Source organism: Dermochelys coriacea, chromosome 1 (assembly GCF_009764565.3).
Source record: "Dermochelys coriacea isolate rDerCor1 chromosome 1, rDerCor1.pri.v4, whole genome shotgun sequence".
NCBI lineage: Eukaryota > Metazoa > Chordata > Testudines > Dermochelyidae > Dermochelys > Dermochelys coriacea.
In genome coordinates, this window is record NC_050068.2 from 1,351,212 (window position 1) to 1,495,390 (window position 144,179).

Below are 144,179 nucleotides of genomic sequence, written 5' to 3' on the forward strand. Positions count from 1 at the left end.
AAACATGAGTATGGATACTGGTTATACGTCATTGTTTCATAATGTAGTGAAACTCAGGCTAGAGAATCCATTATGTAGGGAGATCCACGTTTACCCAGTTGCTCAAAATCTGAGAGTGGAAAAAAAAAAACTGACCCGTGTGAAGACATCTACTGGGAGAAATATCCCAGGTAGAACATACCTCAGGGAAAAGACCTGGCATCACTAATATCAGCTCAATGGAAACACCTGCTGATTCACAAAAGTGGCCAAAACAAAAGCAATGATTGGATGCCTTCGAAATGGAATGGATAATAACTTGCTCTGTACATGCCCCCAGTTTTGGTTTCCTAGTCTCCATAATTGCAGATATTAAGGATATTGCAGATAGAAAGGGGGTTTCCAAGTGGCTGGGAAAATGGGAGAGGCTGTGAGATGTGGACAGAGTGAAAAGTCTGGGACTGTTTAGTGTAGAGAAGAGACAAAGAAGGGGGTGTGTGATAAAAGAGAGGAAAATTCAAAAAATGGAGCTGATTACATTCAAAAAAATGGAGCTAATTTAGTTGGGATTGGCCCTGCTTTGAGCAGGGGGTTGGACTAGATGACCTCCTGAGGTCCCTTCCAACCCTGATATTCTATGATTCTATGATTCAAATGGTCAAACAGAGAACTATTCCCAACCAGTAATATCTGTAGACACTTTGTGTTTCACAAGAGCTAGTTCCTCAAAGCTGAGGCAAAATATCAGGAAAAAATAGAAAGAAAACTTGGGAGGGAAAATTGGAATTCTATAAGAAGCATTTATTGGATAGCTAGAAAGTCACAATTCCATAGTCAAAAAAGTGGACAGCTTTGGATAAACACCTGGTTCAGTGACAAAGCCAAGACATTTTTTGCGGGGCGTGGCGGGGTGGGGGTGGGGGGAAGAAGAGCAATATATAACACATGGGAAAAGGTAAATAAATAGCAAATAATACAAAATTGAAGTTGTGAAAATTGATCGTGGACATTAAAGACATGAGGGAAAAATCCATGTGTAGCAGGTCTCAGGATCACAAAGGAGGATGATCAGTATACTAAGAACAAAAGAAATCCTAGAAAAGGTTTAGGCCAATTCCTAGAGGGAGAAAGAAAACGTGTTAATGTTGCAGAAAAGATAGATGTGTTCAATAAATATATTTGTTCTGCATTTGGAAAGAAGCAGTATGAGGGACTCAGATCACGTGAGGTGATGAAACATTTTCCAGTCCATTAGCAGTCAAGGAGGGAGTGAAAGAGCATCTACAGTGGAACCTTACAGATAGGAACACCAGGGTTACGAACTGACCGATCCCCCACACATCTCATTCGGAACCAGAAGTAAACAATCAGGCAGCAGCAGAGCCAAACAAGGAGGCAAATACAGGGCAGTTCCGTGTTAAACATAAACTATTAAAAAGAAAGGGAAAGTTTTTAAAAAAAGATTTGACAAGATTAGGAAACAATGGAAAAGTTGGTCTGGGATTAGTTAAAAAAAAGTCTGGGAATATAATTAATGCCAATCAACAACAGAGTTCATTAACATGTTTGTCCCTTAATGAGAGGAGAGGTTTGGTTGATCAAAGGGACCACTCAGATGCATAAAGTTTGGTTTCTCTAAATCATTTGATTTACAAGGGGAAAACATTCAGATAAAAAAACCCAATATAATATCAGTAGAACATATGTAAAATGGATTAAAAACTGCCTAACTGACAGATCTTGGAAAGCTGTTGACAAAGGGCCATTGTCAGCGGAGGGGCAGGGGCCGTTTCTAATGAGGTTGTGCAGAGATCATTTCTAGGCCCGATGCTATTCAATATTCTCATAAATTACCTGGAAGCAAATAGAAAATCATTGCAGATAAAATTTATGGACAACCCTAAGATTGGAAGAGTGGTTACAATGAGGTGCTTAGCTGAATGGGATTCAAAAATGGATTGGCCCCTGTAGGTAGTTCTGGTGGCCCCACTGTAAGTTAAGGTTGCCTGTTCTTTGGGCAGATGTTACGGATTTCCCTGCGGATGCAACTTGAAACTGGGGTCCGCTGAGTCCTCTGGCATATGAATCTGGGCTCCTTCTCATGCTGTAAGTCTCTGACAAGTGGCAAGTCTCACCAGGTCTTGCATTTACACAGCCATACGCAGACAGAGATACAGCAGCTGCACTTATAGGAATGCTTTCACCACTCATGAACCAACAATAGAGAGACTCCAGCCAATTCCTCTCTCTGAGGCAGCATCCGTGGCCGGCCAGCCAAGTGACGCTCCGGGGTGGTGGTGGTGGGGCCAGTCTCTCCTCTACGGAGGGTGGGCAGGCCGGCAGGGTCCCCCGCACAGCAGCCGCAGCAGCCCAGGGGAAGAGCTCCAGCCAGCACGGCAGCCAGACAGAACTGGTGTGAGGCCAAGTCGCCGGTGTGAGGCCAAGGAGGCTCCTGCTGAGCCAGAGCGGGAGGGACCACTCCGTGAATGCTGGCGGGTGGAGCCAGGCCACGCTTGCCCCTCCCGCAGGAAGTCAGAGGGCAGAACCGGAAGTATAAAGGGCGGGTCCTGGGGCTCAGTTGGGATGCAGATGCAGAAGGAGAGAGATGCCTCCTGGAGACTGCAGCAGATCCCCACTGCGCTAAGGGCTGGCCAGAGCTACAGGAGCCATAGACTCTTTGCTACCCTGCCCTGATGTCAGGCTTGGACTCATACCTATTTGCACCTTTTCCCTGATTGCAGGCTAGAGACCCTAACTGACTACCACTCTGCCCAGTCTGCCAGCCAGAGCCACTGGCTGTGGGATTCCTTGCTAATTCCCTAACTGTGGGTGACTCACAGCTACGCAGAGAAGCAGAGTGGTCTCCCACTGACCCAGAGGGGGAGGGACCACCGCTAATCCACTACAAGGTGTCTTAAGAGGAGTACTGGTATGAGTAATGAGGAATGTATAAATGAAGTCAGTTCTGGAACCGGTTCTGTTCAACATCTTCATCAGTGATTTAGATAATGGCATTGAGAGAACACTTATTAAGTTTGTAGATGATACCAAGCTGGGAGGGGTTCCAAGTGCTTTGGAGGACAGGATTATAGTTGAAAATGATCTGGACAAACCTGGGAAAAGGTCTGAAGTCAATCGGATGAAATTCAATAAGGACAAATGCCAAGTACTCCACTTAGGAAGGAACAATCAGTTGCACACATACTAAATGGGAAAAGACTGTCTAAGAAGGAGTCCTGCAGAAAGGGATTTGGGGGTCACCATGGATCACGAGTTAAATATGAGTGAACAGTGTAACACTTTCAAGAAAAAAGCAAGTATCATTCTGGGATGTATTAGCAGATGTGTTCAAAGGAAGACACAAGAAGTAATTCTTCCACTCTACTCCATGCTGATTAGGCCTCAACAGTGTGTCCAGTTCTGGGTGCCACATTTTGGGAAAAATCAGGACAAATTGGAGAAAGTCCAGAGAAAAGCAACAAAGGTGATGATTAGAGGTATAAAGAAATCATGACCTATGAGGGAAGATTGAAAAAATTGGATTTGTTTAGTCTGGAAAAGAGAAGACTATGGGCTTGTCTACATTTACATTTTATAGCCCTCTAACTTGCTGGCTCAGGAGGGGTGAGAAATCACCCCCCTGAGCTCAGCAAGTCTGAGCACTTTAAAGCTCTAGTGTAGACAGGCTCCAAGCACTGGGAGCCATGCTCCCAGTGCTCGGAGCTAATCCCCTCATGGAGGTGGATTACCAGGAGCACTTCAAAGCACTGCCATGAGAACGTTCCCGTGACAGCACTTTGAAGTTTCCAGTGTACCCATGTCCTGTGAGAGGGACATGATAACAGTTTTCAAGTAATTGTTCTTCGTAACTTCTGAGGATAGGACAAGAAGCAATGGGGTTAAATTGGAGCAAAGGTGGTTTAGGTAGGACATAAGAAAAAATTCCTAACTGTCAGGGTGGATAAGCCCTGACATAAATTGCCCATGGAGAATGCAGAATCTCCATCATTGGGGATTTTTAAGAGCAGGTTGCACAAACACCTGTCAGGGATGGTCTAGATAATATTTAGTCCTTCCATGAGCGCAGGGAACAGGACTAGATGACTCTCAAGGTCCATTTCAGTCTTATAATTTTATGAAAATGAAAGATTTGATGGGAAAGTGGGTAAAGAATTCGTAAACATACACAAAGATGATTTAAAACAGTGTCTCTGTGATAAAAAAGTGAAAACTATGCATGAGACGGCTTCTCTAGCTGATGATTTTCAGCAGACATAAGCCTCTATTGTGACTAAACTCCAGACAGAGGGGGTGTAAACTTGGTGGGAAGCAGGATTCCATTTTACTTCATTCCAATAATCCCAAACCCAAATCTCTTGTAAAAATAGAAGAGCACGGAAGGTGCTATCACTGTAATTCCACTCATCACCTGGGGAATCAATGCCCTGTGCTGGGAGGAAGCAGGCTACAGGTATCACATGCAAATATTGAGACCCTGAGCACAGAAACCTCTCAGACGCCTGTCACTTCTCAAACTAGCCTTTGCAAAACTAGGCATGAAGCACCACAAGGCTGTCGGCATTAACTGCAGGGAACACCTTCGGTGGGAAGATAAAGGGGCAACAATTTCTGTGGTTAGGAGTATATTGTAAAAAGCTGACATACTGCTAGGACAGATGGCAGAGCTTTTATTGGTAGGAGGTCAAAAAATCTTTGTGCCTTTGGTTAAATTGCACATAGAAACCGAGGTTTTGGACGTTATATTATCAGTAGGGGTACTAGACATTGATACACTAATTGGTAATGATTTCTTCCATGTAGCTCAGGCTGGTAAAGTGTCCACCTGCAACAAGAAGGAACATCCTGCTGGGACCTCAGAGGGAAAGGGGAAAGTCACAGGAACTACTGAAGGAAAGAGAAAAGGAGTACTTGTGGCACCTTAGAGACTAACAAATTTATTAGAGCATAAGCTTTCGTGAGCTACAGCTCACTTCATCGGATGCATTTGGTGGAAAAAACAGAGTAGAGATTTATATACACACACACAGAGAACATGAAACAATGGGTTTATCATACACACTGTAAGGAGAGTGATCACTTAAGATAAGCCATCACCAACAGCAGGGGGGGGAAGGAGGAAAACCTTTCATGGTGACAAGCAGGTAGGCTAATTCCAGCAGTTAACAAGAATATCAGAGGAACAGTGGGGGGTGGGGTGGGAGGGAGAAATACCATGGGGAAATAGTTTTACTTTGTGTAATGACTCATCCATTCCCAGTCTCTATTCAAGCCTAAGTTAATTGTATCCAGTTTGCAAATTAATTCCAATTCAGCAGTCTCTCGTTGGAGTCTGTTTTTGAAGCTTTTTTGTTGAAGTATAGCCACTCTTAGGTCTGTGATCGAGTGACCAGAGAGATTGAAGTGTTCTCCAACTGGTTTTTGAATGTTATAATTCTTGACGTCTGATTTGTGTCCATTCATTCTCTTACGTAGAGACTGTCCAGTTTGGCCAATGTACATGGCAGAGGGGCATTGCTGGCACATGATGGCATATATCACATTGGTAGATGCGCAGGTGAACGAGCCTCTGATAGTGTGGTTGATGTGATTAGGCCCTATGATGGTATCCCCTGAATAGATATGTGGACAGAGTTGGCAACGGGCTTTGTTGCAAGGATAGGTTCCTGGGTTAGTGGTTCTGTTGTGTGGTGTGTGGTTGCTGGTGAGTATTTGCTTCAGATTGGGGGGCTGTCTGTAAGCAAGGACTGGTCTGTCTCCCAAGATCTGAGAGAGCGATGGCTCGTCCTTCAGGATAGGTTGTAGATCCTTGATGATGCGTTGGAGAGGTTTTAGTTGGGGGCTGAAGGTGATGGCTAGTGGCGTTCTGTTGTTTTCTTTGTTGGGCCTGTCCTGTAGTAGGTGACTTCTGGGTACTCTTCTGGCTCTGTCAATCTGTTTCTTCACTTCAGCAGGTGGGTACTGTAGTTGTAGGAATGCATGATAGAGATCTTGTAGGTGTTTGTCTCTGTCTGAGGGGTTGGAGCAAATGCGGTTATATCGTAGCGCTTGGCTGTAGACAATGGATCGAGTGGTATGATCTGGATGAAAGCTAGAGGCATGTAGGTAGGAATAGAGAGTCTCCTTGATTCCTCTGCAGCCGGGGGAAGTTGCATGCTTCCAGGGGTGGGGGTGGTTGAGACCAGCGCCTGCCCTGCAGCTGAAGGCAGCGTGTCCCCAGGGAGGGAGGACAGTTTATAGGGATAAAAAGGTCCAGGTTGCAGCTAAACAGGACAAACCCAATGCTCAGAAGTGTAGGAAGATGTGTCCCAGAGCAGAGCCCAGAGAAGGGTGCTGGAGTCATAGAAACCACTGAGGAGATGGGTGAGATTTCCTTTAACTCTGCAGCAGGAGGCAACACCAACTCAGGAAGGAGAGGGGGTGGAGCGCCTGCCAGTGACACAACTTTCCAGGCCCTTCACAGCTGAACTGGGGACAGGTCCCACCCTAGAAATGTCCCTGGGCGGGCACAGAGGAAGAAACTGGGGGAGGAATAGTGGAAGTACAGGAAAGTCTCCTCACTGGTCACATGGTGGTGGGGGAGACACCCAGGACAGAATGGCTGACTCAGCATTTGTGCACCTAGGTACTCAAGCTGTGGCTCAGGCTTTGAGAGGGAACCAGGTAACTGACCTCCCGAAGGGGAGCAGTCATACAACTGACCTCTCGGGGACAGAGACAGGGGTGACGGAGGATAACCCAATCCAGGTCACAATTTTTCAGGACTTTGTTCCTGATGGGCTTGTGAAAACCCACTCTCTTAAAGACAGGATGTGGATCCAAATGAATAAATGGTTGTCTGTGAAAATGCTAATGACCCAACTGACAGAGAGGAGGAGTAAATTCCCTGGGTTGGGAAGACACAGAAATCAGCTGTGAAATAGCTGCTGGGAGAAGATCCACCTCTTATTGCAAAGAGCACAGATCACAGCTCTCTAGGTCCCAGTGCTGAGAGTGGGGATCACAAGGAAAGCATGAGATGGGGGCAGGTGATTCTTTTTGCATGGGCATAACCCTGGGATTGGCAAGCAACTCTACAGCGGGCTAGCCAACATGCAAAGTCCCCTTACATCCTTATCTCACCTGATCCTGGCAGACGAAGACCCCAAAATGACCTTAGACTGAGATCCCTACTGAAAGGGACACTGAGGGGAAAGGAAAACCAGTAGTTAAACATGTTAAGGTTCACAGTGGAATTGAAAGACACAATGGGTTTGAACAAACCAAACTGTCCAAGCAAAAGGTGCAGTATAATAAAAATACTTGGAAACACCTGCCTGTGATAAAAGATGTGGAGTTATGGTAAAATCTCATGATGCAAAGTCTGCTACTAACAGTGAACCTTATAACAAAGAATTTGGTACTGATGGTAAATGCTATGAAAGGGTGTAACATGCATGATTTTGGGGGCAAAGCTTTTGGACACACTAGGAGTTGGAAACAAGAAGCCCTATGGGGATAGTGCTTCTCACTAACACCTGGAAACAGGCTCAAAGCTCATCACAGCAGGGAAACCATAACAAACCTAGTCTGCTGTGTGGAAGGGGACTGAGGCACACCACTTCATGGCATTGATGAATATCTGCATTGAGTTACCCCCAGTTGGAATAACACAATGGTTAACAATGCTGCATAGATACAAAGATAAATTTTCTAGCGACCCAGAGAAGGCACACTGCCTGACTTTTAATATCACTGGGATGATCTACAAAGTGTTAAAAGCTGCACAGAACTTTGCAAGAACATGTGGATAATACTACAATGTTTTTCAACTCTTGGGAGCTTTATGGTCAAAAGCTAAAGGGGGCCTTGGGCACACTGTGTCCCCGTATTAGTCAGTGACTAACTCTGCTGCAGTAAATTAAGGGGGGAGGTGTGACATTCTGCACCCAAAAAAACACCCTGGCACCCCCATAATTACCACAGTGATTTGATTATGATGTGTTTTACATACAATATATCATGTAAGGTTTCAATGGAAAAGTTTTATTTGCTGAATATGATTATCCTACTTGTATGTATGTATCCGTTTTATACATAAAGTTATGAACATTGACTATATACCAGTATTTCAAATGTGTTTGCTCCTTGATAACACCCACAAGAGACTTTACATCCACTTTGATGAACCATTCAAGGTAATGACCCATTAAGAAACATGATAGGCCTTAGAAGAAGCTTAACCCCACCTGATGGACTTTCCTGTGAACGTTCTAGCCAGGGTATGGGTACTGGCCCCTGCTATGACTCATCGAAGTAAGAGCGTGTGACCAGTCATGTGACACTGGACTCCATCTTATGACTGTTGTTTCCCATTAACTGTGCTGGGGGCTTTTGCTTTGAAAACTGAAGTTCCCTCCATGTGGCAGAAGCTATAATGGGGAGAAGCGGCATCATCAGTCGGCCTCACTCCCCCCATAATTCAAGACCTGTAAACACCTTAGAAACATGGACTGAACTGGGGATTTGGTCCCAGGCTGAAGGGATATCTAGTCTGTGTATAGAAGACTGGTGGACTAACTGTACCATAAAGATGAGATACAGCTTGATTCAAACTCTGTCTAGTGTACAGAACTTAAGTTGTGATTTTGTTTATATCTTAGGTAATCAGCATCGATCTGTATGCTATTACTTATAATCACTTAAAATCTATCTTTCTGTACCTAATCTGTTTTATATTTTTTTACCTAGCAGCACGTTATTTGAAATGTTAAATGGAAATCTGCTCAGGAGCAAGGGCTGGTGCATTGTCCTCTCCACATTGAGGGAGAACAATGGTCTCAAGTTGCAGTGGGGAAGGTCTAGGTTGGATATTAGGAAACCACTATTTCACTACGAGGGTGATGAAGCACTGGAATGGGTTACCTAGGGAGGTGGTGGCATCTCCATCCTTAGAGATTTTTAAGGCCCAGCTTGACAAAACCCTGGCTGGGAGGATTTAGTTGGGGTTGGTCCTGGTTTGAGCAGGGTGTTGGACTAGATGACTTCCTGAGGTCTCTTACAACCCTAATCTTATGTGATTCTGTGAAAGGCAGACTGGGTAATAAAGTTAGACTGATCAAACTTTTGATCAGGGCATAATGGTACAACTCTGGGGTACTAGGCAGGAGAGCTGGGGAAAGCAGGCTGGAGCCTCTGTATTGTTGGATCATGAGTGGTTAGTGAAAGCATTCATGTAAGTACACATGGTCAAGTCCCTGTCTGTGAATGGCTATTTAAGTGGGAGATCTGAGATGACTGCACCTTGCCAGAGTTTCACAGTGTGAGAAGGGGGCCAGATTGTTTTTGCAGAGGGTTAGGAGGTAACCACGTTCTAGGTTGAACCCAGGGAAGTCCATCACACCCACCCAGCAAACAGACCTGGCTAGACCATGAATTCATTTCCCTCTTGTCATGTGCTCAGTTAGTGATGGAGAGACCGTGGTTACAGCTGGGAAATCAGGACTGATGCATTTTGTCTGTCATTCTCTGTGTAACCTTTCCCAATTCACATCTCCCCATGCATCAGTTTACCTATCTGAATGATGGAGATGTTTTCAGGGTGACTTTCCTCTGCTAGGTATTTTGAAGATCCTCTAATAAAAGGTGTTACAGGGTATGATGATAGCTACAGATGAGAATTAAAGATTTGTGATCTGTTAGTGACCTCACTGTGTGCCTGCAGAAAGTGCTCAGGTCTCCCTTCAGTTATCTATCACTCGATGTCTCTGTCTACTACTATTCATCCCAGCTGGGCATTTACAGAGTGTCAGGCCCTGTGCAGATCTAGGAACTATCCCTAGTTTTCTTAGTAATCAACTATAATTTTTAAATATACACAAATACACAGAGCAGCCAATTCCTCCCTCACTCAGCACACAGCCCAAGAGTTCTCATCTCCCTTTGGGAAGGCCCCTTAATTACTGTTTACTCCTATAGCTGGATAAAAAAACCAGAAGCACAGACATGGAAAAATAAATATTGGTGAGAGTGCCTCCGGTGTCCAGCCCATTTCAATTCAGATGCTGCTTCTCCTCTAGAGGCTGACAGAACCCCCCTGGGATTGCGCAGAGCTATATTATAAATGGTGCACACCCCTGTGTCAGCTCTCAGCGTGGGATGCTGCTGCAGATGCTGGGGTGAGAGAGGAGTGGGACCTGGCTACCTGAGGGGGATTCCCAGGGAAGACACTTCCTTCTCAGGATTCACAGGTACCTCTCTCCTGCTGAGGAGCTCACCTGTCCGAAAAATCCAACAGAACATGGGCGGGTTGGGATAGAGATTAGGTCAGCCCAGGACCCTGGACACAGGTGATGAGTTTGTTCCAGTGTCACTGGCCAAATTGTCCCTCTTTGCTGCACCCTCCACCCCAAGCTGATGACCTCCAGCCCCAATGTGTCTGTATTTCAGTGACACTGTGGATCCTTCAGCATGAAAGGTGTTAGTAGATGTCCAATACAAGGCCAAATTCTGAAAAGCCATGGCCCACTGTTTGCTAAGGCCTCACTAAAGCAGAAGTCTCCTTGGAGTTAGAACTGAGAAAAGACCTCAGGAGCGAGATGTGTGTTAATACACAGACAGTGTCACCTCCTTCTCTTGCATTTCAGGGCTCGGCTGTTAACGAGTAACAGGGAGGGGAGCTGTCACCTGACTTTAATTTGCTGGAAAGCATGGAGGTGATAGCATTCCTCACTGGAACAATTACACAGATTTTTCAAAATGGGAAAGACATAGTTTCTCCTAGCTTCATTAATGAAGTCAGCTGAACTGCTATGCCTAAAACTTTCAAACCAAACAGAAACCCAGTATGGGAATTTTTTCAGTCCAAACAGTGATAGTTTGGAAAACTTATAAGCAACTGAAAATAAGGTCTTCAAATTGAACGTGCCAGATTGCCCTAACTAAAAGTCGTGCCACTATCACCACCTACAATGGCCAATCCAGAAGAAAATAAGAACATAAGAATGGCCAAACTGGGTCAGACCAAAGGTCCATCTAGCCCAGTCTCCTCTATTTCAACAGTGGCTAGTGCCAGATGCCCCAGAGGGAATGAACAGAACAGGTATCATCAAGTGATCCATCTCCTGTTGCTCATTCCCAGCCTCTTGCAAACAGCGGCTAGGGACACCTTCCTGCACATCCTGGCTAATTGCCATTGATGGACCTATCCTCCATGAATTTATCTAGTTCTATTTTGAACCCTGTTATAGTCTTTGCCTTCACAACATCCTCTATGCATTGTGTGAAAAAATACTTCCTTTGATTTGTTTTAAACCTGCTGCCTATTAATTTCATTTGGTCACCCCTAGTTCTTGTGTTATGAGAAGGAGTAAATGGCACTTCCTTATCAACTTTCTCTACAGCAGTCATGATTTTACAGCCCTCAGGCATGTCCTCTCTTAGTCGTGTCTTTTCCAAGATGAAAAGTCCCAGTTTTATTAATCTCTCATCACACAGAAGTGCTTCCAGACCCCTCATCATTTTTGTTGCTGTTTTCTGAACTTTTTCCAGTTTCAATATATCATTTTTTTGACATGGGGTGACCACATCTGCACACAGTATTCAAAGATGTGGGCACACCATGGGTTTATAGAGAGGAAATATGATATTTTCTGTCTTATTATCTGTCCCTTTGTTAATTATTTCCAACATTCTGTTTGCTTTTTTGACTGCCACTGCACAAGGAGTGGATATTTTCAGAGAAATATCCACAATGACTTCAAGATCTCCTACTTTAGTGGTAACAGCTAATTTAGACCCTATCATTTTATATTTGTATTTGGGATTATGCTTTCCATTGTGCATTACTTTGCATTTATCAACATTAAATTTCATCTGCCATTTTGTTGCCCAGTGACCCAGTTTTGAGTGACCCTTTAATAGCTCTTCACAGTCTGCCTGAGTCTTAACTATCTTTCAAAATTTTGTATCATCTGCAAATTTTGCCACCTCACTCTTTACCCCCTTTCACAGATCATTTATGAATATGTTGAATAGGACTGGGCCCAGAACAGACCCCTGGGGAACATCAGGATTTACCTCTCTCCATTCTGAAAACTGACCATTTATACTATCCTTTGTTTCCTATCTTTTAGCCAGTTACCAATGCATGAGAGGACCTTCCCTCTTATCCCACCACAGCTTAATTTGCTTAAGCGTATTTGGTGAGGGACCTTGTCAAAGGCTTTCTGAAAATCTATGTACCCTATATCCACCAGACCCCCCTTGCCCACAGGCTCATTGACCCCCTCAAAGGATTCTCGTAGATTGGTAAGGCATCATTTTCCTTTACACATGTTGCCTCTTCCCAAACAAATAATGTCTATCTACATGTCTGACAATGTTGTTCTTTACTATAGTTTCAACCGGTTTGCCTGGGACTGAAGTCAGGCTTACTGGTCTGTAATTGCCAGCGTCACCTCTAGAGCCAATTTTAAAAATTGGCATCACATTTGCTATCCTCCAGCCACGTGATACAGAAGCTGATTTAAATGATAGGTTACAGACTACAGTTCGTAGTTCTGCAATTTGACATTTCAGTTCCTTCAGCAGTCTTGGGTGAATCCCATCTGGTCCTGGTGACTTCTTACTTTTTAATTTATAAATTTGTTCCAAAACTTCCTCTAATGACACCTGAATCTGGGACAATTCCTCAGATTTGTCACCTAAAAAGAATGGCTCAGGTTTGGAAATCTCCCTCACATCCTCAGCCGTGAAGACCAATGCAAAGTATTCATTTAGTTTCTCCACAATGGCTTTATTGTCCCTAAGTGCCCCTTTTTCATCTTGATCGTCCTATGTCCCCACTGGTTGTTTAGCAGGCTTCCTGCTTCTGATGTACTTAAATAAAATTTTGCTCCTATTTTTGAGTCTTTGGGTAGTTGTTCTTCAAATTATTTTTTTGTTTCCTAGTTATATTTTTGGCCTTCCTAGTTATATTTTTACACTTTAGAGAGGGATAGGTAATAAGACAGAAAATATCATATTGCCTCTATATAAATCTGTTGTGTGCCCACACCTTGAATGCTGCATGCAGATGTGGTCACCCCATCTCAAAAAATATATATTGGAATTGGAAGAGGTTCAGAAAAGGGCAACAAAAATGATTAGTTGTATGGAACAGCTTCTGTATGAAGGGAGATTAATAAGACTGGGACTTTTCAGCTTGGAATGTCAATACTGGTTTTCCATCGTTGTTCCTGAAAACTTCCCTGCCATAGCGATTTAGTGTATCATAGAGTCAGTGAGCTGTAAAATTCCTCTTCGTAGCTGTTCTTTGCTTGCTTTACCTGTACAGGGTTAAAAAATCCCCCAGGTAATGAAAAAAAAGTGGGCACCTGACCAAAAGAGCCAATGGGAAGGTAAAACTTTTTAAAATTGGTAAAGAAACTTTCCTGTTGTCTGTTGTTCCCTGGGCTGGATGAAGAGAATAGCCATACTGTAGGCAGCTTAAGCAAGGTATGATCATATATTTTCAGACCATGTCTAGAACTACTTATCTGAACTCCAGTGTGTAAGTAGATCAGAATAATTAGGGTTATTTCTTTTATTTGGCTAGTGGAATCCTTTTAAGCTGAACCCCCAAGAAAGCTATGTTGGGTGCTTGATTTTTGGAATTGCTCTTTTTGAATCTTGTAAAAGCCTAAGTTTCAGATGTATTTTCTTTCTTTATGTTTTTTTTTAGTAAAATTTGCCTTTTTTAACAACAGGATTGGATTTTGGGTGTCCTAAGAGGTTTGTGCATGTTGTTTGATGAGCTCGTAGCCACAGCTACATTACTTTGTTTTCTTTCTCAGCTCTATCATGGTGGGGGCGTATGTGTGTGTGTAAAAGGGCTTGATGGTACCCCACAGGGAGGAACTCCCAAGTGCTTCTTCCTGGGTTCAAAGGTGTTTTTTTTTTTGAATTTGGGTGGTGGCAGTGTTTACCAAACCAACATCAGAGAGAATGTGAAACCTTGGGAGTTTAATACAAGCTGTTAGTCTCTAAGGTGCCACAAGTACTCCTTTTCTTTTTATAAATATAAAGGGAAGGGTAAACACCTTTAAAATCCCTCCAGACCAGAGGAAAAACCCTTTCACCTGTAAGAGACTTTCAAAACCTGGATGGGGGGAGAAACAAAGGGTCTGTGTCTGTCTGTGTGATGCTTTTTCCGGGAACAGAACAGGAATGGAGTCTTAGAACTTAGTAAGTATCTAGCTAGAGATGCGATAGATTCTGTTTTGTTTAAATGGTTGAGAAAATAAGTAGTGCTGAATGGAATGGATATTCCTGTTTTTGTGTCTTTTTGTAACTTAAGGTTTTGCCTAGAGGGATTCTCTATGTTTTGAATCTGATTACCCTGTAAGGTATTTACCATCCTGATTTTACAGAGGTGATTCTTTTTACCTTTTCTTATATTAAAATTCTTCTTGTAAGAAATTGAATGCTTTTTTCATCATTCTTAAGATCCAAGGGTTTGGGTCTGTGTTCACCTATGCAAATTGGTGAGGATTTTTATCAAGCCTTCCTCAGGAAAGGGGGTGTAGGGCTTGGGGGGATTTTGGGGGGAAAGACATTACCAAGCGGGCTCTTTCCCTATTATATATATTTTTACACACTTGGTGGTGAAGCAATAAATTCCAAGGGCAAAAGGTAAAATAGGAGTGTGGGAATTGCTGAGTATCAGATGTTTTAGAAATGTGTGCCAAGTAATGGAAAATAACAGTACAAGAGGCGGGGCTGCGGGTGGCAAGTTGAAGGACAAGGCCAGAAGATTTTGGCTGGACTGAGGACTAAACTTTGGCTGAACTAAGGACTAATGAGATAAGCAGCACCTGAGAGTCTTTACCACCACAAGATAATGGAACCCAAAGATAAGAATGATGAGAACATTGGGTGATAAACAACAGAAAAGGAATAAACAATTGCTGTATATATATGGCTGTGGGAAGGGAAATAAAGTGCTTTTTACCAGCAACTGTGTCAGTTGTCCTGTAAGCCAGCCTGCTAGCAGCAACAAATGGTGACCCCGATGTGATAGAATTCTGTGAATTTGATACCACGGACAGAGGAAGAAATAGCAGGGACCGCCGCTGCCGGTGTCCTCCGTTCAGGTGAGGGACCGGGACGCCCAACTGAGGCAGGGGGAGCTCCCACTGAAAGGTGAGCGGCGAGGAATATCGCTCTTAATGGGAGCGGCAGCATCAGCAGATGAGCAGGCTGTGTTTAAGGTCTTAAGCAATCTGCTTAATAACCAGGGAGAAAAATTTTCCTCAGAAGCTCTTCAAAAATTGCTTCAGTGGGGAAAGCGACGGGGTGTCCTGGTTAATGCAAAAAATGTGTTTGACTCCTCGGTGTGGAAAACAGTGGGGGAAGACCTGTGGGACTTTGTGGGGGTCGGAAATAAAGAAGCTGCTGCCTTGAGCCCTATCTGGCGGACTGTTCATCAAGCCGTTACCACCGCAGCGGCTCCGGCAGGGGTGCGTATTGCATTACGCGAGACATTAGAATCATCAGCGAAAGGGGCCTTCACGGTAGGAGCGAAAGGCTTTTTTGGTAAAACAACGCCTATGATTCCTTTGGCGCCGTTGGACCCCAGTGAGGTACCGTTGCCCTTGAAGGATGACGACTCAGATCGGGGCGAACCGATGGCCACGGATCAGCCTGTGTTGGGGGAATTGTCATCGGGCAATCCAGAGAACCCGTTACAAGGGGGGTCAGGATTGCCGCCCGCGGTTGTGCCATCAGCCCCTCCCCGACACGTTCAGATTATTGACTTGCCTAAAACTGGAGAGTTTGATAACTTTACGCAGGACCAGATAATTCGGTGGTTAAATAAGGAAGGAAACAGACCGCAAGGATTGTCACGATCGCATTTGCTGCAACAGCTTCAAGAGCACGGCATACCTGACCCCTCATGTTTGCCCCATATTTGTAGGTTGTGTGGGTATTATGGTTGTATGGTTGTCCCTCACTCCTGAGGGAGAGTTGCGACCGACAGCAGAGGAAGAATATCGCAAAATTTATGCCCCCGCTACGCAACCGGTTCGACCAAAAGTGAAACCTCTGCCATCTACGTGTTCTTCAATTGGACGAGGGCAAGAAGAACGGGGGACAGGGGTGATTTGGAGGGATGGGGGGGGAGGAGCGGGATCTTCTGACCCAATTAAGCGCTGTCATGGATTGATAAAGGATGCTATAATTGAAGGGGAATTTTTGGATGCCATGCCGGCTACTTTCCCGGTATCGGTATCAAGGGAGGGGGTTAAATCTTGGGTGCCGTTAGACTGGAAATTGATGAGGGAGGCTCAGAAAGCTATTGTTGTGTACAGCTTGAAAAATCCGTATGTACAAGCGTTATTAGAACAAATATTCTCGGGGCAAGCGATGTGTCCCTTTGACGCCCAGAAATTTGCAGATATGTTGTTAACACCCACACAGAGATTATTATGGAAGGATTCATGGAGAAAGAAGGCTGAGCACGCGGCAGTGCTTAATTTAGATAGACCCCAGGACGACCCTCTCCATGTAGCAACTATAGACATGTTGTTGGGACAGGGGCGATTTGAAGAGCCTCAGCTACAGGCGCGATTGGTACCCCAAATATTACAACAGTCTCAGCTTCTAGCATTGGAGGCATTCAAAGAGCTCCCTGATTTGGGCGCCCCGTCACCTCCCTATTTGAAAGTCACGCAGGGAGTGGGCGAACCTTTTGCCCTCTTTTTGGACCGCCTAAGGACGGCATTGGATAGGGCCCCTAATTTGACACCAGACGCCAGATCAGCATTGGGGGTAGATTTAGCCCTTCAAAATGCTAACCCCACGTGTAAGAAGATTTTGGTGACTTTACCAAAATCGGCCTCCCTAGTTGACATGATTGAAGCCTGCACTCGTGCTCCTTTGGTGGAGGAGGAGGATAAGGCAAAGATTCATGCACGCGCCTTGGCGGTAGCCTTGAATTCCTCCAAGTCGAATTGGCGTAGAGGAAGGGAGGGAGCGTGTTATCAGTGTGGAAAGATGGGTCATTTAAAACAGGATTGCCCCAAGAAAAGAGGTCAGCCACAAAACAATGCACTTCCCTCCCCATTTCCCGGGACATGTAATCGATGTGAAAAATTCGGTCATAAAGCTACTGAGTGTCACTCCCGGTTTAAAAAAGATGGGACCCCTTTGTCGGGGTTGGGAAACGCCTCGCAGAGCGCCAGCCGGCAGGGCGTGAGGACAAACAATACGCCGGCTGCTTGGACAGCCTCCACGGGGCAACTTACGGCAGTGCCGGAGTTGATTTGGCCACCGCCGACGACGTCTCCCTAGAGAATGATAGGGTGACGCTCGTTACATCGGTGGCATCTGGACCGTTGGGGCATGGATTAAGCGCATTGTTAATAGGTAGATCATCCGCCTCCTTACAGGGGCTTTTTGTGCTTCCAGGGCTAATTGATGCTGATTATAGAGGGAACATTGGGATTATGGTACGAGCTATATGCCCGCCTATTACAATAATGTCCGGAACCAAAATTGCACAATTAATACCCTTTCGTGCGAATGTTCCTGTGAAGTCACCCCAGATAAGAGGGACTGGGGGCTTCGGGTCGTCCAGTCAGGTAGACCCCACACCACTAACAACGGCATTTGTTTTGTCAGTGGGACAAGATCGTCCCACTAGATTAGTTCAATTTAAGGGCCCAGATGGTGATTCTTTCGAGCATCAGGTCCTTATCGATACTGGGGCAGATGTGACGGTGTTGCCCCTGCAGGGTTGGCCGGTGACATGGCCACTTCGACCGGTAACCACACCTCTTCGGGGCATTGGCGGACAGCGTGAGCCCATGCTGAGTGAATTTTTTATTGACATTACTGATGTAATCGATAATACGTTAAGGGGGTCAGTCCATCCTTACCTTGTCGATACAACTATTTGGTTGTTGGGGAGGGATTGCTTGAGTCAATGGGGGGTGGTGATCAGCCCCCCCCCCCCTTTCTAGTAGCGACCACTGAGGAGCGGCCAACCCTGGCATTGGAATGGAAATCCGATGAGCCGATTTGGGTTGCTCAGTGGCCGCTGCCAACAGAAAAACTTGCCGCATTAACAAAACTAGTAGAGGAGCAAGTACGTCTTGACACCCTCAGTTAGTCCATGGAATACACCTGTATTCACTATCCTAAAGAAATCCGGAAAATGGCGTTTGCTCCAAGATCTGCGTGCCATTAATGTTATTATGGGTGACATGGGTGCTTTACAGCCGGGTTTACCTGCCCCGTCCATGCTCCCATCGGGGTGGCCATTACCAATCATTGACCTGAAGGATTGTTATTTTACTATTCCATTACACCCGAGAGACAGAGAGCGCTTTGCTTTCTCTATTCCGATGGTAAATCATGAAGCACCTTCCGTACGGTATCAGTGGAAGGTTTTGCCCCAAGGAATGAAAAATTCCCCTACCATCTGGAGGATGGGCCAAAAGAAATCTAATGAGGTTCAATAAGGATAAATGCAGGGTCCTGCACTTAGGATGGAAGAATCCAATGCACCGCTACAGACTAGGGACCGAATGGCTCGGCAGCAGTTCTGCGGAAAAGGACCTAGGGGTGACAGTGGACGAGAAGCTGGATATGAGTCAGCAGTGTGCCCTTGTTGCCAAGAAGGCCAATGGCATTTTGGGATGTATAAGTAGGGGCATAGCGAGCAGATCGAGGGACGTGATCGTTCCCCTCTATTCGACACTGGTGAGGCCTCATCTGGAGTACTGTGTCCAGTTTTGGGCCCCACACTACAGGAAGGATGTGGATAAATTGGAAAGAGTACAACGAAGGGCAACGAAAATGATTAGGGGTCTAGAGCACATGACTTATGAGGAGAGGCTGAGGGAGCTGGGATTGTTTAGTCTGCAGAAGAGAAGAATGAGGGGGGATTTGATAGCTGCTTTCAACTACCTGAAAGGGGGTTTCAAAGAGGATGGCTCTAGACTGTTCTCAATGGTAGCAGATGACAGAACGAGGAGTAATGGTCTCAAGTTGCAATGGGGGAGGTTTAGATTGGATATTAGGAAAAACTTTTTCACTAAGAGGGTGGTGAAACACTGGAATGCGTTACCTAGGGAGGTGGTAGAATCTCCTTCCTTAGAGGTTTTTAAGGTCAGGCTTGACAAAGCCCTAGCTGGGATGATTTAACTGGGACTTGGTCCTGCTTTGAGCAGGGGGTTGGACTAGATGACCTTCTGGGGTCCCTTCCAACCCTGATATTCTATGATTCTATGATTCTATGATCTGCCAGCTCTTCGTTGCATGGGCAATACGCCCAATCCGAGTGAAATATCGCCAATGGAAAATATATCATTACATGGATGATCTTTTATTTGTGTCACCTGTAGCCTTTGAACCCATGATTATAACACAGATCACCTCCACGTTAGCAAAAGCTGGTCTGTTTGTGGCCCCAGAAAAGGTTCAGACTAAAGCCCCTTTTTTGTATTTGGGACTTCGGGTCACTGACTGCACCGTACGCCCCCAGCTGTTGAAAATCTCTCCTCATGTGCGCATACTGTATGATGCACAGAAACTGCTAGGTGAACTGCAATGGCTTCGCCCCCTTTGTGGCATCACAAATCAGGATATAACTCCTCTTCTTCCTTTATTAGAAGGGGGGAGAGCCCTTGGAGATAAATGACAACTGTCGGTACTACAGAAGCAAGCATTACAATGAATAGGACAGAAGGTGGGGGAGGGTTATTCCGGGAGATATCGGGAAAACCACAAGACCCTTTGTGGTAGCGTTCTTTAGCCTAGATGCAGTATTGGAAGCGCTATTATTTCAGTGGGATACAAGGGATAAAGACCCCCTAGTCGGTTTGGAATGGATATTTCCACCGTGTAAAAATGTGCGTACGGTAACTTCCAGAATTGAAGCAATAGCCATGCTAATAGTGCAAGCGCGGAAAAGAGTAACTGTAATGACAGGAATTGATCCGCATCAGATTTTGTTGCCATTTTCAAAAACGATGATTACACATCTGTTGATGTATGACACTGTGTTTGCTGTTGCCCTAGCAAATTATCAGGGACAATTGAGTTGTCATTACCCTCCCCACCACCTGTTTTCTTCCCCATTGCAGTTGGAAAAACACCTTATGAGACAGGAGAATCTAGTGACAGGAATAACAATATTTACCGATGCGGCGGGGCAAACAGGGAGAGCAGGGGTAGTCTGGTGGGATGGACATACTTGGGCCCATAAGAAGGTTATTAGTGAGGGGTCGGTACAGATATTAGAACTCCTAGCTATACTTTTGGCATTTGATCACTGGAACCAAGAATCGCTCAACGTGATGAGCGATTCTAAATATGCCGTGGGGTTAGTAAACAGGTTGGAGAGAGCTATGCTGGGAAAGGTTCATAATCCAGCATTGCAACAGATACTCTTGCGCCTCTGGCATCGACTCAATGAAAGAAAGTATCCATACTTTGTAGGCCATATCAGGAGCCATACTGGCCTGCCTGGATACTTAAGCACGGGCAACGATCAGGCAGATGCACTGGTGGGATCCGTGGTAATACCCAATCGGTTTGAGCAAGCTCGCCTGTCTCATGGATTTTTCCATCAATCAGCGAAAGCCCTAGCGCGACAATTCTCTCTACCTATATCCCAAACCCGAAGTATTGTAGCCTCTTGCTCAGAATGTAATAGGTTGACACCCACCTTTCCCACCGGGGTTAATCCCCGAGGCTTTAACATTATGGCAGTCAGATGTCACCCAATATAACCAATTCGGAAAGCAGAAATACATCCATGTGTCAGTAGACACCTTCTCTGGAGTTATCTGGGCTATACCCCATGTGTCCACGGGCAGTAAGGATGTGATAAAACATTGGCAGGTATGTTTTGCTGCATTAGGGGTGCCCCGATCGATAAAAACAGAAAATGGAGCTGGGTATGTGGCCAGGCGCACCGCAACCTTTTTACAAATGTGGGGGATAACACACAAAACAGGGGTGCCAGGCAATTCGACAGTCCAGGCCATTATTGAACGATCTCATGGTACTTTGAAAGGAATGTTGGATAAGCAGGCACAAACTGGTCAGGATGCAGTAGTTCAGACACCAGCTGGGCGATTAGCTAAAGCGGTATATGTCCTTAATTGGTTGCAACCTAGTAGTGCTGATAACAATCATGTTCCAATGCAAAGACATCTAGGAAGTATTGGGATAGAACATGAGCAGAAGAAACCTAAGGTAAAATGGTTTGATTATGCCTCTCATCAATGGAAGGGGCCAGCACAATTGCTAACCTGGGGACGGGGTTATGCTTGTGTCTCCCTTGATGAGGGTCCTCGGTGGATACCTGCTAAGTGGGTGCGGCTGTGGCTACAGCAACCTCGCTCGCCCTTGAACCCGGTGCCTGGAGAACAAGGTCCCGCGCTTGGAGGGGAAGCATCAGAGGAGGTTGTGCTTGTGGCCATATCCTGTTTATTTCCAGAATGAGGATGTGGGTTATCGATATTGTTATAGTGTTATTGCTTGGGTTACCGGGGGGACTCCTTGTACCCCTACGCGTGCGAATGACGTATAACCTATGGGAATGTCTAGCATTGATAGCCAATGTCACACACTTTTGTTTGTCTGATTCTGTGGCAGTCAGGGAACTACTGGGCACTTGTCTTGTGCCCATATGTCATCATCCCGAAGAAATTGGCAGTCACACCATGCTTGCAGCTTATGCCAATTTGTCTTCACAGTATTCGAATATGGAAAATTGGGGCACCGCCAATTACTCCTTGCCCCCTGGGGCCCTATCTTTACATACCCCATACCCAGCCGGGGCAGATAATGTAACGTGTGCGCGAGTGGTTAATTGCACATGCGCAAAAGTACCCATGGGCTGCCAAACTGTAAGTGCCCCCCTTTTGAATTGTACTAATGCGGTTAATGTTTCTTTTAATTATGGGCATATTATTTTGCCATCTGGTTGGTTTTTTACCTGCGGCGAATGAACCTTTAGTTATATTCCTGCCAATCTAAGTCATAATACTTTGTGCTGTCTTAGCCGAATGACCCTTTTGTTGCCCGGAAAGAATCAGCAGCGAAATCGGCGAAGCACGGCCCTGCAAAATACGTGTTCCGCCGATGTTACCTTATATAGTCACTCAGAATATTTGGCTTTGCTGAATGATGTTGCAGGCATTCCTGACTTTGCAACTTATTATACGGTGCAAACTTTGAATGCATTAGCTTGTTTTGCTGTTAAAGCGCTTAATGCTACATCACAGGCAATTGCTCTTTTAAGTATGGAACAACAGGAATTAAGAGATGCCATTTTAGATAATCGAGCTGCGATTGATTTTCTATTGCTTAAGCATCCCTGGTGTTGCTATTATGGAAAATGCTTTTAATTTAGAGAAATTAGTGTGTTGGAGTATTAAACAGTTTAATCTAATTTTTGAAATATTAACTGAGTTATTAATCGATGTAGATAGCATTTGCCATGCAGTTTTATATAATAGTGCTGCGAGTGAATTTTTGTTATTAGCACATGGACACGGATGTGAAGATTTTGAGGGTATGTGTTGTGTTAATTTGTCAGATCAGTCTCACTCTGTTCATGAGTTACTTGCAAAATTAGAACAAAATATGAATAACATCATTATAGCACACTCTTTTATTAATTGGTATCTGTATTGGTATAATTTGTTTGTGTGGTCCATATATAGTTCAATGTATGCGTTGGGGAATGTCACGGATGATTCAAGCTGCTTTTAAACAAAAAGGGGGAGATGTGGGAAATGCTGAGTATCAGATGTTTTAGAAATGTGTGCCAAGTAATGGAAAATAACAGTACAAGAGGCGGGGCTGCGGGTGGCAAGTTGAAGGACAAGGCCAGAAGATTTTGGCTGGACTGAGGACTAAACTTTGGCTGAACTAAGGACTAATGAGATAAGCAGCACCTGAGAGTCTTTACCACCACAAGATAATGGAACCCAAAGATAAGAATGATGAGAACATTGGGTGATAAACAACAGAAAAGGAATAAACAAGTGCTGTATATATATGGCTGTGGGAAGGGAAATAAAGTGCTTTTTACCAGCAACTGTGTCAGTTGTCCTGTAAGCCTGCCTGCTAGCAGCAACATAGGAGTTCAGAGTAGGGAAGGAACCTTGACACTAGCCTTAAGCCTTAATGTAAGTATTAATTTTTAAAATCCTTACGGGCCCCACTTCTGCACTTGGAGTGACAGATTTGGGATTCACTCTTGACAGGAACAATGATGGATAACCAGTATTGACAATCATGTTTCCTGCTGGTGCCTATTAAGGTTTCTCAGACCATGACATGTAGGAATTATTGATGCAAGGTGCCCCATAAAATATGGAATTGGCATTAGAGAGGTCTGCTGTTCATAATTCATTTCTCTGAATAATGAAAATGTCATTTTTCAGTGTGTGAAGAGCGACCAATCTGCATCACCCAGGAGAACAGCCTCCAGTTGTGCATGTAATGTCTCAGATTAATACTGTCTCTCCATCCAGGCATTTGTACAGCCACCATCACCCTAGAGCCAGGGCACATACAGGAAGCCAGAGGAACATACGGTACATGCAGGAGACACCATTCTCCCTCAGAGTTTGACACCTTTTCCCCTACTCCATGTCAGATTCCAACACAACTGACTTCACCAACCCCTCCACCTTCATCCTGCTGGGCATTCCTGGCCTGGAGGCTGTCCACGTCTGGATCTCCATCCCCTTCTGCACCATGTACATCACAGCCATCTTGGGGAACTTCACCATCCTGTTCACTGTGAAGACAGAGCCGAGTCTCCATGGGCCCATGTACTATTTCCTTTGCATGCTTGCCGTCACCGACCTGGTTGTATCTACGTCCATTGTGCCCAAAATGCTAGCAATATACTGGTTGAATTCCAGAGAGATTGATTTCAGTGCCTGCCTCACCCAGCTGTACTTCTTTCACTGCTTCTCAGGGATGGAGTCTGGGATCTACGTGGCCATGGCTTTTGATCGCTATGTGGCCATCTGCCATCCCCTGAGACATTCCACCATCCTGACAAACTCCCTGGTGGCCAAGATTGGCCTGGCCGTGGTGCTGCGCAGCGGAATGGTCACACTACCTTATCCCTTTCTGATAAAGCAATGGCCGTATTGCAGAACCAATATCATCCCCCAGCCGTACTGTGCACATATAGCCGTGGTGAAGCTGGCCTGTGCCGACACCCGCATCAGTAGTTACTACGGCCTTTTTGTGGTATTCTGTGTGATTGGTCTGGATGTGATTTTTATTGCCCTGTCCTACACCCAGATCCTCAGAGCCATCTTCAGCCTCCCCACAAAGGACGCCCGGATCAAGACTTTTGGGACCTGCATCTCCCATCTCTGTGCCATCTTAGCCTTTTACATCCCAAGTCTCTTCCTCTCCCTCATGTACCGGTTTGGCCAGAATGTGCCCCTGCAGTTCCACATTCTCATTGCCAATGTTTATCTCTTGATGCCCCCCATGCTAAATCCCATCATCTACGGGGTAAGGACCAAACAGATCCGGGACAGGCTGTTCTGGCTCTTTACTCATAACAGAACCTAAAATTTTTCTCCTGGTGCTCTGGCTCTCAGACTTTCATGCGGAGCTTGCTGGTGACATGGTGCTGGACAGTCAGAGAGGCATTAAATCCTTTCCTAACCTTATTATGTTGAGTTGGTGTGGCAAATTAGGGAATTGGTCTATGCACAAGTCATAGAGTTGCCACCATTCCAATTGCTGGTAAATGCTCCACTTCTTCTGCCGAGGCCAAGCCCCTGTGGCTTGCAAGGGAGCCATTTCAGACTTTCCTAAGAATGGCAATTTTTTAAGGCCTCACCTCATATTGCTAAAACCACTGAATCATTGCTTCAGCAGGGAATCATTGATAAGTGTATATCAGTATGCAACTCTCCAATCTGGCCAGTACAAAAACCAAATGGGTCAGGGTGTCTTACTATTGACTACTGAAAGTTGATCCAAGTGACTCCAGCTTGTACAGCTGTTGTATCCAAAAAGCCTGACCTGATTAAATCTATCAATCTCAAAGCAAAATGGTTTTCTACCATGTGTCTAAGGAAAGCCAACATTAGCTTTCACAGTAGATGGGGTTCAGTTTACATTTCAAGTCTGACCTTAAGGGGTAGATAATAGTTCAGCCATTTTCCATAGGCAAATAAAATGAATTTGTCAAGGTTTTCTAAGCCATCTGTTCTATTGAAATGTGTAGATGACATTTATTTAGCTACAGAAACTCAAGAGAAACACCTGGAGTGTCTAAATGAACTTTTTCAAATCATCAAGGAGATAGGATTAAAGTGTAATCCAACAAAGTTATGACTAATGGTTCCAGAAGCTTCCTTTTTAGCTATCACATTGTCTCAAGGAGGTCAATCACCTGCACAGCAAAAGGTGGATGCTATTTGGGAATTACCTATGCCCACTATCACAGCTTCTTTACATTCTTTCTCAGGTTTAGCAGGATACCATCGAGACTTCATCCCTAACTTTGCTCACATTTCAGGTCCACTCTATAATCTCTTGAAAAAAAAAGAGTTGCTTGAATTTGGACAAACAAGCATGCAAAGCTAGGCAAATTATCTATTTGGTACATGCCATACCATTAGAAGGCCATCAAAGGGTGGAAAATACCATGCAGTGCCTCACCCCGATGGTTGGGGGTGGCCATGCATGAAGGTAAATGTACACCAGTACTATAAAAATTGTTTGGTTTGCACACAGAATAATCTTATCCCCACAAAAAAAATGGTCCTTTAAGATCCCAGGTGTATGAAGGTTCATGGCAAGCTATGCAAATTGATTATTTGGAACCTTTACCAAAAGCTCCATTTTTGCATTTCCTTTAAAAGCAGAGGTTTTAATTGAACAAGTATTTTCTCACTGGGAACCCAGTGCTAGGGTAGAGTCAGACAGAGGAACATGCTTTACTGAACAAGTGTTCCAGAAATGCCTACTATTGTTAGGATGGTAGAGTGAACAAATCACACCATCAAATGTGTGCTGCCAAGTCTGGTAGATGCTAATGGACGCAATCGGGACACCCTGATTCCTCTCATTTTAATGGCAGTCCGGGTAACTTCAGCTGCCTCCACAAATCGTACACCCTTTGAGGTTATAACTAAACAAACTATGCACATGCCAGAACATCTTTTATGGTATGCCAGTAGCACACAGCTAAAGGGACTAAAGCTTGAAACCGATCTGTAAACATTACAAAAACGTCGGAACCGGCTCCACTTGCAGGTAGCTGCCAAATTGGAAAAATCCAGATGAAAGGCAAAGGCCTATTTTGACAGAAATCAAAGAAAAAAATTCTTGGGAGGTTGGAAACTAAGTTATGATTTTATTTTATGGTGTAACCGAACACAACTTATGTAACCAATAACCTGGGCTATATACTATTGTGGACAGATTAAGTGCCTCTGTGTATCAAATTAAAATTGTACAAAGTAACAAAAAAGTAGATAAATATTACCATGTGAATCAGCTAAATCAGTATTGTGAGGGAAATATCTCTCCACAGGCACCAGAACCAAAGATGGTAATTGTGCAAGAAAGCCAACACAAAACAGCTCAGTGACAGAAACAATAAAAATGCCACTCACAACCACACTAATCCTGCACTTCTGCTTGAATGCTGCAGTTCAAACTGAGTCACAGGCAGGTTTGTCGCAAGAGGCACAAATCATTGCAGTGGATCAAAATGTTATGGCGGGACTAAACTCAGACTTGCCTATGAAGGCTAAAAGTTCACAGATAACAGTGACTTGGGTACAAGAAAGAATAAAACCAGGTCAAGAACCATTTAAAATACCACACCTGTCAACTGCAATTTTCTTTAAATGGAATTACCGACCAGACCAAAAACAATTCATATCTAAAATTTGGGGCAGGACACTGTTTACCACATGGACTAATGATACAATTGTAACAATGTATAAGGTACAGAATCATATGTCATGTTTGTATAGACTAAGGTTACATGTAACATTAAAAGATAAACAAAAACTTTTATTATGGAAAAATTTCCCACTGAAGGCACAGAAACATAAAAAAGGTACATATACCATTTCCCAAAGACATTACATAGCCAAATGCCTCATAAAAGCTTTTATCAACAACTCAAAGGAAAAGTAGGGAAACATATAGTTCTTGCATATGATATAGAAGAAAATAAACAAATCCTTATGTAGATTGGAAAAAAGAACTTTCCCTTACTGAAGATGAGATAGTCAACCAGACCAAGGACAATTCATATCTAAAATTTGGGACAGAACACTATTTACTGCATGGACTAATGATACAACTACAACAATTTTCAGAGTAGCAGCAATGTTAGTCTGTATCCTCGAAAAGAAAAGGAGGACTTGTGGCACCTTACAGACTAACAAATTTATTTGAGCATAAACTTTCGTGAGCTACAGCTCACTTCATTGTAGCTCACGAAAGCTAACTGTAACAATGTAAGGTACAAAATCATATGTTGGGTTTGTAGAGATTAGGATTACATGTAACATTGAGAGATAACCAAAAGTCTTATGTAGACTGGAGAAAAAACATCTTTTCCTTACTGAAGAAATCTAGGGGAGGGGGGAGAATGTAAAACATATTTCCCGGGAGAAACTCACTCTTTACCAGTCAGTGATGGAATTCCATATGGATCATGGGAAAACAGAACCAGATGTTGAAGCTCAGTAAAAGGTGGAGCAATGGCTATTCATAATGTATGGGAGGAAAAATTAAAACAATATGTACATGACGGGCTAACCCCTTACCACATATATTTCCTATTCCCTTACCTATGTGATCAACCGATTCTATCTCAAATTGCAGTTGTGGAGGTTTAGGTTGGGTATTAGGAAAAAACTTTTTCACTAGGAGGGTGATGAAGCATTGGAAAGAAACCTCAGTTTTTTCAGGTACATGAGGGTATTGCCAATGGATCACAGATCTTTAATTCTCATCTGTGACTATCATCATACCCTGTAGCATCTTTTATTAAAGTATCTTCAAAATACCTTCCAAGGAAAAGTCACTATGAACATATCCCCCTGGAATGTGTTACCTAGGGACGTGGTTGAATCTCCTTCCTTCGAAGTTTTTAAGATCAGGCTTCAGAAAGCTCTGGCTGGGATGATTTAGTTGGGGATTGGTCCTGCTTTGAGCAAGGGGTTGGACTAGATACCTTCTGAGGTCCCTTCCAACCCTAATCTTCTATGATTCTATGAACTGTCACAACACCAGCAACAGCCAGACACAATATGAGAGAAGAGTATAAAGATGTTGAGACTTATGAGGAAATACAGAGCATAAGTCCACATCAAATTCCAGAAGCAACCTATGATTACAGTACCCTAATTACTTCAACAACTGAAAGAGTCCCCAAAAAAATGAACTAAACCCTAGTAATAATGTAAATTAATGGTGTGTGGGTAAAATTAAGTTACATATAATCTTTTAGGCATACATTTTAAGTTATATATAAGATTAGATTAACAATTGATTGTTGATATTCACATTAACCATGCTATATGTTGTCATATGTATGTGACAGGGCACTTAGTATCTAATCATCATTTGATAATAAGATAACTCACACCCAGTGTAGCCAATAATTTTAGTTTAGTATTCATTTATTGTGTGGTATTTAATTAATCAACACGTTATATTCGGTGTACTCACTATATGTTAATCAAAATTGATGTTTGGAATTCTAAAAGTACAAGATTAAGTAAGACATAAGAATGAGTAATATTTAAAGGAACTAGGTGAGAAATCAGAAAACCTGAAACACAAGGAAACTGTAGGCTAAAACCAGCAAGACCTAGCTTAACTATTTTAGGCCTTAGATACAAGAAATGGCCCAGGAGTGACCTAATGCCCTAAAATTCTGGTGACATTGCAAAAGCAAATTCAGAAAAGCTTAAAATTAAACACAACATGGCTGCAACAATGTTCATAACACGTGCTTTAACTGCAAAGCGAAGGTGGCACATCACCTTACGCAGCCTGTAGAATCCGGGGTCCCTCATGACTCCAAGGGACGACCAATAAGAAAGAGAGGGACAATGACAGCATGTGCATCCGCAGAAATAGGTATAGTCAAAGTTACTGTATAAAAAGGGGTGCCCAAGAATAGCAATTGAGCTCCCTTTGGGATAATCCAGCAGAAACCTGTACTGACAATCAATCCATGCAACGGCCAAGAGACTTTGAGAGGGCCGACACACTGTAACACCACCTACGAGGATGTTAGTGTGTCTATAAAAAGAAAAGGAGTACTTGTGGCACCTTAGAGACTAACAAATTTATTAGAGCATAAGCTTTCGTGAGCTACAGCTCACTTCATCGTGAAGTGAGCTGTAGCTCACGAAAGCTTATGCTCTAATAAATTTGTTAGTCTCTAAGGTGCCACAAGTACTCCTTTTCTTTTTGTGAATACAGACTAACACGGCTGCTACTCTGAAGTGTGTCTATAGTTACAGTTAGTCCATGGTACATATACATGTTTGGAATGATATATGTTGTTGCGTTCATGATTTTATTAGTATCTTTAATAAAATTACTAAAAGATAAATGCTCTTGTAATTGTGTTATTTTCTTGTGGTTTATTGTATTCCTATGGGCTCTGGATCTAAAACAAACTGAGATGACTCTGTTGAACTTAAGACCGTAGCCGCCAGAGCTGAACCCAGGGACGTGTGATTAACTTTAAATAGAATAAAAGGAAACAAATCTAAGACTTGAATATATTAGTTAGGATTCGAATGAGAAATCTCTCACCCTGACTGATGATACAAGCAGGCTCACACATTCCTGAGGCACAGGGTGCATCTGCCTTGCAGCCTGGGTCCCCCTTCCCCATTCAAAATCCTTTGTTTTCCAGATGTTCTTTCAGTGTTGAGCTGTGGGGGGAGTGAAGACAAGTGATGATGCCACTCCACATCTTTTATAGTTTCTTCCAGCTTGTTGGAAAGTCTGCGCATGTGACATGGGAGGTCCACTCCCATTGGCCAAACTTTCTCCATTGTATCCATGCTCCCTCTGAGGAGACTTCCTTATTCAGAGTTCCTGTGTTAGTGGATTCTTCCCTGGATAGATGTAAATTACAGAAATTAACATTGTCTCATTACTCTATTGTCATACCCAAATGCCTGCTTTGGGGTTTTCCCAGCCTCAAACTACACTTTAGTAACTCATACATAGCAAGATTTCATAATGCCACATACAATGATAGCAATGAGCTATTAATATTTAGCAGATCAAGACTTTTAGAATGATATCTCACAAGCCATACTTAGTACAAAATTTATAATTCCATTGCCATGAGAAATATGACGAGATAACTGGCTCTGTGGATGGGGGAAAGCACTGGATGTGTTATTCCTTGACTTTAGCAAAGCTTTTGATAGGGTGTGCCTGCAGAAAGTGCTCAGGTCTCCCTTCAGTTATCTATCTCTCGATGTCTCTGTCTACTACTACTCATCCCAGCTGGGCATTTACAGGGTGTCAGGCCCTATGCAGATCTAGGCATTAACCCTAGTTTTCTTAGTAATCAACTATAATTTTTAAATATACACAAATATATGCACAGAGCAGCCAATTACTCTCTCACTCAGCACAGAGCCCAAGAGTTTTCATCTCCCTTTGGGAAGGTCCCTTAATTATTGTTTATTCCAATAAAGAACACAGAAGCACAGACATGGAAAAAGAAATATTGCCTAGAGTTCCTCTGGTGTCCAGCCTGTTTCCATTCATACGCCACTTCTCCCCTAGAGGCTGAGTGAACCCTGCAGGGATTACACAGAACTATATTATAAACAGTGCACACCTCTCTGTCAACTTTCAGTGTGGGATGCTCCTGCAGATGCTTGGGTGAGAAATTTCTGGGACACAACTACCTAAGCGAAATTCCCAGGGAAGACACTTCCTGCTCAGAAATCACAGGTACCCATCTCCTGCTGAGGAGCTCACCTGTCTCACAAACCCAATAGAAATGGGCGGGATGGGATAGAGATTAGGTCTGTCATCCTTTTCCGCTCTGCACAGCCATTAAACATCTCAGGTCTCTGGACATAGATGGTGAGTTTGCTCCAGTTTCACTGGCTAAATTATCCCTCTTTGCTGCACCCTCAACCCCAGGCTGATGACCTCCAGCCCCAATGTGTCTGTATTTCAGTGATACTGTGGATCCTTCAGCATGAAAGGAGTTAGCAGATGTTTGATACAAGGCCAAATTTGGAGGCCATGGCCCATAGTTTGCTCAGGCCCCATTGAGGCAAAAGTTTCCTTGGAGGTAGAACTGAGAAAAGACCTTAGGAGTCAGATGTGTGTTAACACACAAACAATGTCACCTCCTCCTCTTGCATTTCAGGGCTTGGCTGTTAACGAGTAACAGGGAGGGGAACTGTCACCTGACTTTAATTTGCTGGAAAGCATGGAGGTGATAGCACTCCTTACTTGAACAATTAAACAATTTTTTCAACATGGGCAAGACATGTTTTCTCCTAGATTTATTAATGAAGTCAGCTGAACTGTTATGCCTAAAGCTTTCAAACCAGAAACAGAACCCAGTATGGGAATTTTTTAGTCCAAACAGTGACAGTTTGGCAAACTTATAAGCAACTGAAAATAAGGTCTTCAAATTGAACGTACCAGACTGCCCTAACTAAAAGTCGTGCCACCATCACCACCTACAATGGCCAATCCAGAAGAAAATAAGAACATATGAATAGCCATACTTGGTCAGACCAAAGGTCCATCTAGCCTAGTCTCCTCTCTTCCGACAGTGGCCAGTGCCAGGTGCCCCAGAGGGAATGAACAGAACAGGTATCATCAAGTGATCCATCTCCTGTTGCTCATTTGCAGCCTCTTGCAAACAGTGGCTAGGGACACCTTCCTGCACATCCTGGCTAATTGTCATTGATGGACCTATCCTCCATGAACTTATCTAGTTCTATTTTGAACCCTGTTATAGTCTTTGCCTTCACAACATCCTCTGGCAAGGAGTTCCACAGACAGTGCATTGTGTGAAAAAATACTTCCTTTGATTTGTTTTAAACCTGCTGCCTATTAATTTCATTTGGTCACCCCTAGTTCTTGTGTTATGAGAAGGAGTAAATGGCACTTCCTTATCAACTTTCTCTACAGCAGTCATGATTTTACAGCCCTCAGGCATGTCCTCTCTTAGTCGTGTCTTTTCCAAGATGAAAAGTCCCAGTTTTATTAATCTCTCATCACACAGAAGTGCTTCCAGACCCCTCATCATTTTTGTTGCTGTTTTCTGAACCTTTTCCAGTTTCAATATATCATTTTTTTGACATGGGGTGACCACATCTGCACACAGTATTCAAGATGTGGGCACACCATGGGTTTATAGAGAGGAAATATGATATTTTCTGTCTTATTATCTGTCCGTTTGTTAATTATTCCCAACATTCTGTTTGCTTTTTTGACTGCCACTGCACAAGGAGTGGATATTTTCAGAGAAATATCCACAATGACTTCAAGATCTCATTCTTGAGTGGTAACATGTAATTTAGACCCTATCATTTTATATTTGTATTTGGGATTATGCTTTCCATTGTGCATTACTTTGCATTTATCAACATTAAATTTCATCTGCCATTTTGTTGCCCAGTGACCCAGTTTTGAGTGACCCTTTAATAGCTCTTCACAGTCTGCCTGAGTCTTAACTATCTTTCAAAATTTTGTATCATCTGCAAATTTTGCCACCTCACTCTTTACCCCCTTTCACAGATCATTTATGAATATGTTGAATAGGACTGGGCCCAGAACAGACCCCTGGGGAACATCAGGATTTACCTCTCTCCATTTTGAAAACTTGACCATTTATACTATCCTTTGTTTCCTATCTTTTAGCCAGTTACCAATGCATGAGAGGACCTTCCCTCTTATCCCACCACAACTTAATTTGCTTAAGCGCATTTGGTGAGGGACCTTGTCAAAGGCTTTCTGAAAATCTATGTATCCTATATCCACCAGAACCCCCTTGCCCACAGGCTCGTTGACCCCCTCCAAGGATTCTCGTAGATTGGTGAGGCATCATTTTCCTTTACACATGTTGCCTCTTCCCAAACAAATAATGTCTATCTACATGTCTGACAATGTTGTTCTTTACTATAGTTTCAACCGGTTTGCCTGGGACTGAAGTCAGGCTTACTGGCCTGTAATTGCCAGCATCACCTCTAGAGCCAATTTTAAAAATTGGCATCACATTTGCTATCCTCCAGCCATGTGGTACAGAAGCTGATTTAAATGATAGGTTACAGACTACAGTTCGTAGTTCTGCAATCTGACATTTCAGTTCCTTCAGCAGTCTTAGGTGAATCCCATCTGGTCCTGGTGACTTCTTACTTTTTTAATTTATAAATTTGTTCCAAAACTTCTTCTAATGACACCTGAATCTGGGACAATTCCTCAGATTTGTCACCTAAAAAGAATGGCTCAGGTTTGGAATTCTCCCTCACATCCTCAGCCATGAAGACCAATGGAAAGTATTCATTTAGTTTCTCCACAATGGCTTTATTGTCCCTAAGTGCCCCTTTTTCATCTTGATCGGCCTATGTCCCCACTGGTGTTTAGCAGGCTTCCTGCTTCTGATGTACTTAAATAAAATTTTGCTCCTAGATTTTGAGTCTTTGGGGTATTGTTCTTCAAATTATTTTTTGGCCTTGCTAGTTATATTTTTACACTTAATTTGCCAGAGAGTTTATGCTACTTTTTGTTCTCCTCAATAGGATTTAACTTCCACTCTTTAAACAATGCTTTTTTGGTTCTCATTTTATGTTTTTTAATTTGGGGTCTATATTCAAGTTGAGCGTCTATTATGGTGTTTTTAAGAAGTTTCCACACAGCTTGCAGGGATTTCAATTTTGGCCCTGTACCATTTAATTTCTATTTAATGAATCTCCTTGTTTTTGTGTAGTTCCCCTTTCCAAATTTGAACACTACATTATTGGGCTGCTGTGGTGTTTTCCCTGGTACAGGAATGTTAAATTCAATAATATTATGGTCACTATTACCAAGCGGCCCAGCTGTATTCAGCTCTTGGACCAGATCCTGTGCTCCACTTATTACTACCTCAAGAATTGCCTCTCCTCTTATGGGTTTCAGGACCAGCTGCTCTAAGAAGCAATAATTTAAGGTGTCAAGAAACTTTATTTCTACATCCTGTCCTCAGATGACATGTATCCAGTCAATATGGGGATAGTTGAAATCCCCCATTATTAATTAGTATTTTATTTTAATAACTTGTTTAATCTCGCTGAGCTTTTTACAGTCACGATCACCATCCTGGTGAGGTGGTCTGTCATATATCCCTACCTCTATATTCTTATGATTAGACATGGAATTACTATCCATAGAGATTCTATGGTACAGTTTGATTCAGTTAAGATTTGTACTTCATTTGATTCTACATTTTCTTTCACATATAGTGCCACTTCACCACCAGCATGACCTCTTCTGTCCTTCTGATATATTTTGTATCCTGGTATTACTGTATCCCATTGATCATCCTCATTCCACCAAGTTTCTGTGGTGCCTCTGATATCAATATCCTCATTTAATATGAATAACTCTAGTTCACCCATTATATTATTTAGACTTTTAGCATTGGTATATAAGCACTTTAAAATCTGGAGTCCTTTTAGCTGTCTGCCGTTACATGATGTAATTGAATAGGATACTTTTTCATTTTGTAGCAGCCATGTTAGTCTGTATCCATAAAAAGAAAAGGAGTACTTGTGGCACCTTAGAGACTAACAAATTTATTAGAGCATAAGCTTTCGTGAACTACAGCTCACTTCATTGGATGCATCAGAAGGGACCATTAAATCATCCAATCTGTCCTCCTGTATAACACACGCTATTAAATTTTACCCAGTCACCCCAGTATTCATCTCCATGACTTGTGTTTGACTAAGTCCTGCTCCTCACTAGATTACATTGCAGATCATAGAGCCATAGGATAAGAAGAGACCGCAAGGATCATTGAGTCTAACCGCCTGCCATAATGCAAGATTTATTGCCTCTTCTCCTGCCCTCTGTGGCAAAATAGGACAACTTTCCTCCAGCTTTTTATGGCAGCCTTCCAACTATTTGAAAACTGCTATCATGACCCCCGCTTAATCTCATCTTTTTGAAAGTAAACATGCCTGGTTCCTTCTGCCTTTGCTCATATGGCTTGTATTTCCTCCCTTTGATCATCTTTGTCACTCGCCTCTGGATCCTCTCCAGGTAATCTACATCCTTTCTATACAGCTGTGCCAAAATTGGATTCACCACTCTAACTAAGGCCTAACCAGCGCTGAATAGAGCGCTACTATAACCGACTGTGAATTGCATGCTATGCCTCCACTAATACAATCTAACATTGCATTTGCCTTTTTTTGAAGCATCAGAAAGAACCCAAACCTAAACCCCTGTGTAGACACCATGAGGTCAACAAAATAATTCTTCCCTCAACCTAGCTACGACTGCTCAGGGAAGTGGATAACATACACTGATGGGAGAACCCCAACCATCAGTGTTAGTATCTACACTGAATCACTATGGCAGCGCCACTGTAGCATTCTAAGTGTAGAGAATCCCTCAAGCAGATCTTCTAGAAAAGGATCCAGGCTTTTCCAGAGAATCCACCACTTCCTATCGCAGTTCGTTCCAGCTTCCAGCGATTGGTTCTTGCTCTGCCTCTCTCTGATAGATTACAGAGCCCGTTATTACTATTTAAGATGAATAAATGAAGTTCTTTAAGTCTTTCTCTATCCAGCATTTTCTCCTTCCTCCAATAATTTTGTGGCTCTTTTCTGTACCCTCTCCAATTTTTCAGCATCCCTTTTGAAATATGGACCCTGTGATTGGACGAGTGAATGTCACCATGTGCAGAGATAAAATCCTTCCCCTGCTCCAACTCACGACTCCCTTGTTTATGAATCCAAGGATCGCATCAGCCCTTTTGGCTGGATCATTGTACTGGGAGCTCATGATGAGTTGGTTGCCCACAGTGATCCCTTAATCCTTTTCAGGGTCCCCACATTCGTTAATACAGTGCCCTAGTCTGTGGGTCAGGCCTTCATTCCCTGTTGAGAGAGGATCACTTTGCATATGACTGTATTAAAACATTTTCTTTGAATGGGCCCAGCTCAACAAAACACACCAGATCAATCAGTATGCCTGCCCTGGCCTCCTCATTGTAACCATTCTGCCAATCTTTGGGTCGTACACAAATTTAATCTTCAGTGGTTTTCTATTTTCTTCCAGATCATTGATGAAAATATTGAATAGGATCAGGCCTAGAACTGATCCCTGAAGAACCCCACTAAAACATCAGAATTTGCTGACAATGGCCCATTGACAACTGCTTTCTGGGATCTGTCAGTTCGGCAGTTTTAAGTCCATTTTACATGTGCTCAGCTGATATTCTACAAAAAGAAAAGGAGTACTTTTGGCACCTTAGAGACTAACAAATTTGTCTGTAAGGTGCCACAAGTCCTCCTTTTCTTTTTGCGAATACAGACTAACAAGGCTGCTACTCTGTAACCTGATATACTACAGTGTTCATTTTTTATCAGGATGTTTTCCCCTACTAAACAAATGCCTCAGAGAAATCAAAGACTATTGCATCCACATCATTCCTTTGATCAACCAGACATGTTCTCTCATTAAAGGATGAAATCATATTGCTTCTTTCCAAATGCAGAACAAAAAATTTTTTTTGAACACATCTCCTTTTTCTGAAAGATTAACATCGCTGCCTTCGCTTTGCCACTGAACCGGGGTTTGTCCAAAGTTCTGTATTTTCTTGACTATGGAATCGTGACTTTTTGAATATCTAATGAACTCTTCTGAAAGAACTACCAATTTTCATTCCCATTTTTCTGTCTAAATTTTTCCTCCCAATCAGTTTTGCTAATAATTTGCTTCACCTTTGGGGAATTAAACCATCTGTCTGCATCTGGCAGCCCTTTTAGAGAGACTGGGTAACCAAAACTGAGTTCATATCCAGAGCAGGTTATTCTTCATCCCATTCCTTAGGCATCCAAACATTGTCTTTGTTTTGGCCACTGCTGTGAACAAGCAGGTGTTTCCATGGAACTGCTATCAATGACTCCCAATGACTTTTCCCTGAGGTATGTTCTAGTTGGAATATTTTCACTTGGCACATGTCTTAGCAATGGTTTGTTTTTTCCCCACTATCAGATTTTGAGCAACCAGGTGAATGCAGAACTCACTACAGCATGGACTCATTAGCCTGGCTTTCATTGCATTAAGGAACAATGATGGATAACCTGTATCCACACTCATGTTTACTGCTGGTGTCTATTAAGATTCCTCAGACCATGAAATGTAGGAATTATTGATGTAAGGAGCCCCATAAAATATGGAATTGTCATTAGTAGGGTCAGTTGTTCTTAATTCATTTATCTGAATGATGAAAATGTCATTTTTCAGTGTGTGAAAAGCGAGCAATCTGCCTCACCCATGAGAACAGCCTTCAACAGCATATGTTGTGTCTCATATTAACATTGTCTCTCCATCCAGGAATTATCATAGAATCATAGAATCATAGAATATCAGGGTTGGAAGGGACCCCAGAAGGTCATCTAGTCCAACCCCCTGCTCAAAGCAGGACCAAGTCCCAGTTAAATCATCCTAGCCAGGGCTTTGTCAAGCCTGACCTTAAAAACCTCTAAGGAAGGAGATTCTACCACCTCCCTAGGTAACGCATTCCAGTGTTTCACCACCCTCTTAGTGAAAAAGTTTTTCCTAATATCCAATCTAAACCTCCCCCATTGCAACTTGAGACCATTACTCCTCGTTCTGTCATCTGCTACCATTGAGAACAGTCTAGAGCCATCCTCTTTGAAACCCCCTTTCAGGTAGTTGAAAGCAGCTATCAAATCCCCCCTCATTCTTCTCTTCTGCAGACTAAACAATCCCAGCTCCCTCAGCCTCTCCTCATAAGTCATGTGCTCTAGACCCCTAATCATTTTCGTTGCCCTTCGTTGTACTCTTTCCAATTTATCCACATCCTTCCTGTAGTGTGGGGCCCAAAACTGGACACAGTACTCCAGATGAGGCCTCACCAGTGTCGAATAGAGGGGAACGATCACGTCCCTCGATCTGCTCGCTATGCCCCTACTTATACATCCCAAAATGCCATTGGCCTTCTTGGCAACAAGGGCACACTGCTGACTCATATCCAGCTTCTCGTCCACTGTCACCCCTAGGTCCTTTTCCGCAGAACTGCTGCCGAGCCATTCGGTCCCTAGTCTGTAGCGGTGCATTGGATTCTTCCATCCTAAGTGCAGGACCCTGCACTTATCCTTATTGAACCTCATTAGATTTCTTTTGGCCCAATCTTCCAATTTGTCTAGGTCCTTCTGTATCCTATCCCTCCCCTCCAGCGTATCTACCACTCCTCCCAGTTTAGTATCATCCACAAATTTGCTGAGAGTGCAATCCACACCATCCTCCAGATCATTTATGAAGATATTGAACAAAACGGGCCCCAGGACCGACCCCTGGGGCACTCCACTTGACACCGGCTGCCAACTAGACATGGAGCCATTGATCACTACCCGTTGAGCCCGACAATCTAGCCAGCTTTCTACCCACCTTATAGTGCATTCATCCAGCCCATACTTCCTTAACTTGCTGACAAGAATGCTGTGGGAGACCGTGTCAAAAGCTTTGCTAAAGTCAAGAAACAATACATCCACTGCTTTCCCTTCATCCACAGAACCAGTAATCTCATCATAAAAGGCGATTAGATTAGTCAGGCATGACCTTCCCTTGGTGAATCCATGCTGACTGTTCCTGATCACTTTCCTCTCCTCTAAGTGCTTCAGGATTGATTCTTTGAGGACCTGCTCCATGATTTTTCCAGGGACTGAGGTTAGGCTGACCGGCCTGTAGTTCCCAGGATCCTCCTTCTTCCCTTTTTTAAAGATGGGCACTACATTAGCCTTTTTCCAGTCATCCGGGACTTCCCCCGTTCGCCACGAGTTTTCAAAGATAATGGCCAAGGGCTCTGCAATCACAGCCGCCAATTCCTTCAGCACTCTCGGATGCAATTCGTCCGGCCCCATGGACTTGTGCACGTCCAGCTTTTCTAAATAGTCCCTAACCACCTCTATCTCTACAGAGGGCTGGCCATCTCTTCCCCATTTTGTGATGCCCAGCACAGCAGTCTGGGAGCTTACCTTGTTAGTGAAAACAGAGGCAAAAAAAGCATTGAGTACATTAGCTTTTTCCACATCCTCTGTCACTAGCTTGCCTCCCTCATTCAGTAAGGGGCCCACACTTTCCTTGGCTTTCTTCTTGTTGCCAACTTACCTGAAGAAACCCTTCTTGTTACTCTTGACATCTCTTGCTAGCTGCAGCTCCAGGTGCGATTTGGCCCTCCTGATATCTTTCCTACATGCCCGAGCAATATTTTTATACTCTTCCCTGGTCATATGTCCAACCTTCCACTTCTTGTAAGCTTCTTTTTTATGTTTAAGATCCGCTAGGATTTCACCATTAAGCCAAGCTGGTCGCCTGCCATATTTACTATTCTTTCGACTCATCGGGATGGTTTGTCCCTGTAACCTCAACAGGGATTCCTTGAAATACAGCCAGCTCTCCTGGACTCCCTTCCCTTTCATGTTAGTCCCCCAGGGGATCCTGGCCATCTGTTCCCTGAGGGAGTCAAAGTCTGCTTTCCTGAAGTCCAGGGTCCGTATCCTGCTGCTTACCTTTCTTCCCTGCGTCAGGATCCTGAACTCAACCAACTCATGGTCACTGCCTCCCAGATTCCCATCCACTTTTGCTTCCCCCACTAATTCTACCCGGTTTGTGAGCAGCAGGTCAAGAAAAGCGCTCCCCCTAGTTGGCTCCCCTAGCACTTGCACCAGGAAATTGTCCCCTACGCTTTCCAAAAACTTCCTGGATTGTCTATGCACCGCTGTATTGCTCTCCCAGCAGATATCAGGAAAATTAAAGTCACCCATGAGAATCAGGGCATGCGATCTAGTAGCTTCCGTGAGTTGCCGGAAGAAAGCCTCATCCACCTCATCCCCTTGGTCCGGTGGTCTATAGCAGACTCCCACCATGACATCACTCTTGTTGCACACACTTCTAAACTTAATCCAGAGACACTCAGGTTTTTCCACAGTTTCGTACCGGAGCTCTGAGCAGTCATACTGCTCCCTTACATACAGTGCTACTCCCCCACCTTTTCTGCCCTGCCTGTCCTTAGAATCATAGAATCATAGAATCATAGAATATCAGGGTTGGAAGGGACCCCAGAAGGTCATCTAGTCCAACCCCCTGCTCAAAGCAGGACCAAGTCCCAGTTAAATCATCCCAGCCAGGGCTTTGTCAAGCCTGACCTTAAAAACCTCTAAGGAAGGAGATTCTACCACCTCCCTAGGTAACACATTCCAGTGTTTCACCACCCTCTTAGTGAAAAAGTTTTTCCTAATATCCAATCTAAACCTCCCCCATTGCAACTTGAGACCATTACTCCTCGTTCTGTCATCTGCTACCATTGAGAACAGTCTAGAGCCATCCTCTTTGAAACCCCCTTTCAGGTAGTTGAAAGCAGCTATCAAATCCCCCCTCATTCTTCTCTTCTGCAGACTAAACAATCCCAGCTCCCTCCAAACTGTTCAGGAAGTCCCCATCTCAGGGGATTTGGCCTCTTTACCATGAATATTTAAAGATCAATTAATTGCCAAAATCATGTTATCCCATCATACCATCTCCTCCATAAACTTACTGAGTTTAATCTTGAAGCCAGGTAGGTCTTTTGTCCCCACTGCTTCCTTTGGAAGGCTGTTCCCGAACTTCACTCCTCTGATGGTTAGAAACCTTTATCTAATTTCAAGTCTAAACTTCCCAACGGCCAGCCTTCATCAGCCACACATTTCGCTCCTATCCATGGGAGATGAGGTACCTATTGTTCCATAGAACTGCAGCTTTGTAGCAAGCCTGACACCACAACACCACCACAAAGGCTATGGAACGGAAGAGGGCAACAGCAGCTGCTCTCCAAGTGCCCACATCTTTCGAGCAGCCTCCAGCCCTGTCTATGAAGCTGCCACCTCATCGCCAATCCCACCATACAAGTTAATACCAAGCAGGTTTCAGGTTGCGTTTTCAGGCTGCTTCATGGTAATGGCCAGGGACTTTGTTTTACCTGGATTAATAACCAGACTAAGGTGTACTGTTTCGTGCCCAGCCAGATCAGCTCTCAGATGCAGCGATTCACAGTGCTACACCTTCAGTTACCACTGAAGTTGATGGAATAACAGCCATTTGAATGCTTGTAACTGGTACGTAGGATGGGATGCACATTAGAAGTGGCAGAGAGAGGAAGGCATTGGTGGACGGTGGGGGGTTGAGTTAAAAAGGAAAGGGAGACATGGACCTAAATGAACAGAGAGAGAGAAGATGGGACAAAACCCACTAAAACAAGGACTTCCTGCCTCTTTGGTTCTGGGGAGCACTTTCCAAGGGAGAAGAGAAATCCTCTTCCTGACCCCAAACCAGTACTGCCTGGTTGAGGAAACATTTCCTTCAGGGGAGCCCAGCTGGATCAGTCCTGAAACCAGAGCACTTGGGGAAACACTGAGGGCAGAGGAGCCACATTTTGGTGAAGAGAACATCTTGTGGACACGTAACTACCCAGCTCCACTCCTCTTTGTGGGGATTTAACTCTATCAGATATCAGCTCTCTCTGGTAAACTGCTGATGGAAGCCCGATGTGATGGGTTGGATCACAGAAACCCCTGTGGGTTGCCAACTGATGTGCCAAGACTACTTCCGCTCCTGCTTGCCTGCCCTGTCAGCTTAGGACTTCAGCCTGGTACAAGCTCTCCCCCTAGCCTGCTGCAAACCCAGATCCAGGTCTGAATCATGTCCCCTAACAGCTGTAGGCTTAACTGGAAGCAGCTTACAGAAGTGTGCCTATCCTTGACACTCAGATGCCCAACTCCCAATGGGGTTCAAACCCTAAATAAATCCATTTTACCCTGTATTAAGCTTATACCGGGTAAACTCATAAATTGTTCGCCCTCTATAACACTAATAGAGTGTTGCCTCCACCACCCCCGCCCCAGGTATTAATAGATACTCTAGGTTAATTAATAAGTATAACGTGATTTTATTAAATACACAAAGTAGGATTTAAGTGGTTCCAAGTAGTAACAGACAGAACAAAGTGAATTACCAAGCAAAATAAAATAAAACATGCAAGTCTATGTCTAGTACTGTAATAAAACTGAATACAGATAAAAACCTCACCAGTTCCAGTAAGCTTTCTTTTACAGACTAATCTCCTTCTAGTCAGGGTCCAGCAATCACTCACACCCCCTATAGTTTCTGTCCTTTGTTCCAGTTTCTTTCAGGTATCTTTGGGGGTGGAGAGGCTCTCTCTTTAACCAGCTGAATACCAAATGGAGGGGTCTCTCAGGGGTTTAAATAGACTTTCTCCTGTGGGTGGAGACTAATGTAGATACAGATACATTAGTCAATATTCCTAACTTCAGATACGGAAATGGGCTTTCAGTTGTTCCATCTCCAGGATGGCACCTTCCTTCCTTCAACACAGCTCTCTTTTCTCTGCCCTCTCCTCTGGTCTCCCCTCTGATACCAAGACTGGAGCAGGCTGTCTGGAGGCTTGCAAAACACAGATAATGATCATAAATAATCAACACAATAATCCAGACAAATCAGGGCCTACCACACACACACACACACTTTGCCATTAGCTACAGAGGAAGATCAAACCATGCTTGCCAGCTACAGAGTGTTAGTAACTTGAATACAGGTGGACACAACACCGTTGCTGGGCTCAGACAGGAGAAGTCATTCAGTCTCATTCCAGTGCTCAAAAATCGAGATGCTCTGCACGAGAGAAATACCCTGATTAGCCAGACGAGCAGGCAGAGAGTTCAGCTGTGGGAATCCAAGAACCCTCCAGCCGGGGCAGCGCTGGAAAGTGTGACTCAGCCTGGAACATTCAATTTCAATTCCACCTGGGAGAGACTGGGAGGAAATGAACCAAGAGAGAGAACAAATCAATGTAAACAATAGTCCAGTCTCTACCCTGCCTACAGGGCACCCTTGTTCCAGGGCAGCTTTGTGGGGAGGGACAGGCCTCCGTCCCCAAGTCAGGCCCATAGCTGCACTTTATCCACAGGAATATTTTTTTTCTGTGGGTGTTGGTTTTATTGAGTGTGTTGCCCTGAAGCTTGTTTTATTGGGCTTGTTCCAGTGGCTGTGATACCTTGGCTGATTTCTCAGTGGGAGCGGAAGTGGATTCCTGGAGTTCACACCTCACAGGAACAGGGATCTCACCAACCCCAGCTAGTTCTGAAAACATCAGATTCACCTTGAGGGGATGGCAAAGGCTCAGGCTCCCTCTTCCAGCCTTTCCTCTGCATCCCACCCAACAAACAGTCCCTGCCAGAGCGGGAATCCATTTCCCTCTTGGTGTGAAGGAGAGGCTATGGAAACCAAGACTCCTGGGTTCTGTCATCCTGCCACACATTCTCTGCGTGACCCTGCCCAATTCCTGTCTCCCTCTGCCTCAGTTAACCAAGTTGTATAATGGGGTATGTTCATAGTGACTTTGCTTTGTTAGGTATTTTCAAGATCCTTCAATGAAAGGTGCTGCACAAGATGATGGTAGTTACTTACAGGGTGGATTTGATTTAAATCATGATTTAAATCACTAGTCAGGAAGACTCGATTTAATCATGGATTTCTACATAAAAGTGCATTCTTGTTAAGATATATTCTTCACAACTCAGAGATAGATGTAGGTTTTGTTTTTAGAAGGTACACACTATACATTTTTAAACAGTGATTTATTTTGAAACTTTTCAGAGTAGTTTTACAGCTATATCAGAAAATGAATGATTGTTTAGTTATTTAATTTACCAAAGATAATTGAAGCAGATATTTATGAAGTCATTGAACTATCTCCAATTCAACAGGTTAATCATTAATATTTGGAGGATTTTAATAATATTTGGAGAACATCACCAGACAGATATTTAAATTGTTTTATTTAACTAGATCAACAATGTTAAGTATTCTGTTTTCTTTTCTTCAACAGAAAACATATAATATTTTAACAAAACAAGCATATGTCCCTCGCTTCTCACATTTATCTATTCATTGAACTTTCTGAAACTTTGCACTCTTAGAGAGAGGTAAGGGATTGGCTCTGTGTACACAAATTTTCTGAGGGACAATAGAGTTGAGGTTTATTATTTCTCACCTCTATAGATCATTTATTTATTTTAAAACATTTTTGTTGTTAACAAGCATGTTACCTCTGGAGACACAAATCCAGTTTGAGAACTGCAAAACTAAGCATCTCTGATGGTATCTTCTAGACTCAGCACTGAGACCCATAGAAAGATTAACCTAAATAGATATCTCATGATCTCATGATATCTCATGATGAGATATCTTTGAGTTTTAATGTATTGTAATTAAAACTATCTTTAGATAGGTTTTTTCCTCAAAAAAGTTATCAAAAAAATCTGATTTTTTAAATTTTTTTTAAAAAAATATTGATTTTTATCTCCCTGGTTACAGATGAGAATTACTGAATTTTTATCCCCCTGGTTACTGATGTCTGATCCTTTACCAACAGCCCAGTGTGCCTGCACCAAGTGTTTTGTCTGCCCTGAGTGATATCTCTCCAGATCTGTCTGTCTACTATCTACCCAGCGATCCTGGGCATTTACAGGGTATCATACCCGAAGCGGATCTAGGCATTATCCCTAATTTTCTTTGTAATCAACTACAATTTTTAAATATACACAAATTCACAGAGCAGCCAATTCCTCTCTGACTCAGCACAGAGCCCAAGAGTTCTCATCTCCCTTTGGGAAGGTCCCTTCATTACTGTTTACTCCTAAATGTGGATAAATAGCACAGAAGTGCAGACAGGCCTGTCTCCAGCCTGTTTATATTCACATGCCGCTCCTCCAATAGAGGCTAAGCGAACCCCCTTGGGATTGCACAGAGCTATATTATAAATGATGCACACCCCTGTGTCAGCTCTCCATGTGGGATGTTGCTGGGGTGAAAGCGGTGTGGGACACGGCTACCTGAGAGGGGGAGTCCCAGGGAAGATGCTTCCATCTCAGGATTCACAGGTACCCATCTCTCGCTGAGGAGCTCAGCTGCTCAGCAAACCCAGTGCAACATGGGCGTGCTGGGATAGAAAGTAAGTCTGTGTGTGTTTTTGCTCTGCACAGCCATTAAGCATCCCAGGGCCCTTGCCACAGGTGATGAGTTTGCTCTAGTATCACTGGCCAAATTTGTCCCTCTGTTCTTTGTCCCCCTCCCCCGGCTGATGGATTCCAGCCCCAAGGCAGCTGCTTTTCAGTGCTATTGTGGATTTTTCAGGATGAAAGGTGTTAGTAGATATACAATAGAGGGCCAAATTCTGAAGCTGGGGTATGTAGTTTGCTTAGACCTTGTGGAGGCAAAACTCCCCTTGGAGTAAGAATTTGAGTAAACACCTCAGGAGCCGGAGGTGTGTTAATGCACAGACATTATCACCTCCTGCTCTTGCAATTCAGGGCTCTGGCTGTTAACTTGGGGGGGCTGTTACCTGACTTTTATCTGCTGGATAACATGGAGGTGCGAGGGATCCTCACTGGAACAGCTATATGCATTTTTCAACATGGACAAAACATCTTTTCTCCTTGTTTCATTTGAGAAGTCGGCTGAACTGTTATGCCTGAAACTTTCAAAAAACAATTCAGCCGGAAGCAGACATGCAGCATGGGAAATTTCAATCCAAACAGTTAAAGTTAGGTAAACTTATCAGCAACGGAAAATCAGGTTTTTTAATCAAAGTTGTCAGACTGCCTTAGCTAACAGTGGTGCCACTAGCATCACCTATAATGACCCATCCATTTGTGAATCCCATTCAGGTAGCTCTGTGCTCCAATAATGTCTGTGGCAAGGACTTCCACAGGCCAAATACAGATTATGTAAACAATTTTCTTTTGTCGCTGTTATATGTTAAAATTTTCAATGTAAATGAATGTTCCCTTTTTCATGGTTTATGACACACAGTGAATACAAATGCCTAAACTACTTTCTTTATCAATAGATTCATAGGGTTTAAGGCCACAAGTGACCAACAGATTATCCAGTCTGAATTCCAGTATAACACAGGCCATTACATTTCACCCAGTTACCCCAGTATTCAGCCCCATGACTTCTCTGTAACTAAAGCCTTATACACACTGAGATTTTACATCATAGAATCATAGAGCCACAGGGTTAGAAGGGACCACAAGGACAGGATTTGTTGTGTCTAAACCATCCCATACAGATGGCTATCCAGCCTCCTTTGAAAAACCTCCAACAAAGGAGCTTCTACGACCCTCAAGATGTATGTTCCATTGTCCTCCTGTTCTTACAGTTAGGAAGTTTTTTACTGAAATTTCATCTAAATCTGCTCTGCTGTAGTTTGAACCCATCACCTTTTCTCATGTCCTCTCTGGCAGGGGAAAACAGCTTTTCCCCATCTTTTTTATGGCAGCTTTTCATGTATTTGAAGACTGTTACCATGTCCCCACTTAATCTCCTCTTTTCCAAACTAAATATACCCAGTTCCTTCAGCCTTTGCCATATGGCTTCCCTCCCATCCCATTGATCATTGTTGCCGCTTGCCTCTGGATCCTTTCCAGTTTCTCTACATCCTTCCTATACATTGGTGACCAAATGCACACCTCTGAGAGATGTAGCTGTAGCTGTATCACCCTAACACTGGTGTAGACAGTGTGAGGTAGATGGAAGAATTCTTCCATCAACCTTGCTACAACCTCTCGGGGAGGTAGATTACCTAGCTGCTGGGAGAACCCCTCCTGTCAGTGCAAGTAGTGTTTACATGGAAGCACTACTGCAGCACCTCTGTAGCATTTTCAGTGTAGACAAGCCCTCAAGCAGATCTCCCAGAAAAGCCTCCAGTCTAGCTCTGCAGACACACAGAGTTGGAGAATCAACTTTTTCCCTTCGCAGTTTGTTCCAAAAGTTAATCATTCTCAGTGCTAAACATTTGTCCCTTCTTTCCAGCTGGATTTCTTCTGGCTTCAGCTTCCAGCTGTCGGGTCTTGCTCTGTCTTTCTCTGCTAGATTACAGAGCTCATTATTACTCTTTAATATAAATAGATTAAACTCTTTAAGTCTGTCACACTGTCTAGCATTTTCTCCAGCCTCGAATCATTTTTGTGGCTCTTTTGTGTACCCTCCCCAATTTTTCAACATCCTTTTTGAAATGTGAACCCTGGGCCTGGACGCAGTCGGTTTCACCAATGCCATGTGCAGAGGTAAAATCCTTCCATTGCTCCAACTCATCCTGGTTTATTCATCCAAGGATCACGTCAGCGCTTTCGGTCACAGCATCGCACAGGGAGCTCACAATGAGATGTGTCCAAAGTGACCTCTAAATCCTTTTCAGAGTCACTGTGTTCTAGATTACAATGCCCTAATCTGTGGGTTGGGCCTGCATTCCCTGTTCCAGAATGATAACCGAACATTATTTATAGTCACAACTTTTGTTTTAAGTAATCCCACACCAGCATTTCCATTGATTCCTAATGTTGTCTAAGTTTTTTTTAAACATTCTCTTTATTTTTGCAAAAAGAAAAGGAGTACTTGTGGCACCTTAGAGACTAACAAATTTATTAGAGCATAAGCTTTCGTGAGCTGTAGCTTATGCTCTAATAAATTTGTTAGTCTCTAAGGTGCCACAAGTACTCCTTTTCTTTTTGCAAATACAGACTAACATGGCTGCTACTCTGAAACCTGTCATTTATTTTTGTAATAGTTTATGTTTAACACAAAACTGCCCTGTGTTTGCCTTTTTTTTTTCTTTTGGCTCTGCTGCTTTCTGATTGCGTACTTCTGGTTCCGAATGAGATGTGTAGATGAACAGTCAGTTTGGATATCTGGTGTTCGTAACTCTATGGTTCTACTGTAGATGATCTTTCACACACCCCTTGACAGCTAATGGACTGGAAAATATTTTAACATCTCATATGATATGAGTACCTTATACTGCTTCTTTCAATTTTCATAACTTCCAATTTGTATTGTTTTTTATCTATTTTCCCTTTTCCCCATTTATTATTTATTGCTTTTTCTCCCCTAAGTTCTGCCTTCACTTTGCCACTAATCGTGTTTTTAGCCAAAGTTGTCCACTTTCTTAAATGTGGAATCTTCTTAAAGAACTGCCAATTTTCATTCACATTTCTGTCTAAATTATTCCTCCCAAACATCTTTGCTGATGATTTCTTCAGCTTTGGGGAATAAGCCCTTTTGAAGCACTAAGCCCAGGTCTACACCTGGTGGTGGTGGGGGGGAATCAATCTAAGATACGCAACTTCAGCTACGAGAATAGCATAGCTGAAGTCGATGTACCTAGATCAATTTACCGCAACATTTTCATGGCGGAGAGTCAACTGCTGCCGCTCCCCTGTTGACTCTGCTTGCACCTATCACCACGGTGGATTACAGGAGTCTACGGGAGAGTGCTTGGGGATTAGTTTATCATGTCTAGACTGGACACAATAAATCGACCCCCGAGAGATCAATCTCACAGTGTCGATCCCCGCCATAATGTAGACCTGCCCTAAGTATCTACACATAGTACTGGTTGGGAACTGTTCTCTGTTTGTCCATTTGAATATAATCACTTCCATTCTTTATTTTGTTCTCCTCTATCATATGCCCCCTTATTTGTCTCTTCTTTTAACTAAACCATCCCAGGCATTTCAATTTGTCTGCATATGGCTTCCTCCCCCGTCTTGGCCATCCCCTTTACATCTGCTATATCTTTAATAGAGACTGGGTGATGCTCAGGTCTTTTCTCGGAGATGTGTTCCAGCTGGGATGCTTCCCCAACACGTTTGGCAAAGGTTTAGATTTTTCCCATTCTCACATTTTGAGCAACTGGGTGAATGGGGAACTCCCTACAGCACAGACTCTCTAGCCTGGGTTTCATTGCATGATGAACAATGATGGATAACCAGTATCCAAACTCATGTTTCCTGATGGAGCCTATTAAATTTGCCCAGACCACAACATGTAGAATTACTGACACATGGAGGACCATAAAACATGGAATTGGCATTAGTAGGGCCAGTTGTTCATAATTCATTTATCTAAATAATGAAAGTGTCATTTTTCATTGTGTGAAGGGCAACCAATCTGCTTCACCCATGAGAAAAGCCCCCAGTTGTGCATGTAGTATCTCATATTCACATTGTCTCTTCATCCAGGTATTTGTACTGCAACCATCACCCTTGACCCTGGGCACATACAGAAAGTCAGGGGAACATACGGTACATGCAGGAGACACCGTTCTGCCTCAGTGCTGAACACCTTCTCCCCTACTCCATGTCAGATTCCAACACAACCGACTTCATCAACGCCACCACCTTCATCCTTCTGGGCATCCCTGGCCTGGAGGCAGCCCATTACTGGCCCAAATGGGAGTCCAGGGTCACATGAGCATATCCCATGTCCTTACAATGCTTTGATTTCTCACAAGGACAACCATTGATCATATTCTTGCAGAGGCGAGTTTCTTCTATGGCTCATTGTGAGAACTAAGTGTTGTTGCTGGCCTTCAACACATAGGTGCCTGGCCTTATCCACCTAGGGTGTTACCCAGGAACACAACACACGTGTAAGATACCTGTACATAGCCAATATACATAACTTCAGACACAAAGATTAAACTGGATAATCCTATTTAGCAAATCATAAATTTCCCATGGGCATCTGACATGACATGCTTTGTACAAGATTTGTTGCAATTGCATAACCGTGGTAACAGCAATGATAACAATGATCATATTCAATCATACAGCATCACAGCATGTTCTCCTCCCACAATGGTGCTACAGCTGCTAGCCACCTAAGGAAGGGGCATTGCCTGGGTTCTAGCAGGGCAAGTAGCTGGGACACGAGAGCCACTGGAGGATGGGAAGAGCAGATAAAACCTCTTATGCTGCAGGGAGCCTGGTCCTTGTACAAATAAAGGAGGAAGGATGTTGCTGCTAGCAGGCTGGCTTACAGGACAACTGACACAGTTGCTGGTAAAAAGCACTTTATTTCCCTTCCCACAGCCATATATATACAGCACTTGTTTATTCCTTTTCTGTTGTTTATCACCCAATGTTCTCATCATTCTTATCTTTGGGTTCCATTATCTTGTGGTGGTAAAGACTCTCAGGTGCTGCTTATCTCATTAGTCCTTAGTTCAGCCAAAGTTTAGTCCTCAGTCCAGCCAAAATCTTCTGGCCTTGTCCTTCAACTTGCCACCCGCAGCCCCGCCTCTTGAACTGTTATTTTCCATTACTTGGCACACATTTCTAAAACATCTGATACTCAGCATTTCCTACAGAAGGAGTTCTTTGAAAGTGAGAGATGGACGTCCGGGACCTTGGCCGTTTCCTCCAAGTGTCGCCAGCCAGCCCCCTTGGCTTTGAGCAACCTTAACTTGTGTTTGACTAAAGCATCTTCCAGAAAGGTGTCTAGGACTAGAGCCACAAAGGCATTCGGATAAATACTGAATGTAGGCGCCAATGCCAGGGGCACCATTTCAGATTTTTTTGGGGGAGGGGGGCCACTTAACCATGATTCCTGGGGCTATTTTCTACAGCATCAATAGTCCACAGTCACTTAAAAACTAGCCCCAAAGTAGCCCAATCTATTTATTAAACATTTTTTAAATGAAATGATGGATGTTAGCAGCATATAGAGCCATAACAAACAAATCTTGGCAGTGAAATGGTACAAATTGTTCAGATTGGCTTAGGTTTATGTTCACTGATGGGTTTATACAAATCATTATGATAAATAGAAAGGACTAAGTTGGAAGGAGGTTTCCAGTGTGTTGCTGTAAGGATTTGAGAAAGTAAACATCCCCTCCAGGAAATTCACTGATCGTACTCAAGTTTGTGAGACTCCGCCACCCTCACAAATGTTAAACGGGAAGTACAACAGGAGATCAGAATATTTACCAGCTGGAAGAGGAGATACAGCAGAAAGCTGCGAAATGGCTGCTTGAGGGTAGCAGTTGAGGAGCAGCAGCTCCTCAAAAGGTATCTGGGAAAAAGAAGTGCAACCCCACTCTGGGGAGATGTGGTAAAATCCAGGCATTCACAGAGGAATGTGTCGGAGTTTCTGTGTCACACCAGATGGGCCTGACCCAAAGCCCATTGTAGGCAAAGGAAAGACTCCGACAGAAAACGGAGACTAAATGGCCAGATACATGGCCACACTGAGGTATTACCACTCCCTGCAAAATTAGAGAGTTGAAAAAAATTGGAAAGTTTTAGTGTAATTTAAGCAATATTTGTGGTGGGGGCAGCTCACGCTTGTTTCTTCACAATAGCGGAAGATCCCAGGTTTTCTATTCTGCAGCACTGCTCTTGCAGCCTTGAAGTGCTTTATTTTCTTCATTTATCTAAGTGTAGATACTGAAAAAAAATCAGTTCTACAACTTTTAATATATTTCACTTTCCATGTCTGAGTGCTCCATTGTTTGGGTTTCAAACACTGCCCAGGAATCTTGGTCCAAGAACTATTTTCAGTCAAATAGTAGCCTTTTCAAAAAGGGCGTGGAACCTTTGTGGTAGTCTATGGTTTTATAACTTTGTTTTTCTTTAGAAATAAGTTATAGACACTGGAACTAGGGATGCTTGGGGTGCTGCTCCCATGGCTTGAAGTGGTTCCCAGCACAGATCGGGCCAGCACAACAGTTGCATGATCTCTAAGTCAGGGGTTCTTAATCTTTTTTCTTTCTGAGACCCTTCTTCCCCCCAAAAAAAGAACAGGAGGACTTGTGGCACCTTAGAGACTAACAAATTTATTTGAGCATATGTTTTCATGAGCTACAGCTCACTTCATCGGATGCATTCAGTGGAAAATACAGCAGGGAGATTTATATAAACAGAAAACATGAAGCAATGGGTGTTACCATACACACTGTAACGAGAGTGATCAGGTAAGGTGAGCTTTTACCATGAGGAGAGAAAAAAAACATTTTGTAGTAATAATCAAGGTGGGCCATTTCCAGCAGTTGACAAGAACCTGCGAGGAACAGTGTGTGTGTGTGTGGGGGGGATAAACATGGGGAAATAGTTTTACTTTGTGTCATGACCCATCCACTCCCAGTCTTTATTCAAGCCTATTCAAGATCTTGGGAGACAGGCCAGTCCTTGCTTACAGACAGCCCCCCAACCTGAAGCAAATACTCTCCAACTACACACAACACAACAAAAACACTAACCCAGGAACCCTTGCCATAAAGCCCGTTGCCAACTGTGTTCACATATCTATTCAGGGGATACCATCATAGGGCCTAATCAGATCAGCCACACTATCAGAGGCTCATTCACCTGCGCATCTACCAATGTGATATATGCCATCATGTGCCAGCAATGCCCCTCTGCCATGTACATTGGTCAAACTGGACAGTCTCTACGTAAAAGAATGAATGGACACAAATCAGACATCAAGAATTATAACATTCAAAAACCAGTTGGAGAACACTTCAGTCGCTCCGGTCACTTAGGGGGAGGGATAGCTCAGTGGTTTGAACATTGGTCTGCTAAATCCAGGGTTTAGGTTGTGAGTTCAATCCTTGAGGGGGCCTGTGATTTAGGGATCTGTGGCAAAAATTGGGGACTGGTCCTGCTTTGAGCAGGGGGTTGGACTAGATGATCTCCTGAGGTCCCTTCCAACTCTGATATTCTATGCAAGTATTTCTATGGAAGATTACAGACCTGAGAGTGGCTATCCTTCAATAAAAAAACTTCAAAAACAGACTCCAACGAGAGGCTGCTGAATTGGAATTAATTTGCAAACCGGACACCGTTACATTAGGCTTGAATAAAAACTGGGAGTGGATGGGTCATTACACAAAGTAAAACTATTTCCCCATGTTTATTCCCCTGCCTACCGTTCCTCACAAGTTCTTGTCAACCTCTGGAAATGGCCTACCTTGATTATCATTACAAAAAGTTCTCTCTCTCTCTCTCTCTTTCTCTCTCTCTCTCCTGCTGGTGATGGCTCACCTGAGCTGATCACTCTCCTTACAGTGTGTATGGTAACACCATTGTTTCATGTCCTCTGTGTATATAAAATCTCCCCACTGTATTTTCCACTGCATGCATCTGATTAAGTGAGCTGTAGCTCACGACAGCTTATGCTCAAATAAATTTGTTAGTCTCTAAGGTGCCACAAGTACTCCTTTTCTTCTTGCGGATACAGACTAACACAGCGGCTACTCTAAATCCTTCCCCCAGGTATACTATAAAAACTCCACAGTCCACCAGTGCCACCACAACTGGTTTCCTGCATATAAAAGCCAGGGCCGGCATTAGGGGATAGCAAGTAGGGCAATTGCTTGGGCCGCCATGGGACAGCGAGCCCTGCAAAGCGAAATTGCTCAGGCTTCAACTTCAGCCCCAGATGGCAGGGCTCATAGCCCCAGGCTTCATCTCTGAACAGCTGGACTTCGGCTTTCTGCCCTGAGCCCTAGTGTTTAACACCGGCCCTGCTAGGTGGACCCTCTGAAACCAGCTAATGGACCCCTGGGGGCCTTGGACCCCTTGCTGAGAACTGCTGCTCTCAGTTATTCTTGGGTGTGATATTTTTGGAGCTCTTTCTAATTCATCATGAATGAAATTTTCGAATGATATGTTGTAACTTGATCTTTCACCACTAACTTCAAAGTTTGTCAAGGGGGAAAGTAGTATTAGAGAAAAAGCATGTGCATTAATTAATGAAGGGGGCAATGAAATTAATGATGTCTCAAAAGTAGCTGAGGTACCAAAATTTAAATATCTCTTAAAAAGTCACTATATAGAGTGTACTTAAAGGATGGATGTTAGCAGCATGGATCTATAATACATTTTTGATTACAAATTGTTCAGATTGGTTTGGGTTAATGTGCACTGAAGGGTTTATACAAACAGTTGGGATAAATACAAATAATTAAGTTGGACAGATTTGAGAGATTAAACATCACTGCAATGAACTTCATGGATGGTATTTAATTTTGTGAGACTCGGCCACCCTCAGACATACTAAAGAGTAAGTAAACAGGAGCTAAGATTACTTACCAGTCGGAAGAGAAGGAGATACAGCCCAGCAGAACACAATAAAATGGCTGCTTAAGAGCAACAGTTGCTTTTATCATTCGGCACATGTAAAGGAGCAGCAGGTCCTCAAAAAGTGTTCTTGGAAAAAGGTCCTAGAAAAGTGCAACCCTGGGGAGATCTGGGAAGACCAAGGCATTCCCACATCTGTGTGTAACAGCCTATATGCCCTACCTGGTAACATGGCCCAAACCCCATTGTAGGCAAAGGAATGACCCTCACAGACAGATGGGACTAACTGGGCACACTGGGGTACTGCCATTCCCCCCAAAAATAGAGAGTTGGAGCAAATGGGAACATTTCAAGTGTAATTTAAGCAATATTTGTGGTGTGACAGCGCATGTTTGTTTCTTGACAGCAGGGAAAGATCTTGGATGGTGTCAAGGCTGATTCCCCACTCTGGCACTTTGAGTGCAGAAGGTTAGGGCCCACAAGGACTCCAAAATTTAAAACTTGCCACTCCAGGCTGGTAATGCTGCCACCACCCAAGAAATCTGGTTCCACTTCAGTTTAGATGGAGCCCATCCTTACTGTATAGGCTCCCCCTATCTCTCCCTCTGTCAGTTACTAAAGCCACCCCAGCCTCTGTCTAGCATCCCTCTTTTCCAGCTAATGCAGGGGCTTATCCTTCCACCTCTCTCTGCTGTTGTCCTCCTATCTTCATACCTCATCCCTTGTCATACCTCTGAGGCCTGGGGCTCAGCCCATCCCCATTGCAGGGACCCTGCCTGCTACAGACCCCCAGCCAGGAGGAGCCAAAAGGAGCTGAAAGCTAAAGAAATAAAAAGAAAAGGTGTACTTGTGGCACCTTAGAGACTAACAAATTTATTTGAGCATAAGCTTTCGTGAGCTACAGCTCACTTCATCGGCTGCGAATACAGACTAACACGGCTGCTACTCTGAAACCTAAAGAAATAAGCCACACAATGGTCTTTTCTTTCAGGATTTTGCAACTGAGCTTTAGGGCCCACAAGCTGTATGATGCACAATATACCCCGCCTGCCTCACAATCCTGATTCCAACCCTCAGCTGCTTTTATACAGCTATGATGGGTTCCCCCAGAGTGCCACTTGGAACTGGGGTACCACTCAGCCCCCCCACCGACCAGCCTGGGCTTACTGTACTGCTGTGGCAAGCTGTAAAGTCCTCCAGGCTTCAGCCTGTACTTTAACCAGCGTACTTACGGGTAGGGATACACCGAGCTGTCACGCGTAGACAGGCTCTCTGACCAGCCCCTGCCTGAGAAGGCTGAACCTAGGGCACCTTCCAGCTTCTCAGGCACAAACTCCCTCTGGAGTATAAACCCAAATTATACGATCTTGCATTGCACAGGGAACTGTACAGTGCAAGTTCATAAAATTTGCCCCCATTCTCAATATGGAGAGGAATATATAGCAGCCTTTTGCCCCTGAATTATGACTCCCACACTGGTTTAGATAAAGTAAAACAAATGTATTAACTACAAAAGATAGATTTTAAATGACTATAAGGTATAGCAAAGAGATTAAAGCAGATTACCTAGAAAATAAACAAAACACACAAACTAAATTTAAAATGCTAAACAGATTAGTTATAAATAACATATTCTCACCCTAAGAGATGATACAAGTAGGCAGCAGATTCTTGTGGGGCCAGCTGCACTTGCTTTACAACTTGGAAGCCCCAGGTGTTCCATTCACAGGCTAAACATCCCTTTAGCCTGGTCCAGCACTTCCCCCATTCAGTCTTTGTTCCTCTGGTGTTTCCAGGAGTCTTCTTGGGAGGGGAGTGAACAAAACTAGACGAAGTCACTCCCTGCCTTATATAGCTTTTGCGTATGATGTGAACCATTTATTTTAAAGCTAGGTTCCCAGACTGGTCTGTGTAAAAACACTGACATCCCAAGATTGAGTCTATAGGCATGTAGCCATATCACATGTTCTTGTAGAATCATGGCAGCCATTGCATGGAGCCTCTCTGTAGCATCCTGAGGAAGGCTCCTCAGATGGGGTATAAATTTCTTCTAAGGCCTATTGTTTTTCCAAATGGCTCATTGCACTATATAGGATCTTCCCCACTCAGCTATCTAGACTGAAATCATATTGTCTAGTGGGGGTTCCCTAGGCATAACTACATTTTGAAATACAGATACATAGTCAATATTCACAACTTCTGATACAGCAATGACACATGCACACAAATAGGATAATCATATTCAGCAAATCATAAAATTTCCAGCAGGAAAGGACTGTGCGGGAGGGAGGTGAAGATAACACAGCAAGTGACAGGGGAGGGGGGAGAAAGTGACAGAGGCATGACATTGCAGGAAAAGGCAGAGAAGTGGGTTGGGCCTTCAGGGAAGATGTGGAACAGGGGTGGGTCCTTGGGCAAAGGGACAGGTCAGGGAGAAGGCCTCAGGTGTCCAGTTACAATTATAATTACAATTAGAATGTGGCAACCCTATGTGTGAATGAGATGTACACAGACTGATTCCCCAGTTTGTCACTTTGACTGTCCAGTCAGTGATTCAGGGAAGAGGGCTCAGCACCATATCACCAGACAGCTGGGTACAGAGCTTGGTCTGAGAGCCAGAGCACCAGGAGAAAATTTAGGTCCCTTTATGAGTAAAGAGACGGAGCAGCCTGTCCTGGATCTGTTTGGTCCTCACTCCGTAGATGATGGGGTTTATCATAGGGGAAACCAGGAGGTACACACTGGCAATGAGAACATGGAAATGCACAGCCATATTCTGGCCAAACCGGGACATGCGGGATGGGAAGAGACCGGGGAGGTAGAAGGCTAAGATGATGCAGAGGTGGGAGAAGCAAGTCCCAAATGTCTTGAGCTGGGCATCCTTTGTAGGGAGGCTGAAGATGGCCCTGAGGATCTGGGTATAGGACATTGTAATAAAAAACACATCCAGACAAAACACACAAAATAGCACAAAGAGACCATAGTAACTATTGATGGTAGTTGGTGTCAGTGCAGGCCAGCTTCACCACAGCCATGTGCTCGCAGTGTGTATGGGGGATGATGTTGGTTTTGCAGTATGGCCATTGCCTCACCAGGAAGGGATAGGGCAGTGCAAGCATGACACCCTGCAGCAAAATGGCCAGACCGATCTTGGTCACCATAGGGTTTGTCAGGATGTTGGAATGTCTCAGGGGATGGCAGATGGCCACATAGCGATCAACAGCTATGGCCACGAAGATCCCAGACTCCATTGCTGAGAAGCAGTGAATCAAGTACAGGTTGGTTAGGCAGGCACTGAAATTGATCTCCCTGAAATTGAACCAGAAGATGCTCAGCATTTTGGGTAGGGTGGATGTGGACAGGACCAGGTCGGTGACGGCCAGCATGCAGAGGAAATAGTACATGGGGACATGGAGGCTCAGCTCCATCTTCACGATGAACAGGATGGTGGAGTTCCCCAATACGGCTATTGCATACATGGTGCAGAAAGGGATAAAGAGCCAGACATGGGCTTCCTCCAGTCCAGGAATGCCCAGCAGGATGAAGGTGGAGGGGTTAGTGAAGTGGGTTGTGTTGGAATCTGACATGGAGTAGGGAAGAAAGTGTCCAACTCTGAGGCAGAACGGTGTCTCCTGCATGTACCATACGTCCCCCTGACTTCCTGTATCTGTCTAGGGTGAGGGTCACAATACAAATGCCTGAATGGAGAGACAATGTTAATAAGAGACACTACATGTACTGTGGGAGACTGTTCTCATGAGGGAAGTGGATTGGTCACTCTTCACACACTGAAAATTGACATTTTCATTATTCAAATAAATGAATTATGAACAACTAACCCTACTAATGCCAAGTCCATATTTTATGGTGCTCCTTGTGTCAATAATTCTTACCCATCATGGTGTGGGAAGCTTGCATAGGCACCAGCAGCAACATATAACAAATGTGGAAAATGGAAAGTACCAAGTAATACAAATAGGAAATTGTGAAAATTGATAAGTGACATTAAAAACATTATGGAAAAATCCATGCTGGGCAGGGCTAAGGATAACAAAAAGGAAGTTATTAAGAATATTAAGAACAAAAGAAATCTTATAAAAGCTTTAGAACAATTACTAGAGGGAGAAAGGAAACTTGTTAATTTTGCATGTGTTCAAGTAGATGTGTTCGAGAAATATTTTTGTTTTTCATTCAGAAAGAAGCAGTATGAAGTACTCATATCTTCTAAAGTGCTGAAACACCTCTGAGTCCATTAACAGTCAAGGAAGGCTTAAACCAGGGGTCCCCAACGCAGTGCCGTGGGCGCAATAGCACCAGCCGGGGCAGTTGTGTGCGCCCATAGGACACCGTGCCACTGAAATGCCACCGCTGAGCACGGCCACCGGAGAACCGCCTGCCGAAATGCTGTCAAGAAGCATTGCCATTTCTCGGCGGCATTTCGGTGGTGACGCTTCTTGTCGCTGCCGCTTCTCAGCGGCGTTTCGGTGGCGGGGTGTCTGGCGCCCGCCACAGTCTTCTGGGAGTAGGAATATGCTATTCCCACAGAAAGATTGTGGACCACTGCTTTAAAAAGTTATCTACAGTAGAACTTTAGAGTTACAAACACCAGACTTATGAACTGACCAATCCACAGCACGTCTCTTTTGGAACCAGAAGTAGACAATCAGGCAGCAACAGAGCCAAAAAATAAAAAAAGGCAAATAAGGACAGTTCTGCGTGAAACATAAATTATGAAAAAAATAAAGAGAACATTTAAAAAAACAGATGTGCAAGGTTAGGAAGCTGATATGGGATTCGTTAAAAAAAGTCTAGGAATATAATTAATGCCAGTCAACCACATGGTTTATGGAAAACCGAACTTGTGAAATAAACCTGATTTCATCCTTTAATGAGAGTATATGTTTGGTTGATGAAGGGAATCACGCATATGCAACAGACTTAGATTTCTCCGAGGTATTTTATTTAGTAGGAGAAAATATTCAGATAAAAATGAACAATATACAATATCAACAGAGCACATGTTAAATGGACTAAAAACTGGCTAACTGACTGATCTCAGAAAGCAGTTGTCAATGGGCCATTGTCAGTGTATGGGGCTTTTACTAATGGGGTTCTCCAGGGATCAGTTCCAAACCCGATGCTATTCAATTTTTTCATCCATGATCTGGAAGGAAATAGAAAATCACTGGTAACACCACCATTAGTTAAGGCTGTCTGACATTCAATTAGGAGACCACATTTTCATTTCCTTATACATTTGCCAAACTTTAATCTTTTGGCCTGAAATTTCCCATGCAGGGTGTCTGCTTGCAGCTGAATTGTTTTTTGAAAATTTCAGGCATAACAGTTCTGCCAACTTCTCGAATGAAGCTAGGATAAAACATGTCTTGCCCATGTTGAAACATTCTTAGAATTGTTCCAGTGAGGAGCCCTAACACCTCCATGCCTTATAGCAGATAAAAGTCAGGTAACAGTCTGTCCCCAACCTGCCCATCCCCCGTTAACAGCCAGAGCCCTGAAATGCAAGAGGAGGAGGTGGAAGTGTCTGTGCATTTACACACAGCTGGCTCCTGAGGTCTTTACTCTGTTCTTACTCCAATGGGAGTTTTGTCTTAGTGAGGCCTGAGCAAACTCAGAATTTGACCTTGTTTTGTCCATCTGCAAACAACTTTCATCCTGAAGGTTACACTGTGCCACTGAAATTCAGCCACCTTGGGGCTGGAGATCATCAGCCAGGGAGGTAGAGGAAAGAGGCACATTTTGGCCAATGATAATGGAGCAAACTCATCGCCTGTGGCAAGGGCTCTGGGATGTTTAATGGCCATGCAGAGCGGAAAGGACCACAGACTTACTCTCTCTCCCATCATGCCTATGTTACACTGGGTTTGTCGAGCAGGTGAGCTCCTCAGCAAGAGATGGTACCTGTGAATTCTGAGACCGAATTCTGAGTACCTGTGAATTCTTCACTCTCAGGTAGCTGTATCCCACACCTCTCTCACTCCACCTCTGCAGCAACATCCCACACCGAGAGCTAACACTGGGGTGTGCACCATTTATAATATAGCTCTGTGTAGTCCCAGTGGGGAGAGTTCAGCCTCTAGCAGAGAAACGGCATCTGGATGCAAACAGGTTGGACACCAGAGACACTCAAGCCAATGTCTCTTTTCATTTCTGTCCTTCTGTGCTATTTATTCAGCTTTAGGAGTAAACAGTAATTAAGGGACGTTCCCAAAGGGAGATGAGAACTCTTGGGCTCTCCGCTGAGTCAGAGAGGAATTGGCTGCTCTGTGAATTTGTGAATATTTAAAAATTATCGTTGATTAAGAAAACTAGGGATAATGCTTAGGTCTCCATAGGGTTTCATGCCCTGTAAATTCCCAGGATGAATGGGAAGATATTAGGCAGACAGATCTGGAGAAAGATGCCTGAGGGGAGATACAAACACTTTCTGCAAGCACACAGGGATCAGAGATCAGTAATTCTCATCAGTAACTATCATCATACTAAAAAGAAAAGGAGTACTTGTGGCACCTTAGAGACTAACAAATTATTTGAGCATAAGTTTTCGTGAGCTAAAGCTCACTTCATCGGATTCATTCAGTGGAAAATATTTGTTCTTAAGATCCAAGGGTTTGGGTCTGTGTTCACCTGTACCAATTGGTGAGGATTTTTATCAAGCCTTCCCCAGGAAAGGGGGTATAGGGCTTGGGGGGATATTTTGGGGGAATACGTCTCCAAGTGGGCTCTTTCCCTGTTCTTTGTTTAAATGCTTGGTGGTGGCAGCATAGTGTTCAAGGCCAAGGCAAAGTTTGTACCTTGGGGAAGTTTTTAACCTAAAGCTGGTAAGAATAAGCTTAGGGGGTCTTTTGTGCAGATCCCCACATCTGTACCCTAGAGTTCAGCGTGGGGAAGTAACCTTGACAGGGATCATCACCCATATCCTGGCTAGAACATTCACAGGAAAGTCCATCAGGTGGGCATAAACTTCTTCTAAAGCCTATCATGTTTCTTAATGGGCCATTGTCTTGAACGGTGCATCCACAATGTTCTGGCTATACTGGATGTAAACTACCTTGTGGATGGTGTCAGTGTAGCAGCCCTGTTAGTCTGTGGGTGGATGTTACCCAGGGACAAACACATTTGAAATACTGGTATATAGGTAATCGTCATAATTTTAGGTACAAAAAAGATACATGCATACAAATACAGTCATCCTATTTAACAAATCAAAACTTTTCCATTGAAACCATACGTGACATACTTTACAGAAAACACTTCATCATCACATCACTGTGGCACATAAAGTAGCGCCCCACTTGACGTTGTCCCGCTTCATGCTGTATCCTTGTTACATTGCTGATCTATCAGAGAACAGGCTCATTTAAAATTGCGCAATTTTCCCTTATAATGTCCTTTGGCTGCCAGCTCTGTCCTCTGCTTGCAGGGTTCTCTGGAGGAGCAGCCCCGCCTCGTGGGGATGAGAAGGGGGGGCAGAAGCTTCCCTAAATTTGCCACTGCCCTGCTGCTCCTGCCCTCTGCCTTGGAGCTGCTCCCAGGAGCCTCCTGCTTGCTGGCTGCGAGGGATGGGGGGAGAGGGGTGCTGATATCAGGATGTCCCCCTGCGCCTGCCCCCCCGCCCCACAAAGCAGAGGAGGGGGGACAGGGCTCAGGCACAGAAAGGAGGGAGCATGCTGAAAGCAGCTGCTTCCTCTCTGAACTTGCTGATCTGATTAAAAGGGCAGCGTACTGGGAGTGGGATCAGCGTACTTAAAGGGGCAACCCACATCTCTCTCTTTCACTCATGCAGACCCCCCCCAGCACTTTGGAAAGTCAGCACCTGTGTGGCTGTGCAGGTGCCATCAGGAGGACAGAGTGGCACGCTCCAGTGGGATAGCGTGGGCTTCATCATCACGTTCGTTTTTTGCAGGGAAGTGTTTGCAGCCCCTGCCCTTCGTCTATTGTGTTTCCTCCCTCCTGCGTCAGCCCATGCTGCCTTGTAGAGTGTGAGGCGACAGTAACAGCGACGTGCTAACTCCTGAGGGCTCAGCCGAGTGCTAGTTTATCATTTAGCAGCAAGGAATTCCCTGGGAAATAGGCCACCCTCTTACTCCGCTACCTCAACCAGGCTTCACAGTCACTCATTGCTGGGTACAATATTAAACTGTTTGTTTAAAATTGCTTAAAGCTTATACTGTATACGCATATAATGTCTTTTGTCTGGCAAAAAAAAAAATCCTGGCACCTAACCGCCCCCTGCCCCCCGCCCCTCCCAATTTACATTAATTCTTATGGGGCAATTGGATTCGCTTAACATCAGTTTGCATAAAATCACATTTTTCAGGAATATAACTACAACGTTAAGTGAGGAGTTACTTTATGAGGATGTCAGGATGGTGCTTTGAGGTGCAGAATATCACAGCTCCCCTCTTGAGTTTACTGCAGGTGTGTTAGTCACTGACTAGTGCGAAAGCAGTGTGCCCAAGGCCCTGTTTAAATTTTGAACATGCAACTCACAAGAGTTGTAAGCATTGTAGTGTTTTCCCCATGTGTTCTTCAAAAGTTGTGTGTGGCTTTTCTGGGTTGTGAGAAAACCTGTCTTTGTATCTTTGCAGCATTGTTAACCACTGTGCTTTTGCAACTGGTAGTAATTCAATACAGATATTCACCAATGTAATGCAGTGATATGCCTCAGTTTCCCCTTCCACAAAAACAGACTCCAAAGACAAATTGCTGAGCTTGAATTAATATGCAAACTAGATACCATTAACTTGGGTTTGAATAGAGACTGGGAGTGGCTGGGTCATTACACATATTGAATCTATTTCCCCATGTTAAGTATCTTCAAACCTTCTTGTCAACTGTCTAAATGGGCCATCTTGATTATCATTACAAAAGTTTTTTTCTCATGCTGATAATAGCTCATCTTAATTAATTAGCCTCTTACAGTTTCTATGACAACTTCCACCTTCTCTGTATGTATATATTGTCGTGGAAAAATTAACCACACGTTGTGTTTGGACCAGAACAAAGCCTGAGGCTTCTTTATTTAAGCATGCACAAACAGGGAGAGTCAGCTGGAGCTGCTCTGACGTAAACAGAAATACAGGAGCTTATATTGCTGAAAACCAAAATTTGCCAAACCCACTTTCTTTAACAACATTTTCCTTATTTGGCATATAGTGCAAGCTTCAACAGTAGCTTTGCCTTACTTGGAATTTAGGAAAAACAAGCTTTTCCTGTTATTGACAGGGGTGTGTCCTTTACGGTTAATGTTTTTTTTTTAACTTTTAGCAGTTGTGGTTACATATTTTAAGCTGTGCTGTTGCAATTGCCCCTTAATGGAATTTTCCTCACTCTCTTCTTATGCTTCATACACACATGCATCCGATGAAGTGAGCTGTAGCTCACGAAAGCTTATGCTCTAATAAATTTGTTAGTCTCTAAGGTGCCACCGGTACTCCTTTTCTTTTTGCGAATACAGACTAACACGGCTGCTACTCTGAAACCTGTGTTCATACACACAGTTATACACAAGTTATACGCACAGTTAGCTTGACCAAAGTTTTAGGCCTAGAAGTTTAGGCCTGTTAGAATTTTCCTTTACATTATCTGTCTTCTTACTCTATGTTCCATTCTATGCATCCGATGAAGTGGGCTGTCGCCCATGAAAGCTTATGCTCTAACAAATTTGTTAGTCTCAAAGGTGCCACAAGTCCTCCTGTTCTTTTTAGGTGTATTATGGTTTCCCTGCTGTGACAAGCTTTGAGCCTGTTTACAGGTGTTAGGTGAGAAGCCCTATCTCCATAGAGCTTCTTCTTTACTACTCCTAGCATGTCCAAAAGCTTTTCCCCAAAATCATGCATGTTACACATCCTTTTCATAGGATTTACTGTCAGTACCAAACTCTTTATTGTAATATTTATCATTTGCTTCAAACTTTGCATCATGAGATTTAACAATAACACCAAATCTTTTATCACAGGTAGGTGTTTTCAAGTATTTTTTATAATACCAAGCCTTCTGCTTGTACAGTTTGGTTTGTTCAATACCCATTGTGTCTTTCAACTCCTCCCTGAACCTTACCATGTGTTTATTTACTGTGTTTCCTTTCCTCTCAGTGTCCCTTTCAGCAGGGATTTCAGTTGAAGGTCATCTTGGGGTCTTTGCATACCAGGGTCTGGCGAGGTAAGGATGTAAAGGGACTTTGCATGTTGGCTGGAGCTCTGTGGCGCTGCTTCCCAACACCAGGGTTATGCTCATTCAAACAATCCACCTCTCCGCTCTGGCTTTCCTGTGCTCCCCACTCCCAGCACTGGGACTTTCCCACCCCTTTCCCAGAGGGTTGTGATCTGTGCTCTCTGGGCTAAGAGGTGTGTCTTTCCCAGCAGCTCTTTCACAACTGCCTTCTTACCAGCCCAGGATATTTCTTCCTCCCCTCTGCCAGGTGGGTCATCAGCATTTTCACAGACAACCCTTTGTTCAGTAGGATCTATGTCCTGTTTTACAGAGACAGAGTTAGTTTTCACAAGCACGTCAGGAACAAAGTCCTGAAAAATGGAGAGCTGGATTTGGGTACCCTCCGTCATCCCTCTGTCTACAGTTCCTTTTCAAAGCCTGAGGCACAGGTTGGGTGCCTGGGTGCACAGATGCTGAATCAGCCATTCTGTCCTGGGCATCCTCCCCTTTGTGGTCAGTGAGGGGACATTTCTGTCCTCCCCCAGTTTCCTCCTGAGCCCTGCCACATGCATACCCAATGCTCTCTATCCTCTGTTCAGTGGTGAAAGGCTCCAAGCTAAAAGCCTGGAAAGTTTTCTCATCTGTAGGCACTACACCCCGCAGCTCTTTCTGAGGTGGTGTTGCCTCCAGCTGCAGTGTTAAAGGAACCCTCAAATCCTCCCTCAGTGGTTTATATGATTCCATCACCCTTCTCTGGGCTCCCCTCTGGAAGACATCTTCCTTTGCTCCAGAGCATAGGATTTTTCCTCTTGCTAAACTGAATCTGGACATTTTTCTCCCTGACACTTCTCCCACACTAAGTAGATGTCACCTTCAACTTCAGGGCAGGAGCTGGTCTCAACCACCTGCACCTCCGGAAGCATGCAGCTTCTCCCTGCTGCAGAGGAATCAAGGAGATGCTCTCTCATTCTTTCAGCACTTCCTGGGACTTTATCCTTTCCCTCTGGGGTCCCAGCAGATTGTTCCTTCTTGGTGCAAGATTACTCTTAACGCCCCGAGCTATACAGAAGAAATCATTGCCAATTAGGATAGTATGACAAGGTGCTGGGCATGAACTTCTGAGCCAGCCCTCTGTCATGTCATCCCAAAGAGCTTCAGTTTTGGCAAACCTTACCAAGCAGTAACTGTAGTGGGGATTCGACCATTAGAAATATAGATAGCTGGGTTTGTGATAATCCAGAACAATACATGGTGAATTGCCTGGGTTGTGTGAAGGTAGCAGATCTAGCAAGATGTCTAGACACACTTATGTGTAGTGTTGGGGAGAAGCTGGTGGTCGTGGTACCTTAGGTGCCAGTAACAGAGAGAAAGGTAGGAGAGAGATCCTGGAGGCCAAATTTAGCCTGGAAGGCAGGAGATTAAGATCCAGGACCTTCATAGCAGCATTCTCTGAAATGCTTCCAGTTCCACCCGCAGGGCCAGGCAGAGAGACAGAGCTGCTGGATCTCAATGTGTGGATGAGACGAGGGAGGAATTGTTTAGATTTATTAAGAACTGGGGGAAATTTTTGGAAAGAAGGAGATTACATAGGAAGGGTTGGCTCCACCTTAACCAACATGGAACCAGACTGGTGGCATGTAAAAATAAAAAGGTGATTGAGGATTTTTTTTAAACTAAGGGCTGGGGGAAAGCTTACGGTGCTGAGGAGCACATAGAATCATAGACCCACAGGGGAAGAAGGGACCGCAAGGGTCAGCAAATTTAACCCCTGCCAAGATGGAGGATTTGTTGTGTCTAAACCACCCAAGATAGATGGCTATCCAGCCACCTTGTGAAAACCTCCAGGGAAGGAGCTTCCATGACCTCCCGAGGCATCTGGTCCATTCCTCAGCTGGGTTTACACTTAGCAAGTTTTTCTTGAGATTTAATCTAAATCTGCTCTGCTGTAGTTTGAACCCACTGACTCTTGTTCTGCCCTCTGTGGCAAGAAAGAGCAACTTTTCTCCATCTTTTTTATGGCAGCTTTTCATATATTTGAAGACCGCTATCATATCCCTTCTTAATCTCCCCTTTTCTAAACTAAACATTGAATCATAGGACTGGAAGGGACCTCAAGAGTCATCTAGTCCAGTCCCTTGCACTCATGGCAGGACTAAGTATGTTCTAGAGCATCCCTGGCAGGTGTTTGTCCAACCTGCTCTTAAAAGTCCCCAACGATGGAGATTCCACAACCTCCCTAGGCAGTTTATTCCAGTGCTAATCACCCTGACAGTTAGGAAATTTTTCCTAATGTCCAACCTAAACCTCCCTTGCAGCAATTTAAGCCCATTGCTTCTTGTGATATCCTTGGAGATTAAGGAGAACAATTTTTCTCCCTCCTCCTTGAAACAACCTTTTAAATATTTGTAAAATTTTATCATGTCCCCTGATGAACGCTGCGGGGTACCAGGAAATATCACAGGTTTCAGAGTAGCAGCCGTGTTAGTCTGTATTTGCAAAAAGAAAAGGAGTAGTTGTGGCACCTTAGAGACTGACAAATTTATTAGAGCATAAGCTTTCATGAGCTACAGCTACGAATGCATCCGATGAAGTGAGCTGTAGCTCACGAAAGCTTATGCTCTAATAAATTTGTTAATCTCTAAGGTGCCACAAGTACTCCTTTTCTTTTTTCAGGAAATATCAGTGGATCTCGAGTGCTTGTAGAGCCTACATCTGTGTCCAGACTACTTAAAGGGGTCCTGCCAGCCAATGTACTGACTAATGTCATCAAAGGAAGAGCACCAGTGAGCCTTCTAAACTGAAGTGTGAAGGCTGTGGAGTTGCTTCTTCAAAACAGAACTGCAGAGGTGCACCAGCCTGAGGGAGATGGTTCCTCAGGTGAAGATCACATTTGAAGAGAATGGCAACGAGCTGCGGGTGACAAGGAGGGAGAAGGGAGAACAAGTTACCATTCCTCAAGAAAGATGTGGTGGGAGAGTGCCAGTTCTAGTTCAAGCGGTGCCCCAAGGGATAGTTCCTGCGAAGGGAGCTAACTTAAGGGCATTGCCAGAGAAGCATCAAGAAGTCTTTTCTAAGGATGAGGTGACCACTTTTAATGAGTGTCTCAAAGGGGTCCATAACAGGCCAAAGACAGCCAGTGAAGTTGCTCACAGTACAACTAAAAACACAGACCAAAGTAGCAAAAGGACTTATGATCACAAGTCTAATGTGTCTCTCATCAGACCTAGTAACTGTGTACCAGTTCCTAACTACAAACTCCAGAGACATAATAAACTGCAGGAGAAGTGGGAGTCAAAGCCCTCATAGTGGTCACTCACAACTATCCCAAACTGCCGGTTTGCACTATGCAGCCTGAACGAGGCAGTCCTGAGAGAGTAGCACATAGGGACAAAACAAAACGTGGGACTTTTAGTCTGACCAGGGCTCATGGAGGCATAGAGCAGCATGTCCTGGGGAGACTGAAACCAGTGTGGCAAACTCAAAGTATGATGACAATGGGCAGATCCTTCAAATTGATCTAGTGTTACCCAGGGACAGGGCAATAGAAAGTATGGGTAATGAGTCACCAGTCTTAAGAAGGTGCCAGAGAACTGCTAAGGGTGTACTGCCTGTTAAACTTAGAGATGATTATGTGATTGTACTATGTCATGTTTTAATGAATATTGTCATGTATAGTATAAAGTGCACATGGGAGGTTTAATATATGAAATGCTCTTAATCATTATTAATATTAATCAATGTATATAATGCTGGTAAATGTTGTTAATATTGGGCCCAGATGTGCTAGTGTGAACACTCTGGCTGTGGCAGAATTTTAGCCAGGGATAATGTAATGGGACTTTTGGCCCCTCACAGAAATGCAGTGAGGATTTTTGTTTGGCCAGCTCCTAGTACCAAAAGGAAGAGGAAGGGTCAATGGGAAACCAGGCCCCTGAGACTGACAGAATCCAGGGGCAATGGGGAGAGGTTAATGCTCCCGGTAAGCCTGATAGACAAGGCAGGCAGGAAAATGAGGGAGTCAGGAGGCTGGGGGGGGTCAGGGGTTCCATCCTCCATGTGTGCTGGGGCTGCCTGGTCCACAGTGGGGCCGAGATAAGGAGAGACCAGAGGGCCGGGATGAGCTGGGAGCATGGCAGTGTTGGCCAGAGCCAGAGGTGTCAGAGAAGCATCTCAGGGAGCAGTCAGTTCTGGAAGCAGAGCCAGAGCAGTTTTCCCCCCCAGCTCTGCGCAGACAGCTGGCATAGGAAACCTCGAGCGAACCGCCCTATGACCACAAGATACACCAAGGTAGGAAGGTACCAGGTCAGGTTTATTGTTGACGAAGCACAGTATTTGTATCCCACAGATTCTACCAGACCACTAGTACAGGTATTCCCATAACAATGGACCAGCTCAGTGAACGACGGGGCTTTCCATTCCTCCCTAGACTAGACAAAGACATTCCCTCTGAGATACATCCTAGTACCCAATACAAACAAGTTATGTACTGCCCTCTGACATCGTTAATTACTGCCCCCTGATGTGGGTAGTAAGTTGGTTTGATCAAAACATCTTTATCATGTACTGTCATCCTGACCTTATCTTTTAGGAGGGGTCAGCGTGTTCCTGTTATCTTTTTATAACCATCCTCGTATCGGGATATTCTGGTACCACTTGATATCGGGATGTGTTTGCGTGAGTGCTCTGTGCCCAGAACTCCTTAGGAACGTGTATTTCTGCAGTATCCGCCCTGTTCTTGCCAGATTCTGTGAGCAGGTCCTGCCTCTTGCTCACAGCTTGTCTTGGCTCTATATCAGTAAAGCTTTCACTACTTCTTTGGCCCAGGCTTATGTCTCAGGCTCTCTTCCGACTACATTCCCCCACTTTTTGTCTTTTTATAAGGAGGATGTTGGCCCATCATCCCGGAAAACCATAATGCACGGACTGAAGATGGCCCCGTGGCTAAACGCTGTTATAAGGCTACCTAACTTTCCTGTCCACACATTCATGCCCCATCTGCCCCTCAGTTTGCACATTTCCTCATACAACTGATGGACAGATTTTATTTTTTAATTGTTTTTAGTTTCTCATAGTGGACCTGTGAATGTTAGGCCCGGGACCATGCCTGAGGAGGAGGCTGTAGAGTTTTGCTCTGATAAGCTGTGGGTGACATGAAGAGGCCTTTATACTTAGTTGGTGGTCGATGAAATGGACTTTGTTCAGGATTATAAGTGGATTGTTCTTATATCTTATAGAATATTAGGAGATTACATGATTTTTTTGGATAGTTAAATACCAGAAATATATTCCCTATATAACTTGTGACACATGATACTAGATGAGTAATGTCATTAGTTGGTATGTAGACATAGATGTAAATGCATATATAATAATATATGTTTGTACCTTAAACATTTCTCATAGGACACTTTTGGTTCAAAACGCCTCACAGAGTATCCAAGTATACAGATGTCCAATAGCCCTTACAAACTGCATAAGTACAAGCATTTGTTTTTTAAAACATTAATAAGCATTTGATTATACCTTATAATGATTATTAATTACTGTGGCAGTGTTGATAGCTAGTTCCATTCCTTTCTGAACCCGGTGTTGTAATTTGGCTTTTTTGGTTTGAGGCTGCAGATAGCAACACCTTCCCATCAGTGCAATTACTGCTATGGCTTGTATTTCCATCAGCGTTACAAGTGTTCAGACTATTGGGTATAGAGCGACATCCTCTGGAATTGCCCACCAAGGTGTTTCCCCCTCTCTTGCTACTTCTTTGCTTTGTTGTTGGATAAGATGAACTGTGGGTATTAAGGATTCCTTGGTTCTTACCACCAAGTCATGTATGTCAAATTGTAATCACTCCAGCTGGGGAAACAATTTAATCAATAAATCTTGTAGGTTGCCAGAAGGAGTAATAATTTCAGTGGCACTACTTGTTGGCCAAAAGGCATGGGTTTCGATTTGGACAGAACTAGTGACTTGCACACAAAATTCTCTATTGATTTCAGAACAAATATTTCCATGTATAGAAAAATCGGAATAGCCCAGAACACTCACCCCATCTTGTATTTGTACCAGCTCACTGATTAATTCTTTTTGTAACAATCAGGCCCAGCCTCTTTTTGTGTTATTGGTATTAATTGTAGCACAGCATTTACACAGCCACCATCCATTATGTTTTGTACAACAAGCCTGATTAGTTTCTAGGACAGTTTAAGTCACTAGGTGCACGGTGGGATAATGCGGTACGTAAGTATTATTTACCAACGTTCCCATACTGTTGGCATAGTACACTTTGACTGGATTTTGCATGTACCTTGGGATGTCCATAATGCTATGAAGGCTTGTATTGTTATTACGATTTAAACTTGAAACCTTATTAAATGTAGCAGATTGTAAAAACAATGGACTTTTTGCTCCTGTATTTGTTTTTAAATGGCTGCACGGTCCAGTATTTGTGGCCAGTCTTGTATTTTTAATTGTAATAAGCTTTGTTTGATGAGTAGAATGGAAGAATTACTTCCGTGTCTTGCTTACAACATACCTACTAATAAATCCCAGAATGATATTTGCTTTTTTTGCAACAGCGGTACACTGTTGACTCATATTTAGCCTGTGGTCCACTATGACCCCTATATACCTTTCCTCAGAACTCCTTCCTTGGTAGTCATTTCCCATTTTGTATGTGTGCAACTGATTGTTCCTTCTTAAGTGTGTCCAGATCATTTTGAATTTTCATTCTATTCTTCAAAGCAGTTGCAACCCCTCCCAGCTTGGTATCATCTGCAAATGTAATAAGTGTACTCTCTATGCTATGATCTAAATCATTGATGAAGACATTGAAAAGAACCAGACCCAGAACTGATCCCTGCGGAACCCCACTTGTTATGCCCTTCCAGCCTGACTGTGAACCATTGATAACTACTCTCTGGGAACAGTTTTCCAGTTTTCCAACCAGTTATCCACCCACATTACATTAGCTCCATCTAGGTTGCATTTCCCTAGTTTCTTAATGAGAAGGTCATGCAAGATTGTATCAAAAGCCTTATTAAAGTCTAGATATACCACATCTACCTCTTCCCCCCATCCATAAGGCTTGTTACCCTGTCAAAGAAAGCTATCAGGTTGGTTTGACATGATTTGTTCTTGACAAATCCATGCTGACTATCACTTATCACCTTATTATCTTCTAGATGGTTGCAAATTGATTCCTTATTTATTTGCTCCATTATCTTACCTGGTACAGAAGTTACACTGACTGGCCTGTAACTGCCTGGATTGCCCTTGTTTCCCCTTTTAAATATAGGCACTATATGTGCTCATTCCCAGTCTTTTGAAATCTCCCCTGTCTTCCATGACTTTTCAAAGATAATAGCTAATGATTAAGATATCTCCTCAGCCATCCCTTAAGTATTCTAGAATGCATTTCATCAGGCCCTGGTGACTTGAAGACATCTAACTTGTCTAAGTAACTTTTAACTTGTTCTTTCCCTATTTTACCATTTGAACCTACCCAATTTTCACTGTCATTCTCTATGGTAAACTTCTTGGTGAAAACCAAAACAAAGAAGTCATTTAGCACTTCTGCCATTACCATATTTTCTGTTATTGTTTTTCCCTCTTCATTTAGTAATGGGCCTACCCTGTCCTTGGTCTTCCTCTTGCTTCTAATATATTTGTAGAATGTTTTCTTGTTACTCTTTATGTCTCTAGCTAGTTTGATCTCATTTTGTGCCTTTGCCTTACTAATTTTGCCCCTACATACATGTGTTATTTGTTTATATTCCTCCTTTGTAATTTGACTTTGTTTCCACTTTTTTAGGACTCTTTTTTGATTTTTAGATAATTCGAGACCTCCTGTTTAAGGTAGGGTGATCTCTTGCCATACTTCCTGTCTTTCTTTCACGGTGGGATAGTTTGCTCCTGTGCCTTTAATAATGTCTCCCTGAAAAACTGTCAGATGTCTTCTACTGTTTTTCCCCTTAGACTTGCTTCCCATGAGATCTTACCTACCAACTCCCTGAGTTTGCTTCTTGAAATCCACTGTCTTTATTTTGCTGTTTTCCCTTCTACCATTCCTTAGAATCATGAACTCTATCATTTCATGATCACTTTCCCCCAAGTTGCCTTCCATTTTCAATTTCTCAACCAGTTCCTCCTTGTTTGTCAAAATCAAGCCTAGAACTGCCTCTCCCCTAGTAGTTTTCTCCACCTTCTGGAACAAAAACATTGTCTCCAATACATTCCAATAACTTATTGCATAATCTGTGCCCTGTGGTGTTATTTTCCCAACAGATGTCTGGACAGTTGAAATCCCCTTCCCACCAAGTCCTATGCTTTGGACGTTTTTGTTAGTTGTTTGAAAAACTCCATTGAACTCACAACCAATTCATTGTGATCTCCCAGTATGATGCTGTGGCTGAAAGGGCAGATGTGATCCTTGGCTGCATAAACAGGGGAGAGGTGAATTGGAGCTGGGGAAGGATTTTACCTCTGCACATGGCATTGGTGAAACCGACTGCGTCCAGTCCTGGGGTCCACATTTCAAAAAGGATGTTGAAAAAAGGGAGAGGGCACAGAAAAGAGCCAGGAAAGTGTTTGGAGTCTGGAGAAAATGCTGGACAATGAGAGACATACTGAGCTTCATCTATTTATATTATCAAAAAGATGATCAAGGAGATAATTTCACTGGGAGAAAACCCTGGGTACTAACATACTCTGAAATCTAGTGGAGAAAGGCAGAGCAAGGCCCAGTGGTTGGAAGCTGAAGCCAGACAAATTCCACCTAGATATAAGGGTCACATGTTTAATACTAGGTTTCAGAGTAGCAGCCATGTTAGTCTGTATTCGCAAAAAGAAAAGGAGGACTTGTGGCACCTTAGAGACTAACAAATTTATTAGAGCATAAGCTTTCGTGAGCTACAGCTCAAATGCATCCGATGAAGTGAGCTGTAGCTCACGAAAGCTTATGCTCTAATAAATTTGTTAGTCTCTAAGGTGCCACAAGTACTCCTTTTCTTTTTATGTTTAATACTGACCGTGAATAACCTTTGGAACAGACTGCGAAGAGAAGGGGTGGATTCTCCAACACCCCATACCTGTGGATCCAGACTGGGTGTTTTTCTGGAAGATCTGCTTGAGGGCTTGTCCACACTGAAAATGCTGGAAAGGCACTAGTCACACCAACAGCAGCGTAGATGATCCACCTCCTTGAGAGGTAGTAGCTAGGGCTGATGGAAGAATTCTTCCCTTGACCTCAAGCTGTCTACAGAGTGTTAGGTTGCACTTGGTTTGTCAAACAGAAAGAGATGGGTACCTGTGAATTCTAAAACAGAAGTGTCTTCCCTGGTAATCCCCCTCAGGTAGCCGTGACCCACACCTCTCTCACCCCAGCATATGCAGCAGCATCCCACGCTGAGAGACGATACAGCAGTGTACACCATTTACAATGTAGCTTGGGGCAATCCCAGTGGGGTTTGCTGAGCCTCTATTGGAAAAATAAGCATCTGAATGTAAACAGGCTGGAGACAATCCTGTCTGCACTTTTGTGTTCTTTATCCAGTCCTCTCCAGGTATTGCACTTACACAGCCATATACAGATAGGGACATGCACAGCTACACTTACATGAATTGTTTTGCTAGCCACACGCAAACCAACAATAGAGAAGTTCCAGCCAGTTCCCCCCAGGTCCCCAGCCTAGGACCCCCGAGCTGAACCATCTTGAGCTTGGCAGAAGCCTGACCATTGTCAGTTTATTACCCAGTCTGCCCCTTCGTCAATGCGGAGAGGACAATGCAACAGCTTCTGTCTCTGAACAGATTTCCCTTTTACATTTCAAACAACACATTGTTTCAGGTTAAAAAAATATAAAACAGCTTTATTAACTATAGAAAGATAGATTTTAAGTGATTATAACTAATATTGTACAGATCAAAGTTGGTTACCTATGAAATACACAAATCCCAATCTAAGTTCTATACACTAGACTCAAGTCGATTTTCACCCTGATGGTACCAACCATCAGGATGGTACCCACTCCCCTCCTGGAGCTGAGATAGAACCCAGGAGTCTTTACAGAGTAAGAATATACATTATATTTTTCAAACTAACCAATGTCCCTTAAGTGACCTGCCACAAGATGTCAGACCATGTCAGTATTAGAGCTCAGTGGGCCTAATATTTATTTGTTTTTCTTTCCTTTATGAAGGATTTAGATACAGCGTTCCTGTCAACTCATTGCTGTTATCAGCCAAAAAGTAGAGTTTTCAAGAGCCGAAGTAGCCCCTGGAATCACAGTGAAAGTTGCCACCCCCACCAAAATCTGAAATGGCTCCCTTGCAGCTGCAGAGGGGGAGAGCTGTGCAGATAAGCCAGCGAATGACTATTATGAGTGCTACTGATAATGTAGGATTCAGGCCTGTATATTCACCTGAGATAGAATTTTGGGTCTTGTTTGCCCATTTGATTTTTGATACTCTTATATCTATATATACTTATATCTTATACTAATGTGTGTAAACAAAGGACAAAGACAGTGTGTATGTTGTTTCTGCCTAGCCAGATGGGTTTGTTGGCATAATGGGAATAGGTAAGAACAGTTAAAAGTGTTATTGGGCATGGTGGGTGTATAATATACAAGCACACACTTTAAGACTGCCTCAACTCTTATCTCAAGGCAAGATCAAGCAACCAGTCAGGAGGGGAGAGGGAGGATTGGGGGGAAGGTATAAAACACTAAAAGGAAAAAGAAACGCCTGTCTCTGACGTAACACAACCTCACTCCTTATCTCTCCCACGGGTACAAAAAGAGTTGGGACGAAGACCCCTAAGTCACGGCACCCCAAAATGGAACATGACCATAAATTGTAAGGGGGGGGGCAGACCACACACCACACAACAGAACCACTAACCCAGGAACCTATCCTTGCAACAAAGCCCGTTGCCAACTCTGTCCACATATCTATTCAGGGGATACCATCATAGGGCCTAATCACATCAGCCACACTATCAGAGGCTCCTTCACCTGCGCATCTACCAATGTGATATATGCCATCATGTGCCAGCAATGCCCCTCTGCCATGTACATTGGCCAAACTGGACAGTCTCTACGTAAAAGAATGAATGGACACAAATCAGACATCAAGAATTATAACATTCAAAAACCAGTTGGAGAACACTTCAATCTCTCTGGTCACTCGATCACAGACCTGAGAGTGGCTATCCTTCAACAAAAAAGCTTCAAAAACAGACTCCAACGAGAGACTGCTGAATTGGAATTAATTTGCAAACTGGATACAATTAACTTAGGCTTGAATAGAGACTGGGAATGGATGAGTCATTACACAAAGTAAAACTATTTCCCCATGGTATTTCTCCCTCCCACCCCACCCCCCACTGTTCCTCTGATATTCTTGTTAACTGCTGGAATTAGCCTACCTTGCTTGTCACCATGAAAGGTTTTCCTCCTTTCCCGCCCCGCTGCTGGTGATGGCTTATCTTAAGGGATCACTCTCCTTACAGTGTGTATGATAAACCCATTGTTTCATGTTCTCTGTGTGTGTGTATATAAATCTCTCCTCTGTTTTTTCCACCAAATGCATCTGATGAAGTGAGCTGTAGCTCACGAACGCTTATGCTCTAATAAATTTGTTAGTCTCTAAGGTGCCACAAGTACTCCTTTTCTTTTCACCCAGAGAACTATCCAATGCCACGCACAGATGAACTATTTGACAAACTGGGACAGGCCCAGTTCATCTCTACCTTGGACTTAACCAAGGGGTACTGGAAAGTACCGCTGAATGACTCCGCAATGGAAAGGTCAGCCTTCATCACCCATGTAGGGCTTTATGAATCTAATGTGCTCCCTTTTGGGCTGCAGAATACACCCACCACCTTCCAAAAACTTGTAGATGGTCTCCTAGCAGGATTGGGAACATCTGCCGTCGCCTACCTTGATGATGTGACCATCTTTTCAGATTCCTGGGCAGAACACCTGGAGGATTTACAAAAAGTCTTTGAGCGCAAAAGGGAGGCAGGACTAACTGTTAAGGCTAAAAAGTGTCAAATAGGCCTAAACAGAGTGACTTGGCTGGGACACCAGGTGGGTCAAGGAACTATCAACCCCCTACAGGCCAAGGTGGATGCTATCCAAAAGTGGCCTGTCCCAAAGTCAGAGAAACAGGTTCAATCCTTCTTAGGCTTGGCCGGATATTAAAGGCGATTTGTACCACAATACAGCCAAATCACCGCCCCACTGACAGACCTAACCAAAAAGAAACAGCCAAATGCCGTTCACTGGACCGAAGAGTGTCAGAAGGCCTTTAACCAACTTAAAGCGACACTCATGTCTGACCCTGTGCTAAGGGCCCCAGACTTTGACCAACCGTTCCTAGTAACCACAGATGCGTCCGAGCATGGAGTGGGAGCAGTTTTAATGCAGGAAGGACTGAATCAAGAGTTCCATCTGGTCTTGTTTCTCAGCAAGAAGCTGTCTGAGAGGGAAAGCAACTGGTCAGTCAGTGAAAAGGATGTTACACCATTGTCTACACTCTGGAAAAGCTACGCCCATATGTTTGGGGACATATGTTTCCACCTGCAAACCAACAATGCTGTGCTACAGTGGCTTCATATCGCCACAGGAAATAACAAAAACTTCTTCGGTGGAGTTCAGCTCTCCGTGATTTTGATTTCGACATCCACCACATCTCAGGAGCTTCTAACAAACTGGCTGATGCACTATCCTGTGAAAGTTTCCTAGAATCAACTGGTTAAAATCGTTCTTGAGATATGGAAAATAGTGTAGTCTTTATACAGTTAGTAGTATATCTAGAGATGCATGTTCCTTATTCATTTTGCTTTCTCTCCGAGCTCCAGGAAGAAATCACAGCCAGTGTTTCACACTATCTATGATTTGGGGGGCATGTCATAAATATAAAGGGAATGCATTAAGACGCTCTGATATAGTACTATAAAATCCTCTGACCTGTAAATGGTTAAGAAGCTCAAGTAACCTGGCTCACATCTGATCCAAATGACCAATCAGGGTACAAGATACTTTCAAATCTGGGGTGGGTTGGGGGAAGGGCTTTGTCTGTCTGTGTGATGTTTCTGCCGGGAACAGATTAAGAAAGCAAGCCATCCAACTCCTGCAGAATTAGTAGGTGATCTAGCTAGAAAATGCGTTAGATTTTCTTTTGTTTTGGCTTGTGAAATTCACTGTGCTGAAGGGAATGTGTATTCCTGTTTTTGTAACTTAAGGTTTTGCTGAGAGCGATTCTCTATGTTTTGAATCTGACTGCCTGTGAGATTATCTTCCATTCTGATCTGACAGAGTTGTTCTTTTATCTTTTCTTTGGGCTTCTAATAAAGTTCTGTTTTTTAAGAATCTGATTGGGGTTTTTAGTGTCCCTAAAAACCCAAGATTGGTCTGTGCTCGTCTTGTTTATTCTCAAGCCACCCCAGGAAAGGGGGTGTAGGGCTTGGGGGGATAATAGCGGGGAGATAGGGTTCCAAGTGGCCCTCCCGAAATGTTTGTTTGAATCACTTGGAGGTGGCAGCATTTACCTAAACCAAAATACAAGGGTGAATTTGTGCCTTGGGGAGTTTTTAACATATGCTGGTAAAAATAATGTTAGGGTGTCTTTCATTCGGGTCCCCACATCTGTAACCTAGAGTTCAGAGTGGGAAGGAAACCCTGACATGTGCTGACATGGCACTGGGGAGAAAAGACAGAAGCAGGAAGTATTTCTTTGTTTGATAGATAAGTTGCCATATTTTCCCCTCCCTGTTGCTTGTAAGAATTGATAAGCCCTGCAGTTGCATGAGAAATGTAGTCGTCTAATGAATACCCTTTGTGTAAAAGAAGTGTTCTCTCCCCGCCCTTTCCTTTCCAAGCTCCACAAGCAAGCCCTGGATCATGGCCCCTTCCTCCTTCACCCAAGAACTTCTCATGGCCCCTTCCTCTCTCCCCTGACAACCACCAATTAGGGAAATTTGGAGCAACAGATTGTTGCAAAGAAATGTATTTTCAAGGTAAAAATGCCTATATAACATACATGCAAGGGCATGTGACCACCTCATGTGACACTGGACTCCATCTTGTGCCTGAACTTTTCCACTAACTGTGCTGGTATCTCTGTTTCCCTCCACATGGAAGAAGTAATTGTACAATTATTGTACCAATTTACTAATCCTAAGAGGGGTGCTGGTATGAGTAATGTGGAATATGTAAATAAAATGAAGGATTTGATGGGAAAGTGGGCAAAGGGTAAAGGTATTTTAAGCTTTGAAGGAATGGTTGATGTTTCTGCTCAGGAACCTTTCTTAAGTGAATGTTAAGATGATGTAAAACAGTGTCTGTGGGACAAAAGAGTGAAAACTGTAGATGAGATGGCTTCTCTAGCTGACGATTTTGAGCAGACACAAGCATCTATTGTGAATAAACCACAGACAGAGAGGTTTACAGTTTCTGGGAAGCATGTTCTATTTTACCCCATTCCTCTAAGCTCCACAGAGGGCTAGCGAACATGCAAAGTCCCCTTACATCCTCACTTCAGCAGACCCTGGCATACCAAGACACCAAAGATAACCTTAGACCAGGGGTGGCCAACCTGAGCCTGAGAAGAAGCCAGAATTTACCACTGTACATTGCCAAAGAGCCACAGTAATACATCAGTAGCCCCCTCATCAGCTCCCCCCACCCCGGTCCCAGTGCCTCCAACCCCCCAATAGCCCCAATGATCAGCACCTCCCCCTCCCTCCCCATAGCTCCTGATCAGCTGTTTTGAGGCGTGCAGGTGGAAAACTACAATGGTAAACAATGCAGCACAGATATTAAGAGAGTTTTTCTAGTGACCCAGAGAAGTCACACTTGCTGACTTTTGAGATCACTAGACTGATCTATGAAGTGTTGGAGGGACACAGAACTTTGCAGAAATGCCTGGGGGTAACACCATAATGTTTGCAACACTTGGGAGTTGTATGGTCAAAACCTAATTAAGGCCTTGGGCACACTGCCACTGCATTAGTCTTTAACAAACACTCCTGCAGTAAACTAAGGGGTGAGTTCTGATATGATGTGCCCCAAAACAACACCCTCCATCCCCATATTTACCATGGTGATATGATTAGGATGTGTTTAATATAAAGTTTGTCATATAATGTATCACTGAAAAAGTTATCATTTGCAGAACATGATTACCCTATTTGTATGCATGTATTCTTTTTGTACCTAAAGTTATGAATATAGACTATGTATCAGTATTTCAAATGTGTTTGCTTTTTGGTAACAGCGACAATGTAGTTCACATCTCATCTAGAGGGCATTTTATGAAAGAACCATTCAAAGTAATGGTGCATTAAGAAACACGATAAGCCTTAGAAGAAGATTATCCCCACCTGATGAATGTTCCTGTGAATGTTCTAGCCAGGATATGGATAATGGCCCCTGCTATGAATTATCGAAGCATGCAAGGACATATGATCAGCTCATGTGACACTGGACTCCGTCTTGTGCCTGAACTTTTCCACTAACTGCACTGGGGGCTTTTGCTTGGAAAAATGAAGTTCCCTCCACATGGCAGAAGTTGTAATAGGGGAAAGCAACATCATCACTTGGCCTCACTCCCCCCACAACTCAATACCCGGAACGACCTTAGGAATAAGGACTGAACTAGAGATGTTGTCCCAAGTTGAAGGGGTTTCTAACCTGTGAATGAAAGATGGGTGGGCTGTTTGTCCCATCAGGGTGAGACACTCCTTGATTGAAGTCCTGTCTTGCATATAGAACTTAGATTGCAATTTTGGTTATTTCTTAAGTAACCAACTTTGATCTGTTCTCTAAAACTTATAATGACTTAAAATCCATCTTTCTGTACTTAGTACATCTGTTTTCTATTTATCTACCTGAAACAGTGTGTTATTTGAAGTATAAAGGGAAATCTGTTCAGGAAAAGGGGCTGGTGCATTGTCTTCTCCACACTGAGGGAAGGGGGCAGGGCAATAAACGTACACTGGTCAATCTTTTGACAAGGGCAAGACAGTACAGCTCTGAGGTCCTAGGCTGGGGAGCTGGGGTAACTGGCTAAACCTCTCTCTTGTTGGTTCATGAGTGGCTAGTGAACGTTTTCATGTAACTTCAGGTGTGTGTGTCTGTCTGTGTATGCCTGCTGAATTGGAATTAATTTGCAAACTGGATACAATTAATTTAGGCTTGAATAGAGATTGGGAATGGATGAGTCATTACACAAAGTAAAACTATTTCTCCATGTTATTTCTCCCCCCCACCCACCCACCCACTGTTCCTCAGATGTTCTTGTTAACTGCTGGAAATAGCCTACCTTGCTTGTCACCATGAAAGGTTTTCCTCCTTCCCCCCACCCCCCGCTGCTGGTGATGGCTCATCTTAAATGATCACTCTCCTTACAGTGTGTATGATAAAACCCATTGTTTCATGTTCTCTGTGTGTGTGTATAAATCTCCCCTCTGTATTTTCCACTGATGAAGTGAGCTGTAGCTCACGAAAGCTTATGCTCAAATAAATTTGTTAGTCTCTAAGGTGCCACAAGTACTCCTTTTCTTTTTGCGAATACAGACTAACACGGCTGCTACTCTGAAACCTGTGTATGACTGTGGAAGTGCAAGATCTGGATTGGTGTTAGGGGCATATTACTTCACCCACTCACTTCCCTGGTCCTTCTCGCATGAACAGAGAGCAACAATCCCCGAAGTCCAAAGGTGCAAACAATTTGATGTTTATTGGGGTGAACTTCCAGCAAGCATGATTCCAGTTTCCTTCCTTAGTGTCCCCCTTCCCAACTCTGACATCACAGAGCCTTACCTTGGCAAAGCCCTGGCTTGGATGATTTAGCTGGGGTTGTCCTGCTTTGAGCAGGGGATTGGACTAGATGACCTCTTGAGGTCCCTTCCAACCCTAATCTTCTATGATTCTGTGATATTTGGCTTGTGGCACTCCTCACCACAGTCATTATTGCAGCAAAGAGCTTAACTGAATGGGATTCACAAATGGATTGGCCTTTATAGGTGGAACCACCATTAATTAAGTGTATCTGACTACTTCAATCAGAAGACCTCATTTTCAGTTTGTTATAAGTTCGACAAATCTTTAAACATTTGGACTGGAATTTCCCACGATGGGTGTCTGCTTCGGTGTGAATTGTGTTTTTTGTTTTTTGTTTTTGTTTTTGAAAGTTTCAGGCAAAACAGTTTGTTCAACTTTTCAAATGAAGTTAGGACAGAAGATTTCTTGTTCATGTTGAAATTTTTTTTATAATTCTTCCAGTTAAGAGCCCTAGCACCTCATGCCTTAGAGGAGACAAAAGTGAGATAGCAACCCTTCTGTTAACAGCCATAGCCCTGAAATGCAAAAAGAGGACGTGACAGTCTTTGTGCATTAATATAGAACTGGCTCCTGAGGTCCTTCAGATCTCTTGGGTGAATACCATCTGGGCCTGGTAACTTATTACTGTTACGTTTATCAACTTGTTCCAAAACCTCCCCTAATCACTTGGAGGAATGTGCTTAGCCAAATGGGATTCAGAAATGGATTGGCCATTGTATGTCTCAAATGAAGCTAGGAGATAAGATGTCTTGCCCATGTTGAAACATTCTTATAATTATTCCAGTGAGGAGCCCTTCCACCTCTATGCTTTCCAGCAGATAAAAGTCAGGCAAGTGTCCCTACATTATCAGCCAGAGCCCAGACATGCAAGAAGAGGAGGTGACAGTCTTTGCTCATTCACACACAGTTGGTTCCTGACATCTTTACTCAGTTCTTACTCAAAGGGGAGTTTTGCCTTACTGGGTCCTGAGCAAACTGTGGGCCACGGCCTCCGAATTTGGCCTTGAGTTGTTCATCTATGAACACATTTCATCCTGAAACAGCTACCGTGCCACTGAAATGCAGTCATCTTGGGGTGAGAGGCCATAAGCCAGGGTCAACAGGGTGAGAAAAGAGAAAAGAGAGAGATTTTTTGACCAGGGATACTGAAGCAAACTCATCACCAGTGGCAAGGGCCCTGGGATGTTTAATGGCCATGCAGAATGGAAAGGACCACAGAGACCTATTCTCTGTCACATCACGCCCAGGTTGCAATGAGTTTGTCGAGCAGGTGAGTTTCTCAATGAGAGATGGGTACCTGTGAATTCTCAGATGGAAGCATCTTCCTTGGGAATCACCATGAGGTTGCCGTGGCCCACACCTCCCTCACATCAGCTTCTGCAGCAACATCCGACCCCAAAAGCCGACACAGGGGGTGCACCATTTGTCATATAGCTCTGTGCAATCCCAGTGGGGTTTGTTCAGCCTCTAGTGGTGAATCGATCTTCTGAATGTGAATAGGCTGGAGACTAACCTGTCTGAACTTCTTTGTTTTCTGTCCACTTTAGGAGTAAACAGTAATTAAGGGAACTTCCTAAAAGGAGATGAAAACACTCAGGCTCTGTGCTCTGTGTATTTGTGTATATGTAATATTAGAGTTGATTATTAAGAAAAATACAGATAGTGCCTTGGCCTCTATAGGGTCTGATAGACTGTAAATGTCCAGGGCGCCTGGGTAGCTAGCACACAGACTGATCTGTAGAAAGATACCTGAGGGGAGAAATGAACACTATCTGCAGACACATGGGGCTGTTGCTAGGAGATCAGAGATCAGTGTGATCGGTTCAGTCACAGAGATCACGTTGGGACTGTTACCTGGTGTGCTGAAATTACCTCTGAGCCAGTTTTCCCTGCCAGCTTGGATTTTCAAAACCCTGCCTTGTTGAGCCAGACATGCTAGCCTGCTGCAACACAGACCCAGGGTCTGGGCCACACCCGCAAAGCTGCAGGCTTTAAACAAACTGAAAACACCTCAGCAGGTTACCTGTCTCCAGTACGTCTGACTCTGTTCTGCCCTCTGTGGCAAGAAAGAGCAACTTTTCTCCATCTTTTTTGGACTCTGTTTTTTCCACCAAATGCATCCGATGAAGTGAGCTGTAGCTCACGAAAGCTTATGCTCTAATAAATTTGTTAGTCTCTAAGGTGCCACAAGTACTCCTTTTCTTTTCATTTAAGGATCTTCAAAACATCTAGCAAAGGAAAGTCTCTATGAATATATCCCCATGATACTGATAGATAAACTGAGGCACGGGGAGAGATGACCTTGGTGAAGGACTCACAGAGAATGACAGACAGAACTGATGGGCCCTGTCTTCCCTGATGTTATCACGGTCTCTCTGTGAGTAGCTGAACACATGACAAGAAGGAAATGGACTCAGCTCTAGCAGGGCCTGTTCACTGGGTGGCTTTGACAGACTTCCCCTGGATGCAGTCTGGAACTGGGGTACCACTGAGTCCTCTGGCATACCAATATGGGCTCCCTCTCACACACTGAGACTGTGATAAGATGCAATCTTCTCCAGGTCTTGCACTTACAAAGCCATACACATGCAGGGATACACCCAGCTGCAGTTACATGAATGCTTTCACTAGCTACTGCTCTCCACTTCCTCAATGTGTAGATGACAATGAACCAGCCCGTGTTCCGGAGCAGCTTTTCTTTTACATTTCAAAGAACATAAAGATTGAGGTAGAAAAATGTAAACAAATTTATTAACTACAGAATGATAGATTTTAAGTGATTATAAGTAATATTGTACAGATCAAAGTTGGTTATACAGGATATAAATTAAATCACTATCTAAGTTCTCTACACTAGATAGGATCCAAATCAAGCAGTGTTTCACCCTGATGATAGAAACAGTCAACCAATCTTCCATACACAGGCTAGTAATCCCCTTCAGCCTGGGACCACATCCCCAGTTCAGTCCTTGTTGCTAAGGTTTTTTGTAGGTGTTGAATTGTCGGGGAGTGAGGCCAAGTGATGATGTCTCTTCCACCGTTTATAGTTTCTGCCATGTGGAGGAAATTTCATTTCCCCGAGCAAATGTCCCCAGCACAGTTAGTGGAAAAATACAGGCACAGGATGGAGCCCAGTGTCACATGTCCTTGTATGCTTCAGTGATTCATAGCAGGGGCCATTACCTGTATCCTACTTATAATATTCACAGGAAAGTCCATCAGGTCAGGATAAGCTTCTTCCAAGTCCTATTGTGTTTCTTAATGGGCCATAGCCTCGAATCGTTTATCCACAATGTGATGGGTAGACTGGATGTAGTCTACCTCATGGTGTTAACCAGGAGCAAACAAGTTTGAAATACGGGTATAATCAATAATCATAATTTTAGGTATAAAATGATGTATGCATACAAATAGCGTAATCATGTTCAGCAAATCATAACTTTTTTATAAATACTTTATATGAGACACTTTTTATAAAATATATCCTAATCATATTACCATAGTAAATTTGGTAGTGCCAGGATGTTGCTTTGGTGCACAGAATGTTACACATCACTCCTTAATTTACTGCAGAAGTGTAAGTCATTGACTAATTCAGAGGCAATGTGCCCATGGCCCTCTTACTACCAAACTCTTTCTTATAAAATTAAACATTAGCAGCAATCTTTGTGTCATGAGACTGAACAATAAAACCAAAGCTTTTATCACTGGTCGGTGTTTCCAAGTATTGGTATTACACCATCTCTTTTGCTTGGACAGTTTGTTTTCTTCAATACTCACTGTGCCTTTCAACTCCTCCCTGAACCTTAAAGTGTGTTTAGTTAAGGTTTTTCTTTACCCCAATGTCCCCTTCAGTAGGGATCTTAGGCTCAGGCTATCTTTGGGGTCTTGATATGCCAGGGTGATATCTTGATATCTGGTGATACCTTCTCATCGGTGGAGTTGGGCATGCTCATGGCCCTGGCCTTGTATCTCTACATGTCCATCTGCTGCCCGCTCCGGCACTCCAGCATCCTGTCCGACACAGCCATAATGACAAAGGGAAGCCTGGTGCTGGCACGTGGGGTCCTTCTGGTGAGCCCCTTCTCCCTACTTGTCCGCAGGCTGCCCTTCTGCCAGCGCTGCCTCATCTCCCACTAATACTGCGAGCACATGGCCGTGGTTAAGCTGGTGTGTGGGAACGCTTCAGTCAGTGTCATTTACGGCCTATTCGTGGCTTTTATGGTGGTAGGATTTGATGTGCCTATCATCTCCGTGTCCTATGCTACGATCCTCCAGGCCGTCCTGAGGCTGCTGCCATCTCAAGGCCTTCAGCACCTGCACGTCTCTCTTGTGTGTCATCCTGGCGTATTACAGCACTGGCCTCTTCACCTTTCTCACCCACCCCTTTGGCCTCAATGTCCCCCACCAGGTCCACATCCTGGTGGCCAATCTCTCTGGGTGCCCCACCATATGAAACCCTATTGTATATGGAGTGAAAACCAAACAGATCCAGGAGAGCGTGCTCCATATCTTGCAGCAGAAAGGAATCTGAGCAGAATCTTGGTAATTATTAAGAAAGGGATAGATAGATAATAAGATGGAGAATATCATAAAATCATGACTTGTGTGGAGAAAGTGTATACAGAAGTGTTATTTACACCTTCTCATAACACAAGAACTAGGGGTCACCAAATGAAATGAATAGGGAGCAGCTTTAAAACAAAAAAAGGGAGCATTCCTACACACAATGAACAGTCAACCTATGGAACTCCTTGCCAGAGGATGTTGGGAAGGTCACAACTATAACAGGTTTAAAAAAAGAAAAGGAGTACTTTGTGGCACCTTAGAGACTAACAAATTTATTTGAGCATAAGCTTTCTTGAGTTACAGCTCACTTCATTGGATGAAGTCAGCTGTAGCTCACATAATTTATGCTCAGATAAATTTGTTAGTCTCTAAGGTGCCACAAATACTCCTTTCTTTTTGCAAATACAGACTAACATGGCTGCTACTCTGAAACAGGTTTAAAAAAACAATTAGATAGAATACATAGCGGATAGGCCCATTAATGGCTATTAACCAGGATGGGCAGGGATGGTGTCCCTAGCCTTTGTTTGCCAAAAGCTAGGAATGGTCGACAGGGTATGGATTCCCTCTGGAGCACTTGGCATTGGTCACTGTCGGAAGACAGGATACTGGTCTAGATGGAGCTATGGTCTGGCCTAGTTCTTATGAATGGTGTGCAGGTATTGTATTGTGTGTATTCGGTATCTCTTGTGCTGTCTAAAGAAAAGGAAATATTTTATTAACTCTCTTTGCAAGGCCTGAGTCTGTATCTTTAACAATCCTGTGCCCGGAAAGAGAGAAACTGGAAACAGAGTGTGCCCAAGGGGGAGCTCTGGCAAGGGTGTGCTGAAGCAATGGGAGAGCTGAACCACATTAGGGTGAAGAGAACAGCTTGTGGACCTCTTCACACAAGTTTGGGATCACCCAGCCCCATTCCCTTTCCACTCACAGTTCCCTAGCATCCATGGAGCAGCTCCAGGTTTGATGTCACTCACCTGCTCAAGCGCCCGTGGCTGGACGCCCACCGGAAGGGTGAGTTTGGGTCCCACATACTGGACCCATGTGATTTTGAGTCAGAGTAGCATTCAGGTCCTGCCTCTAGCTCTGGGTTTCTAGCTCTGGGTCTCTAGGCCCAGTCTCGGGGTGCAGCTTCCATTCTCATGCCTCCCTCTGGGATCAGGGAGCTGCACACCAAGCGCCAAGGCCCTAAAGCTAGTTTCCTTTGCTCTGTACCTCGGCATGCTTTTCTCCTATGGCACAGAGGAGAATGCAGTCTTTCTCAGGACATGGATGTCTGTCTTATATAAAAATACAAATTTAGAATTCAGAGAGCTCCAGTTCTATAGGTATATTGCTGTGACACTCTGTATCCCCAAAGCAAAACCCTGGCACTCCACATTCACCACAGTTATATAGTTGTCAAAATCTTGTACAAAATATGTCATGTGAGGTGTCTATGGAAACACTGTAGTTTGCTGAATGTGATTATCCTATGTGTGTGTCTGTATCATTTTTGCCATTGAAGTAACAAATATTGACTATCTACCTGTATTTCAAATGTGTTTGCTCCTGTGGTAACTCCCACAAAGTAGTTTACATCCAATATAGCCAGCACATTGTGAATGGATATTCAACTTGAGTAATTGCCCTAGCTGTGACTCATTAAAGCATGCAAGGGCATTTGACCAGCTCATGTGATACTGGACTCCATCTTTTGCCCGTACTTTTTGACTAACTGTGCTGGTATCTCTGTTTGGGACAATGAAGTTCCCTCCACATGGCAGAAGCTAGAAAAGGGGGAAGTGTTATCACCACTTGGTCTCACTCCCCCCACAACTCAACACTTTAAAACACAGCTAGAAGAAAAAAAAGCACCTCCTTTGTCAGCCTTTTTGATTATGATGTCAGAGTTGTTCCTGGGGCTGTGGATGGCACTGTGTTCTGCATGGCTGAGGTTATGGGGCAAGTGATGCTGCTTTTCCACAACTTCAGCTCGTTCACGTCGGCGGAAGCACTCTATGTAGAAGTCCAGTCTGCTGTTTCGACCTTCAGGTGGAGTCCACCCAGAATCCTTTTTTTTGTAAAAAGGACACTAAGCTATCTAAACTACTACATGCCACAAGGGGCCACAACAGTGGTTCCCATAACACACCCAGCAATATTGTTAATCTATCCAACTATACTCTTAACCCAGCAGAAGAATCTGTCCTATCTTGGGGCCTCTCCTTTTGCCCCTCCACCCCCACGAACATGATACAGTTCTGTGGTGACCTAGAATCCTATTTTCGACATCTCCGACTCAAGAAATATTTCCAACACACCTCTGACCAACATATTAACCCACAGAGACCTTCCTACCAACACTACAAAAAGAAAGATTCTGGGTGGACTTCCTTTGCGAGTTCCAAAGGCCAAATATGGATTGTATATACAGTTTTCTTTTATCAATTGTCTATGTTCAGACTTTCAATGTAATTGAATGTTCCCTTGTTCGTGTGTTATCCGACAGAATAAATATAAATGCCTGACCTACTCTCTATATCAATAGATTCATAGGCTTCGAAATCAGAAGGGACCATCAGATCATGTGGTCTTTTATATCATGGAACTGCCTCCAGGAGTGCATGTAGTGTCTCATATTCACATTGTTTCTTCATCCAGGTATTTGTACTGCAAACATAACCTTAGACCCTTGGCACATACACGAAGTCAGGGGAACATATGCTCCAAGTAAGAGACACCTTCTCCCCTACTCCATGTCAGATTCCAACACAACCAGCTTCACCAACCCCTCCACCTTTATCCTGCTGGGCATTCCTGGCCTGGAAGCGGCCCATGTCTGGATCTCCATCCCCTTCTGCACCATGTGCATCTCAGCCATCTTGGGGAACTTTTCCGTCCTCTTTATTGTGAAGACTGAACCGAGCCTCCATGAGCCCATGTACTATTTCCTCTGCATGCTGGATGTCACTGACCTGGTCTTGTGTATGTCCACCATGCCCAAAATGCTGAGCATCTTCTGGTTCAATTCCAGGGAGATAGATTTCATTGCCTGCCTCACACAGATGTACTTCATTCTCATCTCATCTGTTTTGGAGTCTGGGATCCTGGTAGCCATGGCTCTAGATCGCTACGTGGCCATCTGCCATCCCCTGAGACATTCCACCATCCTGACCAACCCCCTGGTGGCCAAGATCGGCCTGGCCGTGGTGCTGCGTGGCATCATGGTCACACTGCCCTTTCCCATCCTAGTGAGGCAGTGGCCATATTGCAGAACCAACGTCATCCCCAAGCCGTACTGCACACACATAGCTTTGGTGAACCTGGCCTGCGCTGACACCCATGTTAGTAGTTACTACGGCCTCTTTGTGTTATTCTTTGTGATGGGTCTGGATGGGATTTTTATTGCCGTGTCCTATACCCAGATCCTCAGGACCATCTTCATCCTCCCCACAAAAGATGCACGGCTCAAGACTTTGGGGACCTGCAGCTCTCAACTTTTTGTCATTTTAGCCTTTTACATTCCAGGTCTCATCATGTCCCTCATGCACAGATTTGCCCAAAATGTGCCCCTGCATTTCCATATGCTCATTGGCAATATGTACCTCTTGATGCCTCCCATGTTAAACCCCATCATCTACGGGGTGAGGACCAAACAGATCTGGGACAGGCTGCTCCGGCTCTTTACTCATAAAGGGGCCTAAAGTTTTCTCTTGGTGCTCTAGCTCTCAGACCAAGCTCTGTGAAGATTTGGCTGGTGACATGGTGCTGTGCCCCCTTCCCTGAATCACTTACTGCACAGTCAAAGTGACATTAAATCCTTTCCTGGCCTTCACCTGCTGTGTCAGCATGACAAACTGAGTAATCTTTTTCTGTACAACTCATTCTCCCATAGGATTGCCACCTTTCTAATTGCTTTTAACAGGACCTCTGAAGCCCCTCTCCCAGCCCTGCCTATTCCCCAAGGCCCTGTCCCCTGCCCCACCTCTTTCCACAAGGCCCCTTCCCCTGTCCCCCCTATTCTCCAAGGCTCCGCTCCATTCTCAACATCTTCCCCCAAATGCCCACCCCTGTTGCTCGCTCCCCTCCTCTCCAACCCCATCCACTTGCTGGATCATCTCCACCTTCCTCCTCCCCAGCCTGGGCTCCCTCTGCCCCGGGGCTGGGACGGGACCTGCTGCAGCCTGGCAAGGACCCTGCAGGGAGGATGCAGCAGGCCGGCCAGTCCAGAGCAGAGGGGGAAGCCAGGAAACTGTCTAAAATCAGCTGTGGATTGGAAGCGTGTGGGCCCGAAAGCTCAACTGCAGAGGCCTGAGGGCAGAGACCATCGTGTTGCTCATTTCCTCAGCTTTCGGCCATAGTCTCAAGTTGCAGTGGGGGAGGTCTAGGTTGGATATTAGGAAACACTATTTCACTGGGAGGGTGGGGAAGCACTGGAATGGGGTCCCTAGGGAGGTCATGGAATCTCCATCCTTAGAAGTATTTGAGGCCTGGCTTGGCAAAGCCCTGGCTGGGATGATTTAGTTGGGGTTGGTCCTGCTTTGAGCAGGGGGTTGGACTAGATACCCCCTGAGGTCCCTTCTAACCCTGATCTTCTAGGATTCTATGATTTGTTCCTTCTGGCCGGGGGCCTGTAGCTGGCAGGGTCCCAGCAATAGGGATGGGCTGGGAGCCCTTTGCCCTGAGCCAGGCCTCGGGGGCAGGGCAAGGGATCAGCTTTGAAGCTAGGAGGACAACAGCCGAGAGACGTGGAGGGATCAGTCCCTGCATTAGCTGGAAAGGTGGGATGCTTGGCAGAGGCCGGGGTGGTTGAGGTAGCTCACACAGAGGGAGATGAATGGCACAGCTACCATTAGCTGGCAATTTACACGGCACCTTAAGTGGAACGACAGAGCACCCACTGCGCAGGGGCTGAAGCTGAATGGTCAAGCTGAGCCTAACGTATGCTCTGCATGATGCTTTTGATCACTACATCTAGAAGCTCTTTATCTAGGCTGCTAGGCAGCGTTATTCCCATGTCATGGATGGACCAAGCCACACAGAGATCAAGTGATTTACTCAAGGCCACACAATGAGTCAGTGGTAGAGCTGAGAATAGAAATCAGGAGTCCTGACTCCCCCCACCCCCCAACATCACTGCTCTGGCCATGATCTGGCATTGCTCCTCTGCGTTGTGTTACCCACAGTCAGGCTACTTGTGTGCCATGATCAGTGGAGTTGCCATAATTCTAAACAGGAGGAATTTATTAAAGAAGGAGCTAAAAACTACAGATGCAAAACCAGGTTTCCACACAGTTCAGGGTTCAGCCTTGTCTTGCTCTTTTACGAGGGACCACACGCTGTTGGAACTCTACAGAGCGTATAAAGACCAACGATGTGCTGAAAGGAGCCACAACAGGGCAGTGTGTGTGTCATAAATAGAAAGGGAAGGGTAAACACCATTAAAATCCCTCCTGGCCAGAGGAAAAATCCTTTCACCTGTAAAGGGTTAAGAAGCTAGGATAACCTCACTGGCACCTGACCACAATGACTAATGAGGAGACAAGATACTTTCAAAGCTGGAGGGGGGAGAAACAAAGGGTCTGTCTGTCTGTGTGATGATTTTGCCGGGGACAGAACAGGAATGGAGTCTTAGAACTTAGTAAGCAATCGAGCTAGAGATGCGTTAGATTCTGATTTCTTTAAATGGCTGAGAAATTAGACTGTGCTGAATAAAATGAATATTCTTGTCTTTGTGTCTTTCTTGTAACTTAACGTTTTGCCTAGAGGGATTCTCTATGTTTTTAATCTAATTACCCTGTAAAGTATTTACCATCCTGATTTTACAGAGGTGATTCTTTTTACCTTTTCTTAGATTAAAATTCTTCTTGTAAGAAATTGAATGCTTTTTTCATTGTTCTTAAGATCCCAGGGTTTGGGTCTGTGGTCACCTATGCAAATTGGTGAGGATTTTTATCAAGCCTTCCCCAGGCAGGGGGGTGCCAGGTTTTGGTGAGGATTTTGAGGGGAAAGACGTTTCCAAACAACGCTTTCCCAGTAAACCCAGTCAAACGTTTGGTGGTGGCAGTGGAAGTGCAAGGGCAAAGGGTAAAATAGTTTGTACCTTGGGGAAGTTTTAACCTAAGCTGGTAAAAGTAAGTTTAGGAGGTTTTCATGCAGGTCTCCACATCTTTACCCTAGAGTTCAGAGTGGGGAAGGAACCTTGACACCTGCCTTTGAGGGTCATAGCAAAGTCACACATCCTTATTCCCACCACCTAGGTAGTGGTGCAATACATAGGGATTCACGGAGAACAATAAGACTCACATAGGATCACATATAACATGATGAGGGAAAACTCTGCTTTGTCAAAAATTCCACGCTCAAATAATAAGAATATCACAGAAGGAATATACTATCGACCATGTGACTGGGATGGTGATAGTGACTGTGAGATTAAAGAGATTATAAAAATTAAAAAAGCCGCAATATTAATAGGGGATTTGAACTAGTCCTATATTGACTGGGTAGATTACCTCGGGATGGGATGCAGAGATGAAGTTTCCTGAACCCTTAAATCACTGCTTCGTGGAGCAGCTAGTACTTGAACCCAGAAGGGGAGAGGCAATTTCTGATTTAGTTGTAAGTGGAGCACAGGATCTGGTCCAAGAAGTGAACATAGCGGGACCGCTTGGCAATAGTGAGCTTCATTGAATTAAATTTAAAATCTCTGTGGCGGGGAAAAGACCACAGCAGCTCTGCAGAGTAGCATTTAATTTCAGAAAGGGAAACCATACAAAAGCTAGGAGATTAGTGAAAGAGAAATTAAGAGGCACAGGGCCAAATGTGAAATCCCTGCAAGCTGCATGTAAATATTTTAAAGACACCATAACAAAGGCTCAACTTAAATGTATATCGCACATTAAAAGCCATCATAAGAGAACCAAAAAAGAGCCACTGTAGCAAAACAACCAAGTAAAAGAAGCAGTGAGAGGCAAAAAGGCATCCTTTAAACAGTGGAAGTTACATCCTAGTGAGGAAAGTAGAAAGGAGCATAAACTCTGGCAAGTGAAGTGCAAACACAAGATTAGGAAGGTTGGGATGTGTTAGGATTAAGTAAACACCTGGGAGGCTGCTGATGTGCTGACATGGCATTCGGAGATTAAGGCGGAAGCAGGCAGTATGTCTTTGTTTGATAGGTACGTTGCCATATTTTCCCCTTCCCTGTTGCTTGTACGGATTGATAAGCCCTACAGCTGCAGGAGAAACGTAGTTGTCTCATGAATACCATTTGTGTAAAAGAAGTGTTCTCTCCCCCGCCCTTTCTTTCCCAGCTACACAAGCAAGCCCTGGATCATGGCCCCTTCCTCCTTCCCCTGAGAACCACTGATTAGGGAAATGTGTAGCAACAGATTATTGCAAAGAAATGTATTTTCAAGGTTAAGATGCCTGTATAACATGCATATGCTGTGAACAATAGAGAGGGGTGGGTATACTAATGATATGGGTGTTTCTCTTAGTTAATAAGGGGTTTGGGGGTGTTGTAACAGATGTAGGCGTTTACTTACTAACTTAGATAAAAAGAGTGTGCTGTAACTAATACAAAAACAAAGAGGAGTTCGGTGGCACCTTAGAGACCAACAGATTTATTTGGGCACAAGATTTTCATGAGTAAAACACTCACTTCTTCAGATGCATCTGAAGTGTTTTTTTTTTTTTTACCCACAAAAGCTTATACCCAAATGAATCTGTTAGTCTTTAAGGTGCCACCAGACTCCTTGTTCTTTTTGTGGATACAAACTAACTTGGCTACTCCCTGATACTCGTAACTAATACGGTGCTTACTCGACAATTGGGTTGAGGGGAACAAGTATCACAATAAAGAAGCCAGTACTCAAATCCACCTCTGGGTCAACCAGCTCCTTCTTATTCTAAGAGACTCAAAAAGTAATAGCATAATTTTTTAAGTCCATCAGAAGCAGGAAGCCTGCTAAACAACCAATGGGGCCACTTGACGAACGAGATGCTAAAGGAGCAGTCAAGGACGTTAAGGCCATTGTGGCGAAATTAAATGAATTATTTGCATTAGTTTTCATGGCTGAGGATGTGAGGGAGATTCCCAAACTTGAGCCATTCTTTTCAGGTGACAAATCTGAGGAACTGTCCCAGATTGAGATGATGTCATTAGATGAGGTTTTGGAACAAAATATTACCATTTAATGTATTAAAAGTCACCCGGACCAGATGGTATTCACCCAAGAGATCTGAAGGAATTCAAATGTGAAATTGCAGAACTACTAATTATAGAATTGTAGAGTCAGAGAAGATTAGGGCTGGAACAGAACGGCAGTGAAAAAAAAGCAAACAGAATGTTGGGAATGATTAAGAAAGGGATAGATAATAAGATGGAAAATATCATATTGCCTCTATCCATTGTATGCCCACATGTTGAACAATGCATGCAGATGTGGTCACCCCATCTCAAAAAAAGATATATTGGAATTGGAAAAGAGCAACAAAAATGATTCAGGGTATGGATCAGTTTCTGATTGAGGAGAGATTTAAAAGACTGGGACTTTTCAGTTTGGAAAAAAGGTGACTGAGGGGGGATATGTTAGAGGTCTATAAATCCATGACTGGTGGGGAGACAGTGAATAAGGGAGTGTTATTTACTTCTTCCCATAGCACAAGAACTAGGAGTCCCTCAGTGAAATGAATAGGCAGCAGGTTTAAAAAAACAAATAAAAAATATTTTTTCACATAATGCACAGTCAACCTGTGGAACTCCTTGCCAGAAGATGTAGTGAAGGCCAAGAGTATAACAGGTTTAAAAAGAACTAGATAAATTCATGGAGGATAGGTCCATCAATGGCTATTAGCCAGAATGAGCAGGGATGGCGTTCCGCATCTCTGTTTGCCAGAAGATGGGAATGAGCTACAGGGGATGGATGACTTGCTGTTTACCTGTTCTGTTCCCTCCTTCTGGGGCACCTGGCATTGACCACTGTCAGAAGACAGGATACTGGGCTAGATCTGACCCAGTATTGCTGTTCTTATGTCTCTCATAAGAAAGCGCTGACCTGTCCGATGCATCTCACTCCAGCAGTGGCTCGCAGATGACAGTCCAACATGGAAATAGGCACTTCTCTGTTGGCAATGAACCAGCACCCTAGAGGCATACATCAGTTGGTGTTAGGTGCTGAAGGACCTTTGTGAACCACTAGAAAGAATCCCATTGGATGATGATTCCCCATGAACATCTCCTTTCTGAGATCTATCCTTAGCCAGTCCTCATTCCATTTAATGAGTGATCTAGTGATACAGTCTAGCGCTAGTTAATTAATCTGAGTGTCATGTTGCACTAGGTCAAACTTGCAATGGTCTAAATCTATTACATCTCCCCAGTTCCCTTTATCACCCAAATTTGTTGTCACCTAAGAGGTATCCTTCAACTCTTTATTGACTAAATTCTCTTTCAGCTTTTCCATTATTATGCCCAGGACTGATGTCAAACTACCCAGTATTTAATACCCATGACACACTTTTTTGAATACTGGCATAATACAGGATATCTCTGGTCTTCCAATATTTATTAAAATTTAACTTTGGTGGGGTAGAAATCTCCTCAGGCAACTCCTTTAGGACTTTTTGGTTGTGAGATTTCTGGGGCTGCTGATTTAAAAATATTGATCCCTATTAGGTGCTGTTTACCATTCTCCATAGTTACCAGTGGACTGGAAAGAAGTTCACGTGATCTCAGTGCATCATCGTGCTTCTTTCCAAATACAGCACAGAAAGGTTTATTGAACATTTTTGCCCTTTCTGCATCATTATTAACAGTGTTACCATCTCCAGCTAGTAAAGGACTATACCACTCTTTGGATTTCCATTGTTAATACTGCTTCATCACCTGAGAGGCAGCAGGAGTCCAGAGGAATGCACTAAAATGGTCTTGGAGGGACACACACAATTAGTGGTGATGGGAAATTGCATCTCCAGCACTAGACCTGTCCCTGGTGAAGTCCCAGAAGGATCAGTTCCCTTTTTCTGGACTTTTCAACATCTCCATGCAGCTTCTGTGGGAACTGACCATACAATATAGACTCAAATGCTAGCAGTATGCAGGTGTGGTCCATCCACACCACTATCACCAAGATGGCCCAATTCTTGGATGAAACAGCTAGTTGTGAAAGACCCGCTAAGCTTATTCTTACCAGATTAGGTTAACAACTTCCCCAAGGTACAAACTTTGCCTTGTCTTTGAATGCTGCTACCACCAAGCAGGTTAAACAAAGAACAGGGAAAAAGCCCTCTTGGAGATGTCTTCCCACCAAAATATCCCCCCAAGCTCTACACCCCCTTTCCTGGGGAAGGCTTGATAAGAATCATCACCAATTTGCAGAGGTGAACACAGACCCAAACCCTTGGATCTTAAGAACAATGAAAAAGCAATCAGAATCTTAAAAGAACAATTTTATTTAAAGAAAAAGTAAAAGAATCATCTCTGTAAAATCAGGATGGTAAATACTTTACAGGGTAATCAGATTCAAAACAGAGAATCCCTCTAGGCAAAACCTTAAGTTACAAAAAGACACAAAAACAGGAATATACATTGCATCCAGCACAGCTTATTTTACCAGCCATTAAACAAAAGGAAATCTAATGCATTTCTAGCTAGATTACTTACTAACTTTACAGGAGTTGGAAGGCTGCATTCCTGATCTGTTCCATACAAAAGCATCACACAGACAGACAAACCCTTTGTTCCCCCCTCCTCCAGATTTGAAAGTATCTTGTCACCTCATTGGTCATTTTGGGTTAGGTGCCAGAGGGGTTACCGTAGCTTCTTAACCCTTTACAGGTGAAAAGGTTTTGCCTCTGGCCAGGAGGGATTTTATAGCACTGTAAACAGAAAGGTGGCTACCATTCCCTTTATATTTATGACAACAAGCAAGACAGAGGCGATGCTGGTGGGCAGAGCATTGCTTATTTTCAGCATGAAAATTGGCAATCCTGATTTTGAAGAGTTGGCAGCTATGGTGCAGCCTCCTTTGACTGAAGGTTCACATCCACAACTGGGCAATTCAGTCCATACTCAAGGAGTCCTAAGTGACCAGGACAAGATTAGGGGTGAGCCCCCAGGAATTCTGAGCCCAGCCTTGGAGGGGTTATGTGGACTCTGCCACCCAGGACAGTGGAAGGGGAGCCCTCAAGGTCAGGCAGACCTCTGGGTAAAGGGAGCGGGAGCGAGGACTCAGAACTTTTCACTAGCCCATTGCATCGGGGTGGTGTTTAGGTCAGGAAAGTTCCCCACAACAGCAGCAACCATTCCCCCGCCTCCATCTGTTAGGCATTCTTCAAAGGACTCAACTTACATTTCTCTTCTCAGGTGAAACTTCTACCCTCTGAATGGTTTTCTATTTTGCAATATGAAAGGCTCTTCATATTTCTGCAAAAAAAATGGCTCTGTAGCATAGCGGTGACTCACTGGCATGGTGCCTCCCACTGGTTGCCTCAGGGAATTAGCTCTCACAGTCCTGGAGTGCCCTCTATGACCTGGTGTCCCACCCTCTGTTACCCACCATGTTGTCTCCACCACCTCTGGCCCCGTGTCCCTCCCAGACCCCAGTGCCCCTTACCTTGGGCTGCTGCCTCACGGCAATGCCCCCCCACTCTTGGTCTCCCCTCCCAGGGGACCCCAACCCACTATAGCCACCTTGCTTCAGTGGCTACTGCCAGTCGTCATCTAGCCCCTTGTCTCAGTCTATAGTCTGCAGTCTGTAATGGCCGCTCATCACTGGCAAAGGGGTTGGACCTGCTGCCTTTCTAGCCCCAGCTGCCTCCCTGCAGCCCTAGTACCTCCCCTGGCCGTTAGCAAGGCCTCAGCCTGGGGACTCACCAGGCCAGAGCTCCTCAGCTCTGCCTGCCCTGCCCTGCCCTGCTCTGCTCTGCCCTGCTCTGTCTTAGGTACCCTGCTTGCTCTCTCAGGCTGCCTGGTCCTCTCCACCCCTCAGCTGGAGCAAGAGACTCTCCCCCCACTCTCCCAGCCTGCCCTTTTATCAGGGACAGCTGTGTCCTAACTGGGTGCAACCACACCTGTGGCTGACTACCCCACTAGCCTCCCTCATCTGCTTTTAATCCCTTTCTGGCTGGAGCGGGGGGACTTCCCCGGTACAGGCTCTCTCTGTCTAACTGAGGATATGTCTGTGCGACAGACCTTATGGGTTTTTAAGGCCCAGCTTGACAAAGCCCTGGCTGGGATGATTTAGTTGGGGATTGGTCCTGCTTTGAGCAGGGGGTTGGACTAGATACCTCCTGAGGTCCCTTCCAACCCTAATCTTCTATGAGTCTCTGATTCTCTGATACAGCTGTACTGCTGCAGCTGAGCCATGGTAAGGACCTCCATGGAGATGTTCTATGCCGATAGGAGAGAGTTCTCCTGTCAGCGTCATTAAAGCTCCCTCTTGGTGTGATGCAGAGACCATGGTTACGGCAGGGAAGTCAGGACTCTTGGGTTCTGTCTGTCATCCTGCTACTAAATCTCTTTGTGACCTTGGACAATTCATTTCTCCCTGTGCCTCAGTTCACCTATCTGTATAATGGGGATATGTTCGCTGTGAATTTCCTTTGTTAGGTGTTTTAAAGATCCCTCAATGAAATGTGCTATGCAGTATGATGATAGTTACTGATGAGAATTACTGATCTCTGATGCCTTAGCGACAGCCCTGTGTGTCTCCAGAAAGTGTTCGTGTCTTCCGTCAGTCATCTTGTTCCAGATCTGTTTGTCTACTATCTGCCCATCCATCATGGGCATTTACAGTGTATCAGACCCGATGGAGATCTAGGCATTATCTCTACTTTTCTTAGTGATCGACTATAATTTTTAATATACGCAAATACACAGAGCAGCCAATTCCTCTCTGACTCAGCCAGAGCCCAGGAGTTCTCATCTCTCTTTGGCAACGTCCCTTAATTACTGTTTACTCCTGAAGCTGGATAAATAACACAGAAGCGCAGACAGGCTTGTCTCCAGCCTGTTTACATCCAGGTGCCGCTTCTCCCCTAGAGGATGAGGATTGCACAGAGCCATATTGTAAACAGTGCACATCCCTGTGTCGGCTCTCAGCGTGGGATGCTGCTGGGGATGCTGGGGTGAGAGCGGTGTGGGACACGGCTACCTGAGGGGGATTCCCAGGGAGGACACTTCCCTCTCAGAATTCACAGGTACCCAGGTCTTGCTGAGGAGCTCACCTGCTTGACAAAGCCAGGGCAACATGAGTGTGATGCAACAGGAAATAGTTTGTGGTCCTTTCGCTCTGTACTGCTATTAAACATCCCAGGGCCAGTATCAGGGGCCAAAATGTCCCTGTCTCCTGTGCCCCTGCCCACAACTGATGGCCTTGAACCCACGGCCGCTGCATTTCAGTGGTATGGTTGATCACTAAAATGAAGGATGTTAGTACATGTACAATGCAAGGCAAAATTCTGAGGCCCTGGACAGTAGTTTGCTCAGGCCCCACTATGGCAAAACTCCCCTTGGAGTAAGAACTGAGTAAAGACCTGAGGAGGCAGCTCGGTGTTACTGTACAGAGACTGTCACCTCCTCCTCTTGCATCTCAGGGTTCTGGCTGTTAATGGGGGGCGGGGGGCTGTTACCTGACTTTTATCTGCTGGACAGCATGGAGTTGCAAGGGATCCTAACTGGAACAATGATAATATTTTTTTTAACATGAGCAACACAACTATTGTCTTAGTTTCATTTGGAAAGTCAGCTGAATTGTTATGCCTGAAACATTCAAAATACAATTTAGCTGAAAGCAGACACCCAGTGAGGGAAATTTCATTCCAAACACTTAACGTTTGGAAAACTTATCAACAACTGAAAATGAGGTCTTGTAATTGAAGGTGTCAGACAGCTTTAACTAACAGTGGTGCCACCAAAACCACCTACAATGGCCAATCCATTTGTGAATCCCATTCAGCTAAACTCTTTGCTCCAACAAAGTCTTTGACAAGGAGTTCTACAGGCCAAATATGGATTATATAAACAATTTCATTTAATCAATGTTATATGTTCAGACTTGCAATGTAATTAAATGTTCCCTTGTTCATGTGTTGTGAGACACAGTAAATATCAATGCCTGATCTACTTTCTTTATCGATAGATTCATAGGGTTTAATGTCAGAAGGGACCATTAGATCATCCAGTCAGACCTCCTGTATAATACAATCCATTAAACTTCACCCACTTAGCCCTGTATTGAGCCGAAAGAGAAGGGACGGCAAGGGTCAGTTACTCAAACCCCATGCCAAGATGCAAGATTTGTTGTGTCCAGTAAAGGAGCTTCCGTTACTTCCCTGCACATCTGTTCCAATGTCCTACTGTTCTTACAGTTAGGAAGTTTATACTGAGATTTAATCTCAATCTGCTCTGCTGTAGTATGAACTCATTGTCTCTTCTCCTGCCCTCTGTAGTAAGAGACAACAACTTTCCAACTTCTTTTTATGGCAACCTTTCAAGTATTTGAAGACTGCTGTCATGTCTCCCCTTAATTTCCTTGTTTCCAAACTAAATATACCCAGTTCCTTCAGTCTTTGCCAATATGGCTTGTTTTACATCCCTTTGGTCATCTTTGTCTCTCATCTCCGGATCCTTTCCAGCTACTCTACATCCTTCCTATACATTGGTGACCAACATTGCACACAATACTCCAGCTGAGGCCTAACCAGAGCCATGTGGAGCAGTACAATCACGTCCCGGGACTTGCATGATATACCTCTGCTAATGCAATCTAATATTGGGTTTCGTTTTTTTCCAGGAGGTCAATGGAAAAATTCTTCCATCAATCTAGGTACCATCCCTTTGGGAGATGGATTACCTACACTGATGGGAGAACTGTGCCGTCAGGGAAAGTAGTGGCTACACTAAAATTCTATGGCAGTGCCACTGTGACATTTTAAGTGCAGATAAACCATTAAGCAGATCTTCCAGAAAAGCATCCAGTCTGGATCTGCAGACATGGGGACGTGGAGAATCCACCACTTCCCATCATAGTGTATTCCAATGGTTAATCACCCTCAGTGCTAAACATTTGGCCTTTATTTCCAGCTGGAATTTGTCTGTCTTGAGCTTCCAACTATTGGTTCTTGCTCTGCTTTTCTCTGCTAGATTATAGAGCCCATTCTTACCCAAGGCTTTCTCCCCATGAAAGTCTTTCCTTGAGTGTCTTGTTGATGACTTAGAGTCTCTCTATATCAGGCATATTCTCCAGCCTGTAATTATTTTTGTGGCTTCTTTCTGCATCTTCTCCAATTTTCAACATCCTTTTTGAAATGTGGACCCCATGGGCAGAGGTAAAATCCTTCCCCTGCTCCAAAACACCATTCCCTGGTTTATGCAACCAAGGATCACATCAGCCCTTTTGGCCACAGTATCACACTGGGGTCATGATGCATTGGTTTCCCACAATGTACTGTAAATCCTTTTCAGGATCCCTGTGTTCCATAATACTGTGCCCTAGTCTGTGGATTGGGCCCGCATTCCCTCTTCTGAGAAAATTAACTTTGCATTTGACTGTATGAAAATATGTTATTTTCACCCAACTCTCCAGATCAATCAGTATTCCTGCCCTGTTCTCCTCATTGTAACAACTGTGCCAATCTTTGGGTCGTCCACAAATTTTATCTGTGATTATTTATTTTCTTCAAAATCATTGATGAAAATATTGAATAGCATCAGGCCTAGAACTGACCCCTGCAGAACCCCACTAGAAACAGTCCCATTCACTGACAAAGGCCCATTGACATCTGCTTTGTGAGATCTGTCAGTTAGCCAGTTTTTAGTCCATTTAGCATTTCCATATTTTGTAGTGTTTGGTTTTTAATGTGAAGATTTTCCCATACTAAATAAAATGCCACAGAGAAATCTAACTCTATTGCATCTGCGTAGTTCCCTTGATCAACCAAATGTGTACTCTCAGTAAAGAATGAAATAGGTTTAATTTAACAAGACCAGTTATCCGTATTTTCCATAAACCACAGAATCATAGAATCATAGAACTGGAAGGGACCTCGAGAGGTCATCAAGTCCAGTCCCCTGCATTCATGGCAGGACCAAGCACTATCTATAACATCCCTGACAGGTGTTTGTCTAACCATCTTTTAAAAATTTCCAATGATGGAGATTCCACAACCTCCCTAGGCAATTTATTCTAAGTTTTTTCTAATGTCCAGACTAAACCTCCCTTGCTGCAATTTAAGTCCAGAGCTTCTTGACCTATTACCAGAGGATAAGGAGAAATTTTTTTTTCTCCCTCCTCCTTGTAACAACCTTTTAGGTACTTGAAATGGTTATCATGTCCCCTCTCAGTCTTGTCTTTTCCAGACTAAACAAACCCAATTATTTCAATCGTCCCTCATAGGTCATGTTTACAAGACCCCTGATCATCCTTGTTGTTCTTCTCTGGACTCTCTCCAATTTGCCCACATCTTTCCTGAAAAGTGGCACCCAGAACTGGACAAAATACTCCAGTTGAGGCCTAATCAGCATGGAGTAGCGCAGAAGACTTACTTCTTCTGTCTTGTTTACAACACTCCTGCTAATACATCCCAGAATGATGTTTGATTTTTTTGCAACAGTGTTACACTGTTGACTCATTTTAGCTTGTGGCCCACTATGACCCCTAGATCCCTTTCCACAGTACTCCTTCCTAGGCACTCATTTCCCATTCTGTGTGTGTGCATCTGATTGTTCCTTCCTAAGTGGAGTACTTCGCATTTGTCCTTATTGAATTTGACCCTATTTATCTCAGACCATTTCTCCAGTTTGTCCAGATCATTTTGAATTTTCATCCTATTCTCCAAAGCATTTGCAATCCCTCCCAGCTTGGTATCATCTGAAAAGTTAATAAGGGTACTCCCCATGCCATGATTTAAATCGTTTATTAAGACATTGAAAAGAACTGGGCCCAGAATTGATGCCTGCGGAACCCCACTAGTTATGCCCTTCCAGCCTGACAGTGAACCATTGATAACTACTCTCTGGGAGTGGTTTTCCAACCAGTTATGCACCCAGCTTATAGTAGCCCATCTAGGTTGTATTTCCCTAATTTCTTAATGAGAAGGTCATGTGACACAGTATCAAAAGCCTCACTAAAGTCTAGATATACCACATCTACCACTTTCCCCCTATCCACAAGGCTTGTTACCCTCTCAAAAAAAGCTATCAGGTTGGTTTGACATGATTTTTTTCTTGACAAATCAATGCCAACTATCACTTATCACTTTATTATCTTCTAGGTGTTTGCAAATTGATTGCTTAATTATTTGCTCCTTTGTCTTACCTGGTACAGAATTTAAGCTGACTGCTCTGTAATTCCCTGGATTGCCCTTATTTCCCTTTTTATAGATAGGCAATATATGTGCTCCTTTCAAGCTTCTGTAATCTCTCCTGTCTTCCATGACTTTGCAAATATAATAGCTTTTGGCAACTGAACCTACCCCATTTTCACTGGCATTCTCTATGTTTGGCGTCCAAACGCCACCAACCTTCTTGGTGAAAACCAATAAAAGAAGTCATTATGCACCTCTGCCTTTTCCACATTTTCTGTTATTGTTTTTGTTGTTGAATGTCATTAATTATATTCCTAGACTTTTTTTTTTACTAATCCAATACCAGTTTTTTCATCGTTTCCTAACCTCGTCAAATCTTAAAAAAAAATCCTTTTTTAAAATATTTTACGTTGAACACAGTATTGTTCTGTATTTGCCTGGGGGTGGAGGGTAGCATGCTTTGCTGCTGCCTGACTGTGGACTTCTGGTTCCAAATGAGATGTGTGGTGGATCGGCAAGTTCCTAAGTCTGGTGTTCATAACTCTGAGTTTCTACTGTAGATGCTGTTTAATCTTCTCCTTGACTGCTACCATACTGAAAAGTATTTCATCACTGCATATAAGTATCTACATTAGCAAGTTTCCTTTCATCCTCTATTAATTGGCCTAAACCTTTTCTAGGATTTCTTTTGTTCTTTATATACTTAATAACCTCCTTTTTGTGATTCTTAGCTCTACCAAGTATGAATTTTCCCTGATGTCTTTAACATCCATTATCAATTTTCATAACTTCCAATTTGTATTGCTTGCTATTTTCCCTTTTTCCCATTTGTTATATATTGCTTCCCACGCACCCCCCCATCCAAAATTGCTGCCTTCACTTTGTCCCTGAAATGGACTTTTAGCAAAAGGTGTTCACTTTCTTGACTGTGGAAATGTGGCTTTTTAACTATCTAATAAACTCTTCTTAAAGGACTCTCAATTTTCCATCTAATTTTTCTGTCTAAATTTTTGCTCCAAATCAGTTTTCCTGATAATTTCCCTGTGCTCCGAGGAATTAGCCTTTTTAAAACATTAAGTATATATAGATGTTAGTGGCTGGGAATTGTTCTCTGTTTGTCCATTTGAATGTAATCAGTTGCATTCTTTATTTTGCTCTCCTCTATCATATGCCCTGTTCTAAGTCTCTTCTCTAAACTAAACATTCCCAGACTTTTCAGTCAAATCATTTATAAGGAATGAATGACCAAAACTGAGCACATGTCCAGAGCAGGTTATCCTCCATCCCATACCTTAGGCATCCAAACATTGTCTTTATTTTAGCCACTATTGTGAATGAGCAGGTGTTTCCTTGGAGCTGCTATCAACAAGAACAAAAGAATGGTCAGACGAAATGTCCATCCAGCACAGTATCCTGTCTGCTGACAGTGGCCAACGCCAGGTGTCCCAAAGGGAGTGAACCCAACAGGTAATGATCAAGTGATCTCTCTCCTGCCATCGAGCTCCACCTTCTGACAAACAGAGGCTAGGGACACCCTTCCTTATCCATCCTGGCTAATAGCCATTCATGGACTTAACCTCCATGAATTTATCCAGTTCTCTTTTAAACCCAGTTATAGTCCTAGCCTTCACAAGCTCCTCAGGCAAGGAGTTCCACAGATTGACTGTGTGCTGAGTGAAGAAGAACTTCCTTTTATTTGTTTTAAACCTGCAGCCCATTAATTTCATTTGGTGGGCCCTAGTTCTTATATTATGAGAACAAGTAAATAACTTTTCCTTATTCACTTTCTCCACACCACTCATGATTTTATAGACCTCTCTCATATCCCCCCTTAGTCTCCTCTTTTCCAAGCTGAACAGTCCTAGCCTCTTTAATCTCTCCTCATATGGGACCCGTTCCAAAGCCCTAATCAGAGTAGTTGCCCTTTTCTGAACCTTTTCTAAAGCCAGTATATCTTTTCTGAGATGAGGGGACCACATCTGTATGCAGTATTCAAGATGTGGGCGTACCATTATATAAGGGCAATAAGATATTCTCCATCTTATTCTCTATCCCTTTTTTAATGATTCCTAACATCCTGTTTGCTTTTTTGACTGCCGGCTGCACACTGCATGGACGTCTTCAGAAAACTATCCACGATGACTCCAAGATCTTTCTCCTGGTAAGTTGTAGCTAAATTAGCCCCCATCATATTGTATGTATAATTGGGGTTATTTTTTCCGATGTGCATTACTTTACATTTATCCACATTAAATTTCATTTGTCATTTTGTTGCCCAATCACTTAGTTTTGTGAGATCTTTTTGAAGCTCTTCACAGTCTGCTTTGGTTTTAACTACCTTGAGCAGTTTAGTATTGTCTGCAAACTTTGCCACCTCACTGTTTACCCCTTTCTCCAGATCATTTATGAATAAGTTGAATAGGATTGGTCCTAGGACTAACCCTTGGGGAACACCACTGGTTACCCCTCTCCATTCTGAAAATTTACCATTTATTCCAACTGTTTGTTTCCTGTCTTTGAACCAGTTCTCAATCTATGAAAGGATTTTCCCTCTTATCCCATGATAATTTAACTTACGTAAGAGCCTTTGGTGAGGGACCTTGTCAAACGATTGATAACCAGTATTCACACTTGTGTTTCCTGCTGGTGCCTATTAAAGTTTCCCATATCAAGATGTGTAGGAATTATTGACACACAGTGCACCAGAGCATATGGAATTGGCATTAGTAGGGTCAGTTCTTCATAATTTATTTCTCTGAATAATGAAAATGTCATTTTTCTGTGTGTGAAGAGCGACAAATCTGCTTCTCCCATGAGAACAGCCCCCAGTAGTGCATGTAGTATCTCATATTAACATTATCTCCCCATCCAGGAATTTGTACTGCGACCATCATCCTAGAGCTTGGGCACATAAAGGAAGTGAGAGGAACCTACAGTACATGCAGGAGACACCGTTCTGCCTCAGAGTTGGACACCTTCTCCCCTACTCCATGTCAGATTTCAACACAACCGACTTCACCAACCCCTCCACTTTCATCCTGCTGGGCATTCCTGGCCTGGAGACGGTCCATGTCTGGATCTCCATCCCCATCTGCACCATGTACGCCATAGCCAACTTGGGGAACTTCATTATTCTGTTCAGTGTAAAGAGGGAGCCGAGCCTCCATGATGCCATTTATTATTTCCTCTGCATGCTGGCTGTCACTGACTTGATTCTGTCCACATAGATACTGCCCAAAACACTCAGCATCTTCTGATTCAATTCCAGGGAGATCGATTTCAGTGCCTGCCTCACCCAGCTGAACTTCATTCACTTTTTCTTAGTCATGGAGTCTGAGATCCTAATGGCCATGGCTTTGGATCATTTTGTGGCCATCTGCAATCCACTGAGACATCCATCCTGACAAACCTTGTGGTGGCTCAGATTGGCCTGGCTATGATGTTGCGTGGTGGCATAGTCGTACTGCCCTATCTCCTCCTGGCGAGGCAGTGGCCATATTGCAGAACCAACATCATCCCCCACGCACATTGCGAGCACATGGCCGTGGTGAAACTGGCCTGCGCTGACATCCGCGTCAATACATACTACGGCCTCTTTGTGGTATTCTCTGTGATCTGTGTGGATGTGTTTCTTATTGCTATGTCCTATACTCAGATCCTCAGGGCCATCTTCAGCCTCCCCACAAAGGACACCCGGCTCAAGGCTTTGGGGACCTGTGGCTCCCACCTCTGTGTGATCTTAACCTTTTATGTCTCAGCTCTCTTCTCCTCTCTCATGCACCGGTTTGGCCACAATGTTTCCCTGCATTTCCATGTGTTGATTTTGAATGTGTACCTCCTGGTGCCTCCCATGCTAAACCCCATCATCTACGGGTTAAGGATCAAACAGATCAGAAGCAGGATGTTCCGGCTTTTTGCTCATAAAGGGACCTAAAGTTTTCCCCATGTTGCTCTGGCTCTCAGACCGAGCTCTGTGCAGAGCTGGCTGGTAACATGGTTCTGGGTCCCCTTCCCTGAAGCATTGACTGGACAGTCAAAGTGACATTAAAGCCTTTCCTGGCCTTACTATGCTGCATCAGTGTGACAAACTGGGGAATCAGTGTATGTAGAACTCATTGCGTTGCCACCTTCCTAGTTGCTCATAACTGGATCCTGGAGGCCCCAAATATTCCCTGAAAGTCCCACCCAGTTTTGCCTCTTTTCCTCCAAAGCTCTGCCTGTCACTCTCTCCTCTCCACCCCTCCAGCTCTCTCTTCCTCCTCCCTAGTCCTCCCCAGCTGGGCTTCCTCTGCTCTGGGGCTGGAACGGGAGCTGCTACATCCTGACAACGAGCCTGCAGTGATGGCAGTGTGGACAGAGGGCTGGATCTGATAGGCCAGTCTGGAGCAAAGAGGGAAGCCAGGAAGCTGTATAAAAGCAACTGAGGGTTGGGAGAAGGGCTGTGTGGCAGGTGGGCAAGACTGTGCATCATACAGCTTGTGGGCTACATAGTCCTGAGGGCAGATACCATTGTGTGGCTTATTTCTTTAGCTTTTAGTTCCCCTTTTCTCCTCCTGGTTGGGGACCTGTAGCAGGCAGGGTCCCTGCAATGGGGATGGGCTGGGAGCCCTTTGCCCTGAGCCAGGCCTCTGGGGCAAGGCAAAGAATGAGCTTTGAAGCTTGGAAAACAACAGATGAGAGAGGCAGAAGTACAAGCCTCTGTGTTAGCTGGGGAGATGGGATGCTTTGCAGAGGCCGGGGGTGGCTTCAGTAGCTGTCGGGGGGGGGGAGATAAGCTGCCTACTTACACATGTACATGGCACCCTATCAAGAATTATGGGGCACCTAGAGCTTGAAGCTAGGGCTTGAAGCTGAACGGTGAAGGTGAGCCTAACATATTCTCTGTATGATCCCTTTTATCACTGAATTTAGAAGCTCATTAGCTAGGCTGCTAGGCAGTGCATAGAGGCCAATGATAAGAACATAAGAACGACTGTACTGGGTCAGACCAAAGGTCCATCCAACCCAGTATCCTGTCTTCCAACAATGTCCAATGCCAGGTGCCCCAGAGAGAATGAACAGAGCAGGTCATCAAGTGATCCATCCCTTGTCACCCATTCCCAGCCTCTGGCAAACAGAGGCTAACGACTCCATCCCTTCCGATGTGCTGCAAGGAACTAAATCAGTGCACCATGTGACTCTGCGGTAGCCGGCCACTAGAAGTAATAATAATCATCTCTGCCAAGGCCACCCAGCAAATCCGTGGCAGAGCTGGGCCTGCCAGCTCACCAGTCTCTGGTGACGCCTCATCTCTAGTTAAATGTCTTGGGCCAGCTCCTCAGCTGGTGGAAGTGGTGCAGCCCCACTGAAATCAGGGGAGATCCGCTCACTAGAGAATCCAGTGGACAGAGAGCAGCAGGCCTCTGTGCTGCTGAATGGACCTTACGAGCCAGGTCTGAGAAAGACTAAGCAAGGGATTGGCAGCTAGGGACTTGTGGATTATGTTCCCGGCTCAGGACACTCCCCTTCCTGCTGCCTCAGTTTCTCCATCTGTAAAAGGTGGATACCCCCTGCAACTAGTGAGTGTCAGTGGTGTCCATGTGTCACCATGTCTCAGTGGGACATAGGTGAGGATGCCAATTTCAGGACAAACTGCTGAGAAGCAGGGCACATGCACCCCAGACTGGTGGTTATTCTATCATTAGATTATACCAAACCAGCAACAAATGTAAATTTCTGTCTCACCAGTCCAGTGTTCCCTCTATTTTTCCCACCCAAGTGCAGAATGAGTTTTGTTATGTGCAGCAATATGTGCAGCAATATGAAGGTGATGTGTGCACAAAACAAAATTCATGTGGTGGGGGTGGGGCTGAGGGTTGGGATGGGGAGGGGGGTGGGTACTGACGGGGGGTGCAGGCTCTGGGGTTGGGCCATTGATGAGGGACTCATGGCTAGGGCAGAGAGTTGGGGTGCAGAGGTGTGAGGGCTTTGGCTGGGAGGGTGGGTCCTGGGGTAGGGCCAGAGATGAGGAGCACAGGGCTGGGGCAGATGGTTGGGTGTATGGCGTGATGGCTTGGACTGTGGGTTCAGGCTCTGGGGTCAGAGTGGGGATAAGGCATTTGGGGTTCAGGAAGGTGCTCTGGGGCTATGTCAGGGACAGAGGACTCCCCCCAGCTCTCTCTCCCAACAGCAGCACCTGGGCTGGGGGAGAGAAGATGGTCTTTCCCCACTACAGGTTTCAGAGTAGCAGCCGTGTTAGTCTGTATTCACAAAAAGAAAAGGAGTACTTGTGGCACCTTAGAGACTAACAAATTTATTAGAGCATAAGCTTTCGTGAGCTACAGCTCAGCTGTAGCTCACGAAAGCTTATGCTCTAATAAATTTGTTAGTCTCTAAGGTGCCACAAGTACTCCTTTTCTTTTTTTCCCCACTACAGCAGCTCTGGGTCTGGGGCCAGAGGATAGGCAATCCTCCCCCAGCAGGTCCAAGCCGTGGCTGAGTTCAGGCCAGGATAAGAGCACCTTGGCCACAGAAGGGTCCAGGCCAGGCCACCCCGGCAGGTCCCCCAGGAGAGTTCACTGAGCACCTGCGTGGTGCTAAGAAGGCTGCTGCATAGCCATTGTGCAGCTTACAGGGAACGGCACTGGTTAACTACAAGCCAAAGATGCACCCCCCTGAGGTAACCCAGCCTTTGGCTCATCACCCGGACACCGGACTCCACGATGTGCATTTAGTGAAAACCCATTTCACCACATATCGGGTCCTTCCAATCCCAAGAGTTCAGCCACATAGCCAGGCCAATATATAACTCAGATCTTACCCAATGGTCACGCTGCTCCCAATCCTCCTCTGCCCTGTGTGTGGAATTTTACTGTCCTGAAAAAAGCCCACAGCCTCTGTTTGTGGAAGGTTATTGGCCCAAGATTGACAAGTCACATGTCCTCACATGCTTTGATGACTCACAGGGGCATCCGTTGCCTGTATTTTTGCTGAGTGTATTTCTTCTATGGCCTGTTGTGAAGGATAACTATCCTTGATGGGCCATCAACATGTTGTTGTGTGGCCTTAATTTAAATTCTACCTGGTAGGTGTTACCCATGAGCACAACCCACGTATAAGATATCAGTACAGTGCCAATAATCAGAACATCAGACACAAAGGTGATATATGTATGTAAATAGCATAGTCTTATTAGACAACAGGAACTCACCCAAGGGTTCTGAAGGAACTCAAATGTGCGATTGCAGAACTACTAACTGTGGTTTATAACCTATCATTTAAATCAGCTTCTGTACCAAATGACTGGAGGATAGCTAATGTTATGCACATTTTTAAAAAGGACTCCAGAGGTGATCCCAGCAATTACAAGCCAGTAAGCCTGACGTCTGTACTGAGTAAACTGGCTGAAACTTTAATAAAGAACAAAATTGTCAGACACATAGACGAACATAATTTGTAGGGGGAGGAGTCATCATGGTTTTTGTAAAGGGAAAATCATGCCTTACTAGAATTCTTCGAGGGGGTCAACAAGCCTCCGGACAGGGGAATCCAGTAGCTATAATGTACTTAGATTTTTAGAAAGCTTTTGACAAAGTGCCTCACCAAAGGCTGAGATAAGAGGGAAGGCCACTCATGGATTGGTAACCAGTTAAAAAGTGTAGGAATATATGGTCAGTTTACAGACTGGAAGAGGAAAATAGCGGTGTACTACAGGGACTGTCCTGGGACCAGTACTGTTCAACAAATTAATAAATAATATGAAAAAAGGGGTAAACAGTGAGGTGGCAAAATCTGCAGATGACACAAAGCTACTCAGGATAGTTAAGTCCAAAACAAACTACGTAGAGGTGACTGGGCAACAAAATGGCAGATGAAATTCATTATTGATAAATGCAAAATAATGCACATTGGAAAACATAATCCCAACAAATGGGGATGTCTAATTACCACTCAATAAAGAGGCCTTGAAATAATTGTGGATAGTTCCCCCAAAACATCCACTCAAGGTGCAGCAGCAGTCAAAAAAGTGAACAGAAACTTGGGAATCATTAAGAAAGGTATAGATAATAAGACAGAAAATATCATATTGCCTCTATATAAATCCATGGTATGCCGACATATTGAATACTTCATGCAGATGTGGTTGCCCAGTCTCAAAAAAGATATATTGTAATTGGAAAAGGTTTGGAAAAGGGCAACAAAAATTATTGGTATGGAACGGCTACGGTATGAGGAGAGATTAATAGATTCATAGATTCATAGATACTAAGGTCAGAAGGGACCATTCTGATCATCTAGTCCGACCTCCTGCACAGCGCAGGCCACAGAATCTCACCCACCCACTCCTATGAAAAACCTCACCCATGTCTGAGCTATTGAAGTCCCTAAATCATGGTTTAAAGACTTCAAGGAGCAGAGAAGCCTCCCTCAAGACAACCATGCCCCATGCTACAGAGGAAGGCGAAAAACCTCCAGGGCCTCTCCAATCTGCCCTGGAGGAAAATTCCTTCCCGACCCCAAATATGGCAATCAGCCAAACCCTGAGCATATGGGCAAGATTCACCAGCCAGATACCCAGGAAAGAATTTTCTATAGTAACTCAGATCCCATCCATCTAATATCCCATCTCAGGGGATTTGGCCTATTTACCCTGAATATTTAAAGATCAATTACTTACCAAAATCCCATTATCCCATCATACCATCTCCTCCATAAACTTATCGAGTAGAATCTTAAAGCCAGATAGATCTTTTGCCCCCACTGCTTCCCTTGGAAGGCTATTCCAAAACTTCACTCCTCTGATGGTTAAAAACCTTCGTCTGATTTCAAGTCTAAACTTCCTGGTGGCCAGTTTATACCCATTTGTTCTTGTGTCCACATTGGTGCTGAGCTTAAATAATTCCTCTCCCTCTCCTGTATTTATACCTCTGATATATTTATAGAGAGCAATCATATCTCCCCTCAACCTTCTTTTAGTTAGGCTAAACAAACCAAGCTCCTTAAGTCTCCTTTCATAAGACAAGTTTTCCATTCCTCGGATCATCCTAGTAGCCCTTCTCTGTACCTGCTCCAGTTTGAATTCATCCTTTTTAAACATGGGAGACCAGAACTGCACACAGGATTCTAGGTGAGGTCTCACCAGTGCTTTGTATAACGGTACTAAAACCTCCTTATCCCTACTGGAAATGCCTCTCCTGATGCATCCCAAAACCGCATTCGCTTTTTTCACAGCCATATCACATTGGCAGCTCATAGTCATCCTATGATCAACCAATACTCCAAGGTCCTTCTCCTCTTCCGTTACTTCTAATTGATGCGTCCCCAACTTATAACTAAAATTCTTGTTATTAATCCCTAAATGCATAACCTTACACTTAGAATCATAGAATCATAGAATCATAGAATATCAGGGTTGGAAGGGACCCCAGAAGGTCATCTAGTCCAACCCCCTGCTCAAAGCAGGACCAAGTCCCAGTTAAATCATCCTAGCCAGGGCTTTGTCAAGCCTGACCTTAAAAACCTCTAAGGAAGGAGATTCTACCACCTCCCTAGGTAACGCATTCCAGTGTTTCACCACCCTCTTAGTGAAAAAGTTTTTCCTAATATCCAATCTAAACCTCCCCCATTGCAACTTGATACTTCTCTCTCTACTTTAATACTTCTCACTATTAAATTTCGTCCTATTACTATTATTCCAGTTTACAAGGTCATCCAGATCCTCCTGTATAATATCCCGATCCTTCTCCGAATTGGCAATACCTCCCAGCTTTGTATCATCTGCAAACTTTATTAGCACACTCCCACTTTTTGTGCCAAGGTCAGTAATAAAAAGATTAAATAAGATTGGTCCCAAATCCGATCCCTGAGGAACTCCACTGGTAACCTCCCTCCAACCTGACAGTTCGCCTTTCAGTAGGACCCTTTGCAGTCTCCCCTTTAACCAATTCCTTATCCACCTTTTGATGTTCATATTGATCCCCATCTTCTCCAATTTAACTAATAATTCCCCATGTGGCACGGTATCAAATGCCTTACTGAAATCTAGGTAAATTAGATCCACTGCATTTCCTTTATCTAAAAAATCTGTTACTTTTTCAAAAAAGGAGATTAGGTTGGTTTGGCACGATCTACCTTTTGTAAAACCTTGTTGTATTTTGTCCCATTTACCATTGACTTCAATGTCCTTAACTAATTTCTCCTTCAAAATTTTTTCCAGGACCTTGCATACTACAGATGTCAAACTAGGAAAAGATATAACTAAGGGGCAATATGTTAGAGGGCTATAAAATCATGACCGGTGTGGCGAAAGTAAAAAAGTAAGTATTATTTACTCCTTCTCATAACACAAGAAGTAGGAGTCACACAATGAAATTAATAGGCAGCAGGTTTAAAACAAAGAAAAGGATGTATTTCTTCACACAATGCACAAGTCAACCTGTGGAACTCCTTGCCAGAGGATGCTGCAAAGGCCAAGACTATAACAGGGTTCAAAAATAACTAGATAAATTCAAGGAGGATAAGTCCATAAATGGCTATTAACCAGGATGGGCAGGGATGGTGTGCCTATCCTCTGTTTGCGAGAAGCTGGGATTGGGTGACAGGGGATCAATCACTTGATGATTCCCTGTTCTGTTCATAGAATCATAGAATATCAGGGTGGGAAGGGACCTCAGGAGGTATCTAGTCCAACCCCCTGCTCAAAGCAGGACCAATCCCCAATTAATCATCCCTGCCAGGGCTTTGTCAAGCCTGAACTTAAAAACTTCTAAGGAAGGAGATTCCACCACCTCCCAGGGTAACGCATTCCAGTGTTTCGCCACCCTCCTAGTGAAAAAGTTTTCCCTAATATCCAACCTAAACCTCCCCCATTGCAACTTGAGACCATTACTCCTTGTTCTGTCATCTGCTACCACTGAGAACAGTCTAGATCCATCCTCTTTGGAACCCCCTTTCAGGTAGTTGAAAGCAGCTATCAAATCCCCCCTCATGCTTCTCTTCCGCAGACTAAACAATCCCAGTTCCCTCAGCCTCTCCTCATAAGTCATGTGTTCCAGTCCCCTAATCATTTTTGTTGCCCTCCACTGGACGTTTTCCAATTTTTCCACATCCTTCTTGTAGTGTGGGGCCCAAAACTGGACACAGTACTCCAGATGAGGCCTCACCAATGTCGAATAGAGGGGGATGATCATGTCCCTCGATCTGCTGGCAATGCCCCTACTTATACAGCCCAAAATCCCATTGGCCTTCTTGGCCACAAGGGCACACTGTTGACTCATATCCAGCTTCTCATCCACTGTAACCCCTAGGTCCTTTTCTGCAGAACTGCTGCCGAGCCATTTGGTCCCTAGTCTGTAGCAGTGCATGGGATTCTTCCGTCCCTAGTGCAGGACTCTGCACTTGTCCTTGTTGAACCTCATCAGATTTCTTTTGGCCCAATCCTCTAATTTGTCTAGGGCCCTCTGTATCCTATCCCTACCCTCCAATGTATCTACCTCTCCTTCCAATTTAGTGTCATCTGCAAACTTGCAGAGGGTTCAATCCACACCATCCTCCAGATCATTTATGAAGATATTGAACAAAACCGGCCTGAGGACCAACCCTTGGGGCACTCAACTTGATACCGGCTGCCAACTAGACATGGAACCATTGATCACTACCTGTTGAGCCCGGCAATCTAGCCAACTTTCTATCCACCTTATAGTCCATTCATCCAGCCCATACTTCTTTAACTTGTTGGCAAGGATACTGTGGGAGACCATAGCAAAACCTTTGCTAAAGTCAAGGAACAACAAGTCCGCTGCTTTCCCCTCATCCACAGAGCCAGTTATCTCGTCATAGAAGGCAATTAGATTAGTCAGGCATGACTTGCCCTTGGTGAATCCATGCTGACTGTTCCTGATCACTTTCCTCTCCTCTAAGTGCTTCAGAATTGATTCCTTGAGGACCTGCTCCATGATTTTTCCAGGGACTGAGGTGAGGCTCACCGGCCTATAGCTCCCAGGATCCTCCTTCTTCTCTTTTTTAAAGATGGGCACTACATTAGCCTTTTTTCCAGTCGTCCGGGACTTTCCCCGATCGCCATGACTTTTCAAAGATAATGGCCAATGGCTCTGCAATCACATCCGCCAACTCCTTTAGCACTCTCGGATGTTCATTCCCGCTGGGATACCTGGCATTGGCCACTGTCAGAACACAGGATCCTGGGCTACTTGGACCTTTGTTCTGACCTAGTATGGACACTCTTATGTTCTTATGACCAGTGTGAATCACTAGAAAAAAACCCATTGTATGAAGATGCCCCATGGATGTCTCCTTTCTGAGATCTATTAGTTTACCAGTTCTTACTCCATCTAAGGAGTGTTCTAGTGATACAGTCTAGTGCTATAAAACTCTTTTGGCACTCCATGGGTGGGAGAAATCTGGGGATGCTGAGTTAGAGATATTGATCCGTAGTAGGTGTTGTTTATCATCCTTTGTAGCTACCAGTAGACTGAAAGAAGTTCATAATCTTGAGTACATAATCCTGCTTCTTTCCAAATAAAGCACAGAAAAGTTTATTAGAAATGTGTGCCTTTTCTTCATCCTTATTAACAGTGTTACCATCTCCATGAATTAAAGGCCTATACCACTCTTAAGATTTCCTTTGTTCCTAATATACTTGTGATGGGTTCCCCCGTCGGGACCCCCTTGGGACTGCCACTTGATGTGCTGAGATACCACTGAGTGTAACCTTCCTGGGCACCCCTTGCCTCTGTCTTGCTGAGCCAGAAATTCCAGGCCTCCTCCAGCACACACACACAGACTGGGCTATACCCTCTGCAGAATACAGGCACGGAGATTAACTCAGCTCTGGGAAGGCTAAATTAAAAGGATTTGCCTCAGCACCCATCTGCACAGCCCTAATGGGACCTCAATCCCAGATAAATTCGTCTTACACTGTGTAAAGTTTTACACAATATAAATTCAGATTGTTTGCCCTCGTTCTCGAAGTAAAGAGAGATACACACAGACTGTTTGCACCCCGTTCTCCCCCCCCCCCGGTAACAATTACTTACACTGGGTTTATTAATAAACAAAAGTGATTTTATGAAGTACAAAAGGTAGGATTTAAGTGATCATAAGAGGTAACAGACAAAACAAAGTAGGTTACTAAGCAAAACTAAAACAAACACGCAACACTAAGCTTAATACACGAAGAAACTTGTTGCATGTTATATCTCACCCTCAAAGATGTTCCAGTAAGCTTCTTTCACAGACTAGACTCGCTTCTAGTTTGGGCCCAATCCTTCCCCCGTTCAGACTCTGCTAGTTCCAGCAGACATGTTGGGTGGTAAGCTGGGGTATCCTCCCTTCTTGTTCTGCTTCACACCCTTATATAGATTTGGCAAAAGTCAGGAATCCTTTATCTCTTTGTTTAAACTTTCCCCCCATGTTGTGGAAAAAATATAAAATCCAAGATAGATTCCAGTATCAGGTGACACAAACACAGGCCTTCACAGGAACCCCCATTACCCCTCCCCCTGTCAGGCATCCCAAAGACTTTCAGGAAAATAAATCCATTCACAACCAATTGTTTCTTGTTTAAGAGTCATCAAGTTCCTGAAGTACCATTAATGTCCCTCACCTAGCATAATTACAATACGACCTTAGATTTATACTTCATATTTCTAACTTCAGATATAGGAATGATACAAGTGTACAAATAGGATGAAAACATTCAGCAGATAATAACTTTTCCAATGATATCTTACATGAGATATTTTGTATAAAGCATATTTCAGTTATGTCATATTCATATTCATAAGCATATTTCCATAAAGAATATGGAGTGTAACATAACAATACCTAAAAACCTTATTATTATTATCCTTAGCCCAGTTAGCCATGGATTTGTTTCTGGTGTCTTTTCCTTCCCTTATCCATTTTCTGTACTTAAAAATCTTCTCATTTCTATCAATTGCTGTGCACTTCCCTGCTTTATAGGCACTGATGGATGATCTCCTATCAAAGGATGAGGGGGGAGGGCACAGATCCATGCTCATCCTCCTGGACCTCTTTGCATTATTTGATATTGTTGGCAATGAGATACTGCTATCTCACATGACAAGCCGCAGGAGTCCAAGGGGATGCACTAATATGGTCTAAATCCTTCTTGGATGGACACACCAAATTAGCAGTTATGGGAAACTACTCCTCCAGCACTGGACCCCTCCCTGGTGGAGTCCCACAAGGATCAATTCTCTCTGAGGCTTTTCAACATCTCTATGCAGCCTCTATGGCAATTGGTCATAAAACATGAATGGTACATGGAACAGCTGGCTGAAGCTGAAGCTGAAGCCAAGCAAGACAGAGGCAATGCTGGTAGGGAGAACAAAGCGTTTTAAAGAGTTGGCAGCTATGGTGCAGCCTCCTTTGGCTGAAGTTTCACACCCACAACTAGGCAATTGAGTCTATAGTTGAGGAGTGCTCTTGGATCCCTTGCTGACGCTGAGCTCTGTGAGTAGTGCTTCCTACCATCTCCGGTTCACTAGGAGACTCTGTCCCATCCTAGTGGGTGGTGGCCTGGCCTCCATTATATAGGCCTTCGTCATCTCCTGAGCTCAATAGTGGCTTCCCAGAGAACATCACGTCAAGTATAAGGTCTTGGTGCATATCTTCCAGGTACTCAACAGCCTGGGGACTCACAGACCCTAATGTTCCAACAACTGCACTTCTTTGGCACAATGGGACTCTTGACTGCAGGGGTAAAGCTTGTCTGTGCAGGAGATAGAACTTTCTCGAGGGGGGGGGCAGGCGGGGAGGCAGTGCAAGGCTGCCCCAGGAACTCAATGAACTCAGTTTTTTAACAAGGAGAAGGTTATAGAGTGATGTGATTGCATTCTATCAGCACTTATAATTGGGAACAGAAACTTGATAACAGTGGGCTCTTAAAGCTAGCAGGCAAAGATCTAACGTGTGTCGGTGACTGGGCGTTGAAGGCAGAGAAATTGAGATTAGAGACAAAGTGGAAATTTTTAACACTGGGGGGTAACTGACCATTGGAAGAGTTTAGCAAGAATTGTGGTATGTCTCCGTCACTGGCCACATTTGAATCAAGATGGGATGTTTTTGCTCAAAGCTCTGCTCTAGTTCAAACAGGAATTAATATAGGGCGGTCCTATGCCGGTGCGATGCAGGAGGTCAGAGTGGGTCCGTCATAACCATATAATCTACAAATCTATCTAGAATCCCCTACAAGGATTATATTTGTGTGACCCTCAGTCTGGGTCCTTTTCAAATGCTGGATGCTGTTGCCCGATCTTTAGATTGTGTATTAATTATATTGATTACTTAAGAATCCCCAGTTATCACTTTAAGGATTGATAGGATATTCAAAGCTCAATGATGCTTGCTACTCAATGTGGCTGGTTGCAAATGAACCAGACTCCCTGTGATTCTGTGTGCACCCCTACTTCTCTCTATATAACACTCCAAGCGTCCTTCAGTGCATGAATCAAACCGTTGTGTGCCTGGTGTTTTGTATCTATAATTCCAGGTGCACTGAATTTGAGCTGAACTCCAGTGTGACTCGAGAATGGAATGTGTGCAATCTCCTGCTCAACCCATCCATTATCCCTAGTCTTCTTCGTAAACAACTATAATTTTTAAATATACACAAATGCACAGAGCAGCCAATTCCTCTCTGACTCAGCACACAGCCCAGGAGTTCTCATCTCCCTTTGGGAAGGTCCGATAATTACGGTTTACTCCTAAAGCTGGATAAAGAACACAGGAGCATGTGCAGGTTTTTCTCCAGCCTGTTTATGTTAAGATGCCATTTCTCTGCTAGACACTGGGCGAACCCCTCTGGGATTGCACAGAGCTTTATTATGAATGGTGTCTGTGTGGGTTGTTGCTGCAGATGCTCTGGTGAGAGAGGTGTGAGACCTGCCTACCTGAGTGGGATTTCCAGAAGACTCCTGCATCTCAGGATTCACAGGTACCCATCCCTTGCTGAGGAGCTCACCTGCTGAACAAACCCAGTGCAACGTGGTATGATGGGATAAAGAATAGGTCAGGGGTCCTTTCTGCTCTGCACAGCCATTAAACACCCCAGGGTCCTTGCAATAGGGGATGAGTTTTCTCCAATAGCATGGACCAAAATGTCCCTCTTTGCTATGCCCCCACCTCCCAGCTCATGGCCTCCAGACCCAAGGCAGCTGCATTTCAGTAGCCCAGTTGATCCTTCAGAGTGGTAGGTGTTAGTAGATGGACAAATTAAGTTCAAATTCTGAGGCCGTGGCCCATAGCTTGCTCAGGCCCCACTCAAACAAAACTCCCCTTGGAGTAAGAACTGAGTAAAGAACACAGGAGCTAGTAGTGTGTTAATGCACAGAGACTGTCACCTCCTCCTCTTGCATCTCAGTGCTCTGGCTATTCAGTGGAGAAGAGGACGTTCCCTGACTTTTTATCTGCCGGAGAGCATGGAGGTACTGGGGCTCCTCACTGGAATAATTCTAAAAAAATGTCAACATGGTCAAGACATCCTCTCCTAGTTTCATTCTAGAAGTCAGCTGAACTGTTATGCATGAAACTTTTTTTAAAAAAGTTCAGCTGGAAGGAGACACCCACCATGAAAAATTTCAGTTCAAATGGTTAAAGTTATAAGCAAGTGAAAATGAGGTCTCCTAATTGAAGGTGTCAGCCTTAACTAAAGGTGGTGCCACCAGCACCATCTACAGTGACCAATCCATTTGTGAATCCCATTCAGCTAAGCTCTTTGCTCCAATAATATCACTGACAAGGAGTTCCACAGGCCAAATATGTATTATGTAAACAGTTTTCTTTCATCTGTTTTTATATGTTCAGACTTTTAGTGCAAGTGAATGTTTCCTTGTTCATGTGTTATGAGAGAGTAAATATAAATACCTTATCTCCTTTCTTTATTGATAGATTTATAGGGTTTAAGGTCAGAAGGGACCATAAGATCATCTAGTCAGACCTCTTGTATCACACAGGCCATTACATTTCACCCAGTAACCCCTCTATTGAGCCCAAAAACTTGTGTGGGACTAAAGCTTGGTCTACACTAAGATTTTACATCATAGAATCATACAGCTACATGGTTAGAAGGACCCCACAAGGGTCACCTAGTCTAACCCCCTGCCAGGATGCAGGATTTCTTGTGTGTAAGTGTTCTGGGCCAGGGTGCTCGAAGCACCACAGGTCCGGCAGGAGTACTCTGAGAAAAACGAGGCTTACACACAGCTGTGAGTTATTGGCTTTACTGAAGGTTAGTGACCCACCCGCAACAGGGACTCCAAGCGTTGCAGTCACGGAGGCGGGGAACCCAGCACACCGGAGCTTTGCCTGGGATGGAGTTCGATGGAGGGGCAGACAGTCAGCGTTAATAAGCATTACACAAAAACAGCTCATGAATATAAAATGAGATGCTTCTTAAAGGGGGGCTTTCTACTACCTGGCAAAGGGCCTTGCAAAGCAGCTGTGTCCTTCAAGAACTAGCTCCTACAATAACAAAGCAGCTGTGTCCTTCAAAAACTATCTCTATCCCACAATAATGAAGCAGCTATCTATGTCCCACAGTAACCTCTCGGCTCGAGAAAGCGGAAGTTCCCTGGCTAGGCCGTTACAAAGTCTTCCGCAGTCCCTTTGAAGTGAGCTGTAGCTCACGAAAGCTTATGCTCTAATAAATTTGTTAGTCTCTAAGGTGCCACAAGTACTCCTTTTCTTTTTGCGAATACAGACTAACACGGCTGCTACTCTGAAACCAGTCCCTTACAGTAAGCCATTGAACACAGCTAGTTATCCAGCCTCCTTGTGACACCCTTCAGTGAAGGAGCTTCCACAACTTCTCTAGCCATCTGTTCCATTGCCCTCCTGTTCTTACAGTTAGGAAGTTTTTCCTGAGATTTTATCTAAATCTGCTCTGCTGTAGCTTGAAACCATTGCCTCTTTCCCTGTCATCAGAGAGAACCAATTTTCTCTATATTTTTATTACAGCCTTTCAACTATCAAAAGGCTGCTATCATGTCCACCTTTAATCTCCTCGTTTCCAAACTAAACATACCCTGTTCCTTCAGCATTTGCTTGTATGGCTTGCATACCTTTAGTCATTGTCTCTCTCCTCTGGATCCTTTCCAGTTTCTCTACATCCTTTCTATACATTGGTGACCGAGACTGGACACAAGAATCTATCTGAGGCCTATCCAGCACTGAGTAGAGCGGTACTATCACCGCCTGTGACTTGCATGGTATGCTTATGCTAATGCGTTACCATTTTTTGCAAGAGCAAAAACATCTGAGAGATGCAACTATACCAACCTAACCCTGGTGTAGACAGCATGACGTTGATGGAGGAATTCTTCCAACAATCTTGCTACCACCCTCTGGGGAGACTGACAGGAGAAACCCTGCCGTTGGTGTAAGCAGTATCTACACTCAAGAGCTATGGCAGCGCCACTGTAGCATTTTAAGTGTAGACAAGCCCTCAAGCAGATCTTCCAGAAAAGCATCCAGTCTGGATCTGCAGACATGGGGAGTTGGAGAATCCACCACTGCCCTTTCCAGTGTGTCCAAATGGTTAACCACCCTCAGTGCTAAGCATTTGGCCCTTATTTCCATCTGGAATTTGTCTGGCTTCAACTTCCAGCAGTTGAGCCTTGCTCTGCCTTTCTGCGCTAGGTTAAAGAGCCCATTATTACCCCCAGTTTTCTCCCCATGAACATCTCGCTTGATCATCTTTTTGATGAGATAAATGAAGCTCTTTAAGTCTCTCTCATTGTCCAGCCTCAAATTATTTTTGTGTCTCTTTTCTACACCCTCTTCAAGTGTTCAACATCCTTTTTGAAATGTGGACCTCAGAACTGGATGCAGTTCCAATGCCATGTGCAGAGGTATTCAACTCACCACTCCCCTGTTTATGTATCCAAGTTTCACATCAGCTCTTTTGGCCACAGCATCGCTAAGGGAGCTCATGATGAGCTGGGTGTCTACAGTGACCCCTGCATTCTGTTCATGGTCCTGTGTTCCATAATAAAGTGTCGTAGTGTGTGGGTTGGGCCTGTATCTCTGTTCCAGTGGGATAACTTTGCATTTGACTGTATTAAAACATTTTGTTTGCATGAGCCCAGCTCATCAAATGAGCTGGATCAATTGGTATTTCTGCCCTGGCCTCCTCATTGTAACTCTCTGCCAATCTTTGGGTCATCCACCAATGTAATCTGCTGTGCTTTTCTGTTTCCTTCCATGTCATTGATGAAACTATTGAATAGCATTGGGCCTACAACTGATTCCTGGAAAACCCCACTAAAAACACCCCCATTCACTCAAAATGGCCCATTAACAACTGCTTTCTGAGATCTCTCAGTTAGCTAGTTTTCAGTCCATTTTACGTATGCTCTACTGATAGTGAAAAGTGTTCATTTTTTATCTGAATATTTTCCCCTACTAAATCAAATGCCTCAGAGAAATCAAAGTCTATTGCATCTGTGTGGTTCCCTGGATCACCAAAATGTGTATTCTTGTTAAAGGATGAATTCAGGTTTTATTTAACAAGACCTGTGTGTTATGTTTTCCATAAACCCTGTTGTTGACTGGCATTAATTATATTCTTACAATATTTTTAACTAGACCAATACCAGCTTTTCCATTGTTTCTGAACTTTGTGAAATCTTTTTTTAACTTTCCCTTTATTATTTTAATTGTTTATGTTTAATGCAGTGCTGTCCTGTATTTTCTTTTTGTTGTTGTTTTGGCTCTGCTACTGCCTGACTGCATACTAATTGTGAATGAGATGTGCGGTTGATCAGTCAGTTCGTAACTCTGGTGTTCAAAACTCTAAGGTTCTACCTTACATACTGCTTAGCATCCTCCTTGTCTCTTAATGGACTGGAACGTGTTTCATCACCTCATGTGATATGAGGACCTCATACTGCTTCTTTCAAATCCAGAACAAACATATTTCTTGAAAAACATCTACCTTTCCTGCAACATTAACAAGCTTCCTTTTTCCCTCTAGGAATTGGCCAAAACCTTTTTCTAGGATTTCTTTTGTTCTTAATTTACTGAATAACCTCCATTTACCTGCCACACATGGATTTTTCCCGGAGGTTTTTAACATCCCTTATCAATGTTTATAACTTCTGATTTGTGCTGTTGGCCATCTCTTTTCCCTTTATATTGCTCTTCCCACCCCCAATTATTGACTTCACTTTGTCACTGTACTGAGTTTAGTACAATGTCTCCACTTTCTTGACTGTAGCTTTTTAGCTATCTAATAAACTCTTGATTAACTCCCAATTTTTGTTCCTATTTTTGGTCTAATTTTTTTCTTCCAATCAGTTTTGCAAATAATTTGCCTCAGCATTGGTGAATTAGCCCTTTCAAAGCCCTAAGTGTCTATAGATATTACTGGTTGGGAACTGTTCTCTATTTGTCCATTTGAATGTAATCAGTTCCATTGTTTATTTTGTTCTCCTCTATTGTATGTCCCCTTCTTTGTCTCTTCTCTAAACTAAACATTACCAGACTTTTCAGTCTGTCCACATATGGCATTCTCACAGCAATCTCCCCCATTCTCACAGCCTGTCTCAGAAACCCCCTTTCTATCTGCTAAATCCTTAATAGAGATTGGGTGCCCAAAACTGAGCACATCTCCCGAGCAGGTTATTCTTTATCCCCTTCCTCAACCATCTGAACAGTGTCTTTGTTTTAACCACTGCTGTGAATGAGCAGGTGTTTCCGAGGAGCTGCTATCAATGTCACCCAAGTCTTTTCACTGAGGTGTGTTTTAGCTGGGATGTTTCTCCTGGCACATCTCTTGAAAAAGGTTTGGATTTTTTTCACTTTCAGATTTTGAGCAACCCGGCAAATGGGGAACTCCCTACAGTATGGGTTCTCTAGCCTGCATTTCATTGCATTAAGGAACAATGATAAGGAACCAGAAGTCGTGTTTCCTGATAGTGACTATTAAGGTTTCCCACATCATGACATGTAAGAATTATTGATGTATGAAGCACCATCCAATATGGAATTGGCATTACTAGGTTCAGTTGTTCATAATTCATTAATCTGAATAATGAAAATGTCATTTATCAGTGTGCGAAGAGCAAGTAATCTGCTTCACCCATGAGAACAGCTTCCAGGAGAGCATGTAGTGACTCATATTAACATTTTATCTCTATCCAGGCATTTGTAATGCAACCATCACCTTAGAACTTGGGCACATACAGGAAATCAGGGGAACATACGGTACATTCAGGAGACACCTTTCTGCCTACATTTGGACATCTTCTCCTCTAGTCCATGTCAGATTCCAACACAACTGACTTCACCAACCCTTCCACCTTCATCCTGCTGGGTATTCCTGGCCTGGAGGCTGCCCATGTCTGGATCTCCATCCCCTTCTGCACCATGTACATCATAGCTGTCTTGGGGAACTTCACCATCCTGTTCATAATGAAGATGGAGCCAAGCCTCCATGGGCCCATGTACTATTTCCTCTGCATGCTGACTGTCACCGACCTGGTCCTGTCCACATCCACCCTGCCTAAAATGCTGAGCATCTTCTGGTTCAATTCCAGGGAGATCGATTTCAGTGCCTGCCTCACCCAGATGTACTTCATTCACTGCTTCTCAGTGATGGAGTCTGGGATCTTCGTGGCCATGGCTTTGGATCGCTACGTGGCCATCTGTGATCCCCTGAGACATTCCAGCATCCTGACAAACCCTGTTGTGGCCAAAATTGGCCTGGCTGTGGTGCTGCGTGGCAGCATACTCGTACTGCCCTATCCCTTCCTGGCAAGGCAGTGGCCATATTGCAGAACTAACATCATCCCCCACTCGTACTGTGAGCACATAGCCATGGTGAAGCTGGCCTGTGCCGTCATCCGCATCAGTAATTACTACGGCCTCTTTGTGGCAATTTTCGTGACTGGTCTGGATGTGTTTTTTATCACCATGTCTTATATTCAGATCCTTATGGCCATCTTCAGCCTCCCCACAAAGGACGCCCGGCTCAAGACTTTTGGGACCTGCAGCTCCCATCTTTGTGCCATTTTAGCCTTTTACATCCCAGCTCTCTTCTCCTTCCTCACGCACCGGTTTGGCCACACTATGCCCCTGCATTTACACATTCTCATTGCCAACCTGTATCTCCTGGTGCCTCCCATGCTTAACCCCATCATCTATGGGGTGAGGAACAAAGAGATCCGGGGCAGGCTGCTCCGGCTCTTTTCTCATAAAAGGACCTAATTTTTTCTTTTGGTGCTCTGGCTGTCAGACCGGGCTCTCTGCAGAGCTGGCTAGTGACTTGGTGCTGGACCCTCTTCCCTGAATCATTGACTGGACAGTTAAAGAGACGTTAAAACCTTTCCTGACCTTACTGTGCTGTCAGTGTTATAAACTGTGGAATTGGCCTATGTACAACTCATAGGGTTTCCACCTTTCTAATTGCTGGGAACACGACTCTTGAGACTCTGCCCTCTGCCCCACGTCTTCCTCCAAGATCTTGCCCCGTCCCATCTCCTCCCCCCAAATGCCCCTCTCCCTGTGCCACCTAGTCCTATCAAGGCATAAATATAAAGGGAAGGGTAAATACCTTTAAAATCCCTCCTGGCCAGAGGAAAAATCCTTTCACCTGTAAAGGGTTAAGAAGCTAGGATAACCTCGCTGGCACCTGACCAAAGTGACCAATGAGGAGACAAGATACTTTCAAAAGCTGGAGGGAGGGAGAAACAAAGTCTCTCTCTGTCTGTGTGTGTGATGCATTTGCTGGGAACAGAACAGGAATGGAGTTTTAGGATTAGTAAGTAATCTAGCTAGAGATGCGTTAGTTTATGATTTCTTTAAATGGCTGGTAAATAAGCTGTGCTGAATGGAATGGATATTCCTGTTTTTGTGTCTTTTTGTAACTTAAGGTTTTGCGTAAAGGGATTCTCTATGTTTTGAATCTAATTATCCTGTAAGGTATTTACCATCCTGATTTTACAGAGGTGATTCTTTTACTTTTTCTTCTATTAAAATTCTTCTTTTAAGAATCTGATTGCTTTTTTCATTGTTCTTAAGATCCAAGGGTTTGGGTCTGTGTTCACCTATGTAAATTGGGGAGGATTTTTATCAAGCCTTCCCCAGGAAAGGGGGTGTACAGTTTGGGGAGGATTTTGGGGGGAAAGATGTTTCCAAGCGGGCTCTTTCCCTGTTATATATCTGTTAGACGCTTGGTGGTGGTGGCAGCAATAAAGTCCAAGGGAAAAAGGAAAATAGTTTGTACCTTGGGGAAGTTTTAACCTAAGCTGGTAAAAATAAGCTTAGGAGGTTTTCATGCAGGTCCCCACATCTGTACCCTAGAGTTCAGAGTGGGGAAGGAACTTTGACAAAGGCTCAGCTGCCTTCTCCACCTCTTCCCCCAGGGCCTGTCCCTGTTGCACACCCCCTCATCTCCCCCATCACTTTCTGGATCATCTCCATCTCCCCTCCTCCTCACCCTACCTGGGGTCCCTCTACTCTGGGGTTGGGACAGGAGCTACTGCAGCCTGATGAGGAGCCTGGCTGCAGGTAGGAGGTGGCCCTGGATGAGCAGGGATGTTGTGAGTTAATGACCTGCAACCTCCCACTGCTATGCATTAACTGGATACTGCCAGGTTCCCTTTTCAACCAGACTTTCTTGTTCAAAACTGGGCACCCAGACACAGAAGGCAAAAACCAACTGACTGGGTAAAACCCAGATGGGTGGAAACCATGTTAACTCATATTTGATTAAATGAACCTTATGTCTTTGGGCTTTTCCTGTACTCTTTGCTCATGCTACTCATGCTCAGAGGCAGGAGGCTGGGGCAGAGGCATCTGTCTATAAATAGGTTGGTCATTAAAGACTATCAGCACCTAATGAGATTTCACCCAGACAGAAGAAAGGAGTAACTGCATCCTAGATAAAAGCCAGTTTTCTCCAGTTTTTCTATAGAGGGGCGGGCGTGGAAGGAATGGAACCTCCTCAGAAGTGGGAACAGAGAAAGGAGGGGTTGGTCCAGCCCTTTAAGAACATAGAGACTAGATGAGTCACAAGAAGCTGGGGCAGGAAAGAGACACAAGGGAGCATAGGGGAGGGATAGCTCAGTGGTTTGAGCATTGGCCCCCTAAACCTAGGGTTGTGAGTTCAATCCTTGAGGGGGCCGTTTAGAGATCTGGGCCAAAAATTAGGAATTGGTCCTGTTTTGAGCAGGGGGTTGGACTAGATGACCTCCTGAGGTCCCTTCCAACCCTGATGTTCTATGACTATGAGAGGGGACTCTTTGGTTGCAGGGCTCTGGCTGCAACAGAGAGACAGACTCCAATTGGAGAAGAAGCCATGAATTGCAGGCAGTGGGCCCTGGATACCTTAGAGGACTCTGACCAAACCCCAAAGAATGCTCCAAAGCAGAGAGGACACAGAGGCGGGAATAGCGTGCAGGTGTCCTACTTTACCTGGATCTGGGTATCTCTTGTCCTGTCTCAAGTAGAGGAAATGTTTTAACAACCCCTTGCGCAAGCTCTGGATCTGTTTGCTTTAAGAATCACGTGCCCCCAAAAAGAAAAGACTGGAAAGAGAGTGAGCTCAACTGGAGAGTCTGGGGGAGCCAAACTGAAACTAGTCTCAGGATATTGGATTTTGAGCCACAGGTCTCTGCTCCCAGAGGGAGGTGCTAGAACGGAAGCTGCACCCTGAGAGCGGACCTAGAAACCCAGAGCCAGAGGCAGGCCCTGAACTCTGCTTCAACTCAAAAGCACAGTGGTCCAGTGCAGTGTTCCCTCTCATTTTGCCCCACCCGTGTGTGGAATGAATTTTGTTTTGTGCACCGATATAGAGGTGAGGTGTGACACATCACCTTCATATTGGTGCACACAACAAAACTCATGTGTTGGGGGTGGGGCTGAGGGTTTCAGAGTGCGGGAGGGAGCTCAAGGCTGGGGCACGGGTTTGGAGTGCAGGGGTGTCAGGGCTCTGGCTCGGGGTGCAGGCTCTGGGGTGGGTCCAGGGATTTGGGGTGCAAGAGGACTCCCCACAGCAGCCCCTGGGCTAGGAGAGGGCCATATGTACAGGCACCCCTCCCCTGGCAGGTCTGGGCAGGGGTTGGGTCCGCGATGGGCCGCTTGCCCAAAGGTGGGTCTGGGCCATGCCGCTCTGGCTGCAGCTGGGTTTGGGCCTGGTCAATCTTCCAACACAGCCACTTTGCAGGTGTCCAGCGATGGGAGTTTGAGCTGGGCTGTGACAGCCAATGTGGAGCTTCTGCACATATGTGTGAGCACGAGGAGCGGAAGGGGAGTGGGGCTGGGCAATCCCAAATCTGCAGGGATGTGTCCATAAGATGTTCTCTTTCCCCTACCGTGGCTTCCTCTTCTCTGCCTTGCATGTTCCCCCCAAGTGCTGTGGTTCCCAGAGAGATCCAGCCGGAAATGGTTCCTGAACCCGGCAGTGCTGGTTTGGGGTTCGGGAAAGGGTTTGTCGCTCCCTTGGAAATGCTCCCCAGAACGGAAGAGGCAGCGGGTCCCTGTTCTACTGTGTTTCGTACCATCTCTCCCTTTCCTTTGTAACTAACACACACACACACACACCCGCCCCTCTCTCTTTGCCACTTCTAATGTGTATCCTCTCTACCTCAGGGGACTGCCCTGTAACCCCACTATCCCTCATGTATCTATAATTGCCCTCCTTGGACCTGCCTCTGCTCCAAAAACCACTCAGAGACCTTCTGGCTCAGCAATCACAGGTGCCCTTTATTTACACCATGCAATCCTACCACCTTTTTGCCATACACAGTTTGGGGGCATCCATCTTAAGGGCTTCTCTTCTACAGCCAGAAAGGAAAAGCTGCTGCTCTCCACCTGTTCTCTGGCTTCCTCCTTTCTATCTGCTCACTTTGGCTTCCTTCCTCTGAGGCTTTTCTGCAGCCCCAAGCTAATTAGGCTGGCAGCTGCTTTCCCTTTGCCAATCAGGTGCAGGTTTTTCTAGGCACCTCCAATTGACTTCCATTGATTGTAGCTGGCATGACAGAGGGTTGGCTCAGGAGTCCCTGCCCCCTGCCCCCTGCCCCACACCTGGGTAGGTGCGGAGCTGCTGCAATGCAAAGTTTATGGGGGTTGGCTTCCAGCAAGCAATGATTCTAATTTCCTATTTTCCTTACTTCCTGTTTGTCCCCCACTGACATAGTAATATTCTTAGCTATACCTTAACCAATCATTTTACTGAAATTTAACTAACCAATCCTAACATACTGTAACATGATGATCTAACCAATTATATCCCCCCACCTTAATGGGTTTACACCCAAGAAAATTAATTATACAGCAGACAGAAACAATCACAGAACCAGACAGAGATCAGACAGACAAACAATAGGGAAGTGGGGACCATAATGGCAAAACAATAAAGAAATGGAGGTTTCACAACCACATCTACTGATAAGTGATTTTGTTACCAAACAGAAAGCTATCAAACTAAGGTTTCAGAGTAGAAGCCGTGTTAGTCTGTATCCGATGAAGTGAGCTGTAGCTCACAAAAGGGTATGTTCAGATAAATTTATTAGTCTCTAAGGTGCCACAAGTCCTCCTTTTCTCTATCAAACTAAGATTTCTTTAAATCTCTAGGCTCTTCCCTTTCTCTGGAGGTGATAGATTGGATCGCCTTTCTAACAGCCCAAAATTGCCTTATTTCAATATGACTGGTTTGAAATGTGTGAGGATGTGACCGTTCGCTTCCCAGCTTCTGGCTGCCCCTGCTGCTTAAGAACAAGGACTCAGACTGTCCTAGTGAGAGCAGGCCCTTACACAGGCGGACTGTGATTTTGGTTTCTTTCTTTGTACTTTTATAACTAACTAATAAAAACATGCCTAAATTCTTCAAGTCTAGGCCTTTACAGACAGGCCTGAATATCTGCATCCTAACAGCCTGCTCCCCAGAGGGGGAGTGAGGGACCCTGCACCAGCTTGCTGACACCACCTGAGGGGTCCCTCCCACCTGTTTGCCAGACTGCCTGCAGGTGCTGCTTGGAAGCTGCTGGTGCCTCGAGGGGGAAGAAGAGGAAGCCCTTGCTGCTGGGGGAGCATGCAGAAACCCTGCAGGACACTGCAGAGGGGGCTTCCAGCAGGACTGAGAAACTTTCCAACTTTGCTCTTGTGGTGGGGATATTGCTGTGGGGAGACAGGGGGAGTGGCCTGGAGCCTGCCCCTCGTCCATCTTTCCCTCCTACCCCCACTTACCTTTGGCCTTCGCTCCTTACTCCAGGACTCAGTGGCATGCCTCGCCCCTTTTTCCATCTCTTGGGCCTGTAGCAGCTGCAAACACAGACTGAGCTTTTACAATGACACATGCCTCCCTGATCCCTGCAGCAGTCTACCCCTTTCCCCCTTGCTACCTGCCACGCCTGCCCCTTGCAGCCCTTTCTACCCCACCTTTTGCCCTGGACCCATTGGAGCTTCAGTTTGCTTGCCTGCCCTGCTTCAGCCCCTGAAGCTAGTCCTTTTCATTTGCTTGCCCTGCCCCATCTGTTCCCAGCCTGTTTACTTCTCCCCTTTCCCTCTGCGGTGACCCTGCCTTCCTCAGCCCCCTCATTCTGTGCGTCCGGGTCCCCTCCAAACATGCTTGTATCCCCTCTCCCATTACATTGAGCCTCATTATTCACTGCATTCCCCCTCTGCTATTATAGATCTTCCCCCTCCCCTAGTGCAGCTGGAGGAGTCGGTAATCCCATCTTGTGATGGTGATTGCACCCCTCCTTCCCTGCCTTGATAGGTGCCCCCTTAACTCCTCCTCTTCCACCTGCAGCCTAGTGGGGAGGAGCAGTCAACCTTTATCTCCCCCTTCCCCATTCCCCCCCTCCAGTGTTTCCTCAGATGCTGGTGTGGAGGCCCCCGGGGTAGTGGGTGGAGAGTTCTCCTCCATTTTTGAAGAGATCAAGGCCCTGGGTCTGACCCCAGTCACCCAAGGGGAGGATGTCCTTCTGTCAGCGGACCTCGATCTGGGTTGCTTCACACTGCTCCCCCTTCTTTCCCTTCCCCCATTTGTTTCTCCTACTCTTACTCCTGGGGAGCTCCCGGAATCATCTACCTGGCCAGCAGCACACGGCACCCTACCTGTGGCCACTGAGCCCACTGAGGCAACAGCCAGTGCCATGCGGCCAGGCCCTGAGCCATTGGGAGGGCCCCATGTTGGAGTAGGGCAGCTGATTTCCTTCCCAGGTGGGGGCCTCACTGTTGAACTTCCATCCCTACGGGTGTGAAATCCGCTGTGGTGCCCAAGTCCAGCATCACTGAAGACCCTCATCCTGCTCCTGCTCCCCAATCCCTGAGTCCAGCAGAGAGGTGCCACACTCTGAGAGCTTGGCTGCCAGGGCCCCTGATCCCAATATGCTCCATTCCCTGATCCCGCCCCTGATCCCAGTCCCATCCCTGATCCCGATGCCATTCCCATCTATTCCCCCCTCTACCTCCCATGCTAATGACACTCTTGGAGTCATCTCATCCCCCTTCCTGTCAGATGACCCTCAAGGGGTGGCCTTCATGATCCCCTGTCCCGACCCCTGAGGGACTGCTGCTTTCCCTCCCCCACCCTCTCCTGAGGCGGGGTCTGAGATGGACTGTGCAGAGCCAGTATAACGGGTGCTGCTGCGCGGGTCTTCCCCCTGTTTGCCTGTCTCACTAGACCAGGGGGCTGTTGTGGGAACCCCGCCAGAGGATGGCCAGGGGCTAGTGACCCCATAGAATCATAGAATATCAGGGTTGAAAGGGACCTCAGGAGGTATCTAGTCCAACCACCTGCTCAAAGCAGGATCAATCCCCAACTAAATCATCCCAGCCAGGGCTTTCTCAAGCCTGACCTGGAAAACTTCAAAGGAAGGAGATTCCACCTCCTCCCTAGGTAACCCATTCCAGTGCTTCACCACCCTCCTAGTGAAAAAGATTTTCCTAATATCCAACCTAAACCTCCCCCGCTGCAACTTGAGACCATTACTCCTCGTTCTGTCATCTGGTACCACTGAGAACAGACTGGATCCATCCTCTTTGGAACCCCCTTTCAGGTAGTTGAAGTCAGATATCAAATCCCCCCTCATTCTTCTCTTCTGCAGACATAACAATCCCAGTTCCCTCAGACGCTCCTCATAAGTCATGTGTTCCAGTCCCCTCATCATTTTTGTTGCCCTCTGCTGGACGCTTTCCAATTTTTCCACATCCTTCTTGTAGTGTGGGGCCCAAAACTGGACACAGGACTCCAGATGAGGCCTCACCAATGTCGAATAGAGGGGAATGATCACGTCCCTCGATCTGCTGGCAATGCCCCTACTTATACAGCCCAAAATGCTGTTAGACTTCTTGGCAACAATGGCACATTCATATCCAGCTTCTCGTCCACTATCACCCCTAGGTTCTTTTCTGCAGAACTGCTGCCGAGCCATTCGGTCCCTAGTCTGTAGCAGTGCCTGGGATTCTTCTGTCCTAAGTGCAGGACTCTGCACTTGTCCTTGTTGAACCTCATCAGATTTCTTTTGGCCCAATCCTCTAATTTGTCTAGGTCCCTCTGTATCCTATTCCTACCCTCCAGCCTATCTACCACTCCTCCCAGTTTAGTATTATCTGCAAACTTGCTGAGGGTGCAATCCACGCCATCCTCCAGATCATTAATGGAAATATTGAACAAAAGCGACCCCAGGACCGACCCTTGGGGCACTCCGCTGGATACCGGCTGCCAATTAGACGTGGATCCATTGATCACTACCTGTTGAGCCCAACGATCTAGCCAGCTTTCTATCCACCTTATAGTCCATTCATCCAGCCCATACTTCTTTAACTTGCTGGCAAGAATACTGTGGGAGACCATGTCATAAATATAAAGGGAAGGGTAACAACCTTCCTGTACACAGTACTATAAAATCCCTCCTGGCCAGAGGCACAAAATCCTTTTATCTGTAAAGGGTTAAGAAGCTCAGGTAACTGACTGGCACCTGACCAAAAGGACCAATATGGGGACAAGATACTTTCAAATCTGGGGGAAGTCTCTCTCTGTCTGTTCTGTGTGCTTCCCGGAGAGAGATCAAGGAAGCAAGCAATCCAACTCCATTAGAATTAGTAAGTACTAGCAAGGAAATGTGTTAGTTTACTTTTGTTTTGGCTTGTGATTTTCTTTGTGCTGAGAGGAAGGTGTATTCCTGGTTTTCTTTTTGTAACTTTAAAGTTTTGCCCAGAGACAAATGCTCTGTGTTTTACATCTGATTGCCCTGTGAGATTAGCTTCCATTCTAATTTTACAGAGATGCTTCTTTTACCTTTGTTCTTTCTAATAAAGTTCTGATTCTTTTAAGAACCTGACTGATTTCTCCATTGTCCGAAGCCTATTGGGTTCTGTGACTCTCTGATAACCTTTGGGATTGGTCATGGATTGCTACAAAGTCCAACGGGGGACAGCAAGCATCACTGCCAGTGAGGATTCCCCCCAGCCCTCACTATGGCACCAATCAGCTTCACCACATTTAACACCTGGGTCTGTAGGGTAGGTCTCAGCAGTTGCTAGATGCTTCCCTTCCTTCGGGGTAGGGGGTTCTCTGTTATCTTCCTGCAGGACTCCCATACGGATCCAGCCACCAAAGCTAGCTGGCAGCTGAAGTCGGGAGGACAGTGTCTATTTTAGCCATCTCACAACTAGTACTGCTGGAGTGTCCACCCTATTCTCCCCCGGCCTACATCCCAAGGTGTTGAGGGTTGCTGAGGTCATGCCGGGCCACCTGGGCCCATATGGAGGGGCTGGCAGTGAACCTTGTCAACATCTATGTCCCAACATTGGGCCCAGAGTGGTATGCTTATTTCCAGCAGGTGTCCACCTTCCTCGGATCCTTGGATCCTCGAGAGTGCCTGGTCCTGGGTGGGAACTTCAACAACACCCTTGACGTGCGAGACCGAGCAATGCCCGGCTCCATGGAAGTCCTCCAGGAGATTGTTGACCATCACTCCCTGGTGGACGTCTGGCATGACCACCACCTGGATGATGGGTCAACATTCACCTATCTCTGGATGGAGGTACATCAGTCATGACACTCGCGGTTGGACGGCATCTACTTATCTTACTGTAATCTTTCATGGGCCCACTCCTCCAGCATCTGGCCAGCCTCATTCTCAGATCACCATTTGGCAAGGGCAGAGAAGTGCCTTTTGTTTGGCGCAGCAATGGTGGGATGTGGCAAAGGTGCACACCCAACTCTTCTGCCATGTCTTCACCCAGGGCACCAGCCACAGGAGAGATGCAGCAATGGAGCAGTTGGAGTGAGAGGTCTAAAGCTCGAGAGGCATCTGACTGCTACCCCTGAGGATCCATCCCTCTGCAGAGCATGCCAGGAGTACTACTAAATAACCGGGCATGGACGGGCTGACTGTGGAGTTCTATCGTATGTACTGGGACATCCTCGGCTCAGACTTTGTCACCCTCTGGGCTGAGTCCTTGGGGAGCAGGGTCCTCCTTCTGTCATGCAGGGATGCTGTGCTTGCCTTGCTACCAAAGAAGGGGGATCTCCACGATCTTCAGAATTGTTGGCCCGTCTCAATCCTCAGTATGGACTACAAAGTCGTAGTGAAGGTCATCTTGTTGCAGCTGGGATCCATGCTGGCAGATGTGGTGCACCCCGACCAGGACTATGCCATGCCATCTTGGGTCTCACCATCTTTAACAATCTGTACTTGGTCTGGGACCTTCTGGAGCTCAGGTTTAGAGAGAGTCTGTCATTTGCCCTCCTGTCCCTGGAGAAGGCATTCAACAGAAGATGGACCATGGATATCTCCTGGGCACTCTGTGGGCATTCGGTTGTGGGTTTTCTCCAGGTGCTGTACTGTCGCTGTTAGCAGGCTGGCTTGCAGCACAACTGAGACAGTTGCTGGTAAAAGCATTTTATTTCTGATTATACAGTCATATATATACGATAGTTGTTTATCCTTTTTACAATTCATTATCCAGTGTCCTTATCTTAGTGTTTCATTATTCTGCTGTGCTGGAAACTAGAAGTTGATTCTCATGCTATTAGCTTTGTAGTGTAGCCAAATTCCCAACGTTTATATAATCTTGTTTACTTCGTTACTCATGACCCGTGGGGTAGCTTTATGCTCTGCCAAATTCTGCTATCTTCCATTGACAAATTCTTCCTTAGAACATTTGATAGTCTCCATCTCCCACACCTCCCCCTTTTTGTTTTTTTAAAGGCAGCAGAAACCATGCGAGATATAGCCCAATGCATACATTGGATTATACAAGGACCACATAAGCAAAAATACAAATACAAAATCCCATTATTATTATAATATGCAACAACGAAGTTAGCCAGCCGGGCCATCCAAATTTAGACAACCAATCTCATAAGGGATTGGTTTCCTTTGTTAATTTATGAAAATTTTGTTCTAACCGTGCTAGTAATTCATGGATGGAATGAGAATGGTCAGACAAATTAAAACAGCACATACCTTCAAAATCCTCACATCCATGTCCATGGGCTAACAGCAAAAAATCAATTGCAGCACGATTTTGTAATACCGCATGACGAATACTATCTACATCCATTAGTAAAGCAGTTAATATTTCTGAGGTTAGATTAAATTTCTTAATACTCCAACAAGCCAATTTCTCTAAATCAACTAAACTCTTTACACTAGCGACACCAGGGGCAAGAAATGCCGCAAATATTTTTGAAGGAGTATCCCAAAAGGTTCTTGTATCCTTAGAATCAGGAGTAAAGTCCTCCAATGTTCGCTTAGGGCGATTGTTTTGGTGTTTAATCATATTACGGTTAGGTGCATACAGTGTCAAGCGGCCTAAATAACATGGCCCTCCTATGGGAAAACTAGGGATACCCTGCCATGCGCGATTTCCACAAATAAGAAAGATCCCTGGTGGTAATGCCTTTGCTGATCCATTATTCCATATACCCTTTTACGGCAATTGTAAGCCTAGGTTGGCCCCTCCTTGCTGACAATAATTTCCCGCCACAAAGGAGGCAATTGGCGTAATATTTTGCATATTAGAAAACATAGAAACATTCATTTTCCATCCATATTGAGAATACAATACATGGAATTGTCCACCTAATTCAATGCACCCCACTGAATGATTATGAGTATTGTTTATTGTTGCGGGTAAGGATCCTAATAATGTGAGTTCTTGGGGTGGGTTAAGCAGTGATTGATTTAATAAATTTATTAGTGTTCCTTGCAATAAACTCCAAGCAACCCCCGGGCACTGTTGCCCTGGTGTCCCATTATATAATCGATAACAAATATTATTAATATTAGGAGTACTTGTGGCACCTTAGAGACTAACAAATTTATTAGAGCATAAGCTTTCGTGAGCTACAGCTCGAAAGCTTATGCTCTAATAAATTTGTTAGTCTCTAAGGTGCCACAAGTACTCCTTTTCTTTTTGCGAATACAGACTAACACGGCTGCTACTCTGAAACCTGTGATTATTAATATTAGTATCATTAAAATCACTTGAGCGAAGGACACTATCATTGCTAACGTACCCTCGATATCCATTTAAATCTATACTCGGATAACCTATAAGGCATGTACTAAAAGGGTTCGTGGGTGTTGCCATAGATAAACAAAATGAAGATTGCCCTGTCTGATTCGCCCAGGTGACCCATACGTTCTGACGGGGATCAATGCGTGTAAGCAGAGAAGAGACTAGCCATAGCGGCCATAGGATTATCCATAGAAGCAGTAGTTTCATCCTTCGTTGATTCTGTAATACAGGGCCAGACCCACTTTGTGAGTATCCACCGAGGACCTGCGTCAAGGGAGACACAAGCATAACCCCGACCCCAGGTTAATAATGGTACCGGTCCTTTCCATTGTTGAGAGGCATAATCAAACCACTTTACCTTTGGTTTTTCCTGCTCCTTTTCCATCCCTGTTCCCCCTAAATGCTTTTGTATTGGAACATTATTACTGTTATCAACAGCGTTAATAGGTTGGAGCCAGTTCAATACATATATAGCCTTCGCTAGTCGCCCAGCGGGAGTCTGCAGTATAGCATCCTCCCCACATCGTGATTGCTTATCAAACATTCTTTTTAAAGTAGCATGAGTGCGCTCAACAATGGCCTGGCCTGTAGAGTTCCACGGCACCCCTGTTTTATGGTTTACTCCCCACAATTGCAAAAAGGCTTGCGTACGCCTAGCAATATGCCCAGCTCCATTGTCGGTTTTTATTGGTTTTGGCACACCTAGCGCTGCAAAACATGCCTGCCAATGTTTGATTACATCCTTACTACTGGTGGAAGCATGGGGCGTGGCCCAAATAGCCCCAGAGAAAGTATCTATAGATACATGAACATATTTCTGTTTTCCAAACGGATTATATTGAGTAACGTCTGATTGCCATAATATTAATGCTTCTAAGCCTCGGGGATTGACCCCAATAGGAAAAGCAGGGGCTAGTTTGTTACATTCTGAGCATGAGGCCACAATACTCCGGGTCTGAGATATGGGTAGGGAAAATTGTCGAGTAAGAGCTCTTGCCGACTGATGGAAGAACTCATGAGATAGACGGGCTTGCTCAAATTGATTCGGTACCACCACGGATCCTACTAGAGTGTCTGCTTGCTCATTCCCTATACTTAAGTATCCCGGTAGGCCCGTGTGGCTTCTTAAATGCCCCACAAAATATCTGTCCCTTCTCCCATCAAGTCGATGCCAAAGACGCAAAAGTATTTGTTGTAATCTAGGGTTGTGAATTCTTCCAAGCATCGCTCTCTCCAACTTATTCACCAAGCCCACAGCATACTTAGAATCACTTATAACATTGAGTGGTTCTTTGCTCCAATTTTCAAAGGCCATAAGTATGCCCAAAAGTTCTAGTATCTGCACTGATCCTTCACTAATAATCTTTTTATGGGCCCAAACACATCCATCCCACCATACCATCCCCGCGGTTCCCGTGTGTCCCGCCGCATCAGTGAACACCGTTATTCCTTTTACCGGTCTTTCCTGCTTCATAAGGTGTCTTTCTAGTTGCAGAGGGGAGGAAAAGAGACGGTGGGGCGGGTAGTGACAGCTCAATTGGCCTTGATAATCAGCTAAGGCAATGGCGAACATAGTATCATGCATCAACAACTGTGTAATAACCATTTTGGAAAAGGGTAACAAAATCTGGTGCGGATCAGTCCCTGTCATGGTAGTTACTCTTTTTCGTGCTTGCATTATTAACATAGCTATAGCTTCAACTCTGGAAGTCACTGTCCGTATATTTTTACAGGGTGGAAATATCCATTCTAACCCTATTAACGAATCTCTATCCGTTTCATCCCATTGAAATAACAATGCTTCCAATACTGAATCCAAACTAAAAACTGCTACCACAAAGGGCAGATTTTCTTTGTATCTGCCCGAATAACCATTTCCAACCTTTTGACCAATTCGTTGTAATGCCTCCCGCTGTTGTGCTGATAATTGTTATTTATCCCCGGGACTTCTCCCCCCTTGTAAAAGAGGAAGGAGAGGGGCTATACCTTGATTTGTGATACCACAAAGTGGGTGAAGCCACTGAAGTTCACCCAGTAATTTCTGAGCATCATATAGTGTCTGGACATGAGGTGAAAATGTCAAATGTTGAGGACGTACTGTACGATCAGTAACCCGAAGACCCAAATATAAAAAGGGAGGTTGGGTTTGAACCTTTTCTGGGGCCACTACAAGACCTGCTTGTGCTAATTGGGAAGTAATCAATGTAATAACAGAGGGTTCAAAGGCTGTAGGAGCCGCAAACAAAAGTTCATCCATATAATGATATATTTTCCAGTGGGGATACCTTGTTCGAATAGGGTGAATAGCCCATGCAACGAAAAGTTGACAGATTGTGGGTGAATTTTTCATTCCTTGAGGCAAAACCTTCCATTGGTATCGAAGGGCAGGAGCCTCATGGTTTACTGTCGGGACAGAGAAGGCAAAGCGTTCTCTGTCCTTTGGGTGCAAAGGAATGGTAAAATAACAATCCTTTAAGTCAATAATAAGTAACGGCCATTCAGATGGGAGCATAGACGGGGCAGGTAGGCCAGGTTGTAAGGAGCCCATATCGACTATGATGGCGTTAATGGCACGTAAGTCCTGCAATATACGCCATTTCCCTGATTTTTTAAGAATAGTGAATACAGGCGTATTCCATGGACTAACGGAGGGTTCCAGATGGCCGAGATTTACTTGTTCAGCCACCAATTCCGTTAACGCGGCAAGCTTAATTGTTGGCAGCGGCCACTGAACAACCCAGATTGGCTCATCAGAACGCCAGGATAAGGCAAGGGTTGGCCGCTCCTCAGTGGCCGCTACTAGAAAGGCGGAGAGCTAATCGTGACTCCCCACTGACTTAAACAATCTCTCCCCAATAACCAAATAGTTGTATCAACAAGATAAGGGCGAACCAACCCCATCAATGTATGGTCAGTGACATCAGTAATGTTAATAAAGAATTCACTCAACATGGGATTACGTTGCCCACCGATACCCTGAAGGGGTGTGGTTACTGGCTGCAGTGGCCATGCCGATGGCCATGCATGCAGGGGTAACATCCGCTCCTGTATCAATAAGAACTCGGTGGTCAAAGGAAAAGCCATCTTGGCCTCTGAATTGAACTACACGCGTAGGACGGTCCCTTCCGATTGATAGAACAAATGCTGTCGTCAGTGGCATAGAGTCTGAGGACCCAGACCCACTGGTCCCTCTCACCTGAGGTAATGCAGAGGGAACAGTCGCACAGAAAGGTATTAGCTGTGCAATTTTCGTTCCGGCCATAATCGTAATGGGCGGGCAAAGTGCCCCTACTATAATTCTTATGTTCCCTGTGTAATCAGCATCAATCAGCCCAGGAAGCACAAAGAGCCCCCTAAGGGAAGAAGATGATCTTCCAATCAATAACGCACTTAGCCCATGCCCTAGCGGTCCAGATGCCACGGAAGGGATAAGTTTTACCTCATCATTCTCTAATGTAAAGTCGGTGGCGGTGGCCAAATCAACTCCGGCACTGCCGGCGGTTGCCCGGCGGAGGCCATCCAAGCAGCCGGAGTATTGTTTGTCCTCACGCCCTGCCGGTTGACGCTCCGCGAGGCGTTTCCTGCCCCCTGCAATGGGGTTCCATCCTTCTTAAACCGAGAGTGGCATTCCGTGGCTCTTTGGCCGAATTTTTCACATCGATTACAGGTCCCAGGAAAAGGGGCAGGGGGTGAGCCGCTTTGCGTTTGTGCCCTTTTCTTTGGGCAGTTTCATTTTAAATGACCCATCATACCACACTGATAACATGCCCCCTCCCTTCCCTTTCGCCAATTCGGCTTGGAGGTATTCAAGGCTACCGCCAAAGCGCGTACATGAATCTTTGCCTTATCCTCCTCCTCCACCAAGGGGGCACGAGTGCAGGCTTCAATCATATTGACTAGGGAGGCCGATTTTGGCAAAGTCACCAAAATCTTCTTACACGTGGGATTAGCATTTTGGAGAGCTAAATCTAATCCTAGCGCCGATCGGGCTTCTGGTGTTAAATTAGGGGCCCTATCCAATGCCGTTCTTAGACGACCCAAGAAGAGGGCAAAGGATTTGCCCATACCCTGCATGATTTTTAAATATGGGGGTGAAGGGGTGCCCAAATCAGGGAGGTCCTTAAATGCCTCCAATGCTAGAAGTTGAGACTGTTGTAATATTTGGGGTACCAATCGCGCCTGTACCTGAGGATCTTCAAATTGCCCCTCTCCCAACAGCATGTCTAATGTTGCTGCCTGGAGAGGGTCGCCCTGGGGTTTATCTAAATTAGTCACTACCGCATGATCAGCCTTCTTTTTCCACGAATCTTTCCATAACAATTTCTGTGTGGGTGTTAATAGCATGTCAGCAAATTTTTGTGCATCAAAAGGACACATAGCCTGCCCCGAAAACATTTGCTCCAATAATGCTTGTACATAAGGATTTTTTAGCCCATATGCCATAATAGCCTTTTGGGCTTCCCTCATTAGTTTCCAATCTAACGGTACCCATGTTCTAGCCCCAGTCTGTGATACTAAAACTGGAAACGTAGCTGGCATAGCATCCAAGAATTCCCCTTCAATAATAGCATCCTTTATCAACCCATGCCACCTCTTAATCGGAATAGGGGATCCTTCTCTCCTTTCTCCCTCTGTTCTCCAAATCACCCCTCTCCCTCTGTCCCCTTGTTCTCGTTTGACCGGAGAGTACTCAGGTGGCGGAGGCTTTGCCTTTGGTCGGACCGGTCGCGTAATAGGATTCAAAAGTTTACGGTAGTCTTCCTCTGCTGTTGTCGTCAAGGCTCCTTCCGATGTGAGATGTTCCGTACAGTTATAATATCCGCATAATTTGCAAACATGAGGCCACTGCGAAGGATCTGGTATGCCTTGATCCCGTAGCTGTTTCAATAACTGTGACTGTGATGATCCCGCTGGTCTACCCTCCTTTCGATCCAGTTCATCCATTATCTGCTGAGCCTTACTGCCCTCCTTTTACAAACGGCGAATTATTTGTTCCTGCGTCAGGTCACCAAATTCTCCCCCTTCAGGCAAATCAGTAATCCGAACCGGTGCAACAGGGGCTGACGGTAAAACCGAAGGATGCTCCACCGAAGGATATAGCCCGGATCTCTCAGGCACAGAAACAACCTTGCCCTGGGGAGATTGTCCCTCTGAAACCGATTGATCCACTGCCATTGGTTCTTCATTACCGGAGCAATCGGCATCTCCAGGTAGTGGCACTTCACCAGCCTCTGGGGGTGCCAAGGGGATTGTGGGTGTTGTTTTCCCAAAAAAGTCTCGCACCCCGGCCGGGAACACCCCTTTAGGGGGTGACCCAAGTGCCTCACGTAGCGCGGTATGGGCTCCAGCCTGAGCCGCCGCACTTGTAACGGCTCGATGAACTATTCACCAGGTAGGGCTTAACGCAATAGCCTCTTTATTCCCAACACCCACTGAATCCCACATGTCCTCCCCCAATGCCTTCCATACCGTAAAATCAAATACATTCTTTGCAGTAACCAAAAAACCCCGTCGCCTTCCCCACCAAAGCAGTTTTTGAAGAGCTTCCGGGGAAAATTTTTCTTCCTGGTTACTGAGCAGATTGCTTAAGACCTTGAATACGGCCTGCTCATCTGCAGATGCTGCGACTCCCATTATGAGAGATGTCCCCCGCCGCTCACCTTTAATAGTGGGGAGCTCCCTCGCCTCAATTGGGCGTCCCGGTTCCTCCGTTAAATTGAGGACACCGGCAGCTGCGGTCCCTGCTGTTTCTTACTCCGGACGTGGTGCCGAACTCACGGAATTCCTATCACGGCGGGGTCACCATTTGTCGCTGTTAGCAGGCTGGCTTGCAGCACAACTGAGACAGTTGCTGATAAAAGCATTTTATTTCTGATTATACAGTCATATATATACGATAGTTGTTTATCCTTTTTACAATTCATTATCCAATGTCCTTATCTTAGTGTTTCATTATTCTGCTGTGCTGGAAACTAGAAGTCGCTTCTCATGCTATTAACTTTGTAGTGTAGCCAAATTCCCAACGTTTATATAATCTTGTTTACTTCGTTACTCATGACCCGTGGGGTAGCTTTATGCTCTGCCAAATTCTGCTATCTTCCATTGACAAATTCTTCCTTAGAACATTTGATAGTCTCCATCTCCCACACTGTACGCCTTTGTGGCTCAATTGGACCCTGACCAAATCTGTCAGCTTCGGGTGAGAAGTAAGTCAGGGATGCCCGCTGTCAGGCCAGCTCTGTACTCTGACAGGCCTTCCTCTGTCTGCTCCACCAGCAGTTGATGAGGTTGGTGCTTTGACAGCCAGAGTTGCTGCTGGTCCTGTTGGCATATGCCAGTGACAAGCTCCTTGTGGTCCAGGATTGGGGCGACCTGCTGCAGGTGGAGACCTGCCAGGCTATCTACTTGGCGGACCTGGGTGAACTGAGTCAAGAGCTCTGGCTTAGTGGTTGGGGTCTGTTCTATCTGAGTGTTTACCTCTCCACCATGCATCTTTCTCCACAAGAGAACTGGCAGGATTTGGATGCCAGGATGAGTGAGCTGCTGTGGAGATGGACAGGACTTCTCCTGTGCCTTTCCCTGCGGGGAAGGGCACTGGTGCTTAACCAGCTAGTTCTGTCCATGCTCTGGCATCAGCTCAACACTCTGAGCCCGGCCCCGGGGATCCTAGCCTGGCTCCAGAGTTTGGCTCTGGAGTTCATCTGGTCGGGACTGCAATGGGTCTCTACAAGGGTTCTGAGTCTTCCCCTGGAGAAGAGGGGACAGAATCTGGTCTTCTTCCACAGTCAGGTCCATGTCTTTTGTCTCTTGCAGAGACTCCTTTATGGTGTAGGTTGTCTGAAGTGGAGAACATTGGAGCATGTCTTTCTCTTCCATCTCTGAGGGCTCCAATATAACCAACAGCTACTTTATTTCCATATAAGAGCCTTTCTGCAAGACCTTTCTAAGCTGTTGGTCTTCTGCTAGGAGCTCTTCCAAACCTGGAAGCTGGTTTCAGTGACGAGGTCCATGGCAGTCACTGAGGGGGCATCTCCTCTTGGAGCCTCTGCTACACAATCCCCAGCTTCGTGTGCAGGTGGCGGAGTTCCCCTCAGTGCGCTGGAGGTTGGTCCTGGCAGATGTCAACAGGATTGGAGACCTCCTGGACTATGACCTGGGAAACTGGGTGGATCCCCTGATACTCGCTCAGTGCATGGGAGTCTCCACCCTTTGTACTCCCCGGCGCATACTTCAGGAGGTGAGGGGAGCCTTATCACCCATTTCTTGGGTCTACCTCAAGCAGATCCTGCAAGGGGGTTCTCTCTGCCCACCCAGCTCATACACCCCAAGCTGGCTGCACGACCTGCAGCCAGTTCACTTTCAAACTGCACCAAGGGCACATCTGTACACACTCATATCCCATACTCTCCATTTCTTCACCCTCATGCCCCATCCCAATGCTAAGTGGCGGGACCTATTGCTACCTGTTGAGGGTAAGGAACCCTGGTAGGCCATCCTTTATTCTACCTTGCTTCTACAGCACGCTGGGGATATTGGTTGGTGGCTCCCTCACCAGCTGAGGGTTGGTCTGTTAGCAGTGGGTGGG

General features: G+C 44.6%; 3 protein-coding genes and 3 pseudogenes across 3 annotated transcripts; 5 read left to right on the plus strand and 1 right to left on the minus strand.

The window, feature by feature from the left end:
* The first annotated feature begins 23,150 nt into the window (after positions 1-23,150).
* Positions 23,151-24,582, plus strand: LOC119842910 (olfactory receptor 52R1-like). The gene has a single exon (XM_043503964.1). The coding sequence runs from the start codon at positions 23,635-23,637 to the stop codon at positions 24,580-24,582; it is 948 nt and encodes a 315-aa protein (XP_043359899.1). The 5' UTR covers positions 23,151-23,634.
* A 32,265-nt stretch (positions 24,583-56,847) lies between these two features.
* Positions 56,848-60,265, minus strand: LOC119862941 (annotated as a pseudogene).
* A 22,165-nt stretch (positions 60,266-82,430) lies between these two features.
* On the plus strand, positions 82,431-85,769 carry LOC119863663 (annotated as a pseudogene).
* Positions 85,770-88,539: 2,770 nt separating this feature from the next.
* Positions 88,540-89,487, plus strand: LOC119863627 (olfactory receptor 52K2-like). Its single transcript, XM_038422339.1, has one exon. It carries the CDS (start codon positions 88,540-88,542, stop codon positions 89,485-89,487), a length of 948 nt encoding a protein of 315 aa, XP_038278267.1.
* Positions 89,488-106,014: 16,527 nt separating this feature from the next.
* LOC119849713 lies at positions 106,015-107,027 on the plus strand (annotated as a pseudogene).
* A 13,195-nt stretch (positions 107,028-120,222) lies between these two features.
* Positions 120,223-125,323, plus strand: LOC119861680 (olfactory receptor 52R1-like). Its single transcript, XM_038417089.1, has 2 exons — positions 120,223-120,240; positions 124,373-125,323. Exons 1-2 carry the CDS (start codon positions 120,223-120,225, stop codon positions 125,321-125,323), a joined length of 969 nt encoding a protein of 322 aa, XP_038273017.1.
* The last annotated feature ends 18,856 nt before the right edge of the window (positions 125,324-144,179 follow it).

Coding starts and splice junctions, on each gene's coding strand:
- LOC119842910 (XM_043503964.1), top strand. CDS start 23,635: ATGTCAGATTCCAACACAACTGACTTCACCAACCCCTCCACCTTCATC.
- LOC119863627 (XM_038422339.1), top strand. CDS start 88,540: ATGTCAGATTCCAACACAACCAGCTTCACCAACCCCTCCACCTTTATC.